This window comes from Hibiscus syriacus, unplaced genomic scaffold, assembly GCF_006381635.1.
Source record: "Hibiscus syriacus cultivar Baekdansim isolate YM2019G1 unplaced genomic scaffold, ASM638163v2 tig00116958_pilon, whole genome shotgun sequence".
Classification (NCBI taxonomy): Eukaryota; Viridiplantae; Streptophyta; class Magnoliopsida; order Malvales; family Malvaceae; genus Hibiscus; species Hibiscus syriacus.
The window spans coordinates 1219596-1363774 of record NW_024063484.1 but is presented as its reverse complement, the minus strand read 5'-3'; the positions used below and the strand labels follow the sequence as shown (position 1 = coordinate 1363774).

The window sequence follows — 144179 nt, the reverse complement described above, 5'->3', positions numbered from 1 at the left end:
TGCTAAAGAACGTACAGATATAGATAAACATATATTTCCTTATTGGTTCCGAACATCTACAGATTTTATGCTGAGCGGAGATCCTACTGATATTTCAGGGGTAACGGACAATGAGCTTTCAGTTCTGAGAAATATTTTGAATGACTAAGTTCAGGAGATCAGAATAGGTTATCTAGTGTGTTCCCGTAAAACCAATAAAAAAGATACAGATCTTTTAAAACATATATATATATATATATATATATATATATATATATATATATATATATATGAACACTACCCCCATCTGTCACGAACAAAATGTGTAGGTTCCCCAGAACCATACAACCCCGTCACGTCCAGTAAGGCCCTGAGCACAAAATCGAGGAGCCTTCAAGTATTCTTCCTCCAACAATACCCCCCAAATAAAACATGTTCAGTCCGTAAACGGATATATAAAAAATCAAAACATAATTCATGTCAAGTATCATATCAGAATTCATGTCAAGTATTGGATCAAATTCCAGGTCAAGTATCATATCAGAATCCATGTCAGGTATCATAACATAATTCAAATCGGAAATCAAATAAAATATTCAAGTGATTAGGGAACACACCAGAGTTTACATATATTATTTAGAGGTACTAGATAATCTTGGCAGACAGAGAAACACGGATCTTCAGTATGCCGATAGAATGTTGGAATTTAGAATCAATATTGGAAGAGATCAATAACTGATGGAATCATCGGTTATTCAGAATAAGACTTGAGCTGGTAAGGAAGAAATGAAGGTTCAGGATCTTTACAATCTATGTCGATTGATTGTATTATCAAACAACTCCATATGAATATATCCCAGAACTAATGCTTGTCAATTGGTAAATTCATTGTCTTTTCAGGGTATTTACTTTTTAATACCAAAAATTCTTATCCATAGATCATCTTTGGAATCATCGTTGAATAGATCTTCCAATGTCTTTATTTCATTTCCACGCTTCCACAATATCATGAAATGCTGACGTACTTGATTTATAGTTCATGACCCAGAAGGACAACACATCATGTAAGTTCATTAGCATTCCCAGACTCATCCAAATAACTTATTTAATCATCAGTCATTGAGCTTACTTAGTTCACTTAGTAGTCAAGTCTATCCCCGTTACTTCAGAGTTTTCCAGAGTAATTCGAACATTTCTGAATTTCAGATACATATTGTACTTTCGTTCAGTTCAATTTGGTCTTCTTGGTTGATTTGTCTAATGAATATCCACTTCTTACTACCAAATGTGATCCAGAGTTGAGATGAGCTGGTTACTTCCAAAATTATCATCAGTCCAAACTTAATGAGACGAACAAACATTCAAGTAGTACTTATATCATTCAGGTAATGATATAGTACTAGCATTGGTTGACCACTTAAGCTGCGTTCCATAACTTTTAAGAGTAGTACAACATCCATGATTATTTGGATTTCTTAATTAATCCAAGACATTTACTTATTCTAGGCCATAAGGGTATTTTGGTCATTTTGGTGCTCAGTTTTATTCCATTCATTTTAGATCTCGAGGATATCCAATCATTCCTGAGTCTGGTGATATTCTTGGTCATTTGCATTCTAAGGGTATTCTGGTCATTTTACATATCCAGTGTATTACAATCATTTCCTTCCGTCCGATCTTATTATCAAATTCAAACTTATCATTTATTTCAATCATTTCGAACAATTCTGTCAAAAGAGCACAATCAATAATTTATTCTTAACTCGAAGATTTCCATGTCAATTGCCTTCTCAGAAATTACTAACGAATTATCAAGAATTTTCCATACAAAAATAGGATCTCAACAATTAAATCAGTAATTTATTAATTTAAGAATGAATTCTCAGGGTTCTTTCTCATTCAGAGTCAACTCGGATTATTTTTACCTCTCAAGGGCATTTATGTAATTTTTTAACCAGATATCTTTAGTATAAAAACTCTTATCAAGGATAAATATAATTTAGAGATCCTAGAGTTAAATGTTTTTCCAAATAATCTTTGAAACTTAAATTTTTCCTTAACCACTTCTAATTTCTTGTACGAACCATCATAATTACTTTCAATTACTGACTTTTTACAGCATTCAGAACGAATATAAAAATTACCTAATCACACAGATAAAACCAAAGTTTTCTTATTTACCTCCCATAGTCAATTATTATCTTTTTCAACATAAGGGTATTTTCGTAATTTTACCTAATCAAAGTGTTCTTATAATTTATCACTTAAACCATATTCGATTCGAGACCATCCATAAACAACATGCATAATAGTCTAATCATATATATCCATACATTTTTCTATTTTCAACATGTTCTATAAAGCATGAAAATGTAGTAATGTATTACCTCAATTTACGTGCAATACTGATCGACCATTAATTTTCATTCGAATGTCCTCGATCCTTAATTCAACTTCCAATAATTCCTAAAATACATAACAATATAATTTCCATAAAAAACATGGCTTAATTCTGAAAATTAGATCGAATCGGATGATAAATCAGTGAAAAACAGCTTACCGGGTTCGAATTTGGCGAAACAGACCCAAAAAATGAATTCAGGACGTCATAAAACGTCAGGATAGGTATACCCAAAAAAGTCAACGATCGTTCAATGCCTGGTCAACGCCAGTCAAAGTTCTGGTCAACGGTCGTCAACGTTGGTCAATTGGGTCAGGTCAAAACGGTTTTTTTCTTTTTTTCATCCACACATACGGCCAGGACTTCCCCACGCGCAGAGGCGACGCGTAGGGTGCATGCGACGCCGTGGAGTGTCCAAAAATTCTCGAAAAAATTTCTAAAAATTATTTTATGGCATTTTGAGACACTTACCAATCTCGGTTCACAATTTTGAACGGTGGAGAGCTCGATTCCGAAAAGTTGGAAGCTTTGACTTTCTCACCCTTCCATGCACCGGCGACGATGTAAACACGGAGGACTCGAAACGATGCAAGGAACACGATGGTGCGAGAGGTATCGAAAACGGGTGACCGGATCGACGTGAATCGATGAAAAACCAACGGAGATTGAGTTAAAATAGATGATACTTCTGATTGAAATTTACGACAAACGACACTGAGTCAGAACAAAAGGTTTGATGAGTTTTGTTCATCGGTCAACAACGAACACGATAGTGGTTTCGGTTCGTCGAACGGAGGTCAGACGGTGTGTAAATCAGAGTTTAAAGGAGGGTTGAGGGGAAGAGGAAATGGGGAAAAAATGAAATCTGCAACACGGGGAGAGAGTTTATAATTCTCTCCTAAACAAAAATGGCTAAATCATGAGCTTAGTCACTGAATTTACTGCACTTTATAAAATAATATTCTAACTTTGCGGTTTTACAATTTAATCCTCGATTTTCTTCCCAAAATACCAATTAAATCCACTACTTTAAAATTCTAGAATTTAGCCCCTAAATTAGGGTGTTACACTATAGACAGTGAAAATTTTTGTCCATCATTGATGCCACAAATTCTGGCAATGTTAAAGCTCTCCCGATACTTATTTCTTTCGTCGATAAATTCTAAGTCAAATTTTTTAAATTTTTTTACCTCTCAACACATGTAAAAAAGACAGTTGAATTATGAACAAAAATGAATTTGAGTGTTAAATCTAACAAGAAAATGTCAAATTCAACCCCACCTATGATGTTTATTAACCCCAAGATTCAAAAAATCTATGGTTTTCTTTTGACTGGCATTTCCCATTGCTCCATAAAGTAAAAGTAAAAAGGAACAAAAACCCTAAAATCCAATCTTTTGGACGAACTATATAGCATTTATACTATAAAATCTTTACCCTTTTTCCCTTTGGTTTGTAAATGGTGCTTTTCGACCTAGAAGAGGTTGTGCAACAAATACAGCCAACATATCTAAAGTTGGGGGGCAATGATGAAATGCAATGGTATAGCCTCCCAAATGTCAACCTTGAGTGCTTTGAGCTTTTAGACTGAGACAACGATAGCTATTATCCCATTGGTTTTTGGTGATATTTATAAGGTATTTTTTCAAAATTCAGTCGTAACGTTTGATAAAGTAATCATTTTAATTCTTATTCTTTATTTTGAAGTACTTTGGTTTCAACGTTTCATTTTAGGGGATAATAGTCTATCATTGGATGAAAATTATTAGTTGACTAGCGGTTAACATATGTAGCTGACGTGGCAAATCGTACGTGTACAAAGTGATGATTTGATATGTCACATCATCATTTTTTATACATGACATATGACACATCATCACTTTGTGCCATGTTACCACTTTGGATGCATGACATTATCATGTCATCACATTGGACATGTGACAATGCAACGTCATTACTTTGGGGACATAAAATTTATTAATTAAACTACATACATTGATCCTTAGTAAACTAACAGTTCCAATATAATCGAGAGCCCTTTTATCTAAAGTGAAATATAGTGGATTAAAGTATTAAAAAATATAAATCAAAGAAATTATTCGATCAAACGTTATAAATATTTTTTGTCACTATGCTTATTTATAAATATACTATATATTATATAACCTTTTGCCTTTGCCTTGTTAGAGTTCGTGCATACAAAGAGGAAAGAAATACGAAGACCAAACGAAATGTACTGGGTAGTTCAGGTGTACGACAGTTTCAATATACAACTAAGGAAATATCCTATAAGAAATGTTAATATATTTTTTAACATTTTCGGTAAAGCCCTACCTAATTTTTTTTACTAAAACTGTTAATTTCGCTACTTAATTTCCGGTAGAAAAAATAACATTTTAGATAACGCCCAATATTAATATTTTCGATATAAAAAATAATGTTTTAGGTAACGTTTTACCGAAAATGTTAAACATTTTAGGTAGCGCGTAATATTAACATTTCCGGTAGAAAAATAATGTTTTAAATAACGCTTTACTAAAAATATTAAAAAAATATTAATATTTTTAATAATGTCTATCTCTAACAGTATATTAAAAATATAGTACCTTATACATCCTCAAATGTACTTCATACACGACCAGAGACACAACAAAAGAGTTAAATATCGAGATGTGACATTTTATTGGTCAGAAAGGTCTAAAATCCCATCCATAAACAATGAGAAAACAATGTAAAAAAAGAAAAGAGAAAAGGAAAAGGGTGATTGAAATGCATTTTGTAGACAGGATTACTTGAAGTGGGTGTAATAATTGTGGATGAAGATTGATTCTTTTTTAAGATCATTTGGTGTAACTAGATAGCACATGCTTGGTTTCATCTAAGTGTGACAATATTGACTGTTTGTTTAAGTGTTTGAATAAATTACTTAATTTAATTGGTCATTACAGGTAAATGTACAGGTAAATGATAAAAAAAATGGGTAAAGGGAACTCTCAATTATAAAAGAGAATGTTATTTTCTTTAGAGGTTTTGATTGAACAGTTGTGTTTGCAAAGTATACGTACGTTGTCAATAAATTAAGAAAATTATTAACATATACTAACTTATAATCATCCCAAATAATTTTAAAAAATAGATAAAATACACAAATGATCCCCTAACTATAGGATGTTGTTTTATTGATTCTCACGACTATTAAAAGTTACAAAATGATCATCCAACTATTTATATTTAACAAAACAGTGTCCTATAATTGGAGGACTTGACAAAACATCCCCTATAATCGGAGGACTATTTGTATACTTTACAAAAAAAATTATATAATATACAAATACTTGTTTTTTTTATTTTAATTACTATATCACATTAGACAAAATATGTTATGAATTAGAACATGACATAGAATAATATAATATGACTCAAATTTAATAATATAGAAGTGTATATACAATTATAATCCTATGGTTATAGAATTATAATGCAAATGCTATAATATCAACTTCTAATGTTTTAAACATACAAAAAAAAATAATCCAAACATTATAGAGAAAAAAAATATATTGCATATCTAAAAAATGTGTTTTCTCTAATTTTCTAACACTTAGATAAAAAACCTAACAGGGATTATAGTTAGATTTCTACTTTTAGGATATTTATATTTTTTTTAAATATCATTTGTAATTAAGTATCTATTCTTATAAACATATATTAAGGATTATAGTTAGATTATACATGGAATTTTTTTTTCGTTTGATAATAGTGAATTTTTTTCTCTCTTCTGCCTATGATTTTTCTCAAAAAGTTTTTTCACGTAAAATTTTAGTGCATCTTTTATTGTATGATCATCGTACTTGTTATTTTCTAATAAATTGATATCAGAGTATCTGAGTTACTTATCTTGATCACGATATTGACATCCTTGAAGTATGATCAAAGGGTAGAGAAAGACAACTTTTATGCTATGTAGGATTTAACAATTGTATAGATGAGATTATTATTTTCTCATTAATGACAAATGAGGTTTGTGTTAAACAAAACAACCGTGTGCATAATGAATTTGATAAGAAAAAAGAGAGCTCAGTTACGTAAGTATAACATATTTGAGAAGCATAAATTCAGTTCTATGAGTATAACCGATTTGGAAAGAAGTTTCAGTTCACCACATAGACAAGAACGCTAAGGGAGAGATTAAATGGTAATTATCTTCTTTCTTTCTTTTTCATTTAAAATCATATTTATCATCCATTGTTCAGACATTTTTATTAAACAAAAAGATTTAAAAGATAAACAATAAAAGTAAAAGAGTGGATATTTTGTAATATATATAGCTAGATATAGATATAGATATAGATATTTTGTCAAATGTCATCTATTAATAGCAAAGAAGGAAGGGAGACCAATTAATTAAGGCTATTGGAGGAAAATTTAGAGAAATTACATAGAAAGGAAAGCTGTTGTAGTACCTTTAATAGACAAGGGGCGTGGCTCCAATTGGAGACGTGAAAGGGCTAATTTGCTTTTAGTTTTGGATGCATCGAAAGATACCTGGAAAAAACATGTGCAAAAAGTGTTTTTGCTTCCAATGCAAATTAACTATAATTTTTAAAAATTTTAATTTTCTTTTCACAATCCCTTCTTGACGTGGACTTGATCGTTTTCAAGGTCCTATTGGTTATGGACATTTGAAAACATGACCTTATACCAACAATATTTATGGATATAATCATTATAGTGATTCCCACTAATATTTCCATTACATTGTATTCATCAAACATAAGTTTGATTTCAATCAGCTTACTATAAAGGATAATAGGTTTTAAGGTAAACACAGATAGATATATAATTTTATTTCGAGGGAAGATGAGAAACCCTTGGGCGAACCCTTTGCTAGTCAAAACGGTTGACTTAAAAAGTTGTGGTAGTGATGTATTGTCACAACCTCATTTTGAAATAAAAAATAAAAAAAATTATTTAATAAATTTAGGGACCAAATTGCAAGTTTTCGAAACTTGTAACCCGTTTTAACATATGCATGAACTTTAGGGACTTGACTTTGAATTTTTCCTTTTTTTGTTCAGTGGAAAAAAAATGGATTTGGTGCTGTAGGGGTATCGAACCCGTGTCCCCCGAGTATGGTTGCATGTGCCACAACCATTTAAACTTGAGAAAATAACCTCAGTGACCAAAAATGTCTTATAATATACGATTTTAACCAACTTTTTTTGGATTTGCCAAAATAACCAACTAAATCGCAATGCGATCGATAATTCGCAACGCGATCTCCGGTATCGCAAATCAGTTTTCAGATTCGCAACGCGATTCTGACTATCGTATTGCGATTTCCCAAATTCGCGTTGCGATTTTCCTAATTCGCAATGCGAATACGTAAATCGCAACGTGAATTTGGAAAATCGCAATGTGATTACGTAAATCGCAATGCGATTACGTAAATCGCAATGCGAATCTGTAAATCGCAACGAGATTCTGACTATCGCAATACTGAATTTCAAATTCGCAACTCGATTTCTGAATTCGCAACAGGTTTTAATTTCGCAACATAAATGTTTTGGGTATATAACTACGTAGCAGCAGTAACTCATAACCTAAATCCCTAAATCGCAACTCATTCCATCTCCATCTATCACTCTCTTCGACGACATCCGTTCCTATATCCAACGACATCCTTCCTCATCCGGCAACAGGTTTTAGTTTCGCAGCTCGTTTGTTTAGTAAATTAATTTACAATAATGAAATCATCTAATGTTGATCATGTTTGGATAGATTTGTGTTTTGGTGGGTCATGGGAGAATATTCATGGTGTTTTACAATATATGCCTTTACCCATTAATCTTCAACTAAAACTGTCATTAAAAAAGTTAACTTATGAAACTATAATGTTATGTGTTGCAAATAAATTGAATTTAGAGCCCCTAAGTGGATTTAGGCTATCTTATCAGAGAAATTGTAAAGTTTATTTGTTAACCGACAATGAAGATGTTGAACGATTCATTGCTTACATTAGTGTTTTAAGTGATTATGTTACATTGTATGTTGTTGAACCTAGAAGTAGTGAAGTTGGGTCAGTAGCGGGTAGTAATCAACTAAGTTTTTCAACCCCAGTTTATGGTGCTCAAAATTTAATGGTTCCACCACAATTTCATCACCAAGCAATTATTGTTTCACCACATTTCCAATACCAAACACAATCTCAAAACCCACAACATTTCCCTAATCCAAATCCCAATCAACTTTCAGCACCAAATTTCGGTTTTCGTATTGACCAGTTAGACGATGATGAGCCAACAGAAAAAATTGTGAGTACTAGTCAGTATTCGAAATTTGATCTTGGTCAATACCCGGACTTTGATCTTGGTCAATACTCAGATTTTGATGATTTTTCAGAAGAAGAAACAGACCCTGCGTGTAATGATTTTGATATTGGTCAATACCCGAATTTTGATGATGAAACAGCCGTTGCCGAGGAAGATGTTGTTGATGATAATGAGGAGGAAGTTACGACTGTAAATGAACATGTTGAACATCTATTCTGTAATTCATATAACACTGAAGAAGAAAAAGAAGAAGAAGAAATCCCCAAAGAAAAGTCCCCGAAGAAAATACCACGGGAGTATAACTGGAATATGCCAGAATTACTTCAGATACCGGAAGAAGAGTTGGTAACAGTTGATTGTTACACAAAAATTATTCGTATCAAGAAAGATGATTGTTTTGATACAAAGGAAGACTTGAAGATAGCTTTGTATACAAAATGTGTGGAAGATGGCTATCAACTAAAAGTTAACAAATCAAGCAAAGGTCATTTCGAAACAACGTGTATGATTGACAAAAATTGTACGTGGCGTATGATTGCAAAGAGGATAAAAGATTGCGAAATGTTTCAAGTTAGGACTTTTATTGATAAACATACATGTTCAAGAACCCAAGTTTTTTCTCACCATAGACAGGCAAACAAAAAGGTGTTGGGTGGTTTTCTGGCTGAGTTAATGTTTTTGAATGGTAGGGTATATCGGGGACATGAAATTATGACTGACATGAATGCTCTGTTCAAGATTAGTATCTCATATTCTCAAGCTTGGAGAGCCAAATGTTATGCCTTGGAATTGTTGAGGGGGTCGCCAGAAGCATCGTTTGCCCAACTGCCGGCTTATTATCACAATTTAAAGCTGAAAAATCCTGGGTCGGTAACTCATATCAAAACAAATAGAGATGGACGCTTTGAGTTACTGTTTATCGCCATTGGTGCTACGGTTAGTAAATCAATATAATTTTGTTGACTCATTTTTGTTAGTTACATGCATTTCACATTTAAATGATTATATTTCTTGTGTATATGATTTTGTAGATTCGTTCGTTTATTAATTGCATGCGCCCAATTATTATAGTTGACGGAGCACATTTAAAAGGTCGATACCTTGGAGTAAACTTATTAGCAGTAGCCATGGATGCTAACAATGGGATACTGCCAATAGCTTACGGGGTTGGCAAATCTAAAACCTTTGATTCATGGACATGGTTTATGGGGCATCTTAGGGATTGCATAGGTTCTATTAGCAATCTGACAATCATATCCGATAGGGCAAACTCAATTGACAACGCTGTTAGAAGGTGTTTCCCAGATGCTTTTCATGGACTTTGTGGTGTTCATTTGTATAGAAATCTAAAATCAAGGTCTGCTGGTATAAAAAATCACAAATGGACATACTGGAAGGCTGTAAAAGCTTATCGGGAAGTGGATTTTAATAAGCACATAAACTGTTTAAGACGTGTTTTGCCTCAGTGTGCTTAAACACTAGAAGATGTCGGATTTGAAATATGGTCAAGAGTACATCAACTTGGAGCAAGATATGGTTTCATGACGTCTAATAGTGCAGAATCAATCAACGCTCTAAGTCGTCATTCCTGGAAATTACCCATTACTATATTAATGGAGTTTTTTCGAGCCTCTATTCAACAGTGGTACTACAAGAAAAGAAACCATGCATGTATTATTTATTTAAATTCGTAACTTATCATATATTTTACTAAGTATTATTTATTTAAATTTACAGGAACATTGGAACATTGTGTTACACCATGGACAGAAAAAAAGATAACGAAACGTGTTGTGAAGTCAACGTCATGGAGAGTTGAACCATGTTCAAACACTTTGTTTGAAGTACTGGATAATAACTTAAATGGGCTTGTCGATCTAAATGCAAAGACGTGTAGTTGTATGAAATGGCAAACATTTGGTTATCCGTGTGGCCATGTTATAAAAGTTTCTCTTCATCTAAACCAAGATGATTCAAGCGCATACGCTATGGATTGCTACACTATAGAAGTATATCGACAGACTTATGGCGAGATTGTCTACCCTATTCCACATCCTTCTGAGTGGGACATACCAGATGACTTACAAACAGTTTTGCCACCAGCCATGGATAGAAGGTTACCTGGCCGACCAAAAAGTCACGATCGTATACCGTCTAAGGGTGAAGAGAAGAAGAGATCGACATGTAGTCGGTGCAAGGAAAGTGGTCATACAAGATTGACATGTTGATCACCAGTGCCATCACAATCATCTTTTCCTCTACCAAAATATGGATCCTCATCAAAATCCCAATCACAACCGGCTTCACCTTTTAGGATTGTTAACTTAGGTGATTTTTAAATGCAAACGTTGTATTATGTGTATATTATGTGTGAACTTTTAACATTTTTAGTTAGGCATGTATTAGTAACTTGAGTTTGAACATTGCTATGATATGTTCAGTTGTTATCACTTATTAGACATTCATTTGACTATCGCAACGCGAATATAACTATCGCAACACAGAAATGACTATCGCAATGCGGAATTGACTATCGCAACGCGGAAATGACTATCGCAATGAGAGAATCGCAATGCGAAATGAAAATCGCAATACGAAATGAAAATCGAAATGCAAAATGAAAATCGCAATGCGAAATGAAAATCGCAACGAGTGAATCGCAATGCGAAAATGAAAATCGCAACGCGAAATTAGTTTCGCGTTACGATTTTCATTTTCGCATTGCGATTCACTCGTTGTGATTTTCATTTCGCATTGCGATTCTCTCGTTGCGATAGTCATTTCCGTGTTGCGATAGTCTGTTTTGCATTCAATATAATGCAGATTAAAATCAACAAATCAACTATTACATTTCAATCAATTAAACAAGCACAAATATTATATACACGTCAATTAAACAAATCAACATTTACAAATCATCTTTTACAAATCAATTAAACAATCAAAAAATAATAATGAAATCAACTTTTGCACCCATACATCCATTTCACGCAGCTCACTTCAGGATTAACCTGCAGAAACCAAACATTGAATCAACAACACTTTCTACACATCTAAAACTTACAAACAACAAATTATTGAATTCTAACTACTTAACCAATCATTTTCAAACCAAAAAGAGTATATATGTTTAACAACACTTGCATTTGACTTACAAATTGTTTATGGACACTTTCATAATGCGGATGCAGGTAGGCAGCGTCTCGCATATATCGCTCTAGCCATAAATGCCGAAACCACAAGCCTACTGCACCTCTATCTCTATCGGTGGGAGGTAGAAAATATGTACTTCTTGTCGTCAAACGCTCCAAGCACATGCATACGAGAGGACCACAATCCCCTCTGGCTTCCTTCGTTTGTTGTGGCGCGGTCTCGTATCTGATAACTGTAACATTGAACTTCGTTGGTTTCTTGTTTCCAGACTTAGTCCAATAATCAATTGTATCCAAGAATTTAGCCAAATGAGAGCTCCATCCCTTAATCATATCTCTCAAATCAGACAATGATATGTAATTTATCATGCTGTCATATACTATTGTCTTTAGGGATGGGAGCGGAAGCTCGACGAGAAGCCAATGAGTACAGTCCAAAACAGGGATAAACACATCCATCGAAATGTAATAATTCAAATTGTGCACTTATTTATGAACACCTTTAAAATATTTAAACAAATATACTAACCTTATCGACCTCCCACCATGCAGGATAAAGTTTAGCTTGTCCATTAGCCAACACATATGATTCCTGTCGTTGATTCTTCAAGTGAACTACGTGAAAAGACGTCGGCATAATTGTATATCACATTTTTTTAATATTTGTCTTCAATTTCCTTACAATTAGAAGACGTGTCACCAATGCATCAATATGCTGTTTTACAAAAAAAACATATATTAGTGAATTACATAAATTTTTTAAAAAATTAATCAAACTGAAATATAAGAAGAGATATAAGACTTACCCCCCATCGAAATAGATGTTGTCTTCAACCCCTAATAATACACCCCACCAAGACCGTTCAATCAACAAATGCATATCATCGTTGAGTTTGTATATGTCAGCGTAACACCATTGGCTCCGCTCATGTAGATAAAAATCAACTGCGGTCTTAGCCCAAAGGGTATTATCCAGAATTGTTTCCGGTAGTTGTTTCCTCTCTACTTCATCTGCCAGAATGGTACTGGCCGGTAACTTATACGAAAGCCAACAGTCATCCATCATGTCCGGCACGTGAGGGGGCTTCTCAATAATTCGATATATTACGCCGTGTGAATCGGGCTCTAGAATATTGGGAGGGACCTCTTCAATGATGACAATGGCCTCTTGAACGGTGGGAGGGGACTCTTGAGGGATGATAGGGGCCTCTTGAACGATAGGGGAGGCCTCTTGAACGATGACAGGTGAGTCGGGCTTTTTCTTACGGATTCTTCGCACTATTGGGGTGAACGGAGACGTAATGGCACGTGCACGCCGTCTGATGCGTGAACTCCGTCTTACAAGAAAAACCCAACGTAGAGCATCCACCTTAGCGGGCCGCTAAAAATAAATTAATACATAAATCAATAAATAAATAGACATGATATTAAACAGTGAAAACAAAGACAAATATATTTCAAACTTGCACGGTATTCACCCAAGTCATTATTATATCATTGTTCACAAAATGCATCAGATAACATTCCAGAAGTAAGCACTTATATAAACATTTAAAAGGACAACATATAGGTTTAGTGCAGGTTCAATGACAACATAAAGAACAGTAGTTTATTCTTGAAACTTAAATTTTCAACACTGTGAAGTTAGTATTTGTCTTTTGGTTGAAGTAATGCAATTCATTCAAGTTTCAATTTGCAGAAGAATAATAGAATCTGAAACTTAAAATCGCAACGCGAAAATGACTATCGCAACGAGAGAATCGCAATGCGAAATGAAAATCGCAACAACAAAATTGCAACACGAAAATGACTATCGCAATGCGAATTTGACTATCGCAACGAGAGAATCGCAATGCGATTTTCATTTCGCATTGCGATTCTTTCATTTCGATAGTCAAATTCGCATTGCGATAGTCATTTTCACATTGCGATAGTCATTTTCGCGTTGCGATAGTCATTTTCGCATTGCGATAGTAAACTATTCTTCTTCTGCAAATTGAAACTTGAATGGATTGCATTACTTCAACCAAAAGACAACCAAAAACAAATACTAACTTCACAGGGTTAAAGAATAAACAGTTAAACAGTATTGGCAGCAACCGAATGAATTTACTAAACAATCTAAGTAAAATTATGAGTAAATTTATCATCAAGTTAAATATGAAAAATATTAAACTTACCTCGTTGTGTAGAGTATGAACCTCATTCTGCAACGATGCTACAATCTCATGTAGAGCTGCTACCTCACCACGTAAAGTAGACACCTCAACACGCCATGCACCATTGCCATCGCGTAAAGTACCGACCTCCTCACGCAAGGCATTGACCTCATTACGTAACTCCCCTAACTCATCCCGTGGAGGTGGAGGTGGAGGTGGAGAACAGGGAGATAAACGTCGTGGCATCTTTGCCGGTCGCCTATCATGAGGTGATGGTGGAGAAGAGGCTCGATGATGTGACAGAATAGGTGATGACTCTCGTTGTGGAGGTGTATATTCGGGTCGATCAGGTGATGGCTCTGGGTGAGGTGATGGCTCTCGAAGTGGTGGCTGCTCATCATCCGTGCCATAAAAAAAAGCTTACTAGCTTGCCACCAATCAGTGGCAAGCTCAGCTTCTGTGAGTGTCAGCCTCTGTAATAGAGTGTTGGCCTCCTAACAATATAAAATCTCAAACAAAGTTAAACGTGTACTAGTAATAACTTGTTTATAAACATATGGTAGTATTTATGTTAACTTACATTATTTATTGTAGTATACGGTAGTAAATCTTCCCATTGCTGCAAGGACCGTTTCCTCTTCCAGGAAATAGCCCTAGGAATATCATTAGAAGTTTTTAATGCATATGTCTGCATGGCGGGAAAAGCCTCAAATATCCAAATCTACAAACAATATAATAACAAACATTAGTAATTGTTAAAGAATTAATTATAATTTTGGAAACATTATATAAAAATTATTACCTTAAAGGCCCAAATAAAGCTTGACAAAGTGTATTTGGAACCATCGCCACGCAAACTTTTTCGATCATTAAAGGCAGACGATAACTTATTCCATGTAGCTCTCTATAGATACGAACCCCACGGAAACAGGTTCCATGCATTTAGGTCCTCTACCAATTTAATTAGATCATTAGGAATAGGTTGTCGGGCCTCTCTGCCTAAAAAGTCAGCTTGCAAAAGTATTAGAAGGCATACTCGGACAACATCGACGTCATCCATCCGAGTAAGACCATCTTTCTTATTCAATAATCACGTGTAAATTCGACTTCTCTGTTGACAGCTCAGGAAAAACCCGGGAAGACCATGATAGGCGGGTAATATGTCTAGTGTACCGATCTACATCATCGTGTCCGAAGCGTAGACCGGTGATTAAGCAAAACTCCTCCCGCCCAAAACACGTATACGCCGGTATAAAATCAAACCATATCTCTTCATCACGACGTTGTATAGTCTCTGGTAGATCCTAGTCATGGTTTAAAGAAACAGATGGGTCAACATAGCATCTCCACCCGGATTTTGTACTTTCAGCCATGGCCCGAAGCAAGTATCCTCAAATATTTTTCTTTGTACAGGTGAAAGCTTCGACGCAATTGTTTTGGCCAGGCTTACTTTATTTCTTAAGGTCAATTGAGCCGAATAAAAGTTCTGCAAAAACAATAAACATATAAATTTAGATATACCAAAAACTACACTGTGAAGATGAACAATAAACATAAAGAGTAGTAGTTTATTCTTCAAACTTAAATTTGCAACACTGTGAATTTAGTATTTGTTTTTTGGTTGAAGTAATGCAATTCATTCAAGTTTCAATTTGCAGAAGAAGAATAGTTTCTAAAACTTTAAATCGCAACACGAAAATGAAAATCGCAACATGAAAATGACTATCGCAACGCGAATTTGACTATCGCAACGCGAAATGAAAATCGCAACGACAGAATCGCATTACGATAGTCATTCTCGGTTTCAAATACTAAAATTGAAAGAAACTTGAATGGATTGCATTACTTCAACCAAAAGACAAAACAAAGACAAATACTAACTTCACAGGGTTAAAGACTAAACAGTTTAGCAATATTGGCAGCAATCGAATGAATATAATAAGCAATCTAAGTGAAATGGTTAATCTATTATTGAAAACACCAGTAAACTTATCATCAATTTCAATATGAAAAACCTAATAATAATGCAAAAATTTCAAAATAAAAATAATTAAAAAAAACTAACCCTCGGTGGTTGATTTGGTTGATTTTCCATTTCTGACCGTGAATGATTTCGCCGGAGATGGAGATTGTTATCGTCGTGGGGACTGATTTCGTCGGAGATGGGGACGGATGTCACCTTAGAGAGTGAGAGATGGAGATGAGACTAAGTTGTGATTTAGGGTTTTAGGTTATGAGTTGCGATTACGGGATATACTGTAGATGGTTCAGTGTTCCGATATATTAATATATTCGTGTTTGGAATTTGAAAAAAAATACGCGTTAATACGAATGGCGCTATGTAAATCGCATTGCGATAGTCAAATTCGCATTGCGATTTACGTATTTGCATTGCGATTTACGTATTCGCATTGCGATTTACGTAATCGCATTGTGATTTTCCAAATTCGCGTTGCGATTTACGTATTCGCATTGCGAATTAGGAAAATCGCAACGCGAATTTAGGAAATCGCAATGCGATAGTCAGAATCGCGTTGCGAATCTGGAAACTGATTTGCGATACCGGAGATCGCGCTGCGAATTATCGATCACATTGCGATTTAGTTGGTCATTTTGGCAAATCCAAAAAAAGTTGGTTAAAATCGTATATTATAAGGCATTTTTGGTCACTGAGGTTATTTTCTCTTTAAACTAATGCACTATTATAATTTTTTAAATTTAAAATTCCTTTTAACGTTTTAAAGGTTAGATTAACCCCAAAAAAATTCCCAATTCCTAAACCTAAAATCCTTTGTCGCTCCCCGATTCTTCTTCGTCCGGCCACCGTTCAGCCCACCTCCAGCCTCATTCGACTCGGCGTCGACCGGCGAGCAAAACCCACGCACCATCGCACTGTGACTCGTTGTCAATCGACGCGAATCGATGTTTGAAGCTTTTCTGTCTCTACCCCCCGATGCTCGGATTCTCTTTGATTTTCCATCGATCCGACCGGCCATTCAGCACACCGCTTGTACCACCGAACTCGCCATCGTCGTACACTTAAAACCCAACTAAAATCGTCGCACCGTCGTTGCTCTATTGTTATCACTCGCCGGTCACCGTTGAAAAAGTTTGAACATTTTAAAATTCCACACTCTGTCGTGTTTCTTCAAAAAATAACACATGCATGAGACTCCCGATGTGTCCATCTACAAGACTGGAAAATTTCACGCCGAACCGACGAACGCAAGCGCCATCCCCTGCGCGTGGGCGTCGTCTATCAACCAGGGGAGTCTATTGACATGTTGAACCGATCTGAATCGGTTGGACCGATCTGAATCGGTTGGACCAATCTGGACCGTGCCGCCTGAACTGAGTCGAGTCGAGCCACCGAGCCTGGGTTAGTCGTTGACCGTTCACCTAGTTATTGGTTGTTGATCGCCGTTGATCGGCTGTTGATTTTTTCCGAGAACACCTATCCTGATATTTTTTTGACGTCCTGGTCCGTTTTGCCAAATTATTTTTCACTGATTAATCTCCAAATTTGATTCGTTTTTCGCAATTAAACTCTGTTTCTGATGTAATTTCTGTTGATATGTATCCGAGATATTATTGGATGTTGGATTCAAGTTCGAGAACGATTAAATAGAGTTGAAATGCTTGACCAATTAGGTTAGAAAATTGAGGTAATAATTTACTACCCTATGCATGCATTACGATATATGTTGGTATTGTTAAATGCATGGATGATTATGTTTTGTCTTGTTTGTATAGTTATTTATTTCTAAACACTGAAAATACCTAGATGAGAGATTACAGAATTACCCTTGAGAGGTAAAAATAGCCCAGATTGACCATGATTGAGAAAGTACCATGAGAATTCGTATCTAATCCGATAAATTACTGATTTAACTGTTAAGTTCCTATTTTGTTTGGAAGATTTCTGATAAACAATTCGTAACCTCTGAGAATGCACTAGACCCATAATTTTTTATTTATGAGTATTCACCCGAAGACTAAATTATCGAAAAATACTCTCATTGTCAGAATTGTTCAAAATGACTGAAATAAATGACAAGTTTGAATTAAATGGAAAGACTAGATTGAAGAAAATGACTGAAATACCCATGAAATGTGAAATAACCAAATTACCCCTAAAATATGAAATAACCTAAAATACCCCAAAGCCCTGGAATGATTGAATACCCTTTAGCTCTATGATGAATAAATCTACCTCGAATACCAGAATGACATAAATACCCTCATGACTTGTATTAACCAAATGCCTTTGGATAACTTCTGAAGATACAGGTAGAACTTTAAATGCTATAACACCTTTGAGGTTTATAGAGTACGACCTAATTAGGTCAATTATCCCTATACTATTATAATGTGGGAAGTAAATAAATACTGCTTAAATACTTATTCGACTCCTCATGATCCGTTCAAAGATGATTCTGAAGGTGATCAATTTGATTCTCCAATGCAACCAGTTTCAAGATATGAATATTCGTGAAGTTTCTCTATCTACATAATTGATAAGTGTTGCCTTTGCTGGGAATTGTACAGTGTGATTGGAACTGAAAACTTGTTTAAGATGTTTGAAATTTGGAATTTTGTAAATCACTACATACCCTTATTAAATTGATTTATCAAATTTCTCAGGAATTAAATGACTAATATGCTCTTATAAGCCCGATTGATGGAATCACTTTAAGAATGTATGAGTCCTAAATAAATTTTGATGCAATAATTACTGAATATCTTACTGATATATCTGAATATTATGATCTTGATAAATCATTTCCTGAATGACTGATGAATCTGTTAGTTGTCAACCCTTTTTTTTATAGGGATCTCGTTCTAAAATTTAATCAGTTTGTAGAAATTTTGTGGCTCGCTACCTGATAAATACCAAGTAGCCTAAAAAATAACTAGATCATCTAGTGTGTTCCCTATGTGTTATATGATTATTTTATCTGTCCTGAAATGTGATTTACTAAAATTATTGTTTTACAGAATCTTTTAACTGTTCGATATTCTGATTTACTGATGTATTGATTTACTGTTTATGAATTATAACTACCTAATATGTGCTATATGGTTACCTGTTTTCACTGGAAAATATAATCGTTCCTGATTTATGGATAATAGAATCTATTGTTTACTGTATGAACCGATTATTGGGATATTGTTTGGTAGGATTCTGGAGTATGGAGGTTCAGCTCTGATCAAGTTGGTAATTCCTTACGGACCTAAGGTATTCCTTGGGTAGGCTCTAAGGCCCGAAGGCACTCCTTTAGTGTGGGGACTGTATTTTGGTGTGCGGATGGAGGTTATTCATGTTATTTAAATAACTACATTGTCATTTTTACAACATTCGACTAGATCATGATTTTGATATCAAAGTTACTACTCAATCTGATTTCTACTGATATTATATGTGTAGGAGTCTGGAGTACGGAGGTTCAGATCTGATCAAGCTGGTAAATCCTAACGGACCTAAGGAGGCTCTTGGGTAGGTCCTTATAGATGCAGTTCTGGGGAAACTGCATATCGATGTTCGGTTGGAGGGTATTACTGTGGTTTTAAAATATGTTTTAAACTACTAATGTTTTTAAAGGATCTGTACATATTTCTATGTTTTGTTGGAACACACTAGACTCCCCAATTTAATCTTCTGAATCTATCTTTTTGAATACTTCCTTCGGACCGTAAATTTATGTTTGTAACTGAAGACTTAGCTAATGGATTCTAAATTTACTGCTACAATCTGATGATTTCTGTCCCTCTAAGGAAAGTTATGCTTTACCATATATCTGATGATTTATTGCATATATTTGGTAGTTTAGTATTACTGAGCTTTCCAAAGCTCACTCTATTACTTACCATTTCAGGTTAAAGAGTTTGATCATGTGCTTGTATCGACATTAGTAAAGGAGTCCCACCGGCATTGCTTGCAGAGTACGTTGCATGTAATTAGGGGGCATGTAGGTTGAATTCTATTTTTAATATATAAATGATTTTCTGAACTTGTATTTTATTTATAAATTGTTTTATGATTTTACACGTTTTAACATAATTTTAATTTTTCATGAATTTTTACTGTGAGTCGCTCCGGTGGTCTTAATAATGTTACAAGGGTGCGTTCGCAAGGACATTAGGTAATCGACACATGGTCGTCGGTAATGTTACATTTGTATGTTCACTAGAAAATTAGGTGATTGACACGTGGTTACTTGCGGGTACGCTATGCATGTCTGAGAATTTGCATGGATCTTACATTCATGTCCCCAAAGGTTTGTACGAGTAGTATGTTCATTTATATGGAAGATCGTAGAGATGTATGTTCTAGAGTCCTATGATTTGAAGAAGAAGAAATGAGAAGGTAAGGTGAAATAGAGGAGTGTAGGTGAGAAAAATAAACTTTTCCCCTTAATTTCCCAGGCGTGACAAGAGAAAATCAAGGAGAAATCAACCATGATTTTCTTAAATGGTATATTTACCCTTTTGATCCTTTCTCATTTGATCTCAATTAAAAAATCTCCCTTGTTATGACCAATTAGGCCTTAACTCGCCTAACTGATCTAATCATGCTCTCACATCGACATATAAACTTCTCAGGTCCACTCTCCTATGTTTTCTAAAAAATTCAAGTCATTATAGTATCATCTAGTTTTACAACCTTATTTCAAGTCCTTTTATAGATCAAAATTTAGGTCAACTTATATTTAATATTTTATTAATTTAATCAACATATTAAAAAAATTAAAAAAATAAATAAACTTTATATTTGCAAGCCCTCATTACTCTTCAAAATATTTTTTATGCATCGTCAAATGCTAAATATTTAACATGTTCAAAATTTTTAAATTTTTTACTGTCTATGACAGTTTGTCGAATAAATCATAATAGATAATAATAATAAATATCTAAAACTAGTAAAATAGTGATAGAAATTCTATACTTTATGTGACAGTTTGACATTCTATAGCCTCCGGTCATGAAATTCTCTCACGTGGACATAGATACATATTTATGTGAGAACTTAAACATTCTTGCATTATTTTCTCGGATGGATTGTTGATTTGTTTCCATTTTTCCAGGGAAAATGACAACTTTGATTACAACAGTAACATGCTTCTAATGTCGCACGGTTAAAATAAGTTTTTTTTCCCTTTGAAAATGCTTTACATCACTACTACACCTTATTTATATTATACGTGACCACAATAAGCAAATGTACCTTTGTTTATGCGCTTTTAAGGAACAACATAGAAAATTATACAAATTAAATACTGGACAACAAATACCCCACAAGCTAGGCTTATAAAAACATCTCTCCCCAGCAGAGCAAATTAGAGTATCGATTGCTTACTGAGAAATAAAGATATGGTCCAATTTGAAGCATGGAGATCTCATCAAAAGCACCCAACAATGGCAGAGGTATACAATCTTTGACACTCTTTTGTACTGTCTTCTTCTCTAGAATAACTTCCTGAGTTATTTGTTTTTTTTACTGTGTATATTTAGGTGACCGAGGAGCTAAAGAAGATAACTGATATAGGATTCCCTATAGCAGCTATGAGCTTGGTGGGTTACCTGAGGAACATGGTTTTAGTTGTTTGCATGGGAAGATTAGGAAGCCTTGAGCTTGCTGGTGGGGCTTTAGCCATCGGTTTCACGAACATCAGTGGCTACTCGGTCTTGTCTGGCCTTGCATCCGGTATGGAATCACTTTGCGGTCAAGCTTTCGGCTCAAGGAACTTATCGATGGCGACACTTACTTTGCATAGAACAATTATGATGTTATTGCTTGCTTCTGTACCTATTGGTTTGATATGGTTTAACCTTGAACCTCTCATGCTTAGCATCAATCAAGACGCTGATATATCCAAAGTCGCGAGCCTTTATTGTCGGTTCGCAATCCCGGATCTTATCGCCAACAGCCTTCTTCACCCTCTACGTATTTACTTGCGTAGTAAAGGAACAACTTGGCCTTTGCTGTGGTCAGTTTTAGTTTCGACCCTTTTTCATCCCCCTATCACAGTCCTTTTATCCTTTACTTTACGTTTAGGCATCGCCGGGGTAGCAATTTCCACTTTCATCACCAATTTCAACACCCTTTTCTTCCTTCTTTGTTACATGTTCTACACGCAAACTACTCATTATGTCGCTGAGGACGAGTCGATACGGAAGCCATTGTCCCCGACACCACCACCGACACCTTCTTCGACGGCTCTAATTGGGAAGGAATGGGGAGTTCTTCTTCGATTGGCGATACCGAGCTGTATTGCTGTTTGCTTAGAGTGGTGGTGGTATGAATTCATGACGATTCTTGCGGGATACTTATCGAAGCCTCGAGTTGCTTTGGCAACTTCGGCAATCGTGATACAAACAACGTCTCTCATGTACACATTGCCGAATGCACTGAGTGCATCGGCCTCGACCCGAGTCGGGAACGAGCTGGGAGCGGGCAGGTCGAACGGAGCGCGGTTAGCAGCGGTGGTAGCCATAGGGCTAGCCCTAGTGATCTCGTTTTTGGGATTAATAGGGACCATCATGGGGAGAGAAGCATGGGGAAGAGTTTTCACAGAGGATAATGAGGTTCTAGAGATAACCATGATTGTACTTCCCATAATTGGACTGTGTGAGCTAGCAAATTGTCCACAAACCACAAGTTGTGGGATCCTAAGAGGGAGTGCTAGGCCCGGGATTGGGGCAACCATAAACTTTTACTCGTTCTACATGGTGGGTGCACCTTTGGCAATATTCCTAGGCTTTGTTTCCGGACTAGGGTTCCTGGGGATGTGTTATGGGCTGCTAGCTGCTCAGATCGCATGTGTAATCTCCATTTTGACTGTGGTTTTCAGGACAGATTGGGAACGAGAGTCGATCAAGGCCAAGGACTTGGTGGGCAAAACAAACCAAACGCTGCTCAACAAATGTGAAGAAGGGAATTTGGGTTTTGAAAAGTGAAAAAAGGAAATCATTGAGGAAACATACGCAGAATTACGCCCATCTAACAGAACAAATTCAAACTACACTTGTTCAACTCCATTATCATTTTCCAACTCATGTTTTATATTTTATGTACCTGTTTGTTTTTTGTCTTTTCTTTTTCTTAAGAATTAGTTTAATTCCCCCACTGATTTTTGCCCATGCACTACACCATGTAGCCATGCACTTTTGTATATCAATTATCAATTAATACTAATCATAAAAGCATAATTATTGGTATTTTTTTAGATATTTAAGTTTTTTAACAGACAATCAATTGATTTAGTGAGATAAAATATTATATTCTTTAAATAATGTCAATGGTTTTAATTTTAGCATTATCTTATAATAGATCTTTGTAGTATCCGATCTACATTAATTGATCAATAAATCAAATAACGATGATTATAAAACTATAGTCAAAGGTCATGGAACGGAAAAAGGGTTTACAAATGATGGCATTCAACTCCATTTATTAATCGATGTTCACTTCTTGAAAATAAATTTTAAGAGAAAAGATAATGGAAAATGTATATACTTAACTTAAAATTTTCAGCTTTAATCACTTTTAAATTAAAATGATTTGTGTTCATTTATGAAGATAAAATATAATTAAATTTCCTATTTTCTGCCATCCCCCTCTGCTATTTCTCATATATTTTTTGCATTAATCATTTTTAAATTAAATTATTTGTGTTTATTTGCTAAGATAAAATCAGGATGAATGTCTTACACATTTTCAGCGTCCCAAACGAAATTTGAAAATAGATCTCTATAGAACGAAAGTATATTGAATAATTAATTTAATATTTTATTAATAAATTAATAAAATCAAAGAAATATAATTAAACTATCAAACATACTATTTTCATTATTCTATTAAGAAAACACCGTAAATACAATTAAAATAATAAGAGTCGTCCACTAACTTACAATATTTTCAAACACATTATTTTTATTATTTTATGAAGATGAAATGTGAAATATAATTAAATTTCTCCATTAACCGGATCTGGATAAAATATAATTAAATTTCTCATTTTTCATCTTGTGCTTTTCTACTAAACTAATTTAAAATTTATTTTTTTCTCACTTGCCCCTCTCTTTTTACATCTCTTTACTTTTTTTATTCTACCTAGCATACAGTTATAGTTTTTACATTTTTATTGCTTTCTCCATAGTTTTTCACCTTTGTAATTTTCTTTCCCAGTAAAACCTTGGATATAAATTCAGATACTACCCTTTTTTTACTTTTTAAAAAAAAGCTATACCATATCTTTTGTCGTATTATTTTTTTCCCTAACTTTGCATAAATACTTTATTTTAATAATATGATATGGTTACAAAGTATTATATGTTTAGATTTTTTTCTTAGTCATTAATAACGTATAACCACTTTGTAGACGTAGCTGCTCAAACTCAAAATCTCTAAAGAGAACAATACTTCATTATACGAGATCGCTTTTGATAGGGCGCTAAAACAATAAGCAAAAGAATTGCTACTAATTAGAAAAACCATTGTTGTCTTTCCCAACGTATTATTTCCCATCTTCCTACGTATTATTTCCCATCTTCCTACAAAAAATGATCTCCTCCTTTTGAACCCTCATGAGGCTCAAGATGGAGTAATAATATGATATATGGTAATCCTAAAGATACCACAAAAGATACCAAATCACCAAGCTAGCCATAACTAGCCAGCCAGGGGACCTATCTACACAGTATTCTGCTGGCAAACATGTGCACCATGTGCTTGTCCCTAGGTTAGGTTGGTCATCTGAGCTCATTCAGACCTAAAAACAGTCTTTTCTTAGATAACAACACAACAACTCAAAACATCAGTGTCTTCACTCACTGCCTTCTAATCTCCAAATTCTGGGGCACTAAATTCATCTTCGTACTGCACAATCAATCCGCTTCAAATCTTAGAAACTAAAAGCTTTATGTAAAGGTAAATAATGGGTTCTCTTCCTGCGTACTAAACAAGTTTCTTATAAAGATATTTTACCTTTTGAGACCTTTCTTAAACCTATGGCTATAGACGTTGAGTTTCTTGCACACTTTCTTGCAATGGCGATTTGTTAAGCAGCTACTTTTCAGCTGGTTTCAAACTTGAGAAAAATTTCAACTGTCAAAGATTACGTAGTCTAACTTCATCATAGCTGCCAATAGAAAATGAACTTGAAGATTGATGTTCGTTGAAATGTAGGAAAAGATTGTGCCACCTAATTTTACCTCTTTTCTCTTTTTGAATCCAAGGGAACTTCATGAGTGGTCCAACATTTCTGCTGAAGAAAAAACCAGTAATTTTAATGAACATGATTTATGAGTGTTCATATAGGAGAGTAGCTGTATATAAAGATTTCTGTCGACAAAAATTGCAACAAAGTGTACTATACATACATACATATATATATATATATGTTTGAGCCGTTAATGAAGCAGTCTTGCCCTCAGATTTCGCAATCAAGACATGAAAGCCGCCGGCAGTCCATGAATATGATAAGGAAGAAGAAGCATAAACTATTTCACAATGATATTGATATAACTTCACGAACATTACTTTTCAATGTCCAATCTTAAATATCCTTTGGGTCATCGGAGCGATCTACCGTAAAAATCTCGAAAAAAATTAATTTTTTTGTTAAACCGCATAAAATCATAAAATAATTTATAAATAGAAAAGTAAAATTTAACAATATTAAAAAATAAAACATATTCCAGACTCGGATATAAAAACAAAATACAAGTTACATGCCCCCTAATCACATGCAACGTACTCCGCAAACAACGCCGGTGAAACTCCCTTACAGATGTCAATAATTGCACTGGATTAATACTTATAACCTGAAAAGGTGAGTAACAGAGTGAGCTTTAGAAAGCTCGGTAATACAGAACTATCAGATTATGCTGAAGAACATGAATATAACATATAAGCATATGTTTCCTTATTGATTCAGACATCTACAGACTTTTACGCTAAGCGAGGTCCCACTGATATCTCATATAATAAAAGACAGTAAGCTTTCAGTTCAGAGGAAAAATGTTTCGGATGACTGGGTTCAGGAGATCAGAAAAGGGTGTCTAGTGTGTTCCCACAAAACTAGTGAAAAGATACATATTTTTTTAAAACAGTAGCAGTTTAAAACGTATTTTTCAAAAACCATGGTAAAACTCCCCAACCGAACGCCATATGCAGCTCCCCAAAACTGCATAACCTAAGGGAGCACATTGGGGCCTAAGAGCCTATCCAAGAAAAATCTCGGGGCCACAGGGCCTACCTAAGAAGATCTCGGGGCCGTAGAGCCTACCCAAGGGTCGTCTTAGGTCCATAAGGAATTACTAGTCGGTGATGAATCTATATAAGGAATTACTAGCAGCGACTGAACCTGCCAGAGTCTTCAGTTATACCAGAATCCCAGAGTATCACATATAAAAATAATTTCAGTCAATAAACAGAGATATAAGAAATCAAAGCAGATATCAAAATAGAAATCAGGGAAAACATCCATGTGATCAGGGAACACATTAGAGGTTTCAGATATTATTCGGAGGTACTTGATAATCTTACCGGGCAGGGAAACACGGATCTTTAGTATATTGATAGAATGTTGAAAATTAGAATCACTATCGAAAAAGTTCATTAGCTGACGGAATCATCAGTTATTCAGAACGTGATTTATCATTATCATATAGTATTCAGACATTTTTCTGAGGCACTAGGTAATTAGAAAGGTCTTTAGAATCTTTTGCATCAGAGTTACTCATGTTTTCAGATATAACAAGAGTGATTCCATTATCCAGGAAATCAGAGGCATTTTGGGCATTAGGTTCTTGGCTAATTCTTAGCGATTTGAGCCGATAAGGGAGAAACGAGGATTCAGGGCATTTACGATTAGTATCGATCTATCAAAATATCGAGTTAACTTGAACTGTACAAGTCCCATCAATGATACATGTCAACCGGTCAAATTGTTGCACTTTCAAAGTATTCACTTTTTAATACATATAATTCTTTTCTAATTGATCATCTTCAGAATCATCGTGGAATGGGTCTTAAGGATAATACATCATGTAAGTTCGTCAGTGTTTCCAGGCTTATCCAAGTCACTCACTTAACCCTAGGTGATTGAGGATACTTAGGTCATTTAGTAGTCAAGTCTATATCGGTAACTTCGAAGTTTCTAGAGTAATTCAGTCGTTTCTGAAATTCGAATACACATCGTACTTCCATTCAGTTTAACTTGGTAATATAATATATTCATTTTGGTATTCGAGGTTGATTTGTTTATTTTAGAACTGAGGGTATTAGTTATTACAGGGCTTGGACGTGCTTCGAATCATATTACACTTTATGGGCATTCCAAATAAATCAGGAGTTTTATCGGTGATTCCAAGATTCCAATGGATCATGATATAAATTCTCAGGTCATCTCCATTATCATAGTCATCCATATTCCTTTTTACACTTTAAGGGTATTATCGTCATTTCATTCAATTTTTTCAGTGGCATTACTTCTGATAACTTAGGCTTGAAAGTATTATAGTTCCTTTAGAATTCAGAGTACTTTGTTCATTTGATCATTGAAGGTTATTTTCACAAGTAGGGGATGTCTTGGTCCTTTTACAGTACAAGGGCATTTTTGTAATTTTACCCCATAGTGTTATTTTTAGCAATTTCTTATCCAAATATTTCCAACCTTTAATCTCTAACGAGATTAATCAGAATTTACGCGTTCTGAGATTGATTGATTTACTGATTAAATCATTGACCTGAGATTTGTTTCCGATGAGCCTACCAATTTCTTTTTCGAGTCGTTAAAGTCTTATACAATGTTCATTCTTTATTCCAATTTTCATCTGAGTCTAATGATAGTTAACTACACCTAATGGACCAATCATTGCCATTCATGCATTTACCATTTATCAATAGGTTCTGAAAAGCATACAAAAGGTAATAGAATATTACCTCGGTTTTTATATCATATAGATCGACCATTTAATCCCCATTCGATCACTCTCAAACTTGAATTCAATGTCCAATAATTCCTCAGATACAAAGCAACCGAATTTACGTCAGAAATTGAACTTAACTGAGAAACCATATTGAATCCGAAGGTAAATCACTAAAGGAACGTCTTACCTAGTGCAAATTTGGCAAAACGAACTTTGGATTCGGATACAGGACGTCGAAAAACATAAAATAGGGCTTTTCAAAAAATTTGACTTTTTCTGTCAAAGTCAACGGTCAACGGGTTGGCTCGGTCAAAGTTAACGAGTTGACTCAATGATTGAACTGGACTAAGAGGGTTGAGTCGGGCAGATGGGTTGCAGAGCGTGACGCAGGCAGCAGGCTCAGAGTTGCCGGCCGAACACTCCCTTAGCATTCAAACATCCATTTCAATCCACGAATCAACCAAAAAACCAATTTTAAATACTCGAATCTAAACAAAAAAGGAAACGAAAACCTTACCCATGACGTTCGGCGACGGGGCGATTTTCGAACGAGGAGATCGATTAGGTTTTGTTCGGAACTAGCAGGGGAACACCTTGGTGATGGCGGTGAGGCTAACCGGCAGTTGGAACGGCCGGGATTTGCGAAAAATTGAGGCGCATGGAGTGTTTTCGTCAAACTTTTTGAATGTTCTCTACAATGAATGGTGACGGTTTTCGACGAGATAGGGGTTAGGTTTTGATCACCGTTCGACGGTGAGTCTATTGGTAGTGGTGGCTCGAGCTGGGTTGGCCGGAAGGCGGCGAATTGAGGCGGTATAGACGGTTGGCAAGGAAGATGAATTTTTGGGGGTTAGGGATTTGGGTTTGATTTGGGAAAAATTAGGGTTTAACTAATTGGGATAAATTTATTTTTCACTAGTTATAAAAAATGGTAAAATTCGAGTTTAAGATTCTGAACTTTTTAGAGGTTTCAAAACCGAGATACAATTTTTATAAATTTACAATTTGATCCCTAACTTTTCCCTTATTACTACCTTAATTCGATACTTAAACTTAATAAATTTTTAGCACCTAAATTGGGGGTGACAATCACTCTTATTATCTTTTTTCATTTTTTTCGGACATTTGTGCTTTGTCTTTTCTCCTGTAATTTAATTTGATCGAATTCCAATCGAGTCGTTTTTCTTCGAGTTCAAGTTTTGGCGCGGAGGCAATGGAGCAGATACTGAGAATCTGTTGGTTCTGTCATGCCAATAATGAAAAGCAGGCTGACAGTGGAGCCTAGATAGGGAAATTGACGGGAACGATCTAACTAGACTATCACATCGAGGAGATGATGTGGATGTGTTTCCTTCATTGTAACGAATGGATCACCCGATTATGCACAATCAGAGTTTCATTTGCATGTCCTTCAAAAAAAAAGAGTTTCATTGTTGGTTTTTGGCAAAAGTCCCACATTGGTTGTGTATAAGGAGGAGGAGAAATTCTTTTGTTATAAATAAAGCCCTCCTCCTCCTTAGTTAATCATCCCACAAATATAAGCCTTCTTCTATTTTAAAGGCTATTTGTATTCTTTCTTTCTTTGTAATATTTTCTCTATTAGTGAAATATTTTGGTGTTCTCTTTTATGTCTATTTAATAGCTATTGTCGGGTATAGTTGTTGTCAATTATTGTCCTATTAAAATTACTTGTCTTGGTAGTTCTGTCTAAGGAAAGTGGGTTTTAAGAGGGACCATTGTGACCCCTCCTCTTTCCTGGGAATCTACCTTGGGGTGATTTTTAGTACAATCGTTTTCACACTAGTCACCTAGATAATAGTTTTCACGGTGAATCTGTTATTGGTGGAAATTAACCCGAATTTCACAACAATTGGTATCAGCGCTCTTGGTTTATTTTAGTATGCTCTGTGCTTGCGGCTTAGGCTGATCTTCCACATCAGAAAAATTTCCTTGGGATAATTGACATTCTGCATTGGCAGCTATTAAATAGAATTTGTAGCAGAAATGGCAGACGCTTCTTCATCTTCAATTTTGGCAAGAAATGCTGTGACAAATGTTAGATTTGCAGTGGAGATTTTTGATGGCACCGGTCATTTCGGCATGTGGCAAAGCGAGGTTCTAGATGCCCTATTTCAGCAGGGTCTAGACATTGCTATTGAAGGAGAGAAACCAGATGATGTTGAGGAGAAAGAATGGAAGAGGATCAATAGAATGGCATGTGGTACTATTCGATCGTGTCTTTCTAGAGAGCAGAAGTATGCATTTTCTAAGGAAACTTCTGCAAGTAAATTGTGGAAGGCAATGGAGGAGAAATTTTTGAAGAAAAGCGGTCAGAACAAACTCTACATGAAAAAGAGACTGTTCCGCTTCAACTATGTACCAGGTACCACTATGAATGATCACATTACTAGCTTTAATCAGCTGGTGACTGATCTGATGAATATGGACGTGACTTTTGAAGACGAAGATCTGGCTCTGATGTTGATGGGATCACTTCCTGATGAGTTTGAGTATCTTGAAACTACTCTACTTCATGGGAAGGTTGATGTGTCTCTCAGTGAAGTAACTGCTTCCTTGTATAGTTATGAATTGAGAAAGAAAGACAAACAAGAAAACACAAGTGTCGAAGCAGAAGCTCTTGTTGTTAGAGGTCGTTCCAAGAGTCAGAATAAAGGAAGCAGAGGGAGATCGAAGTCAAAGTCCAGATTGAGCAAAGATGAATGTGCCTTTTGTCGAGAAAAAGGGCACTGGAAGAAAGAATGTCCCAGGCTAAAGAATAAAGGCAAACCTGAAAGGGGGAAAGCTGTCTCAGAATCAAATGTGGTCGAGTATGATGATGGAGATTCAGATTTCGCATTCGCTGCTACGCCATCAACCAGCTGTTCCAGTTCATGGCTGTTAGATTCAGCTTGTAGCCACCATATGACCCCAATAGAGAATGGTTCTTTGATTTTAAAGAACTAAAAGGTGGAATTGTCTACACAGCAAATAATTCCCCTCTTGACACACTTGGGATTGGTTCAATTCGCTTGAGGAATCAGGATGGATCAATCAGAACCTTAACAGGTGTCCATTATGTACCAGATTTAATGAGAAATCTCATCTCTGTGGGAACCTTAGAGTCAAAAGGTTTAGAAGTGAGGGCAAAAGATGGGATTATGAGGATTATCTCTGGTGCACTGGTGATAATGAAGGGAATCCGAAAAAGAAACAATGTGTATTACTTTCTGGGTAGTACAATTATTGGGACAGCAGCAGTGGCAGCTTCTACTGATGAACAGGAGTCAGAAGCAACCAGGTTATGGCATATGCGCTTGGGGCATGTTGGTGAAAAATCCTTGAAATTACTGATAGATCAAGGATTATTGAAGGGTGCTCGGGCTTGCAAATTAGCTTTTTGTGAGCATTGCATCAAAGGGAAGAAGACGAGGGTGAAATTTGGAACAGCAATCCATGATACTAAAGGTATTTTGGATTATGTTCATTCAGATGTATGGGGGCCTTCCAAGACAACTTCATTGGGAGGAACACACTATTATGTCACCTTTGTTGATGATTTTTCCCGGAGAGTTTGGGTGTATCCAATGAAGACAAAGGATGAGGTGCTAGGATTTTTTCTTAAATGGAAAAAGATGATGGAGACTCAAACAGGCAGAAAAATCAAACGTCTCCGTACAGACAATGGTGGAGAGTACAAAAATGATCCATTTCTGAAAGTCTGTGAAGAGGAAGGTATTGTTAGGCACTTCACTGTCAGAGGTACACCACAACAGAATGGAGTGGCAGAGCGTATGAACCGGACATTAGTGGAGAAGGTTCGGTGTATGTTGTCTAATGCTGGGTTAGGCAAAGAATTTTGGGCTGAGGCTTTGGTCTATGCTTGTCACCTTGTCAACTGCTTACCATCGACTGCTATTGGTGGTAAAACACCATTAGAGAAATGGTTTGGAGTACCTGCTACAGATTATGATTCCTTACATGTGTTTTGGTTCCACTGCATACTACCATGTTAAGGAGTCAAAGCTGGATCCAAGAGCAAAGAAGGCGATTTTTATGGGGATCACCTCTGGTGTGAAAGGCTATCGTCTTTGGTGTCCAGAAACAAAAAAAATAATCTTCAGCAGGGATGTTACCTTTGATGAATCTACCATGTTGAGAAAGGTGACTTCAGAAAAATTGGAGCAGACAGATGGAACTCCCAAAAAGGTGGAGTTTGAAGGAAGCAAATTTGTCCCAACCAGTAAAGAAAATGATGTTGACTCTCCTATGGTAGAAGAAGAGTCAGATGAAGAAGAGGTTCAGACCCAAGAACCTCCACAACAACATGAATCAATTGCACTCAGAAAGGGAAAGAGGACCATTAGACAACCTGCTCGTTATGCTGATACGGTCTCTTTTTGCATCACCAATTGCAATAGATAACGTTCCTGCCACTTTTAATGAAGCAGTTCAAAGTTCAGAACATAAAAAGTGGAGGATTGCCATGAATGAAGAAATGCAATCCCTTCAAAAGAATCAGACGTGGAAACTAGCTAGTCTTCCGAAGGGAAAGAAGGCAATTGGGTGCAAGTGGGTATATGCAAAGAAAGATGGATTTCCTGACAAGAATAACATCCGCTACAAAGCAAGATTGGTGGCTAAAGGCTACGCTCAAACGGAGGGAGTTGATTATAATGAAGTATTTTCTCCAGTTGTAAAACATTCCTCCATCAGAATTTTGTTGGCTTTGGTAGCGCAGTTGGATTTGGAACTAGTTCAGATGGATGTAAAAACTACATTTTTACATGGAGACTTGGATGAGGAAATCTACATGACTCAGCCAGATGGATTCAAAGTTGCTGAAAAAGAAGAGATGGTGTGCAAATTAGAAAAATCGCTGTACGGATTGAAGCAATCTCCAAGGCAGTGGTACAAGCGATTTGACAAGTTTATGATAGGGCAGAAGTACACAAGAAGCAAATATGATCATTGTGTGTATTTACGCGAGCTAGAAGACGGATCCTATATATATCTTCTTCTTTATGTTGATGATATGCTGATAGCTTCCAGGAGTCAGACAGAAATTGCGAAACTAAAGACTCAATTGAACAGGGAGTTTGAGATGAAGGATCTTGGTGAAGTGAAGAAGATTCTAGGCATGGAGATATCAAGGGATAAGAAATTGGGGAGGCTTTGTTTGTCTCAGAAAGAATATCTGAGGAAGGTACTAAAACGTTTTGGCATAAATGAGATGTCAAAACCAGTTAGTACACCTCTTGCTCCTCATTTCAAGCTCGGTGCATCCATGTCACCTAAGGATGATGCAGAACGGGAATACATGTCAAAGGTTCCGTATGCAAGTGCTGTTGGTAGCTTGATGTATGCAATGGTGTGTACGAGACCCGATATTTCACAGGCAATTGGGGTTGTGAGCAGGTATATGCATGATCCTGGAAAGGAGCATTGGCAAGCTGTGAAATGGATTCTGCGGTATATTCTGAACACCGTAGATGTTGGTTTGGTCCTTTCAGCAGGACAAACAAGATGGTCAGTGTGTAGTTGGGTATTGTGATTCAGACTATGCAGGTGATTTGGACAAGCATCGATCAACTACTGGTTATGTGTTTACATTTGCAAAGGCACCAGTCAGTTGGAAGTCCACCTGACAGTCAGAGTGCTATTCATTTAGCAAAGAACCAGGTTTACCATGCAAGGATGAAGCACATCGATGTTCGATATCACTTTGTACGAGAGATTCTAGAAGAAGGTGGAGTCATAATCCAGAAGATTCGGACCACTGAGAATCCTGCTGATATGTTGACAAAAGTGGTAACTGCGGTCAAGTTTAAACATTGTTTAGATTTGGTCAATATTGTTACAAATTAAAAGATTGTTTTTTTTAGAGATGTGTGTGGAATTTGCCAAGGTGGAGATTTGTTGGTTTTTGGCAAAAGTCCCCACATTGGTTGTGTATAAGGAGGAGGGGAAATTCTTTTGTTATAAATAAAGCCCTCCTCCTCCTTAGTTAATCATCCCACAAATATAAGCCTTCTTCTATTTTAAAGGCTATTTGTATTCTTTCTTTCTTTGTAATATTTCCTCTATTAGTGAAATATTTTGGTGTTATCTTTTATGTCTATTTAATAGCTATTGTCGGGTATAGTTGTTGTCAATTATTGTCCTATTAAAATTACTTGTCTTGGTAGTTCTGTCTAAGGAAAGTGGGTTTTAAGAGGGACCATTGTGACCCCTCCTCTTTCCTGGGAATCTACCTTGGGGTGATTTTTAGTACAATCGTTTTCACACTAGTCACCTAGATAATAGTTTTCACGGTGAATCTGTTATTGGTGGAAATTAACCCGAATTTCACAACATTCATTTGCATGGTTCGTGACGTATTGTGCATGGCTGCCGAAAATGACTTCATAACATTACTAACACCATTAACTTCAAAAACAATGACTTCGCTGCCTTTGTACAAAATTTAACAGTCACCGACGGGTTTTGTGGTACCAAAATAAATTACATCGGATATCATAAAATTTTTAGGTGATATATTATTTACCTGTTTCAATTATAGATAGTATGAGTAACGACACTGTTTTGCTGAAGAAATAATTCTTAAAAACATATAGGTTCTTAAAGAACCTCATTGTTGATAAAGATAACAATATCCTTAGATAAGTGGATACCAAGAAGAACAAAAGTATTGGAAAGTAAAGCATATAGACTCGAAAGAATTTGAATACCAAAAATAAAAAAGTTATAATATGTCCGTAGGAAAAAGAGCATTGTTTAAGGTACATAATTCAAGTCTAAACTCACTATACCTTGATTTTGGATTTTAAAGACATATGATCAGTGAAAAGAGCTTTTTCATGAAGCTAAAGCCAAAGCATGGAGTAGTAGTAACATTTGATAAAGAAATCTATAGGTTTCATTGAAAGAATCAATTACATTGATAAGAATTCTTCCATTTTTATTGAAAATGATTTATATATTTACAATTTTAAGTATAAGTCAATTGTGTGATAAGGGATATAATATCATTTTGAATCTAATGATTGTAAAGTCATTGATGTGGTGCATTTAAATGTTTTAAATGTTTCAAAGTGTTTGTCTTGTAGATAAAAATGAACATAATTTTTTGTTATCGTAATGTGGTGCATTTAAATGTTTCAAGTGTTTTGTGATAATCATAGTCAAAGAGATTAAAAACATTTAATGTGACATAAATGAAAATTATAATTCAATAACTTGCAAAGATGTTCAGTAAGATATCGATTTAAAAATAAGATTTATCATTGTGATCATTTATTTGATTAGGAGTATGATCATCAATATCTTATCAATGGTACACATATTTAATTGATTCAGTTATCAATTTAGATTTTTTTAGCCCTTGAATCACTTAATAATTATATAAACACAGGTCAAACATTTACACAACCCATGGCTCGAAAGCCCAACCCTCAAATTTTGAAATGATATTGAGTGCCTTCAACCCATAATGCTATCATATCTCGTACAACTTATACACCAGCGTTAACCATCTTATGACATGTCAAGTACTTTGAAATGATCATTTGACACATATTAGAGATACACATGAAATTTTGGACAATTATCAAATAATTCCTAGCTTCAACGATCAAAATCAGGGCTTGAGTTGCATGATTTGGTATATCAAGAATAAATTTTAAAAATTTATGGGGATTCATGATATACGGAATCATACTAGAGACTGGGATTTCGCAGGGTGTTAGTGGAAACCGACAATGCTGAGGTTTTCAATCTGTCTGCTTTCATCGACAACTACTGCAACTATGGGTTCATCTCTTATTGCTTCGATTCGAACGCTTCTTGAGGATTTTTGCAGGGAGGCGAATTTAGTGGGCGATAAGCTTTGTGGAATGGCCAGAGAAGGTCCTGTTGGAGAAGACCACTTCACAGCTCCGTCAGCTGGTATGGCATTTCTAGTTACCCAGGAAGCTGTTGGAGGCTAGTTTTGTTTTAACTTGATGTTGTGTATTAGCGAAAAAATAAAATAAAATACCAATGCCTTGTAGCTTCCTACTTAACAATGCAACAAGATGCAGAGAATTGAGTATGAGTGAATTGTTGGAAATATAGACCGCAAAATCATACCGTTAGCACTGATTGAAAAAATTAAATAATAATTGAGAAATTGAAATCGTAAATTGTGTCGTGATAAAAACTATTGTCTTCGAAACGAATTTGTTCCGATGTGTATAGTCGTTCTAATAGGTGGATCGTCCCCATAGATTAACGCGATCGTTTCAAATTTTGTACACCCGAAATTAGAGTGGCTGCTAACAGTATAACACTTCTGATTGAAAAGTATAGAGAGAACAACTTTAGAAACACATTTTGAATGTGAATAGTAAGACCCACTACCACGATCACGAATCTAGTCGAACAACAACGAATGCAAGCCTTAAATACTCATTCACAATAGTGTTTCCAACTCTATGTGAGTTTGAACATTACCAACATGAATAAGAGGCATATACGCAAGTGTTAAGTATTGGTTGAGTTGTAGGCATATAGGACGAAGTAATACCAGAAAAGGATGAGTCAAATCTATGGAAGCACGATCCACTAAATGCCCAAATTTGCCACAAAGTTAGCATAATGGTCGTAAGTTACTGTTACACTACACGTCCTTTTGGGTTGAACAAAATGAATAAGTCAATAATTTGGTATATTGAAATGCACGATTGTATCAACTAGAGACTGCACAGGAGGGGAATTTAGTTGCCTAGCTTTCGATTCTGGCTGCTACCTTTTGTCGCATAAACTCTATCAGTAAGTTTTCTTCTTATTGCCCAAATTTCTAAGAGGTAAAGTGCCACGTCTGAGACCATGTGTTTAGTAAATTTGTTGGAGTGCATAATCTTCATCTTTATCAATAAAAAAAATCTCGAACTTTGATAACAAAAAAAAGAGACTTTTGTTGGCATCTGCTGATTTGCAGAGGAAGGGGAAAATTGTTCTTCTTCTAGTAAAGCTAAACCAGAATCTTTTTATTAGGTGCGGTGGAATGGAAGCTGGGAGAGATGAAGAGGATTTAATCCTGACCCTTAGATGTTTGATTTTCTGGGTCTAATTTAACATCATTTTTGTGTGCCTATAAACCTCCTCTTTCCATCCCTTTTCTCAAACTCCGTCAACTTTTTTTTAGTCATCATATCAAAATTAGTTATTAATATTTATTAAAATAATTATTTTATCTTTTATTCTATTTTATGAAGTATTTTAACTTTTAACATCTTATTTTAAGATAAATTTTTTTTTAATATTTAATAGAATAAACATCTTGTCTCTTATTCTTTTTTTATGTGTGGATATTTTAGCTCTTAATGTTTTATTTTAAGTTAAAAATGACTTTTATTTTAGAATGTTAATCGTGTTTGAACTAATAGTTTTCATTTATAGAGGAAGTTTTTCACCCGAAAGTGAAATATTAAGGGCCAAAATATTCAAAGAAAGAATATAGATCAAAATGATCATTTTCATTTAATAGTTTGTTTTCCTTTCAAACATCGCATGTACATTTTCATACTCTATATTATTTATTCTTTGTGTGTGTAAATATATATATATATATATATATATATATATATTATAAAGAACTTTAGATTACTACGTTTTTATATCCATTTTAACTCTTATTATTATATGTATTATGATTCATATCCTGTTTACGAATTTATATCGATTTTATGTTTTCTAGAATATTTTACGTTTTTGAATGGTATTTTGAGTGTTGTTTCTTTTTTCTACTTAAACCAAACAAATCTCTTCCCATGATGGTTTTTGGGAGGTTGGTCTGGTTCCCGTTAGTTTTTGCTTATTTTTTCTTTTGTACTATATATATATATAAATAAAATTTATTGTCAAATTAAATGTTTAAATTATATTTAAAGTTAATTTTAAATGTTTAAATTATTTTCGTTCAAAGTAAATATTTAATATTTCTGATGTTATTTTCTTGAGTGTCTGTATCGTAACGATCGTTATAACAATATATTATCTGCCACATGTAATGCTTATAAAATTTTAATTTTTCATAATAAAAAATAAATTTATTTTTTTAATAACTTCTTCTAAAATTACAAAAACTAAAATCCCAAAAAACCCTAATTTCAACCCCTTGCCACCGTCGTTCGACACCAACGCCGTCAATCAGCTGAAACTCCGACGACAAATCACCGCCCGAACTGCATGTTTCAAGCGACGATTGTAGTGAAAAATTGATTATTGTAGAGACTAAGCTATTCCGCTAAAGGGTGACGATTCTAAAATTTCAGTCAACAATTTCTCCTATCATATGTAAGAATTCGGTTAGATGAAGTGGACAACGATAAAAGCCGACGACCAAAGGAACATCGATGACGAGCGGAGTGGGTAAAAAAAGGTTGGAATTAAGGTTTTTAGAGTTTAGAGTTTTCTTTTAGATTTAAGATTTTTTTTTAAATAAAATTATAATTTTAAGTTTTTATTTTAAAATTTTATAAATATTATATATGTCAAATAATAAATTATTTTTATCGGCCGTGACGAACCAGATCTCTAAAAGAATAAATTTGAGTGAAAAAAATCTTTAAACACCTAAAATAAATAAATGCTATAATTTAAACACTTAAGTTTTCATTAAATCTTTTATAAAAGAGTAAATGAACAATAATATTAAAAAATCAAACATGAAACAAATAAATTTAAATACGATTTATTTTTCGTTACATAAAATTATAGATAATTAAATATAGAATAGAAATAATAATTAAAAGTGTAGGTAGGTGCCTAGGTGGTAATGGGTAAAACTTTGAAATTATCAAAATACAACTACCTTATCTTTCTGCCGGGTTAATTTCCCCTACATTGCATTTCAATGTCTTTGCCAAACAGATAGCCAGCAAGATATTGACACTCTCTAGATGCCGCTACCCTTCTTATCCATGATTTAGATGTTGTTATGGATTACAACTGAAAAATAAATTATATCTCCTTTTTTTCCTTATTATTTCGTTTGATCATTTTATAAGAATTTTTTTTTATTTAAAATTTTTTTATCGATAATTATTGGTTCAAGCGGTAAACAGTTTAATCTTATTTAAGAATATTGAAAGACTCAGGTACCAAAACCAAATATGCAATATAAATTAATTTAAATTAGTCAAGACGAAATTTTAAAATTGAAGGTTACCAAAATTTTACATTTAAATTTACTTACGATCATGTATACTTGTTAAGTTTATAATGATTTATTTACGAAATTGATACAGTGGTATAAAATAATAATAAAAATTATGATAAAAATAATATATGTAACAATTCTTTAATTGAAAATTTTAAATAAAATTTTTAATTTAATGAATACAGGTGCTCGATACAACATTAAAAATCATATTTAGTTTTTATATGTACGTGTTTGGTAATTAAATTAATTTTTTATTAAATAAAAAGCTTCATCGTAAAAATATTAAATAGAATTACTTTTATTTTATTTTTTCTAAAAGCTACATTTGAAACAATTTAAGTTTTAAAAATTAAATAATTATAATTAACTTTTATTTAAAATCATCCAAAAATATACTAATAATTCTGAAATAAAGAAATAACACATTTTAAAGCACAATTTACTTTTGTCAAATAAAATAGTTATATTTAATGTTTATTAATTTATCAAATAATTTTCTAATATAAATTCAATACTTATAAATTATCAAATAATTTTGTCAACGATATAGATAAAATAAAAATAAAAATATGTTAAATAAAAAAATGTATAGTTTAATTATTCAATAATCGATTTAAAATTTTAAAAATAATATATAATTATTAAGATGATGGTTGCGTAATAAATCTCAATTATTACAAAGGAGTTAAGGTAGAGACGGAAGCAGCTGGTTAAAACCTCCTAACATGTTAAAACTCTTCTTTCACACTTCTTACAGGACACCTCCTTAAATGAGATTGATCCCCAAACGAACTCTTTCATTAATTTTTTATTTTGATAGAACTTTCAATACCCATTATTTTGCTTGCTTTTGTACTGCAGTTTTTTTTATCAGAGAAGAAGAAGTATAGCGTTAGAGAAGAGTGATAATGGGGAGCAAGAACAATAGAAGAACCATGATGGAAGTTGGAGCTGATGGGGTTGCTATTATCACTATCATCAATCCTCCTGTCAATTCTCTCTCACTTGACGGTACCCTTTTTTTTCTGATCCATTCTTTTTTCTTGCTCTGTGATTAAGTTTTGAGTCGTGGGGTTTGGGATTTCTTTGTTATTTATGACTCCAATGGATTTTTTTATACAAATTGTTGAACAAAGTTCTTTTTTGTGTGTGGTTTATTAGCGAAACAGATGTATTTGTTAAGTTAATTTTTCATTTTCTTGCAAAGTAGAGGTCCTACACTTACACAATCAATGTTGATCTGGAATTCTCTTACATTGTATTTTTGTAGGTGGGTTTATAATTAGTTCACTTTATGCTACTGAAAACATGGTTCTATTATTGATTGAATTAGATAGCAATAGAATAGATAAAGTTGAAAGAAAGAAAAAACTCATAACTAACATTCAGTAATATAGAAAAGGAGTGTTGAAAGGTAAGTGTCTTTTTTTTTAATGAACTGCTTAGCATGATTGGTGTTCAAACGCAAATTTAGGTCTATAATTGCACTGTTCTGCTTTTTTTTGGGTATATTTGCAATTTTGGTTACCTGAAATGTATAGTTATCTTTCCTCCTCAATTACATTTTACTGATTTTGTGTAATTGAGAAGATATACAATTGATCTGTCTTTCCTTTTTGTGCCCTCATCACAGTGTTGCAAAGCTTAAAAGAGAGTTATAATGAGGCCTTGCGAAGAGATGATGTGAAGGCGATTGTTGTCACAGGTAAGTTCATGGAGATTTCCCTTAAAATTAAATGAAAAGATGTGTAAATATATCATCTCTGTTCCTGCTTTCCAGAAAGACTGGAATTGGTTATTGAGATGCTAATGTCTTGTCTCTTGATCAGGTGCAAATGGAAAATTTTCTGGTGGTTTTGATATCACATCTTTTGGTGGAATTCAATCGGGAAAAGGTATTCAGAATTGTCCTTTATATATATATATATATTGGTTTGAGATTGATGGGTTAGTTGTATTTTCCAGTGGAACAGCCAAAGCCTGGCTATGTATCAATTGAGGTTCTCACTGACACTTTAGAAGGTATTCATCTTGTTATAATTATTTTTAAACTGGAAACCATATCAAATTGTATGGAATATGGATCATGTTGACTCTAGATGTTTTGTACTTCAGCTGCAAAAAAACCGTCTGTTGCTGCCATTGATGGCCTTACCTTAGGCGGGGGTCTAGAGATTGCAATGGTACATATTTATTTAACTCTTCAGAAATATAATTTTTTTCATGGAAAGAAAATATCATTATAATGTTTCCCTTTCAGACATGTCATGCAAGGATATCGACTCCTACTGCACAATTAGGCCTGCCTGAACTTCAGCTTGGGTTAATTCCTGGGTTTGGGGGTATGACTCTTTCATTTTAATTTTTATTTTCATTTTCATTTTCGGCTGTTTCTATATACGTCTAATCATATATGAAACTATTGGATATTGAGGTAACTGATGACCATTCATATGTGGTACTGTGATTCTCATTTATTTTATGCCAGTTTGACATATTGCTATATTGGCTTTATTTATATTCTGCTTTGTGCCCCTAATTGGGCTCAGGTACACAGCGACTTCCACGACTCGTTGGTCTCACGAAATCCCTTGAGATGATGTTGGTATGTTGTTGGATCAGCTTTTTTGCTTTAGTCAGGCATTGGTATGATTTGATATGGTTACTATATTAATATCTTTGTTCATTAACTGTGCATTTTCTTCTTCTCTTTTTCCCCTTATATAGACATCGAAGCCTGTTAAAGGTGAAGAAGCTTTTGATTTGGGACTTGTTGATGCAGTCGTTTCATCTCATGAGTTGTTAGACGCTGCACGTCGTTGGGCACTAGATATTTTGGAACGAAGAAGACCGTGGGTTGCTAGTGTCTATAAAACTGATAAGATAGAGGCCCTTGGAGAAGCAAGGGAAATACTTAACTTTGCTAGAGAGCAGGCACGGAAGCGAGCTCCTAATTTAAAACACCCCTTTGTTTGTCTTGATGTTATTGAAGAGGGTATAGTTTCTGGTCCTAGGGCAGGACTTTGGAAGGTCTTTACTTATCCTCTTTATCGTTTTAATACATTTTCATTTTATCTTTTTATTTACAGGTAGAAGTAAACTTTAAAATGAGATTTGATTTTGGCAGGAGGTAGAAGCTTTCCAAGAACTTCTGAAATCCGACACCTGCAAAAGCTTGATCCATATCTTCTTTGCAATGCGTGGCACATCAAAGGTTGCAGTGGTTTTTCCTTTTTCACCCTTCATACACACAATTAATGGATTCGGCAATTAAAAGTTGATGCTTTTAGATTTTCTTTTATCTTTCAGCTCCTTAATTTGGTGGCTATGATAAGTCTTTTTCGGTTTTCATATTGGTTATTCTAATTCCAAAACAAATTTTGATTACATTCATTTGTCTCTCTGATTGCTGATGTTCATTGTTCTTCGATAATTGATATACTTTTTGATGTATTTCATCCGCTTAAAGCTCGAACTTGTGTCATACATTGTATCATTGATAGAAATGACTTGATATTTAATATAACTCAAGTTATTTTACATCATACTCTTCAAACCATCAATTGCTCCTTCCCTTTGTAAAAGGCAGCCCATATGCTACTGCTACCCTTTCTATCGTTTCTGCTTTAACTTTTTACAAACACTGACCTCTTAGCAATGGGCAGGTTCCTGGGGTTACGGACAGGGGCCTGGTGCCAAGACAGGTGAAAAAAGTTGCTGTACTTGGTGGAGGTTTAATGGGCTCCGGGATAGCAACGGCATTGATCCTTAGCAATTATCCGGTAATCCTAAAAGAAGTGAATGAGAAGTTCTTGGAGGCTGGAATTGATAGAGTCAAAGGTGATCAATACTGGGTTATTTATTTTCTTTTCCAATACCACTTTTCACGTAGTTTATTTTAGACATTTGCTTGGTTTGTGAGATCCTATTATTTTGCTGCAGCCAATCTGCAAAGCCGAGTTAAGAAAGGGAAAATGAGTCTGGAAAAATTTGGAAAAACAATCTCTCTGCTTACTGGTGTTCTTGACTACGAAAGCTTTAGAGATGTCGACATGGTTGTAGAGGTAGCTAAGAATGTTTATTACAATCTTGCCTTTCCTACGGTATTTTATCTGCGGTTTTGATATTCACAACTTTGTTTATAATTCTTGTAACAGGCTGTAATTGAGGAAGTTTCTTTGAAGCAACAAATTTTTGCTGATCTCGAGAAATACTGCCCACCACATTGCATACTTGCAAGTAACACTTCCACTATTGATCTGAACTTGATTGGAAAGAGGACCAAATCCCAGTATCGGATTGTTGGGGCTCATTTCTTTAGGTATTATTTTTTATGCAACTCTTGCTGTTCGTTTACTCCCTTATGCTGCTTCCTCACTTGGATGGCTCATTTGTTGACATATCTATCTGATGCAGTCCGGCTCATGTCATGCCGCTACTGGAGATTGTTCATACCAAGCAAACATCTCCCCAAATAATTGTTGACCTACTTGTTGTAGGAAAGAAAATAAGGAAGACTCCTATTGTTGTAGGAAATTGCACAGGTTTTGCTGTCAATAGGATGTTTTTCCCATATTCACAAGCCGCCCTTTTCCTTGTTGAACGGGGAACTGATGTTTACCGGATTGACCGAGTAATTACCAAGTTTGGAATGCCAATGGGCCCGTTCAGGTACCCAATTCACGAGGAAAACATATGTCTCGATATTTTATTCTTGCAGTTGTTCCTATGAAATTCAATATATTGGTGAACTGATCGTATTAATTTTCTTACTTTTGCAGATTGGTTGACCTGGTTGGTTTCGGTGTTGGAATTGCAACTGGCACACAGTTCATTGAGAACTTCCCTGATCGAACCTATAAATCAATGCTTGTCCCGATTATGCAAGAGGATAAGAGATCCGGTATGATTTTCATTCTTGAACCTTGGTTAACAAACAAATTTCATTTTCAGGATATCTTGTTATCATGATCCACTGTTTCAGGTGAAGCTACTGGTAAAGGGTTTTACTTGTACGACAAGAAACGAAAAGCTAGGCCTGATCCCGAACTGAATAAGTACATCGAGCAGTCGAGGAGTATCTCAGGTGTAGCTGTTGACCCTAAGGTCAGTTTGTCTTCAAAACTGTTGCTTGTGGTGTCACTCCTATTTTACTTGGCTTGGTGCTATGATCTCATCGAGTTCTGTTACGTGTGAGCAACTTAATATTAGGTTACAAAGAACAGCAAATCGAATTATCTTATCTCATAATTTTGGGACCGCACTTAACATGCAGTTTGTGAAATTGTCCGACAAGGACATTGTGGAGACGATATTCTTTCCAGTGGTGAATGAGGCCTGCCGAGTTTTTGCTGAAGGTATTGCAGTGAAAGCAGCGGACCTTGACATTGCTGCTGTTATGGGAATGGGATTTCCACCTTACAGGTTCGTAAACATCACAAGGTTTTTCACTAATCATTCCGGTACTTCATCGAACTAAATTGCCTTTAACTTTTCAGGGGAGGAATCATGTTTTGGGCCGACTCTCTAGGATCTAACTACATTTATTCTAGACTCGAGGAGTGGTCGAAAATGTACGGAGAGTTCTTCAAGCCTTGTGCCTTTTTGGCTGAAAGAGCTGCCAAGGGTGCTTCACTGGTAAGCAAAGCATAAAATGTATAAATCTTGCTACATTATCGGAATGGTGGTTTCCATGCTTGTTGTATGCACTGAAGTCGTTCACCGGAATCATTCTCCAATTATTCTGTATAGTTGACAATGCAAACTGTAATTTCTTCTCTTTCTGATGATTGAACTGTTCGATTGCAGAGCTCACTGGTGGAGCAGGCCATTTCTCGATTATAAGGCAGGCTTTCGATTGCAGCACTGACCATTGCTCAAGCTCGTCTTTTCGAGTCTCCTTTGTTATTGTTTGATGGATGAAACTCGAGGTGAGCTCAATAAACATGTTTAGATGAATCCCAGAAACAATCTTGAAAGGCTAAAATGTGTACAATGTTCACTGTTTATGAAACATTGGTTGACACATCAGTAGAAGATATTCATGAAATGTTTTGGTCTTTATTTTTAATGTTGACAAATTAATGCAATTTTAGTAACAGCTATCAACAATTACAAGTTGATTTAACTTTGTAAAATGATTATATCTTGCACTCGCAATTAATTTAACTTTGTCGTACGTCTTATTTAGAACTTGAGGATTATATCGGACTCTCCCCTTCAACAAAAAAAGATCTAAAGGAACTATCTTCTTCCTTCACGCTAAAATTAATTAATAACAAGGACGTGCATTAGATATGTGTCCTAAATGCGTGAATGGTCCCCACTCTTTTCATATGTAGACAAATCATAATTTAATTGTTGTCCTTATATGAACATGAGATGGTATTATAATATTAATTAGCGGGGCACGTCTTAAACCCCAAGCAAACCTGGCACAAAACAACAAATTCAATATTCTAAATCAAACAGATCTATGAAATTGTTTAACAATAAGTGATTCAACAATCTTTTCCTCTCTCACTACTCCATGTTCTTGTTATACTTATATAATTCTTCTATGTTTCTTTTGAAACAAATTTAGGGAGACAAGCTTACAAAATTTTGGAAGTGAATATTTACGGCGACAAAGGCCAAGGGGGAAGGGAAGCACGGACAAGGTGGTCGGGTTGGTGTATTTAGATTTTTTTCTTTCTTTCTAATTCATGTTTTTTAAAATAATATTTCAACTTTTTAAAAATAAATTTTAATATATATATATGTGACACATCATTTTATGTTTTATTTTAACGATGATTATAGTTTAAATATCTAAAATGTAACATAAAAAATGTTAACTGTTTATTTTAAATTAAAAATTATTTAAATATTTAAAATTAATTTAAGACGCAGTATAATTTAATAAATTATTTTTACATTAATCCCTGTTTATTTACAGAAATAAAATAGACGGGTTTTAATAATGTAATGGCAGAAAAAGAAGGAATCCAGAGATATCTTTGGTTACAAAGCAGACGCATACTTTCTTCTTCTAATTATAACAAAAAAGATTATTAAAAAAAAGTAAAGCAATAGACTTTAATGAAAACCCCGTGAATAGCTAAGCTGAGTGAGTCAGAGACGACTGTCCGTCTTTGTTTACAGATTCTTGTGCTAAGCTGGCAGGTGCTTTGATGAAATCCCCAAAACCAAAGAAAAAAGAGGCTAGGGTTTTATGATTTCATTTTCCACTTTGTTTAATGTGTAGCCGAAACTCAGTCTTCCACGTGCTCCTGGGGACACTCTCCCTTTCACTCCTCCCCTTTCCGGTGCTCTTTTTTCAATAACACTCTTCTGACCCTCTTTTGTTTGTATCTCATCTTCTTCTGTCTTTCTCTCTCTCTCTCTCTCTCTCGGCAGCCAAAGAAAGAAAAAAAAGGTCATCTTTGATGAGAAAAGAGAGTAATACGACAAGGAACAAAGATTTTAGAGATATTTGCTTTTTTGAAGTTAACAAATGATGGAAGGAGGAGATGGAAGAGTTGGTGTTGGAGACGACGATATGGGAGATGGAATGCAATGTAGTAATCATCCTTATAGAAATAACCCAGGTGGTATCTGTGCTTTTTGCCTTCAAGAGAAGCTAGGCAAGTTGGTTTCTTCTTCTTTTCCTTTACCTATTCGTGCATCCCCTTCTTCTTCTTCTTCTCCTCCTCCTTTAAGATCTGACACCGGTGGTGGCGCTGTTACTTCTATTTCTTCCCTGTCTGTTGTTCGTCCCATGTCAACCGGGAACGATAATGGTGGTCATTATGATGAATGCTATACGAGGAAAGCTAGGATCCCTTTCATGTTGACAAAGAAGAAGAAGACGATGGATGCATCATCGGATCATCATTATCGTCATCACCATCATCATGGTAGTAATATTGCTTTTAAAAGAAGCAAGTCGACTACTGCTCCCATTAGAGGTCGGTTCGTGGATGGTGAAAATGGTGGGGACTTCAGCCCTAGGAAAAGAACTGGTTTTTGGTCTTTTCTCTACCTTTCTTCCAAGACCCATGGTTCCAAAAAGTTAGATAAAGTTGCTTCTGTTGCACCGCCTACGGCCACCGTATCAACGGTGGCGACAGTCGCATCTGGAGGAGCTTCGTCTTCTGGTCCAAAGGAGAAAAGCTTAGGTTCATCGAGAAAAGCATACATTGTGGTGATAGAGGACGATGATAGTCCCACTAATGAAGCTACTCCCTCGACTGGTTCGTCGTTCGAGCGGAAGGTTTCGAGATCCAGGTCAGTCGGCTGCGGAAGCCGTAGCTTCTCCGGCGATTTCTTCGAGAGGATCTCAACCGGGTTCGGTGATTGCACTCTGAGGCGAGTCGAATCTCAAAGAGAAGGCAAACCAAAGACCTCCACCGCCACCGTCGGAGCACCGTCTGCAATGAAAGAAAGGGTCAGATGCGGCGGCATATTCGGCGGTTTCATCATCACTTCATCATCATCGTCATCGTACTGGCTATCGTCTTCATCTGAGGATCAGAACGTGAACGGGAGGAGTAGTAAGAGCTGGGGATGGACTTTTGCTAGTCCCATGAGAGCATTCACTAAGCCCTCTTCTGGTAAGAAAAGTAACACCACCGTCATCAGGGAACCGAACAACAAAAGCACAACCCCAAATCTGTCGGCCATTCCTTCATTGTTAGCTGTATGAACCTAGAAGGTGAAGAACATGAATTCCAGTTAAATAGATATTACATGTTTACTGTAATGATGTCACATTCCTTGTTTTTACATATATCTGCAAATAATTTTGATCTTCAACTGTTATTTTTCTGGATAGTATTTGCTAACAAAAAGCAGGCAAAAGTGCCCGTATAAGGCGGGAATGATTATTTCCCAAACTAATGCAGTCAGGCGATTAATTTTTTAAATGGGGTGATTGCTATAAGATTACATGTAGTATTCAGGATCTCTCGATATTTTCAGGATTGGATCAGATTTCTCTATGTGTTAATTCCATGGTTGAAATTCGGGCATAAGGAGAAAAAAATTACGGTTTTATATAAATATCATCTTAATAAATATTAATTATTTATTAGATGCTGTTTAAGAATATTTTATGAATTTATTAAATTTTTAAATATTTTTTATAAATTATTCTTGTATTAAATTATATAATATAATTATGTATATTAATTATCATTTGATATTTTTTGATGTGTTTTTGATCATTTCAAAATCTTATGTGGTGTATTTGATGACTTTTTTTGTAAAATTATTGTTTTAAATGGTGATGATTTATAATATCTTATAAAATTATTTTTTATATTTTTTATAAATTATTCTTGCATTAAATTACATAATATAATTATGTATATTAATTATCATTTGATATTTTTTGATGTGTTTTTGATCATTTCAAAATCTTATGTGGTGTATTTGATGACTTTTTCTGTAAAATTATTGTTTTAAATGGTGATGATTTATAATATTTTATAAAATTATTTATATTTTAAATTATTTATCCTCAAAGTTTTTCTAGAATATATTATACGTATAAGATTTTAAAATTGTCAAAAACGCATAAAAATTATTAAATGATAATTTGTAGACATAATTGTATTGTGTAATTTAATACAGGAATAATTTTATAGAAAATATTTAAAATTTTGTTAGATCTGTAAAATATTTTTATACAGTGTCTAATAAATAATTAATTTCGATTAATATGATATTTGTGTAAAACGTTAATTTTTTTCCTTCTAAAACACTCGTATGGATTCACCATAAATCTGATTCGCGATGTCGAGAGATCCCACACACTGCATATAATCCTATAATAATTATCTTATTTGAAGAATTAATCACCTCACTGCATTAGTTTGAGAAATAAACATTCGCACGTGCCTTATATAGACACTTTTGCCCAAAAAAACACGATGAAGATGAGTTGCCATTGTAAAAGGGTTTTTGTTAAAAAAAATCAAAGGGTAAACAATACGATTACTATTTGAATTATTGGTTTTGTCTCATTTTAGTATTTAAACTTTAATTTATTTTAAAATTATAACCGAGGTTTATTATTTGTTTTATTTTAACGCTCTTTTAAAAATATAAAGAAATTGTTGCACATGTATTTTTATGGGTAAATTATATTATTCATTATTCAATTATTTTTTCACTCTTATTTAGATCATTAAAGTTTAGAAATTTTCAATTTAACAACTTAAATTGGTTATATTTTGATCACTCTAATTTATTTTATTAATATTTTTTGTGATATGATATCTTTTATTATTATATAATTAAAATAAAAAAAATTTAATTAAAATTTAGAGTGACTAAATTAGTAGCAATTTGAAAGTTAAATAATTAAATTAAAAATAATTAAATTTCAATGATCAAAATAATAATGAGAAGATAATTAAGTAATAAATAATATAATTTATCTATAAAAGTGTAATATTGAGTTTGATTCGACTTGAAAATTCACAAGTTTAAAATTGTTAAACTTGACTCAAACTCAAAATACAAAATTAAAGCTCGACTCGACTTGAAAGCTTGTGAGCTTAAAATTTTTAAACTCGACTTGATTGAAGTTCAAACTCGAACATAAATCTTAAGTACATAAAAGCCTGATATATTTTTTTAAAAAAAAGAAAAACAAATAAACATTAATATTATTAATAATTGAATTAAAAAATTTAAAATTTTAATATATTATCTTTCGAGTTGCTTATGAACTTTTCAAGTCGAGTAACAAGTAGTTTGTTTTGACTTTTTAAGAGCTCGAGACGATTTTGAGCTCGAGTTGAGTCTATTAGATTTGAGAGTTGACCGAACTTTGTCGGAGTCGATCTTGAGTAGTTCGTAATTTGTTTCGTCTCATTTACATCCGTAGTTATAACTGTTTCATTAAGTTTTTAATGGCGATATACGAAAATGAAATAAAAAGTTAATATTAAGTATGTTTTTAAAATAAATGAAAGTTTAGATATTAAAACGAAATAAAAGTGATAGTTCAAGTATGAAGGGTGTAGTTGACCTAAAAACAAAATGTTGATCCCATCACATGTAAGGTGGAAATGTCATCACATGGTCGTTTGATGAAACAAAGCAGTGATACTTAAGAGTTGTTTGGAACATGATTTAATCAAACTCATCTAACAAAATAAATTATGGATTGAGAGATGGGCATGATGAAGTTGAGTTAAAGACGAGAGAAAAAGCTGGGATGGGGCAAGTCATTAATAGTGTGGACCATAACAAGAATGAATGAATAGTGAATGAACATCGCCACTTTTCAATATTTACGGATTCTTTCTTTACATAATATGGCTTTTGAGAGGGCATTGGAAAGGTGCAAATCTCCCCCCCACTCCCCAAATTTCCTTTATGTTCCCCATCTCCCCCAATAGATATCTTAATTAAATTTTAATGTTATCTAGTACAAAATAATATATATTTATATATATACACGAGTCGAGTCAGATACATGTGGAAAGGATTATTCTACGTGACCAATGATCATCCCTAAGTACATTAGGTAAAGGTGCACCAAATCAAATCCCTAAGTACATTAGGTAAAGGTGCACCAAATCAATTTCTCGGACATGTCTTTACTCTACGTAATAGATATGAGTACTATTTTGATAGAAAAAATTAAGAATGATTGTTACGTGGATCATTAATTTAAAAAATCGATATAAGGGTAAAAAAAAATATTGATTTAGCTACATTCACAATCTTTTAAGTGTTAGTTGATTTACATTTTGATCACTAAAATATCAAATATATATTTTTGATCAATTAACTAATTATTTTTATGATCTAAGTCACTTAATAGTTAGCCGAAACAATGACATGAAAACTTATGAAATAAGTATAATGATTTGAAATTTTATTCATTGTGTCAATTTGATTTTTTTAATAATAATAATAATTTTGAAATATTCAAAAAGAAAAATTGAAAATTTCAGTAAAATCTTAAAATTTCAAAAACTAAATTAAGCTTTAATTTTTATTTATTTTTTATGACTACAAATTTAATGGAACTTTGCATTTTCATTAAATAAAAACAAAATATTAAAAAAGTAATACGCCTCCATATGTAAGCAAAAATCAGAAGCCAAACACATATCCAAGATAAAACCTAATGTAAATCCTAGGGATTCAAATCGAAGTCGCGTTTTCGGTCATGTCTCATTTACCACCTAATGTAAATCCTAGGGATTCAAATCGAAGTCGCGTTTTCGGTCATGTCTCATTTACCGCCATTACGACTATAGCGGACACTCTTGCGGCCATAGCGGGTATATCGGAAGGCAGCGCTACTACTATTTCACGGACACTATCGTAGTCACGGACCGCTATTTAAAACCATGGTCAACAGCTTCTAAAGACCCCGCGTCCCAAAGAAACAACGCCGTCGGGATGAAAATCCGCCGGACATTCCTCTCAACCCGTCTGACCCCTCGACAACCACCATGGATTGTGATGACTTGCCTGCAGCAGAACCTAATAACTCTTCTACGAAGCCGAGTGTCTCGTACAAGGATATGGTTATTGGATCAATGGAAAACCAACACGATGAAGAGCTTTTCCCTCTTGATGATGATGATTTTGATCTCCTGGAAGATGACATCCGGGTTGGAGAATCAAACGGAATACCCTTCATCGATTTTTCTGATCGGGTTCAGAATCTTGCCCTTAAGAGCATGGAATTTACCCTTGTTGTAAAAGTGTTGGGTAGACGCGTGGGATATAATGTTCTCCATAACCGCATCTACTCCATATGGAAACTTCCGCATCCAAAACTTAACGGCCACAGTTCAAAAGGCACAAAACACAAAGCAGACTCTCTGAAGGTGATGTATCAATATCATATCTTATTGGGTACATTAAATATAAGCTAAATCACCTGAACACCGGATACTGCTTTCACAACTGTTGACTTTCCATGTGCCACATGCCATATGGTGCCTGGTAAAACGAAACCCATATCAAAGTTTCGATCAACAAAACGAGAACAAAAAAACCGCAACCACTTGTACCATGACAATAGGCGCTATAAATAGCTCGATCGCAACAGAGTTTGAACATTACCAATATTAATAGTAGCTTGCCGAGATATAACTTCGGGAGAGAGGGGATGCAACTTTGTTACATCCAGTTTACTTAAGTCTTGCTCCATCAAACCTTTTCTCGACATTTTGGCGCTGCTCTAATAAAGGTCTATCTGATTCAATGTCAACTGCAACCAGAACCTGTCCCAAGAAAAGAATTCATTAAAAACATTGCCAAATATGAGAATACCCTACGAAATCAAATTGAAATCCAATATATCACAAAGCATAAGCATTAAAAGCTCGGTTTCTACAACATAGGAAGAATAGACAACACCACGGAGTTGGTTCGAAAGGCCTATTGTCAGAGAAGTTTTTGTTTCTGAGCCTTAAATACAGAGGAATACCGGATTTGAAAGAGAAGAAAGGGTAATTCAAATAACGAAATGAAATTCCTTTATTGTTTCTGAGCTCTTCTTCACACAAATGACATTCCTTTTTTAAGGACTGAATCAGGAAAAAAAATAAGAATCTGGAATTTTGTTTAATTGGTGGAAAAAATATGGATAAGTACATAAATGGTTTATCGATTGTAGGACGTTGTTTTATTGAGTCTCATGATTATTAAAAGTTACAAAATGGTCTTTTGACTATATGATGTTACTTTGTTGAGTCCCTCAACTATTAAAAGTTACAAAATGGTCACTTGGCTATTCATATGATCTAAACTCGTTCATTTTCAGTAAAAAATTGGCAATCGTATGAGCTGGACATTAACATGTTGCCTGAGATATGATAGTCGTTTGAGATTCTAATATCAAATTTTAGCATATCATAGTAGATTAATGTCCAACTCAGACTACCATCAATTTTTTAACGAAAAAAGACGAGTTTGAAACATATAAATAGCCGGGTGATGATTTTGTAACTTCTAATAGTCAATGACACAATAAATAAACGTCATATAATTGGAGGATTATTTTATAACTTTTAATAGTTGAAGATTCAACAAAGCAACACCCTATAATTGGGGGACCATTTGTGTACTTTACCCAAATAATATTTAAATCGAATTTGAATTAAAATTAAAATTTATAATATTTTATAATTTAATTTATAATTAATGTATATAATTAATAATTTTTTGAAATTAATATATTATAATTAATGTTATAAAAATACTTTTTAATATTTTATAATTTCAGTTATAATTAATACATTTTTATAAATAAAGTTAATTACATTATATGTTTTCAAACTATAATCTTCATTTTAAATTGGTCCTTAAACTTTTCAATATTTTAATTTCATCCCCAAACTATAACTCTCATTCTAATTAGCCCTTAAACTTTTAAACATTCTAATTTCATCACTAAACTATGATCCTCCAAACTTTTGAATATTCCAATTTCATGCCTAAATTCATCCAAATATGTAATTAGTTTCAACCATAGATTAACCTAAATGTTGTTTTTTTAAAACATATAATAATATAACTTGGTCTAAACGATTTTATTAACAAGGGATGTGATTAGCATATACGTATAGTTTGGGATGAAATTGAAATGTTCAAAAAGCGGGGATTAATTTAGAATGAATGTCATAGTTTGGGGATGAAATTAAAACATTTAAAAGTTTAGGGACTAATTTAAAATGAGAATCATACTTTGAGGGCATGTGATGCAATTAACTCTTTTAAATATAAAGGTAATTAATTAATTTCAATCACTCTGTATCTAAATATTATTTTTGTTCTTATCCCATATTAATAAAAAAAAATTATTAGTTTTGTCCTAATGAAATAAATTTCTATTAGAGTAATCAGTTAAGCAGTTAAGGTTGGTTAAAAGTTGTTAGCAGGATGTTAACTCTGTTAGCAGGGAGTTAAGATAGTTATAGATGTCTTGTAAAACTGATATAAAGCAATGTAATCGTTGTACTTGAATGTTAAGAAAAAGTTCAATGTTCTTCTTCTCTTCAAACTAATCCTAGCTTTCTAACATGGTATCATTCGCTAAATTTCCTGGGAAAATATACTTTCGTTCTCCTGTGTAGATTTTTCTTCTCTACGACAGACTGTGTTCTTGCTCACCATGCTGAGTAGTGCTGGGTCTTCTCCATCCATGGAGTTTTCTGCAAGAAATACCAAAGCATTTTCGAATAAAAAGGTAAATGTTGTTCTTGATGAAACAAATTTTCTTCTTTGGAAACAGCAAGTGTTACTGACGGTGCACAGCCATCGCCTTGAACGGTTCTTGATGGGAACGATGAGATCACCACCTGAAACCGTGGTCAGTGATGATGGCGAAGTTATACCGAATGAGTTATATGAAGATTATGTTGCATAAGACAATGCTCTTGCATCATGGCTACTCTCCACGATTAGCCCTCAACTTGTGTTCTTGCTCCCATGCTGAGTAGTGCTGGGTCTTCTCCATCCATGAGTTTTCTGCAAGAATACCAAGCATTTTCGAATAAAAGGTAATGTTGTTCTTGATGAAACAAATTTTTCTTCTTTGGAAACAGCAAGTGTTACTGACGGTGCACAGCCATCGCCTTGAACGGTTCTTGATGGGAACGATGAGATCACCACCTGAACCGTGGTCAGTGATGATGGCGAAGTTATACCGAATGAGTATATGAAGATTATGTTGCATAAGACAATGCTCTTGCATCATGGCTACTCTCCACGATTAGCCCTCAACTCCTACCTCAATTCGTGGGTGCAGAAACCGCCTCAGTGATCTAGAGCACAGTACTTCAGTTCTTTGGAAACAGATCCACGACAGCCATTGTCAGCTTGCACTACAAGCTACAATCTCTCAAGAAGGGTGACGATTCGATGAGAGTATACCACACGTGTGTAAAAGAAGTGTGCGACGCTTTATAGTCATGTGGTAGCATGATGTCTCAAGGTGAGCACGTTGCAAGCATACTAAAGGGACTCCCTCTTGAGTACCAACTGTTTGTGGCAGTTCTAATAACCACACGGGAATCGTTGACTCTTGATGTTGTGTATACCATGCTGATGGACGCAAAAACACAGTTGGCTGGATTCGGTGATCAGCCTAAGGCGCTGCCAATAAGTGCCAATATTGCTCAAGGAACATGTATGAGAAAACCTTCTGTCTCTAATTACTCCTATGATCATAAGTTCTATCGGTAACCGGTCAATTCTGGTGGTATGGAAGAGGTTGAGGACATGGTCGACATATACAGTGTCAACTCTGCGGGAAGAATGGTCATCTTGTAGACAGCTGATGACACCGCTTTGATCAAGACTTTCCTAGGGTTACGTCTGGTAGTAAAGCATACTCCAAGGATCAGCTTGGAAATGCATATTATACTACGTATGAAACTAAAGTTGCTGAGTGTGAATCTTGTTATGCTCGAAACGATGTATCGCAAAGTGGTTCACGCCCTCAAGTGCTTCTCTTGTCAGCAGCTCATGATCAATGTGTAGTAGACTCGGGTGCCACTCACCATGTTACGCCTGATGAAGCAGTTTCCAATCATAGAGATGACTATATCAGACCAGGTAAGCTGGTAGTTGGTAATGGGGTGGCTTTAGATGTTAAGGCAGTTGGTAACACTATTTTATGTTCATCCTCTCGAGCTTTGCTATTAAATGACTTGTTACATGTACCAAGAATAACCAAGAATCTCTTATTTGTCTTAAAGCTTGCTAGGGACAATAATGTTTTCTTTGAGTTTCATGCACATGAATGTTGTGTCCATGATGAAGACACTGGTGTTGTTTTTCTTCGAGGAAAGGAAGAAAATAACTTATATTCATTTGTTGTAGATCCTCAAGTAACTGCTCTAGTTGCTGAAACAAGTTCCTTGGTTGCATCCATTGAATCCTATGAGTTGTGGCACCGAAGATTAGGGCATCCCTCACATGACAGCTTAGTTAGAATCTGTAAACAGTTAAATGTAAATGTTTCAAAGTTAATAAATAAAACATGTGTTGCTTGTTACATGGGTAAAAGCCACAAGCTTCTGTTTCCTGACCCAAACACTGTCTATGACACTCTATTTAAGCTTGTATTTACGATTTATAGGGTCCTGTACCGATTCTTTCAAATGGCTTTAAGTACTGTGTCACTTTCATTGATGCTTGTACTCGAACCTTTTGAAGGATAAGGTAGAGGCTATCACTGCGTTTGGGCTATTTTAGCAACTAGTTAGAAACCAGTTTAGTCTGCCCATTAAAGCTGTTCAGAGCGATTGGGGAGGAGAATATAGGCGTCTGTCGACCTGTCTGCTCAAGGAAGGTATCGTGCATCGTGTCACGTGTCCACACACATCATAACAGAATGGCGTGGTGGAACGCAAACATCAACATGTTATTGAGCTTGTATTTGTCCTTCTTGCTCAGGCGTCCATGTCTATTCGATTTTGGTTCTATGCAGTGGTTACCACCATTCATTTAATTAATAGGTTACCAACTAAGGTATTGCAATGAACAACACAATTTGAGAAGTTATTTGGCAAGAAACCTGAATATGAGGCGTTGAAGGTGTTTGGCTGTCAATGCTTTCCACACCTGCGACCCTTCTTGAAACACAAGCTTCAGTTTCGGTCTCAGTCGTGCGTCTTTCTTGGATACAACCCTCATCACAAGGGATTTCAGTGGCTTGGGCCTGACGGTCGCATATATATCGCGACATGTAGTGTTTAATGAATCAAATTTTCCTTTTGCAAGCACTACTCGTACAGAGACTCTAGCTCCCGAGACTGGCCAGCAACTTCAGTCACTGAAGGTGGTCACTGATGTTGGGAAATTCAATCCATGTGATGCTTCCACTTCACTGAATACTGACCGTGAATCCAGTACTAAAAGAACTGACTCAGCTGGAATCGGCTTGGATACAGCACTTGAGGATGGGTTGAGCACAACACGTTCTACATCCTCTGCACCGAGTGATAGCAGTAGAGGAACTGCTTCCCATCAGACTAGTCCAGTTCATTCGTCTGGCTCAGCTCACCAAACTAGTTCAGCTTATCCAACTAGTCCAACTTACCAAATCAGTCCAGTTCGCAATGATTCCAGTGGTGTTGGTGTTAGTACTTCAATGTATGTTCAAGAACAACATGTTGATGATGAAATTACTGGCAACAGACATCCTATGCTTATACGCAACAAATGTGTGGTGTTTTTAAGCCAAAGGTATACACGAGTTTTTTTGATGACACGATACCTATTAATATTCGAGCTGCGTTACAGTCACCTAGCTAGAAGTCTGCTGTTGATGTAGAACTTGGGGTACTGCAAGGAAACAACACCTGGTCTCTTGTTCCCTTGCCCAATGATCGTGATATTGTTGGATGCAAGTGGTTGTTTAAAATAAAAAAGAACCCAGATGGGTTTGTGCAACGGTATAAAGCGCGGTTAGTTGCCAAAGGGTACTCACAAATCCCTGGGTACAATTTCAAGGATACCTTCAGTCCAGTTGTGAAATTTGTAACGCTGAATGTGATATTTTCCCTTGCTGTCACTAAGAACTGGTCTATATGCCAAGTTGATGTAAATAATGCATTCTTGAATGGTGAGTTGTCTAAGGAAGTGTACATGCAGCAGCCTCCAGGATTTGAGGAATTTGTAGTTGATTGATCCCCACTCGTGTGTAAGCTGTACAAAGCATTATACGGGCTTCGCCAAGCACCTAGAAACTGGCATGACAAGTTGAAGGTGAGTCTTGAGAGAATGGGGTTTGTGGAGTCTTTAGCTGATGTGTCGCTCTTTGTGAGTTGTGTACATGATGTGTATACCTTTGTTCTGGTTTATGTCGATGATATAATTATTACTGGGGACTGTAAGGATTATATTGAGAGAGTAATTCAACTTCTGCAAAGAGATTTTTCGCTCAAGGACTTAGGCGAGCTAAGCTTCTTTCTTGGTATTGAGGTCAATCGGAGCAGTGGTAAGTTGTGTCTCTCGCAGAAGAAATACATCCTCGAGTTACTGGAAAAAGTGAATATGTTAAATGCTAATTCAGCGGCTACACCTATGGTCGGTACAACTAAACTGCTTCATGAAGTAGGATCTTTACTCTCTGATGCTTGTAAATATAGAAGTTTGGTTGGTGCAGTTCTCTATGTGTGTCACACTCGCCCTGATATTGCATATAGTGTGCACAAGGTTGTTCAGCACATGCATTCTCCTTGTGAGGCTCACATGGTAGCAGTGAGACGTATACTTCGGTACTTGGCTGGCACTCTAGATTATGGCCTTACGTTCCTAGCTGATGAAGCAGAACTAAAGGTCGTTGCGTTTGCTGATGCAGATTGGGGAGGTGATGTTGATGATCGCATGTAAGTGTCTGGCCATGCTGTTTTTCTTGGAAAGTTTCATGTGATCTGGAGCTCGAAGAAGCAAAAGACCGTTTCTAGGTCAACCATGGAAGCGGAGTACCGTAGTGTAGCAGACACAGCCGCTGAAGTCACCTTGATCAATGTGCTGCTAGTCAGTCTAGGTGTGACACAGCTTGAGGAATCGGTTATCTGGTGCGATAACACAAGTGCCATCGCAATGAGCATGAATCCAGTTTACCATGCACAATCAAAGCATGTTGATATGGATGTTCATTTTATCAGGGAAAAAGTTACAGCAAGAGCATTGCGAGTTAGCTATGTTCCAGCCAATTATCAGGTGGCAGATGGCCTCACGAAACCGCCAACTAAAGCTGCGTTTGAAGTTTTTCGAGCCAAAATGTGTGTCTTGCCTTGTTGAAGCAGGGGGATAAAAGTAGAGGGAATATTAGAGTAATCAGTTAAGCAGTTAAGGTTGGTTAAAAGCTGTTAGCAGGATGTTAAGTCTGTTAGCAGGGAGTTAAGATAGTTATAGATGTCTTGTAAAACTGATATAAAGCAATGTAATCGTTGTACTTGAATGTTAAGAAAAAGTTCAATGTTCTTCATCTCTTCAAGCTAATCCTAGCTTTCTAACAGTTTCTAGTTTAGTGTAATGGTTAGACATTAGAAGTAGTTGCAATATATATTTTACTAACTTCCATCGTTAAGAAAATAACACGTGTCATCATTTTATTAGATATATTAAGTAATTACATAAAAATTATTTGTTGGTAAGCAATTGGGTTAGTTCACATCGTAATCAGCTTGATATTGTTTAAGCAAGGTCTTGAGTTTGAATCTTTATGTTTATAAAAAATCCATGTTGTGACACTCACCTATCAAAGCCAGGTGTGCGACGTGGGTCGGTTCTGATTAGTCAAGACGAAAACTTGGAATCGGGAGGGCAACTAAATAATCCATATTATTGGTTGTTGAAGAAGAACTAGGTTGAGCGGCTCTTGTAAAAGATGGCTAAAGAGTCCTGTTGCGTCCATCGATAAGGAACAATGTGCATGTATACTTGTTATGAAACATTTGGAATATGAAGAATACGTAGTTTGACGAGGCCGTCATGCAGGCGCTAGGATAATACATGACAACGCGAGGTTATTGCCTGGCCGATCTAAAAGTTTTCTGTAGAGTGAGGTCCCAAAAGTAGAAATTAACAAGGTGGTTTGCCAGAGGTCGTTGCATGGAGAATTTTTTATAATATATTGGAGCAAACCAAAGATCTTCACCGTCCAGGTAGTGAGGGACGTTGAACATACTGGAAATAGTATGCGAGAGGGCGACTAAAGTCGTTTGATCCATAATGATTCACCTTATCCACCGCAGCCAAATGTGATGATGAACATGGCACTATACTAATAAGGATTATGTTGATGAAGAAACCAACTATAAGCGATAGTGATCAAGGCACAACCATAAGTCATGGAGCAACAAATAAAACCGACCACCACCATCTTCGTCATAACTCCTGGAAACCTAAAGTCATTGATTAGTGTTGCTCTTCCCCACAGCAACAGGGTGTTCAAGATTGGACCATGCTTGTTGAGGAAGAGAGATCCCAACGAACGAGCTAAAGAGATTCTTTAGAACCGTCGTAGATGGAAGGGGGAAAGGGGAATTTTCGTGACTAAAAGGAATGAAGTAGGAAAACTAGAGGTTTAAGCAGTGTCCGTCGATGTCGAGACCATACGTAAATTCTCCGGAGTACAAAATTGTATAGAGACTTGGACCAAGTTTTGTTGGAAAAATAATGGATTAGTTAAATGATATTGATGTTATTTATAATAAGTCATAAGTTATGTCACTTACTGAATAAATTTATTAAATAAGTTATGTCACTTAGTGAATAGACTTATTTTTTGAGTTTAAAGTTACATTCATTTAATTATGTCTATTAGTTTTTCAATAATTCTCTTCATGAAAAGTCAAGTTTCTTCATTAAATGATATTAATCTTTTAATTCATTTTTTCTCCAATTTAGACACAACTTTGGAATAGGAAAGCACTTAAAAAAAACTTTTTAAATTAATTCTTTTTGGTGATATAGAAATGCAAGATTGTGTTCGACTGATTATTATTGGTGTGCTTAATGTTGTGATCGTTTGTTTTTGTATTCTGAGAGACCACCGTCCAACATTACTCAAAATACTGAGGAAAGAATAAATATGTCTTAAGGAAACTGTTTATAGAAGTCTCAACAAAAAAATCTTCTTATGTTTATCCGACTTTGCTCATTCGATTCCGTATCTACATCCGAGTAAACAATTTTATTTCTCTATTTTAATTTTATATTAATTTTTACTTCATTTTATTCAAAAATAATTTTATATTAATTTTATTTCTCATATTAACTTTTTTTATACATGGAGGGGTTGTACGAAGTAGGCAGCATGTGTTGTGGGATCCAAGAAAACTGCAAACATTTGAATCATCAGTTTACTTTGTATAGTACTAAATTGTCTACTTTCTATTGTCAAATTTGTTCTTCAATTATCATCTCTTTTTATATGCATAGTCTTTTTGCTCTCATGTTCTGCTACTGCTATTCATTCTTCACGTGTCAACAAACATATAACATAGAAAGTACTAGCAAAAATCAGGTGGCAATCAATTATACGTTGTTATTCCTTGAGAATTCGAGTTCGAGTATTATAAATGTTAGGGGTGTGACCATTTAATATTAAAAGGTTAAAAGTTTTCTTTGAACAAATATTACCTTATACTTTTCTTAGATTAATCAAAGAAAAAAAAGCATAGAACGTACTAAAATTCAAGCAAGAGACACATATATATTGATAAATGTTTTGTTTAGTTAAATTATTCATAAATGTTTTGTTTGTTTAATCACTAAATTTTTTTTGTTAACTTTATATTAACTATACTGTTAAAAATACTTTTTAATATTATATGATGATATGTGTTAATATCATTGATAATTAAAAATTAATCTATTTTTAAGATCAAAATAACCTGTGTACTTAATGCTTGAGAATAAATATAAAATTATTAATTAGATTAAAAAACCTGATTAAATGATTATTATATGCAATTATAAAAATAAAAAGTTTTAAAGAAAAAAATATTGAATTTGATTATAAATATAAAAAAAATACATCAAACATGATTTAATCTAAATATAGTTTTTTTCAATTATATAATAACTATTTAATTTGGTGCAGTAATTAAGTATCATCTTAAATCTTAAGTTTGACCCCTCTAGATTCAATTTATATTTTCTTAGTCTTGTATTAATTATAATTTAACCTAAATAAAATCTTTGCCCGTCATGAAATATATATCTAACTTGGTTCAACTATTAGATGTTGCTTCAATTTACACTTAAGTCCCAAGTTTGATATCATCTCATCCAACTTTTAAATCTTCACCAATCAAATTTCTATAAATAATTTGAATGGATATTTACACTAAGTCCCAAGTTTGAATGGATATTGTCACCAATTTTAATGTTAAAATTTTTTTAGGGTAAACTATGCATTTAGTCACCCAACTATCACTTTGATTTCATTTTGATCACCCAACTATTCTTTTTCAAAATCATGTCTAATGTTATATTTTGATTTTTTTTGTCACTCACCATTAAAAAAACATAACTATTGATGTAACCTCTTTTTTTTGTTTTTTCAATGATGTCATGATATTATCTTATGATGACAAGTTATAATCATCATTAATTTTTAAAACGATGGGTGACCAAAACGTAACATTGGTTATAATTTTGAAAAAATAATTATATGACCAAGATGGGAACAAAGTGATAATTGACTGAATAAATACTTAGTTTACCCTTGTTTTAAAATAATAAAAAACTTTTTACCTACGATTATGTATCAAGTGTTGAATGAAAAAGGGAAAATTAATCGCGGCTCTTTCGTCTCCGCCCTCTTCTCCACCGGCGAACCCGATTCCATCCACCGCGTCAGCGGCTCCCCGTTTGGTGTCGCCCTGTTCCTTTTCCTAATCTTGTTCTTGCTCTACAATCGTGTTTCCATCTTCGGCGGCGGCGACGATTCCGACGATTAACTTCTCCGATCTATCGAAGACTTCTTTTTTGTTTTTATTTTGTACACAGTACGTAGATTTTAATATTTTTTTTCTCCTTGTAGTACGATTCTTGTAATTTTACGTGAATACCCAGGTGATCAAAAGGAATTGGCTTTAGCAATTGAGGGCATTATTGTCATTTGAGTTTTAATTATTCGCCGTACTGGTTTGTTTTGTATATCGTTGTCTGTTTTCTGTCCGACAGTTAATCAGCGGTGAGTGGGCTGGTTATCACGGAGGCGGCATGGTGGCTAGGAAGGTGGTGCAGCCGTGGAACACAGTTTGGTTTTTCTGCTGTAGCTCCTTTATGGACTGACTTCTCCGTTTCCCAATTTGTTTATTGCTTTGGATCTTGGTTTCCACAAAACGGGCACGTGGGCACATGTTTTTCCTTTTTCAAAGGACGAGCCCTCCTTTTTTTTAATGCACCAAAAGAATTTAAATTCGTTTATCATTTAATATTTTAATTTTTTTTTACGAATTAAACCACCTCAACTGTGAAAGGATTTATTATTATATCTTAAAATTTTATATTTAAATATAGCGTATGCGGGATATGAGATTTTGTCGTTAAAAGATAAATTTTTTAAACAGACTTTATATTTATCTTATATTTATCGAAAAATATTTTAATATTTTTAGATACAGTAACACTTTTAAGATGATGCGGTGAATTTTTAAATTTCAAAAAAAATTATGAATTTATTTCAAATTGTTTGTATTTATAACTTTTTATTTAAATAAGTCATTTTAAAATAAATTTTAGTCAATTAGAATTTCTTCAGAATAAAAATATTTATAAAAGAAATTTCATGTTTTTGAAACCAAAAGAAAATCATCTTACGCTGAAAATGCGTATCATTACATATAAATATTGTTTGTACTTGACTCATTTATGGCAAAGTAATTATTTTATCCTCCATACTTCAAAATCTTTAAAATTCAGTCCAAATCTTAAATTTGACGCTTTTTCACCAAAGACAAAGCATTATACCTCAATTAGTCCAATATTATAATCTAAATTTTAATTATAGAATTCAATTTAAGCAAAAAAAATATTATAAAATGTTCCAAACCTACACTCGAAAACTTATCTAAAGCACTAAAAAATTAGTCCAAATTTAGTTCATGAACAAATCAAATCATAGATAGTAAGTTTAAACAATAATATCACATGTTTTGTTACAAAATTCTTTGCTATTTACATTTTAACTAGTGGCTCAATTTTCATCATCAATTCTTCTCCTCAAGGATTCCAGTACATTCAAGGGACGATCAGTTTTAGCAGAGCTCCCTCCCTGGTTAGACTTGAGTTTTGGCATACTAATGGAGTTGAGTGGTGGTGTCATTGCTCCCTTGTTCACATCCCTTAGTATGGACCGCGCGGTGGCTTCCGCGGCCGCATCCGCCATCGCTGATGCCACTTTCGAATAACTCAACAACTTCTGATTCACTTTGTTTTTGGGGTGAGTTTCTGTTGCGGCTTTTGGAACACAAGGCGGTGTAGAGTGATTTACGCTTTTGTTTTGCATGCTTGCAACTGCTTCTGCAGCTGTTGTTCGAGCCTTTACTGATTCATACTTCTGAATGTCATATATGAGCTCCTTTTGAAGCTGTTTATCTGCGACCAGCATGTCATCGATCTCGTTCTTGTAGTCCTTGAGAAGGACTCGCAGGCACCCCATGAGGGAACCTGTAAGAGGGTTGTTCTTGCTTTCTAGTAGCCTTTTGAGCTCTATAAAGATGGGGATGGTGTTTTGGATAAGACCCTTTTTCACTGCCTGTGTTATAGCCCTCCCTTTGGCAGTAGACGCGGATGCACTGTTATCCCCACCTTCTTCCTCTACCTCTGCTGTATCCGATGCAGTTCCACGATGAGTTGAGGCTCGGATCTCTTTGCAGGCAAGAATTTGGTAAGAAATGCTTGTAATTATCTGCAATCATACGAAATATGCAACATTTCTCGTCGGACATACCTGGAGAACAGCTTGGCCAGTTATATCATTTATATTGAGCATGCCATCCGATGCAGCAGCTAGAATTTCAGCACATAACTTTGCAAAGGTGGCCAAAAGGTGCTCTGGTGCCATTTGTTTCAGCAAGCAGAGATAGATCCGCATCCGTTTAGTCCTTGACCTCTCATCATTACCCCTGGAAATTTATAACATAGAATTGATCAAGGAAGAAAACAGTGAATAGATCATAAACATGTGCCTCAATTATAGAATTGATTTTTCCAGTGTCTACATGACGAACACAACTCACGAATACCTGATGGAGAAAAGTTGACTCTCCGTCTGTGAATTCTTGGAATCATTAAGTCCGTTGTGTGCGCAGCAGTCATTCAGCACATAAATGGCTTCGACGAAACTGTTGTAAGCTAGAAGTGGAGCCTTGGCTGGAAGAAAAACATACACAAAAGTCAATCCAACAAACATGTATTCCAAAAGTGAGCAAAACTTCAACAATTTATAATTATAGAATTGTCATAATAGCTCCTTTACCTTTCAAAATATTGCCAAAGAGAAAATCAGCAAGTTGTCTTATTTTTTCGGATTCATCAACAAGACATAGAAGGAACCGAAGAAATAGCACTCCCCTCCACTTCACATAGTCTCTCTGGATTTAGAAACAAAATTACAGCATTCGATAGGCTATTAAGGCAATATCACATGTTAAACCAGTAATGAAAACTTACTTGTAATAATCTTGAGAGTAATATAAAAGTCTGCCGTCTGACAAGTTCGCATGGATCACGGAGACACTTGGTTATCTTAGCTATATAACTGTATATTACAAGAATTGTTCATTACACCAGTTATCAGTCTCATAGAGAAGGATTCTTTGCTACATTTTCCCCCTTTTAATTAGTTGCTTTGAAGAAACTAATCCCAACTAGGCTCATTTCTATTAAGTTCCCGGGAACTTACCAATCAACCAAAGCAGTATAGCGAACACAAAAATCCGCCATCATCACTACAAGATTATTGCGAAGGGCTGCACAATCACTCTTTTCAAGTTCCTGTAGTTTGAAGTGCACGGTTAACATCGTTATCAAATTTTATTTGGAATTGACGACATTGAGAAATATTGTAGAAATAACTGGAAAACAGTAGGGAGGGAAGAAATGCATACAGTTAAGTGCATAATCTTTGATGCTTAGAAATAACTTTGGAACCTTCTATGTATTCTAAGAACCGATGCTATAGGCTATGCATATAAATGTATTGCCATGCAAGTTGTGATGAATATGAATGAACGAAAAAGCGTTCGTTTTGAAGAATCAAGAATTGCAAAATAGTAATGGAAAATCATACAAAAAACATACAGAGCAGGACTAGAAAAGCCATTGGGTTGATGACTAGACCTGCACAAAGAGAGGAATGTAACTTTTGGCAAGCTTCCCGTCAGCAAGGCAAATTTTTCCCAATGTCAGCCATGCTTGAATGTACAAAGTAGGGGTCGTCTGCTTCAAAGATACCTTAGGCCCTGGTAACTTATTTAACTTCGGATCAGAATTCCCTGAAGTTACAACTGTGTATAAAAGTGGAACAATGGAGCTCACATCAGCACTAGGACAGACAACAACTAAAGACCCAACAGTATAAACCGCGGTGACTGCTTTTGACAATAGTCTGGACGCACTTGCTGCTTGCTTCCCTTTTCTGCTCCCACTTGGCGGTGTAAAGAAACTATTACCGGTATTTGGTTCTTTGTTATCAGAAATGTACTTTTCTAAAATTTCATATGCTTTAGAGAGAAGCTTCTGTCCCCATCTCATGACAAGCTGATCGGCCTCCTCAGGATTCAACGACTTCAGCTTGCACAATGTTCTGAGAGCTTTTACATGAGCATTAACCTGTCATATAACCGTGTTGGTTGTGCATATGATGTATTATAGCTGGGTACATTCAAACAAGTTTATTTTGCAATAGGAAGGAAAATAAACAAACGATTACTCCGTTTCAAGTTTGTCAATGCGATAAATACCTCTGTGGAATGCATGTTGAACTTTTCAACTCTTTTAAGCAAGTTGTGAGCTAAATCTGCAGCAGGTTCAGCAGGCAATTCAATGGAAACATTTGAGATGGTTTGCAAGAGGAAAACACGATCTCTTGCCCATGCAACTGAATTGGATTCTATGCTTTCTTCATGTTCATATCCATTTCCTTGCAAACTTGGGCTTTGAAACTTGCCTTTTGTTCCATGCTTATCTAGGAGCTGCCAATGGTGATGAAGGAATTCCCAGTCAACAGCTTTCAAAAGATATACCGACACTTCCGACAGAAGAAACCAAGCACCAGCTGGGGCTGTCCACTTCTCAATTGGCATGGAATGACTCAACCAGATCGATTCAGATGTCTTTATGATGTTTTGAAGAGCAAGAGCAACCTTGGGCTTCAATCGTTTCTTTTTCCCAAGGCTTGTGCAAATCTTCTTCACCCATGGAGTCACCTCGCCATTGCAGATACCTTTCAAAAGAATCAATATCCCTCCAGGGAATAATAATTCCATCTCCCTCTCTAAACTCTTTGCTGTCACACATGAATCAGACAAAACAGATCCCTTCTTGGGTGAGCAAGCAGATCCAGCTCTAGACACCCGGTCCAAAACCAATTCCAAGAACAAGGTCTCACATTCTTCTTGAATGCTAGATTCGTTATCTGTTATTAAACGTGGAACAGAATGTAGCCACTCAGTAGTCACACTTTCATCTGAAAATGTTCTGAAGGCCTGCAAAAAATTATGCAAAAAAAAAAATCAACCTGGGATGGAAAATTGCTTGATGAAATATCCACTGGTGTAAACTAATTCAACATCAAAATATGCATTGACTTACGAATAAGCATCGAATCATCACAAAACTAACTGAAAATTGTAATGTTCGTAACAAGTTAATAAAGAAACATATTTGAGAAGTGCAAACATGTAATATACAAAATCAACCTGGGACTGGGAAGTGCATAACAAAGAACATATCCACCCTGGTCATCTAACTCAACATGCATTGACTTATGATTATGATTAAGCATCAAGTCGTCACAAAACTAATTAGACTTGGTAATGCGCATGATAAGTGAATAAAGAAGCATATTTGAGAAGTGCATGCATGTTATAATGTGCGAAAGCAATCTGGAATTTAGAAATACATAGCAAAGAAGATATCCACTTTAAGTAAACTAATTCAACACTGTACCACGCATTGACTTATGATGAAGCATCAAATCATCCCAAAACGAATTGAGTATTGTAATGTACATGATAATTGTAATAAAGAAATAAATTTCAACAAGAAAACTAGATTAACTGAACATTGAACTATGATTAAGTATCAAACTATCAAAACACTAAGTGAACATTGTAATGTACCTAACAAGTGAAGAAAGAAAGAAATTTCAGCAAGAAACTAGATTAACTAGATCAATGACCTATGATTAAGCACCAAATCATCAAAAAAAAAAACTAATTGAACATTATAATGTACATGATAAGCAGATAAAGAAACGTATCTGAACAAGGAAACTAGACTAAGTACAAAAGTAAAATTAACCTCAGAAAGGGCAGAAATGGCAGCTTTCCGTATGCTAACCAGTGGATCTGAACAAGCCATACCCATAGTTTTGAGCAGGATTCCATCAAAAGAACCATCTAAAAGGGATATCAACTTAGTAACCAAAAGCAGTGCAGCCTTCCTTACAGCTGCCTTCTCATCCATACACCTATCCCTCACAAGATCATTCATTCCACACTGTGGCGGCCTCTCCTCTCCGCCTTCAGATAATCCCATTACTTCCTTCAAAATACTTTTACTCCTATCATCACTAAACAAAAACCCAACAACTTGTGCTAAGCTTGAGAGGGCTCGAGCACGAATTCCAGCACTCAAATCCGAACATCTCATAATCAAAGCTTTCAAACACTTTATCCCCCAATAATCTCCTGTTTTAACTTCTGAATCAACCCCAAAAGGATCCCTTAATGACATTAACATCATTGAAATAAGATCTACACCTAACAGCCTAAGATTAGCCTTCCCATGAGTCATCTTCAAGACATAGTCCACATATCCTATTTGATCCTCAAAGTCCATCACTTTAACAATCTCCATTATTGAATCCACAGCCAGAGCTCGCGGCTCGGCCTTATCAGGTGCCTTTTGAACCAAATACCTAGGGAAGTTAACGACAGCTTTCTTAACACCATCACTCTCGTTTCCCAATTCTATCATCCTTTGCGTCACAAACTCCAATGCAAAACTTCTTGCTTGCGATTTAACCATCAATATCAATGGTGATAATGCTTTCAAGACCTCAGCTGAAGTATTAGCCATCTCTCCATGTTCAGACCTCAACACTCCACTCAAAACCGACGAACACAAACCCATTAACCGATTAAAACTACCTGAATTCCCTATCTTTTCCACTGCCATCAAAGGAATTTCACATACAGTTTGTACCAACGACTTCAAACTATCAGGAAACCTATCCAAATGAATCAAACCCAAAACGGAAACCAACATTTCAAACACATTAAAGACTTCTTTAATATCAGAACGATCACTTACTTCCTCATTACAATCTCCCGAACTTCTAACGTTACCCCGTGCTCCACGGCCCTTCCCCCCACACTTTCTCTTCTTATTCGACGGCGCGTTGGGAGGGGGAGATTCCTCAGGTTGGGCCGAAGCACGGTTTTTGAAGGCGCGGCGAAGGGAACGGAGGAGAGAAAGGAAGGAAATGGGAGTGAATAGAGTGAAGACAGGGGAATTTGGGGAAAGAAGAAGAGAGAGGTAAACTTTAGAAGCTAAAAGATAATGGGAAGGGGAGGAATCCATTGTAAAAGATAAGAGGTTGGTGAGTGAAGAAGGAGAGAGGGCTTTGGAAGAGAGGTCATCGAAGAATTGGGAGATGAAATCTGGGTCGTTGGTGGATAAGAGGGATTGAAGATCTAAAAGAGTAGATGGAGAAATGAGTGGAGATTGGGTTTGATAGATCTCTTCAAGCTCTGTGAGGATTCTTGCTATGGTCTCTTCCATGGCTGAAACTCTCTGGAAATTTTCTCTGTTAGGGGTAAAATGGTTTGCCGGTGATTATCGTTGAAAACTTTGAAAATGTTTCAGTTCCCGCTTAAAGTGCTCCTTCATAACAAAATTCAAAGGGAATAAGATTTAGGATAAACTACAACATTATGTGCTGAACTTTACTATGTTTCCTATTTCATTCACTGTACTTTAATTTTTTTCAATTTACTCACTTAATTTTCGAATTGCTCTTGTTTTGGTCACTGAATTATTTTATAATTGTTTTGATATGATATGGCATATTTTATTATTATTTAAATATAAAAATAATTTAAAATATAAAATAAAGATATATGGTGGTAATCCATTATTCGTCGGCGTTGGACGTCATCGTTGACGACCATATTTCATTGGACGCTTTGCCTCGACTCCCTGAGTCCAAATTTGACTTCCATTTTATCGGAACATGCTCTGAAGTCCACGAATGTGAGATCAAAAATGAGAAAACCGAAATGTTTCAATTTAGATTCACGGGTTTTGGGACATTTTTTGGTGAAGCAACCACCAAATTGGGACTCAGCATGTCAAAGCAAGTCTCTTGGTTCAATTTTGGATCAAACGGTTGTCGGTTTCGAAGGCTAACGGTGGTCGATAGTGACGAGAATAGACCGTGGTGATGCTACAAATGGTGAAGTAAAAGTACTATTTTATTATTATTTTTTAAATATTTTTATATTTTAATAATAAAAAAATACTACGTCATAGATAATAATAATAAAATAATTTGTAGTGACCAAAATAGGAGTAATTTGAAAGTTTAGTGAGTAACTTAAAAACATTGAAAGTATAGTGAGTGAAAGAAGAGAGATAGTAAAGTGTAGTGAAGAATGATATAGTTTATCCTAATATTTAAAATTTTCAAATTAATTAATTTAAAATAAATTTGATATTTAAAATTATTAAAAAAACATGTTTACATCTATATAAATTTATATTTAGATTAAATCATTAAATTGTAAAAAATATTTTAATTTTTTTTTCCAATTTTACAAAATATTTATAAAAGAAACAATGAAAATATTTTATTGATTGCGCGAACAATAAATTGATCCAACAAAATAAAGTATTAGGTCCCTTAAATAAAATCAGAAAATATTGTTAATCATTAGATAAAATGTTAATCCGAAAAAAATAAAATTAATTGAATTGAACAAAAATAAAATAAAGATGATAAGAAATTGTTTAATCGTATGTAGTCATGGAATCAAATTAACAGAGCCGCTAAGACATATTTACATAGTCTCTTTAAGATAGATTTAGTCATGCATATGATACTGGAGAAACGTTGATTGATTGTCTCCTAATTTACAACAATGATATGAGCAGAGTAATAGCATGATTGCAGGGCTCAACGGACTATAACCCCGTTTTCTTCTATCACCAAACATTTGAAGGTAGAGAAAATGTGCCAAAGTCTAACCTTGTAAGTTTAGACAGTTTAAATAGGAGATTCACACTGAAAAACTATTGGAAAGTTCGAATAAATGAGCATAAAATATATACAATTAATGCATAATATTCTATTTTCCCATTAATGCATATTATTTTTTTCTTGTGACAAATTCTAACCTCTCGTTGTCTGTTGATAGCTTCTGGGATCAGGGAGATTATCGCCATGTTCTCATTTGCTTGGGATTGCTTATTGATGATATTTATCGCATTCGCACGATCCGTCTCCACCTCGACTCTCCTAAATCCAAGATTCCAGGCATGCAAAAGAATGCCGTCTATGGCCCAAATTTCAGCATTCAAGGCATTACAAAAGCCCCCCTGCGAATCTCGGATCACCCTTCCACAGCCCACATCATACGCTTGTACCCACAAACATGTCGAGTTAAAATTCACTCTAATTTACACCCTATCGTTTGCATACGACGCAAAATATTGTATTGTACATTCTACAACATTCAAGTTGATTCATGTAAATAAACACTTCTCACGCTTGGTATCCCACCAATGTGGGATATAAACTTTCTAATTTTTTTAAGACAATTCACAAGTAGCTTACATTGAGTATCAATTTCTCATTCATCACTCAATTATTTTGAGCATATGATATACCATTATAAATGTCTCACGAAATATAATAAAAAATCACAATTTTATGATTTAAATCTCTACTTCTACTCATTAAAAATGTATCTAAATTTCAAAATATATATTTTTCCAACATTAACAAATTTATAAATCTGAAAAACATTTTTTTCCTTTGTCAACTGATCCAAAAGAATACAGCGTTAGGTCTTTAAACAAAATTAATAAGTATTATTAACATAATAAAATTTGAAGTATTGTTAATATTTGAGAAGTGCATGTATGTTATAATGTACGAAAGCATAGGAAACATTTTGTTGTATTATTTTGTGTGTTTTAGTTGAATGGGTTTAAATATTTTCTAAAAACTTTTTATTCATTAAGAGTTAGTATTATTTTTTAAAAGTGTTCAGAAAGTGTTGTTATAAATTGTTTTTGAAAATTTGAATTTAAGATTATAATGTTTGATGCTAACAATCTCTAGAGCGTGTGGTTAAAAACTTTCTGTTGACACCTCATTCTCCCCCCCCCCCGGTTGTGAGTACAATACCGATTAGTATCATTGTCAAAAAGTATTTTTAAATCAATGACTTAATTCGATAAAAATAAAATCTTTTAAAAATTTCTTACAAATTGTTTTATGTTTTTTAATATTTTAGACGAACCGTCCGTTTAAGGGGTAGAAATTTTTTTAAAAGGGTTAATTTGTAAAGGGTCAAAGTGTAATTTTACAAATTTTTAATTTACAAAATTTAAGATGTTTAATTACATTTTTATTATTTTAGTTGAAGCATGAGTAGTTGGGTAGCTTTCCATCAAGTCCTTAGGAAATATCCTTTACGCCATGCTTCAAATAAGCTCAGCCTTGGCATTCAATAAGCCTTCAAAATGTAACTCTTCATGCCAACGTATATAAAATACAACTTGTTAACATATCTAGTGATGGATCGAAAGGGATGATCAAGGACAAATATAAAATTTTATGTTAGAGGGGTGAATTTTTAAAATTTAGGAAAGAACAAAATTATAAAATTATAGGGGCGAAAACTGATTTTCAATAGAAAAATACATGTAAAAATATAAAATATATGATAATTTTAAATTTTCAAACTCTTATATTTTAATTTTTTTTATCTTCTATTGATAATTTATTTTTGTCACCTAAAATTTTATAAATTTGTATCGTATAATATTATAAATTCACCCCAAATATAAAAGTATACATTCATTCCTAAACATATTAAAAGTTGAATAAATTAACATGTAAAAATAATATAATAAATATTAAAATATACAAATTATCAAATCTAAAATTACACACTATTACATCAAATTGATCATTTAGTCTCACCAGTTGCTTTTGTGCTGCCATACTTCAACAAATTTGTAGAGAAAAATAAATATTTTTTAAATTAAATAATAATTAATTTAATTAGTAAAGAAATCAAAACCTAAACATTAATTTAAAAAAAGTAATCTAAAAATTATCTACAAAATAGAACAATAATATAATAATTTAAACAACAACAAAATTTACCTTCTTCGAATCTTCTATTCTCCTTTAAACAGTTTCTCTCTGAAATAATTTCTCTCCTCCTTTTCTTCTTTTCCCCATGCATCTAAACTCCCACCCCCTATAACACACGTATATATCCTAAGCATTCAATCCACTATTATTGTTTTGCCCAATTATTATTGTCCTGTCATACATTCAATCCCCGTGAATGATACAGAGCTGCAACAGCTTCAGCCTAGTCTCTCCTCGCTTCAGTCTCTACTAAATGAATGAAGGATGTCTGGTCATGCCATGGCGAGACGCATTGTCTTCCTGGCATCTCTCACGTGAAGACCGAAGACACACTACCTTCCATGCGTTTCGCCTGTGAAGAACTGAATACGCATTGCCTTTGCTGCATCTCCCCTGCGTCTTGACCAAGTACTATAGCAATCATCCTATTTGACGAAATAATAGTTGGGGCACATTATCTAAGCTATTTTTTTCAAGGCCATTATCTGAGCAATTTTGCCATTTAGTAGGATATAAATAAGAGCAAATTACACGTTTAGTATCCTATCATTTTTTTTCTATTTTGATTACTTAATTATTTTTTAAATCATGCCTAACATTTAGTTTTAGTTTCATTTTGGTCACTCGTCGTTAAAAAATTAACAGTGATATTGACATGTCACATCATCATTGAAAAAAATATTATATTCGTAGTTCTGTTAATTTTTTTAATGATTTTGGAAAAAAATAAAATTAAAACGTAACATTATGTATGATTTAAAAAAATAGTTGAATGACTAAAACGAAACAAAATTGATAGTTAAAATACTAAACACTTAGTTTACCCTATAGATAGTTGTGCATCCATAGATATCCTAAATTAGCTAATGTAGTTGGAGGAACTGATTTGTCAACTCAAAACACTAGGCTGGTGAATTCTAGTAACCATAACACAAATGTTGGAAATCGACAATATGATCCAGAGCCTCCGGCTGATGTGAATATGAATGCAATTCTTGATGTAGGCTGTCAGTAACATTCATTTTTGTTAAATTATACATTAAGGGCTCTAAGGATTTTCTTCATTCAATGTATTCTTTTTGTCTGTTGCAGGAAAAAGAAGCTCTAATCGCAGCACACAGAAAAGAAGTTGAGGACACAATGGAGATTGTTCGTGAAGTAAACTTTCACTTATTTACAGGAACTCGGATTCATTATACTGAACCCATGCCTAGAAGCTGGGGAGAGATTATCATACTCTTTCTCAACCATTGTTCTTGTTTTACATATATATTTCAGGAAATGAAGCTTTTGGCAGAAGTGGACCAACCAGGCAGCCTCGTAGACAATTATGTGACCCAGTTAAGCTTTGTTCTTTCACGCAAAGCCTCCGGTCTGGTAAGCCTTCAATCCCGCCTTGCCAGGTACCAGCATCGACTAAAAGAGCAGGAATTTCTGAGTCGGAAGAGATTTCCCCTTTAAGCCAGCAGTTTGTTATCTCCTTTCATTCCAGAATCAGACCTGAAGCAGCAGCTTCGTCTCATCTAGATAGTTTCGCCCTGAAGGACATTTCTACACTTTAATTACAGCTATAAACCGATAAAATTCTCTCGTAAACAAACCTACTTGGTTCTGATACTCGATGTCCGAGGCTTGTTTTAGGTAGTTCAGGCATTGCAGAGATCTGGGTATTTCATAGCTATACATGTATATTTACTGTTAATACATGCATGTTGGGATTGGCTGCGGTTTTTTAGCCATCTGTTTACTGGTGACGGGGAATGTTTTCACCAAGTAATTTATTGGAATGTAGAAATTAGTGTTTTTCTTTAATTGTCCCAAGTCTTTGTTTTCTTCATGTAATGTTCTAGTTTTAAGAAATATGAAAATTTGCTTCTAAAATTTCGAAATGTAATATGTAATTCATACAGCTATTCTACATATTTAGCAGTAACTTAGAACCATTCCGTTTAAAATTTTATAGTTAGCTGTTTACATGATTTTTAACCATTTTCAATTAATGTTAAGTCATGATGTTTATCAATGATAAAATCATGCAACTCCTCTAACAATTATACTGTTCAATGATTCAAACTTGAGAGACTCGATGATCTAAATTCGAAAGATGTCCAAATCCAAACCTGAAATTATCTTAGTCGAAACACAAAATACATCGGTGTGGGTAGATACCATAAGCCTCCCCAGCAGTGGTTCGAACTTGATCTTTGATCCGAACCGATTCAATCCACCCGATTGCCCCCACCATATTAAAGCAAATGCAGAAAGGCTAAAGGGAAAGTATAATTCAATAGACAAAAAATGAGACATGATTGGGAAAATCTTAAAAGCCACGACAAAAACCAGGCAGAATTGATATACACAAAAATGAAGATGTTAGAAGAAAGAAGAGACATTCTTATGGATAAAACTTTGGGGGGAAAATAAACAAAAAAGCACCTATTACTTCCGGTCACAGACATCCCTTTCTAAGAAAGTTCTACAGCCCTACAAAATCTCAATGACTTACATTTATATTTAACCGCTTTCGCCTTTTGTACGAAAATATCAACACTTTGTCTCGGTAATTATATCGGATCGGATCAAGAAGCAAGCTTTTTGTACACCATTTAAGTTATTAGTAAAAGCCTTCCAAAAAAGTTTAGGAAAGCAGGCATACACTTGTACAGTGTACGTTCACACTTTCAATCAATCAGCTCTCAAGCTCAGAATTTCTTTGGCAGTCCTCAATCGAAAATATGGCATGTGTTCCTACAAAACATGAAAAATCATGAATTAGCTCAAAAGCAAATAACCAGACCTCGTGTTTCAAGTGGATGAATGTCCATGTGAAAACATCAATATTTACTATCTTTTGTCGTATATTTTGGCAGATAGACAATAGATATTACATCCCAATAATTACTGCCTCAAGTAATAGAGTTTAATCACAGGAAAAAAAATATAAAGCGTGAATTTCAAGTATTATAAATCACTTTCCATGGATTTACCTGGTCAAAACAAAGCCTTAAACCTCTGCTATAAAAGTCGATATATTTTAACATAAACATGCCACAATCAAACCTGTACATAAAGAAAATTATTTAGGGGAAACAATTCAATTTCTAACAGAAGAGGCTCATGATGCCATGAAACTAGCAGTAAAAGGTATTAATTACAGTTCACCAAATATTTGGAACCAGTCGCCATCAATGGTTAGTAGAAAAAGATTCAGATATCTATAAAGCTACCACATAATCAAATAATTAACAACATAAGTTATTTGTTTATCCAATAAGCTTAAGAAGAATTAAGTATTCCGAGCACAACATAAAATGTGACAGCAATAGATACAAGAATACACACCCATTCTCCTGTGCAGGAAGGTCTTCAACATATTCTTGTTCCCAAGAACTTATATCAATATTCTCTCCACTCTTGTCCTTCACTTCTTCAACAAAGTATTTTGCCTGACACAGTACAACTAATATTAAAAAATTTCGAAAGAAGTGCCAAAAGAATCAGTATGAACTTTGTTTAAGATGATATTTTCTATAGGAGGTAATAGTAGGAAGGGTGGGCTTGAAGCCAAAGCAACTATCATTGTGAATAGGAGAAGAACAATTTACAGCGTAATATTGTAGAGGGAAAATGAGTCTAGCAGCTAACAGGATTGAAAACTTGCACTTTGGATCAATTAATTAATTATAATTAAGCTAATTAATTAAATGCATCGAAATAATACTACATCTAAAGAGAAAACCCAGAAGATCATACCAGTGCTCTCAGCACGTAAGGATCTTTTCCTTTAAGTGAATCCAGATATTGGAATTTCTGATCTTTCTTATTAATAACTGCCAAGCACCAATGTATGTCTTTGTGTATGGGGACAAATATCTGAGCAACATGGAATAATTTTAAAGATAAATACAATGAATCATGCAAAAAAACAATGGTTGAATCAAAGTGAAAGACAAAAATACTTACTTTATCACAGTCCAATAAGCAGTACCCCAACTTCCTTTGTGAAGTCCATCTTTTGACAGCTTTATAGTTATAGCCATTGTCGGGATTCACTAACTGAGCAACATAATTCAGAAGGGAAAAACTAGTTAAGAAATATTTACAAAGACTTATATGAACTAGGAAAGTGAAGTACCGTAATATTGAACATAGAAGAACCAAGAAAATACCTTTTTATAGAAGAAGGTGTTGAAGAAATGACACTTTAGAAACTTCTTCGGCTCCCTGTTTTCCCGTTCTTTCAGTAGTTCAAGATATAGATTAATGACCTATAAAAGAGAAATACGTGTGTTAAAACCAGATTACCAATGCACTTAATTCCAGTACGACCTAATTGAATGTGGACAAATTAAGAAATCCTCCAGAGGCTACTCTATGCAGATATACAACACAAGATATAAACATAAAAAAAACAACCTCATCATTCAACCATGCGCCTGGTTTCAAACATTGCAAAACTTCCCCCCTAATATCAATGCTCGAGTTTTGGTGAGAGACTAATATCTTTCTCCTACAAAAGCAAGCACAAGCAATGGTGTTACAGTACAAGCGACATCCTATCAAGTAATCAAGTACTAACACGAGCATTATTAATACCCGTTTTTAACAGAAAAAGCACTAGACACCAAAGTCATCTCCTCCTCAGTAAGAGGAATAAAAGGCTCGGGAGGTAACACCTGGAATTCAATAACCGATCAAACAGTAACAACAAAACATTAATGCCAAACATTTTTAACAAATAAAAATGCCATTTATTCTATTCTAGAAGCAACAAAATGGTTCAAAATACTCTACCAAGACAATGCGGCACAATTGAAACAAAGCAAGCAAAAGAATCTTACTTCTACTTTCTCCTCCTCTAGTTTCTTTTCAGGTCGCAATATCTCAAGTCCAGCTTTGCGCTTCTCATTCAACTCAATTCGAAAATCTATTTCTTTCAAATTGCAGTTTCTCCTCTCTGCACCCTCCATCAACTTCTTATAAGCTTCAACATCTTGCACATAGGAAATCTCCCTTAATGAAGACATATCCAAGGAACTCTCCATTCTCAGACTCCCATTATTCAACTCAGTAACATCAGATGAAGACGATGGCTGAAAGCGCCTCTCTTCTTCCACATTATTCTTCCCTTTCTCAATGATTTCCACTTCTTCATCATTAAGATCATCTGTAACCACCCCTTTTTTTTCCTTCTCATCATCCTCCACAAAAATTACTTCTTTTTCCTTCTTAAAATGGATCAAAGCATCCCAATCTTGCCTTTTCACATTACTGAATCTACTACTCAAGAAATTCCCCATATCGCTTTTAGTCGAATCCTGTTTGTGTTTTGAAGCTGGTAACCCAAATTTTAGATGTCTGACAGGGGCGTGGAGCCGTGGACTGCTCTAGGGAAAGTTGACTTAGCTTCTGGGTAACGAGAGATTCTCAAGACAGTTCTGTTGGAAGGTAAAATTGCTTTTTCTGGGCTTTGGTTCATCAAAGAAAACCTGGGTTTTTGGAAAAACTGAAAATCCAGGGAATTTGAATACGGGGATTTCTTTTTGTGGTTGAAATTGGAATTGAAATATTCATCTCCACAGCGTTTACGATTGCTTGCTAAAGCACCCATTGATAAAATTCAAAAACTGTAAACCCTAAAATTGCAATACCCATTTAACGAAAAACATGAAACTAGATTTCAGAGACTAGGGTTTTTAAGAAAAACCCTTAGATTTATAACCCAGAATAATTACTTTTAAAGCAAAAACATTGAAACCCAGAATTTGAAAAGCCGTATATTTCAAAACACAATAAGAAGATCAGAATTTTTTTTTCTTGAAACTAAAACAAGCCAAGAAAATTTCAGAAAATAAAGGGGAGAATACGGAAGAGAATCGATGACAAATTTGAGGAATTTGCAAAGGAATGAACCGTTACTGCTAGCGGTGCTGTAAATTGGATAAAAAAAACCAGAAAAAGTAGAGAATTGAAAGAGTAGAAAAAAAATTGAATTGGGGATATTGGAAATTTCGCAATTGCTTTCGCGGGACAAAAAGGAACCAACTTTAAACGCAGCGTTTTTTAGTTTTATGTTTTGGAAACGAATGCCTGCCAATCATAAAAAATACAAAGGTAAAATTACCACTTCGGTCTTTATTAATTTGAAAATTTCCCAAAACCCCTTATAAAAATATGAACAATTTAACTCTATCCATTTCCAAAGTTTGAAATCGAGGATAATTAATCACGATGTTATTTTTTTTTTATAATTTTGGAAAATTTTAATTATATAATAAAAGAATTAGTTCATAATATTTATAAAATGTTTAAATTATGTGTTAAATTTTTTAAAATCATTCTCAAATTAACAAAATATATAAACATTGAGGGTGATTTTATTATTATGTCAATCAAAACTATAACAAATTGAAGAAAAAATTAAAATCAATATTAATTGTTTTTAACTATTCACTTTTAGAATTAATAAAATTAAATTAATTATATTTTCTAGAGGAACATAATTACTTAATTTTAAAATTAAAAGTGACATAAAAGGCATCTTACTAAATAAAAATTGGACAAAATTTAGTGGGTTTTACGAAATTAGGATGCATTTGGTTTATGAAAAGTTTATTATCTTTTCCCCAAAAAAAACTATTTTATTTTTTTAATAATTATCGATATCTGATTTATTAATTAATTAATTCATCACCGATCTCTTATTGTATTACCTCCCACCACATTTTTGTTATTTTGAATCATATTACCTCAAAAATAATATGTGAATTTCAGGATTATTTCTCAAAACTTATGCCGGTTCTCCCTTATTTTACTTCTCATATGTTAATCTTAAACTTTAACGTATCTCATTTATCTTCTCTACTTAAAATCGTATGGAAACATAAACAAACGTAAAATTTTATTATGGCATAAACTTCTAAAATATTAGGAATATACGGACCTATAGAATTTTGGGAGACGAAAACAGATTTACAATAGAAAATACGTAGAAAAAAACCTAAAATAAAAAAAATTAGGGGAAGTCTCCTCCACCCACCTGCCGCATTCTATTCCTGAATGAAGAAGACAACAGCTAGGAAACTTAGTAGTGCGGAGGTTTTGATCAAAATTAACTGCATGAACGAGAGTTAAAATCCTAAATCTGATATCGAATTTAAGGGTTACTTTAGTGATCCACGGAATTTGGGGGTTTAATGTTATATAAAATCAGAGATAAATTATAAGGAACAAAAATGAATTATACTGAACACATAAAGGAGCAGATAACTGATGTTGTAGTGATTTGTATGTTTGTCTTCAACATTTAAACCGATTAACAACTCTTGAATGCACCATGTTTTATTTCAGGCGGATGTTGTTAGGCATTTTGTATATAAAAGAAGACAACATCATAGTCTCGTTTCGAAATAAAAGCTACAAAATGTTACGTGTCAGAATTCAAATTAGAACTTGAATTTTGAGAAGTTTAAAAGATTAATTTATGGATTCTGGTTAAGAGAATACGGAATTAACAAGTTGAATTTAAAATTCAAAATTATTGTGAAAATTTGTGTAATCATAAAATTTCCAATGTTTTAACCAAAACTTTCAATCCGTCTTAAATTTCCGTTTTTGATTTTAATTATTAACTGCTTATGAAACTCGCATACAAACATAAAGATATTAAATGCTTAAATATGCTTGATTCTACGCCCTTCTATATTATATACCACTAACAACGTTAACTGAATTAAATCCAATCAATATAAAAATATGGTTAACAACTAAGTCTAGATCACAACCTTCTTCCTAAAAAAAAATTGTTATTATTTTTAAATGTGTATAAACCTGAAATTTGCAATGTTTTTAAATAAAACTTTCAATCTGTCTTAAATTTCCGTTTTGATACTTACTAATTATTTACAACTTGTATGTTCACCTTGAAATAATATATATATATATATATATATATATATGCATTTCAGAAAATAGAAAAATAAGAATTGATCAATTTTTTTTAAAAAAAGAAGAAAATAGTTGCTCAAATTGAACTCAGAATTTAATGTCAATCAACCAAGCCTAAAATGATATCTTTTATGTTTGATTGCCTGTTAAAAAAATTTCACAAAAAACACACAATACATAAAACTTTTTATACAACTTGACCAAAATTTATGTATCTGTACTTTATTATACTTAAATTGCATATAATTAACCATGAAAGAAGGAAAAATGGTCAGATTGATCATCCACTAAACGTAAAAAGCTGCACAGATCAATGGATATCGAGCTTTAAGTCTGCCTCATCTGTAACGATAAGAAATCTGCACGGAAATTGATCATCGGACTCGGACGTGAATGACGGGTACAGGTATATATGCGTAAAAATGAATATGGTCAATTTTTTTTTCAAGTTTGTTCATGTATTTGCAGGACCGAGTATTCATACCATGTCTGGACATGTGTCCAACATCAATATTTTCAGACAAGTTGCACCACAGCAGCTATTCTCAAGGCACCATTTTGAAGAAGATCGGCAAGCTCATCGAACAACAGAGCTGTCCGCCATCCCCAACCCTTGGGAGCTTTTGGTAAGAGTGTTCCTCTTTGTTTGAAGCTTCCGAACATCATGACTTCTCGCTTTGATGGACAAATTAACTGGAAAATTAAGCCATAACATATGCTGATTACTACTAATAAAACACACATGTCGTCTCTGTGTATGATTTTTATGAATGTTACCACAGACATGTCGATTACCTGATATCGGGCAGTAACCTTTTCACGAGAATCCACATACATGTGAACCTGAAAAGTGAAAACAAGATGCTTCTCATTGTTACTTTAACTCGAATGTGACTGTTAGATACAAGTGTATATAATACGGGTATGTTTTTTATGTTGCTTAAGGATTAGGTCATATTCCAATACCCGTGCCTGACTGTATGTAGTTAATAGGTGTGTTACTGAAAAGATAAGGTTATATTCTTCCAATAAGAAGACAACAAATTGTTGTCACCAAGATCTAAACAGGAAAGAAAATGTTCCATGGATGAAATAGAACAAAAGACTCTCTCATGCTTTGTGATATGGAGAAAAAGAAGGCTGACCTTTCTCAGAGAGTCGGTTATTTCAGCCTTCCGCCGGTGAAGAAATAAGCCTGATGGGAGAAAACTCATTTAGAAAAAATTGCAAAATCATCTCGAATGAACAAACAATAACAAAATGTTTTGAGGTTTAATCATTCTACGAATTAGAACATTACCGAGAGTCCTACGTCCTTGAGGATCTTCGTCATTAAAGGCTTGAACACTAACCTGTAAATCAAAATGGATCTTAGAATGCAGATCTTCACACAAACCTAGGAAATAGAATTGGAAAGCCTAATAACATCAACAAGTTCTATACATAACAGAGTTAGGAGCCATTCCAGAACATTCAAAACCAGAGCATCAGATAACAATTATTAATTTTTCTAGTTCCGTGATTCTCTTTCAGATAAAAATAGAATCACATTTGGATACTAAGAGAAACTAAGACAAGTTTGAAGCAAAACTAAACGGGTCATGCTACTCAGGAAGGGTCATCATATTCAAATACCTTCCATAGGGAACCCGCATAAAAGAATTCAGGAGAGTGCTCAACTTGCCCATCACTTAGCCTGAGTACATCCTCAAATTCAACCCTGTGGAGCCATCAACGATTTATGGAACATATATCAGAATAACTCTTCAACTTTGAAGTACCAAAAAAAGAAGATATACATATTTACAGTAAAGAACAGATGGGCACCCTAAAATCTCGAAGAATGTGATCAAGAGCATCAATTCTATTGGTAGCTAATAAAGGTAATATTTTACTTATAATACATTAGATTCAGAGAAAAGATAACAATGTTATGACCCCAAGTGGAAGAATTATTCCACCCCTAATTTATGCACCAACCTCTGTGGTTTATGAACACATACCCACAGTTGTGTGTGACAAAATAACTTACCCAAAACGAAAGGGAGGGAAGTTATTCAGAGGAGTTTTCATGTCCAACGATATAGAAGAACTAGTTGCACTCTCCCACTCAATTCCAATGGTCTGTTCCGGTGACTCGAGCATGTGCATGGCAATTCCACTAGCACTTGGCCCAGCAGCAGAAATTACAGGAACTCTGCTTTGCATATCCGTCACATAACTCCTTTCGGTTTCTCCTTGAACATTAGAGGCATTACTTCCTCCTTGGCTTAACTCAACCAGAGCTGTTAAACCACCTCCAGACATGTCTCCGGCATACTCAGCTCTAGCCTCCGAATCATTAGCAAGAGACTGTTGGCCATTCCTGTTGCCTGTACCAAAGGGCACACGGGAAAAGACAAAACGAGTTGGAGGCCATGCAGTGGCAGGAACAAAAGTAGCACCACGTCCAATACCAGCCAACCCATCAATAGGTCTCCTAACATGGACTCTTACTGGCCCAAAGAGGCCATTTCCTTCACCTTGGGAATTATCAGCCACATACACATTTCCAATATTGCCAGTTAGATGATTTTGATCGTTCTCTTGCACATGATAACCTGCAGTAGCAACTCCATGCTGAAGTCCAAAAGGCTGCCTGCAAGCGCATTGCATAGTAGTAAGACAGCAATTCTTGCATGTGTCAGCTCCAATTTCTTGCACCCTCTGGCTTAATAGCATCTACATAATATCCATTAAAAAAAATTCTTATCAAGGCTAGAAGCAGAGGCCACAATTTTAAAGAAATATATATGCTTATATTAGAAAGGAAGAAAATGCAAACTAATAGAAGAAAAACAAAAACAGTCTTTGCCATGTTAATCTAACTAACAGATTATTCGAAAACCACTAGATTGAATGACTTCCCAAATATTCAACCCTAAACCTATTCATCAACACAAATGATGTCTATCACTAGCAGAGAAGTTATTATTAACTTCATATCATCACATCATTCAATAAACATCCCTTACACAGCACCAGTTAAGACAGAAATGAAAATAAACAGGTACAGCTGACATACCTGCACCCAAAGACCATCATTCACAGCTTTGCAAGGAAATCCCAACTCTTCAAGTTGCTTTCTCACATTCAAAAGTGCCTCAAAGGACATGTTGCAATATAGAAGTGAACCCCCTTCAAATATATTGACGAAAGAATCATATTCCTCAACATGAGCCCCATAGTTCCCTTTTGCATAGCTTTTTACCTGTCTTTTACCCACAACCCTGCCACCCCAAGAAAGAGAAGCCACACCATATCTTGCCCAATCATTCAACATTAGCTCACTACCGGATGAGTCCACAGAAGAACAATGCCTCGATTGATCACTTGCAAACCAATTATTGTTACTCAAATGGTAGCATGAGCCTTCCTTGGATGGTCCCTCCATGCCCATTCCACAGGCTCTCAATCCACTTGTTCCAACACCAACTGGGACTTCAACATATGAACATGAAGTTCTTATCCCCTCTGCATCTGAAAATGGGCTACTTGTTGATGAAGACTTATAACTGTTGCCAGCATACATAGGCTCCAAGCGAGAATATTCAGGTTGCAGCACCTGTTGGTCCGAGCTAGATAAACCTGTCTGGATGTCAACCACACAATCTGCAAGCTCAACCAGGTGATCTTCTCTTAGATTTAGGCGTTCCATTGTAGATTCCAATCTCTTACTAGGGCAGCTATCAACTAAATTTTTTCCCTTTGCTTTAGAAGAGTGAGGAGAACTGCCCATTGCCATCTTAGCAGATGAAATTCCTTGATCAGAATGTTCAGCCTGGAAAAAAGCATCTTTCGCAAGGAGAGTATACAATGCGAGCTCAAACCTTTAAAAAATGAAAATACTAGTTCATCAAACCATATAAACATGAACCACAAAATCCAAGTTTATGGGGCTGCCGCCTATACATCTTACCGTTTTTCTTCACTATGTACCCACAGCTCATTAGAGGTCAGCAATGCATGTAAAGTCTGAGAAGAAAGTTTAGGTAACACCTACACAGTGAAAGTGAACCATAGACCAGTTAGTGAAGAAAAGCAAAAACATTCACTATTAACCTATTGTACATGGACAAATTGTTAGTTCATCTACAATTGAGTCATAATATCACACAGCTAAAATCAAGTATGTTATTTGGTAAATCCATAAATAGGACCTTTTCAGCTTTACCTCTTTCAATTCCATCGCACCACTTTGACAAAGATAGCCCCAGCAAGCATTTCTCACCCTTTCCCCATGTATCCCATAATCTTGACTCTCAGCAAACACCTAAATTTACACCCAAATTCCGATTAATACACCAAAAGAAAAAGAAGAGAAATAATGAAATTTAAATGTTGAAACCTGATGTGCTAAGAAATTCGAAGTCCACAGCTCAGATATGATAAAGTCCGTACATATGGCGCATAGATCCTGCAATCAGTTTCACGTGCCAAAAATAGCTTCATTAACAGGAAAAATGATATAAGCTATTTTTTTAAGAAAAAGGTTCGATCAGTTTAAGGACCTGAAGATCAAGAAATGAAGCAGCAGCTAAAACGCGAAACGCATTATTATCATTAAGCTTGGGATGGTGTCCATACAAATAAGACAACGCGATGGCTATAGCTTCACTGTTAACGTTGTTATCGTCGACGTTTAACGTTACTATTGGAGCTTTGGCTTCTTTCCAAGGTCCCTGCAACATATTCCTGATTTAAAAAAGAGAGGGAATTAAAATCAGTGTCTGATTGAAGAGGATTTAGGCATTTGATCTTGCATGTTAATTTGGATGACCTGAAGTAGGAGCTACGGGAGAGGATTAGACGGTGGAGGTGGTAGGTGGATCCCATGGCGTTTACGACGACGTCGGAGAAGGAACCGCCGTTGAAACCTTCCAATTGGATGTGCTCGCAAAGGGAATTGAGGTTGCAATCGACGGCGCGAAGTTCACTGCTGCTACGGTCGTTGTCGGAGTGATGCGGCGGCGGCGGTGAGACCTTCATTTTCAATAGCTGCTGATGATGGTGGTGCAACGGCGGCGGTTCCATTCGCTGTTTCAAAACGTTGTCGTTTGATATCATGAAGAAGAGGAAGCCATTGGTATTATCATACCAAATACGGAAAACAAACAACAAAAATGAGAATTTTCAGTGTGGATTCGAAGATGACAGAGATTTGGGAAAGTTTAAGAAACGCTGCGTTTCAAAGAATAAAGGCAGGTCGTTTTGATAATTTGATTTTTGGGTAAATTATAAATTTAGTGACTGAAATTTACTTTCTCATATTCTACTGATTATATTTTTAAAATTTTCAAATTAATAATTGAACTTTATATATAAATTTTCATTCTAAAATATATGAATTATTTTATTATTATTTTCATATAATGTGTCATATTTTATTATTATTTTAATACCACATATGATTTTAATAAAAACTAAATTCATAAATATTAAATTATTGATGTGATATGTCCACGTAAACTATAGTAATGACGTGAAAAAAATAACATGTCAATCATTTAAAAATAATAATATTTATTATATTAATCACAACCAAACATATCCAAAACACAAGATACCACTACTTATATAGTTTTCGCTTTATATACTTCACAATAACTCAAACAAATCCTTCCTATCCAGTGTATCATCTTCCTCGCTGTCCCCGCAGATATTCTCTACCATGGCAATGGCATTGCCTCACAATCCCATATTACTTCTTTGCATTTTCGTTATATTTGCATCAGGTAACTTTCCCATTTTTAGTTATCTGTTTTCTTTGTGAATTTTTGTAGTAAATCGTAAATGTAATCACTTCGCATTTATATTTGATAAGGTGCAACAAAGTCTGCAAATGCCAAAAATTTTACCCTCGTGAATGATCAGTTCAAGGAGACGATATGGCCGGCGAAAATCACATACGGATGCAACTTTCATGGAAAAGGGTTTACGTTGAAACTGCCTTCTACAATGCCTCAAACGGTTGGTGTGTTCACATATATATATATGTGGTCGAACGGGTTGCAGTTTCGATAAAAATGGTAAAGGAAACTGCAGCAGGCCTGTTGTGACGGAGACACTTAAAAGAATAACGTACGTATTAGGTATTTAATTTGAACTAAAAAAATAGGCATCTAAAGTGAACAAGGAGTATAGTTGGAACACTCATTTTTTTCATTAAGCCTTATTTTTTTTGAATATTCTGAATTATAAAATAGTTTTTGTTCATAAATTTCCTAGTTTATTCGTAACATATACACACAGTATAGATACATATGTTTGAACTTGAATTGTCTGGAGAAAAAAATATTTTCTCCTACTGCTAAAACCAGTAAATAATGAGATGTATGTTTAAATTCAAATTTAAAATTTGAGGTGAGGTTGGAAAAAAATTCCATTAATACTATTAAATTTAAATATATGCATATATTATATATAAGGTTAAATATATATGAAAAATAGGAAAATAGATAAAGATGCAGAAACTCATCCAAACATGCTAAATGTAAATATTTTATTATGGTTATATGAATCAACTCAAGTAAATTCAAAATTATTACATCCCTAAATTTCAATTAGTGTGAGTTTACAAGTAATAATGGTAAGAAATGCAGACCAAACCAAGCAAGGCACAACAAGATATGTTGCAAAATTATTAAATTTTCTAAAACTATGATAGCAAGCAAAAAGAGTTCCGAAATGTAATAAACAAACCACGAATCCAACCCGAACCGATCCGATGACGAGTTGAAGAGGATGCCAAACAATGCTTAGTGAAACTTGAGAAATATAAAGAGGCAAAACATCAGAATTCATATGGAATCCATGGTCCACCCAAGCGAGCCACGCAGCAAGGCTCATGTTGAAACTAGACCCGATCGATGCGAGATTTACGAGCCATAAGGGAGGGAACCAAATCGGTCTGGACATCATGACTCGATACCATTTGGCCGAACCGAATTCGAAGATGATGAAAAGAGTAAGGGAGAGGGGGATTGCAATGGCTATGGTGAGTGACAAGAGAGCTTTCATGGTTTGAACCGTTGTGTCTTCCGGTTTGACCATAACCAGGGTTTCTCGCCTTGGTTGGTTATCATGTTGGATTTGGAGAATTTCAGAGGACATTGTCAAGAGAACTTCGAAACTATAATTTGCAGAGTTGTAGAGGTAAATATAGGGTTGGAAATTAGTTTTTTTTAGTAAATATTGGGTTTCCATATTGAATTAAAGATTATAATTAATTTATTCTTTTTGAAGTAAATTCTACGTTAAAAGAGGAAAGATTGGCTTGATTTCCCTGTATATCTCATTTCATTTAATTTTCACATTATTGCATTAGTTTTTCGATTAGCCCAAAAACTTCCATATATTTTAGGGTAAAGTATACAGATGGTTCGTTGATTATAGGTTGTCATTTTGTTTAGTCCCCAACTATTAAAAATTACAAAATAGTCTCATAACTGTAAATTGCTACTTTGTTGAGTTTATTGAAAATCAAAAATTACAAAATAATCACCTTACTATTCATATGTTCCAAACTCATATTTTCTATTAAAAATGTGTGAACGTCTAAATTGAACGTTATCATACTCATCATTTTTCCTCAATTTTATATTTTTGAAGTGAATGATTTGTGAACCATGATCTGAAATGACTTAATAATAATATTTTAATATTTTAAACATGTAAAATCAGTTTTCTGTAATGGAGATAACAATATTTAACGATTAAATGATTAATTTCTTATAAAACGATAATATTAGTGATTATTTTATTACTTTTAAAACTTCAGTACTAAAAGTTAAACATATTAATATTTAAGTAACTATTTGTGTAGTTTACCTTTATTTCATTTAGCATTACAAAAATATACCCGCGTCATCGACTGAGTCACTCACTCTCCCAAAGAGTTACCCATTTCGCCGCCGCCAAGCAGCGAAAAGATTCTTAGTCAAGAAATTTCAGAGAATGGTATATTTCATTTTCCGTAAATAAAATATTTTTATGTAATTTTTCATTTAAAATCCTATAATTTTTCATTAATTTTCCATTTATTTATCGAAGATTATTAGATTAGGGTTTTGAGTTTCCTGTTATTGAATCTGATCTGTTCAGTTGTAATCTATTGCTCAAAACAAGAAATGTGAAATGGAGCCATGGTTATGATTGCTAAAAGCTGACAAATTCTTGGGATGTGAATCTGAGTATTAGATTCAAATGCTATAACTGTGGAAACTAATCAGTTTATACAATATGTTTCTTTCTTCCGCTTGTTAATGTAGTTAGATTTTAACGATAGACTTCATTCTTAAATGTAGTCGTGGTTTTATTTGTTTTTGTGTTGCAGTGGCATTTAATATTAGGTTAAACTAGTATGTTTGAACTTTTTGGGTCTAATCGGATTGATAATTCTATGTTGCTATGGCTCTTTATTTTCCTGAAGTGCCCTTGTCGGACTCAGATCGATACATGGCATACGACTCTCCACAAATGCATGGAAGAACTTGAATAAAAATCGATTAATCGTGTATCAGGCACGTAACCGATTGTGTCTTCAGACCCAATTTTTAGGCTTGAACTTGTTCATGGAAGAAACTTTTGCTTCCTTCAGAAAATATCACGTGTTTTTATTTTATACGGTGGCAAATATTGACACTCTTGATAGCATTTTGTGCTGTATGGTTTTCATTTTAGCTTCTATTTTGCAGGATGGGAATGGATCTGAAGATAAGAAACAGGACAATGCGGATATGGCAGCTTTCGTAAGTTACTTTTCAAGTTCCCAGACGCTTTTATGTATCACAGATGGACTTAAGATTGTTTCCTTCCCTTCATGGTTATTTAGAGCAGACAAATTATGGTGTATTCTGAGCACTTCACTTAAATTGAATGGGTTGCTTTCAACCATCTTATGTTTTACGAAACAGCGGAAAAGCATGGAGATTTCATTATGTTTCATTTCATGGATTTTTCAGTGTTATGGTTCTATGGTTTACTTAATAGTCATCCAGATTATACTGAATTGATTGTATCATTTTTCAGGTCCAGAGTCTACTTGAACAGATGGTGAGTTCTTTTCTTGAATTGATTTGACATTCTATAAGGAATTAATAAACAATAAAATTTAAGCAGATCTAGCTAAGTTTGCCCTGTTATTACATATTACAGCAATCGAGGTTCCAAACAATGTCTGATTCCATCATTACGAAGAATATCCTTTTCATATTATCTAGTTACTTCAACCTAAGGAGGTGATTTTCTTCATTAGTTTCTACATAGCATCAGAGAATTTCTGTTGTCTCTCTCTCTCTCTCTCTCTCTCTCTCTATATATATATATATATATAACTTTTGCTTAGCTGTTTTGGTGATTTTGTGGTTCTTCGGTGGAGATTGTTAAGGATTTCGCTTTGCAATAAGCAAAATGGAAACTTCATAAGGTGCTGATGGTTTTTAGTTTGTTGGGGAAAGTATGGGTTGCCAAATTTCAATTCATTTCACTTAACCTTGTTCTTTACGGGTTTCTAAAGCCAAGATGAAGCAATATGAACTTAACGGGACACATGTATTCATGCATTAAATTGCACTTGATTTCCTTGACTTTAATGTACTTGATGAGATGGGCAGCAGGATAGATGAGCTAGAGCAAAGCATCAATGATCTCCGAACAGAGATGGATGGAGATACGTCCCCTTCTCCTTCAGTTCCTTCTGGGGCGAAGGACGATTCCAAGTCACCCAAAGATCCCTAATGGTGTCAATCCAACGTTAACATCATGGTATTTCTAGACCCTGTGTTCCTTTTGGTGCCTATCTTTTCTAATATGGAAAATCAGTAACAAACAGGCACATATACCTTATACTTGTACCTAATGCCTCCTTTAATTTGTATTTCCATATAATATTGTACCCTTTTTCAATGTATGTTGTATGATTGGGATGAGCTGTTTAAGTAACAGATACCTGAAAAGAGGAATTGATTTATATATAGAAAATACTAGTTTGGTAGATGAGTTTCATGATGGTTTGCGGAATCCCATTAGTATCAAGTCATGCTACTCACTAAGTAATTAGATTAATAAAGTAGTTGATTTTGCTTATAATATCAAATCATAAATAAATAGTGCAATTGTGGTCCAAAAATTCTTGATGTTAATGCCCAGCAAATTACAGGTGTGAGATGCCGATTACAGTTGGCTTTGCCTTTGGCTTATCATTTTGGAACATGTTTTTATTTTATTAATCGATTAATTCAGATTGGATATTGTAAAGGTCCAATATGAGGACAATTTTTCTAATTCAGTTTGTTCTATTTACAAATATCATGATTAAATTATTGATCTTACTTAAGGGGTTTAATATTTCATCTCAATATACTACTAACCAGTTGATGGTAGAGCCTCTCATTTTATTCCTAATTTTATATCTACCATTCTTAATTACTTAATTATATCACTAACTGATTTGGTTAAATGAGAAAAAAAGACTTTTTCAGCAACAATTTTTCTTCTTTTGGCACTCACTTTTGTCTCGGATTTAAATATATGATAAATTTTTAGAAAATTAAATATATTTATTTAAAAATGATAAAAATGCATTTTCAACAACCACAATTACGATCCGTGTGACCGTGTCTGCCCCCATAATCTAATCCAAAACGCCCTTTTCCTCTCGGAAACACAGCTTGTGACTGTTTTCGCCGTCCGATTTCGTACCCAACAAACTCACGTAAAGTATCTTAAAATATAATTAGTAAGAGGGTTTAAATTTTAGTTTTAATCGAATTAATCGATGAATTAATTTTTTTATTTACCGACCCGTTAATTTTGGTCAATTGGTTGAAAGTTAATATTTTTTTAAACTTTTGTTATCAATTAATCCGATTTGAAATTGGTTAATTAATCAAATTAGTTGAAATTATTAAATATTTAATATATATATATATATATTACTTAACTTTATACATATTTTAATTTTAATCGAAATAACCAAAGATATATATATATATATATATATATATAATTTCATTTAACCCGAATTAAAGAACTTAATTCGATTCAATTAATAATTTTTGAAAAAAAAATCCATTTGACTGGAAAAAAGTTTCGATTAATAAATTTTAATTAATATAACCGACCAATTGAACACCCCTAAATTCTTAGACAACATTATTATATATAAATATAATAATTACATTATTATATATAAATATAATGATTACATTATTATATATAAATATAATAATTACATTATTAGACAACATAAATGTAATCCATTCAATTAATTCTTATTGTTGATAAAAATATAAAAAAGAAAAATATAACAATACACCGGCAATACACAAAATTATGTATAAATCGTATATAAGAAGAAATACAAGAAAATATTACATTTTTTAAATTATAGAGACTTTTATAATAATAGAAGAATATAAAAAAATAATAACCTAACGCCGACAGCGCGTAATTCTATTGCACCCGAGTGAGTAAGGATTCGCCTGAGCTCCAGGCCGGCAGTTATAATACGACGCGCCACGACGTGAACATGGCACCGTGTTCCTCCGCAACGCGCCATAGCTAATGTAGCGGGTCGTCGCTAAAATGCGCCTGCTGATCTCCGAGCCCATGGCGAACTCGGCGTCCAAGTCCAACGTTTCCTCGCCAATTGCCATCAGGCACTCCGCCATGGATCCGCTACACTCCAATTTAATCGAGAAGAAATGGTCACCACCGAAATCAAGGGCGGGAGACGAAGCGGAATACGCCACGTGGACGGCCAGTATCGCGCAAATCGCGAGGAAACTGAAGGAGAATCTAGCGCTTCCCATTTTCGAGTTTTCTCTTGTGGTTTTCCGTTGAAGAAGGAAGGGAACGTTTTAGGATTATAAGTTGTTGTTGGTAAGAGAAAGCCAATGGGGTTTGGTTTTATTTGCGATTATGCCACTACTAGTAATTTAAGTTTGTCAATCACTCTGTGGATATCCACTAATTATCTTTTTAAATAGTTCATCTTTTTTTTTTTGGAATGTGAAAAGGAGGCCAAGACCAGTACATCTATGTTTGACGCGTCGGTAATGAGGTTAAGTGACATCTCTCACAAGAATTCCTTGGAGACAGATCGGAGGGGAGTCGAAGATGGTAAGAGTAACCACTTGAGAGTCGGTAAGTTTGGCCATTAAGTCAGCAGCTGCATTAGACTCTCGTCGAATTAGCATGAAGTCCACAAACCAAGCTTTTTTACATAAACTAGCGATTGACCGTACGAGAGAAAAAGGGCTCTCCATGGACAGCGGAGTAAGTCGTGAACATCCGCATTATCCTTTTAAATCAAAATGCGCTCAAAACCATTTGACCAAGCAAGATTTAAGCCCTCATAGATACTCCAGAGTTCTGCATGAATAGCCGATGAAATACCAATATGCTTATTGAAAGCCAAAAGGAAATCACCTGTATGGTCTCTGAAAATTCCACCTGCAGCACCAATATTTGATGTTCGAGATACTGCTCCATAACAGTTTATACAAATCCAACAAGAGGAGTGTTGGTAAAATAGACTGTAAAACTACACCGTTAGCACTGATTGGAAATATAAACAATAATTAAAAGGAACAGATTCGTAAACCGTGTTGTGGTATAACCACTGCCTTAGAAACGAATTCGTCCCGATGTGTGTAATCGCTGCAGTAGGCGGACCGTCTCCCGAAGTTAACACGGTCGCTCCGAATTTCGTACACCCGAAAACTGAAATGGACTGCTGATGATATTACACTTCTGATCGGAAAGCACACATGATGGTATAATCATGACCACGAGCACGAGCCATGCCGAGCCGAGACGGACGACGGTGCACAAGTCTCCCTTGTTCTCTTTCACTCAACAAAGAAGTGGGAAATCCAAACCATAAATATCCATTCCCAATAATATTTCTAATACTATTTGGGATTGAGTATTACCAACAAGCAGGGATGCCATTGCCGAGCTCTTCATGTGGGATTGTGGAGCAAAATAAGACTTGGCCCACGCACTAATGAGACGCAACAAGCAATCCTGGGTGCTCGTAATGGATTGAAAATGAAATTATTTCTTTGTTTCCAGACTTGCCACACAATGGAGGAGCATAGGATCGACCAAGGAATCGCAAGCTCAAGACAAAAAAATCAGTGCTAAGATTTGCATGGAACCAGTCCTCAAGCGATAGATTGTAGAAGGAACCATTCCAACGCCCATGAAGCATCTAATCCCATAAAGAACGCGTCGGATGACAATCACGGAGGATGTGAAGGACAGATTCCTCAGAGCAGCCACAAATACAGCATGAAGGATCCTGACTCAGCCCTCGTAAACAACGGTTTTGGTTCGAGAGAATCCTGTCCTGCACAGCGAGCCAAAGAAAAGAACGAATTCGTTCCGGGACATGGAGTTTCCAAATCAACTTCCATCGAGGACTTGTCATGTTCCAATTTGGTAATGCAAGTTGTTTGTAAGCACTCTTGACCGTGAACTTACGGTTTGAATCAGTATTCCAGAAACAAGTGTCTTCTCCGAGGGTGGTAGATGGAGCTGGAATATTGATCAAATAAGGCCAAGCAAACGGGTGAAGAAGATGACGCAACAAGGACAAATTCCAAGAGTCGTTTTCATGGCAAAGATCGCGTACCTTAAGCGTAGTGTCAATTATGATTCCCGGATTAGCCCAATGAAGTAAAGGACCGATCGTCGGAACCCAATTATCAGATCAAAAATCAATGGAAGAGCCGTCGCCAACTGTCCAAGCAATATTTTCTCGAAAAAGGAGTCCAGACTTAGGCGAGAGACCGCCAAAAAGGAGAGCAATTTGGCCTTGAGATAGAGTCTGGTTCACTCTCCCAATTCTTTATGGATAAAATAGTTCATCTCTTTTATAAGATATAAAAAACTATAAACATTTTATTAAGGGAAAAAAAGTATAGAAGTAGTATGATACGAAGGGTTGAGACTGGTAGTGGACAACTTAGAGGTGAATAGGTATAAGGGATAATAAAAATCTATTAATTTATCGAATAGTCAAAAATATTCATGTTATTTTATTATGTGTATATTTAAATGTTGATATTTAATTAGAAATGTAATACTTCTTTATTTGACAAAAAAATAAACTACATATTTAGTATATAAACTATTACTTTTTTTCTATTTTAGTATAATTTTTTTAAATCATACATAATATTTAATTTAGATTTTAATTTGATATTTTTCTGTTAGTCTTTAAGGGAAAAAAAAGTATAGAAGTAGTATGATACGAAGGGTTGAGACTGGTAGTGGACAACTTAGAGGTGAATAGGTATAAGGGATAATAAAATCTATTAATTATCGAAATAGTCAAAATATTCATGTTAGTATTTTTGGATGTATTTTAAATGTTATATTTAATTAGAAATGTAATACTTCTTTATTTGACAAAAAAATAAACTACATATTTAGTATATAAACTATTACTTTTTTTCTATTTTAGTATAATTTTTTTAAATCATACATAATATTTAATTTAGATTTTAATTTGATATTTTTCTGTTAGTCTTTTGACTTTTCAAAATCAATCAAAAGTTTATTTTATTTTTCAAAATATTACTAATCTAATTTCTTTAATTAACTTAGATTACCCCTTATTATAGATTCTTCATGTCCATCATTTAGCAAGAGTCATCTAATTCCATTAACAACAACAATGGTAAAATTTGTCTGTTAGTCCTTTGACTTTTCTCTTTAATGAATTCCGTAGTAACTTCATTCATAAATTTAGATTTTCTTTTTTAAAACCTTTAATCGAACCAATTCGACTTAAGAGTCAACCCAATAATTAATAATAACAAAAATATTTGGACTCATAATTCTTAAAATCACAGCTTCATCATCAATCGAATTACACCACTGAAAAAATAAGAGTGTTACATATATATATATATATATATATATATATATATATATATATAAAGAATATCCATTCCACTATAAGAATAACAATAATTATCTTTATTGATATATGATATGTTGTGAATAATGTCATCAGGGACGGTGCCAGAACTAAAATTGATAGAGACTGAAATATTAAATTATTTAAAAAAAATAAAGATTTATTAGGTATTTATACTCAAAATTCAGTACAAACCAAGCAACCTTAGTAATTAAGGGATTATTATTATCCTTGAGGTCTCGAAGTTCGAGCACTGCGTATGTAGGGGTATGAACGTTCATTGTCAAATAGTTGAGAGTCTTTGTACATATATTACCTTGTATTAACTCTAAATTAAAAAAAAAACTCAAAATTCACAAGATAACACCTAATTTGTCTAATATTTAAACTTACAATGACCTAAATTGTTATTAGACCAAAAATTTAGAGAACACAAGATTATCCTTATTTAGTTCGGTCCTTACTTGATTAAATATTTACTAAATTATTATATATTTTAATTTAAATGTTTATTTTTACATGAACCAAGATACTATTAGACTAAAATTATATAGAATATACAAACTTTAACAAGGTGATGTGCCTTTGTTATGAGATAAAAAATAATGATATCCAAAGTTTTATTAGAGTTTTCAGCCTGGTTTTCTCCCATGTCTCGTTTGTTCCTTCTTTTTTTAGTTTTAGTGGCAGACGACATCAATTTTAATGTTGGTCGCGATCATCGATAATTTTTAATTTTATATATTTTTATATCATATTCTTATTTTTTTAATTCTAATTATTCTGGTTTTATGATATGTTTTTCTCAATCGTTTAGTTGTTTCTTTTGTTTAATTTTATAACGGTTACATTTGATGTCGCATTGTCTGATCAAGATGATGCTTATTTATTATCCTATTGATATTCCATACTTTGGACTCTCGTATTAGATTTAAGTACATGATTTTCGAACATGGTTTTCTCACGACGCTCAACTTTGATTTGCGATTATCGATAGGCTTTCAGTAGTTTGATTTCTTGTTATGGTTTGTTTGCTCATGTAGTTAGATCTGTTCGTATCTATATTTTGTTCGAGCTTTTTTGATGAATTTTTAATCTTTTCATTGTATGATCTGAAGTGTCTAATTTATTGTATCTATGGTTATAGAAAATATTCTAATTACGTGTTTAGTTTACGCTTACGGATGTAAACATTCATTGTAATTTTAAATGTTTCCATTTTCATTTTAATAACACTGCCGACTTCTATTTGCATAAAAAAATTGTAGTTCTGATGTCACGGCCTTTTGTTATTTCGGAGATAATTGTTATTATAGACCTTCTGATTTTTATTGTAATTTAGTGTAGTCCAATTTCACATACTTATTTGTTATTTTGATCCTTTCATGTCCTGTTTTTGTTTAATTTTGTTCCCTCGTCTTGTTTAATTTTATTTTATTTTTGTCATTTATTTATTACACTGTATATTTATTATTATTAGATTTTATTTTATTATTATAAAACACCATTATGATTAGCTATTATTATTATTTTTATTTTAGTTTATTTTCAGAAATTAAATTGACTTAGTCAATTTTATGTACCAGTAATTTGTAATTTATATTTTTATGATTTTTTTAATAATCTAAGGTGGTTATAAGAATCTTTCTTAACCATTAACAATAAATTCACACATGGCGGACGTATTTAATTCAATTTTTTTGTTATTTTTGAATGTAGCATTTGGTGATGTATTTAGTTTACTCTCGACTTAGATGTGTGTATTTACTATAGGTGAGTGGACTACCAAAAGAAATCCAAAGTCAAAAGAAGAATCATAGAAACATAGTTACAGAGATTTTGTGCTGAATCCTACATAAATAAAACCAAACCAACCATTTCACTGGTGTGGAAGACTCGGACCTCGGAATATTATGATCAATGCTCACCACCTTTGAATTTTGACAGTCAACTTTAGAATTTTTGAATAATTTGTCAGAAAATTAAAAGATATTATTTATTCAGATTATTTTTTAATCATAGACTAAATATGTATTTTTTATAAATGTAATTATTCGAATCAAAGATTTGTTGAAGGTCAATACCTTTTTTATCACTAATATTGCTTGATGGGTTTATCTTTAAGATATTTATATACAGTATTAATATGTATTATACGAATACTTACATCATTTCTTCGTATATCATTGTTTAGTTTCCTGTCTCTTTCTAGCCGTCAGGTCAGGATCATCAAACGATGGACTGTACGAAACCGAACTATTTCTAACTTTGAAGGATTCGCATGATAATACCTTCTTTTTATTATTATCACAACTTCTTCAAAACATATTTTTACTTGGGTTAAATTAATAGGTAGGCCCCTCAACTTTGTCATGTTATGCCAAAATTATATGTTATTAGTAGGTTAAAATACCTGTGCTAATTTGTTTGGTGTATAAATGATAGAACTGCTAATGTTTGCTCACTTTTACATATAAATTATTGAATTGTTGAGTTTAAAATTAATGATCTAACTGTAAAATTAAAAAAAAATTATATTTTTTTTGAAAACATACATACATTATGCAGACACAGTTGCTTGTGCGTAAATCCTTTGGAGAGAATAATATTCATTCTTACTACCACTGAGATCACTCAATAAATTTTGGATAAATAAATATAGAAAACATGGTTTAGGCATCAATTGTAACCTTAAAAAATAGGCATACTAATATAGAGATAAAGTCGTGGACAAGTGGTAAATTTACAAAGAGTAAAGTACAAAAAAAAAATCCCCTAATATTATTTTGTTAAGTTCACTTATTATTAAAAGTTATAAACTGATCTTCTGACTATGAGTCATTCAACTAATAAAGTTACAAAATAGTCACCCAACTATTTATTATGTTCTAAACTTATCATTTTGCTTTTAATAAATTAGCGATTATCTAATGAGAATGTTAACATACTGACTGAAAAATGATAGTTGTTTGAGATTATGAGATTATAATTTTATTATATATTAATAAGCAGGTTATCGTCCAACTTCGGCTGCCGTCAAATTTTTAACGGAAAAAGATAAGTTTGGAACATATGAATAATTGAGTGATTATTTTATAACTTTTAATAGTCGAGAGACTCAATAAAATAATACATTATATACAGAGGACTCAACAAAACATCATCTTATAATCAAGAAACTATTTGTGTATTTTACTCATTACAAATTTGAAGGAAAAAACAGGCACTACCTGTAATAGTGAATCTGACAGGAAACAAAACGAAAGCTAAAGAAACCAGAGCCAACCAAAAGAAGAAAATTAAGGAAAATTTTCATATATATAAAGGAAAATTCCTCCAAATTTAGCAACACACAGATAGAGAAAACGAAGACCCTTTCTTTCACTGCCATCCAATTCTCCATTGAACCAACGCACGGCACGCTCTTTCCTTCTTCTCCCAGATTCTCCACTCAATCTAAAATCTCCCCTTTTCTTTTGCCTCTTTGCTTTTTTGCCCAAAGTTCATACCTTTCACTTACTTTCTCCACACTTACGTTTCTTTTCTGCCTCTGGTTACCTTGTTGATTCAAACACACTGGTGGGGTTTTCTTCTTTTAGCTTTCTTTATTTTGTGCTTGTTCTAAAGGCTTTGTTTTTTCATTATTTCAATACCCAAGTTTCTCTCTTTTATGCTCTTTTCTTCTTACCCTTTTTGCTTAATTCAATATTTTAATATTTTGTTTTGTTGTGTTGTGTTGGGTTGGGTTGAACTAATTACTCATTGTTGTTCATTGTGTTGTTTCGATTAAAGTAGTCTTTTTTTTTATTAGTCTTATCACTGTTTTTGCTGTTTTGTTGTTGACTAGTACAAAAGACTGGCCATTTTTTTATATGTTTAACAGCTTATGTTAGGAATTGAGAATCGTTAACTTTTTTTTTATTTATGAACTTGGGTTTAATTGCTATGATCAAGATTCAGATCCTGTACGCTGTATTCTAGTTTATGATTCATTATAATTTCCTGTTGTTCCTTGTCAATGTTATGCTCCCTTTCTATGTAAAATTTTTACATAATGGCGATGTTTAATCTATTTCAGACTTAATTAATTCTGAAGGGGAAATCAAGGTTAGTTTCGGCTATCAGTGCGACAGCCCCAAAGGTATTCCTTTCAGTGCTCCTAATGTGCGTGAAATGCCGAGGAACGGCAGTTTCTCTTGCTTGTCGGGTGCTGCCTTAAGTGCCAATGCTACATTGGCCAACACGAATATCTGTAATGGTGTGATTGGAGCTGAGATTCTTCCGAGTTTGGATTCCCCTAACTCATTTCGTAGGGTTCCCTCTTCGCCATCTCTTGCAAGGTTGGATATATTATCTTCGCTGCAGAGCAGTATCTCAAACTTAAGTTGCAGTCCACCAAGTCCAGTTTATTCACCTGATACTTTTTTTTTTTACTGAGACCGTTGATTGCTCATTCTATAACCGATGGTTTCCTTAATGCTACGGAAGTACAAGTTGCAGGTGGAGCCGCTGGTGAAGACAGGGTTCAAGCAGTCTGCTCTGAAGAAAACAGTTGGCTCTTCTGTGCCATCTATGATGGTTTTAATGGAAGAGATGCAGCTGATTTTCTAGCTGGGACATTATACGAAACTATAATATTTTACTTAAGTTTACAAGACCAGGAATCAAAGCAGGATGTCCTCAGAGCACCCGATGGTCCGACTGCAAATGGAATTTTTGAATATTTTCATAATGAAATTATGGTTGGTAATAAGGCAAAAACCCCTTCTAGGACTGACAGCATGAAGTATATGAGTGCTGAAAGCTTGATGAAGAAGACCTCAGACTGTAAAATGGAAGTATCGTCTGATTCATATAGGCACGGGGTGCTTGATAGCCTCCAACGTGCTCTAGGTCAAGCCGAGAGTGATTTCTTGTACATGATAGAGCAGGAAATGGAGGACCGTCCCGATTTAGTTTCAATAGGATCTTGTGTTCTGGTTATTTTTCTTCATGGAGACGATTTATATACACTCAATTTAGGTGACAGTCGAGCTGTATTGGCATCATATGACGACGTCAATCGCATGGATCAGAGTGAAAGGTTGAAAGCTATCCAGCTGACTGATAGTCACACTGTTGATAACAAAGTTGAAAGAAATAGACTCTTGCAGGAGCATCCTGATGACTCTATGCTTGTAGTAGCCGGAAAAGTGAAAGGAAAACTGAATGTCACTCGCGCATTCGGAGTAGGTTACTTGAAAAAGGTAGGCACTCGTATTTCTCGCTACAATTTCCTTGTACTTTTGTTATTTAAATTTGCCCTCTCAAGAAGGCTCGCTGCATAATAGTCAGGTAGTATTGTTTTGACCCGAACATGAGAACTTGGTATTCCTTTACTTCATCCAAGCACAGAAAATGATATTCATTTACATCGTCGTTGCTAGTATTTCTTCAATTGGCATATCATTGTTGTTAATCCTTGTAGAAAAAACTGAATGATGCACTGATGGGAATTCTTCGAGTTCGTAACCTCATTAGTCCCCCATATATCTCCACCGAGCCATCACTGAATGTGCACAAAGTATCAAGATCTGATCACTTTGTTATAGTTCGTAGCGACGGTTTATTCGACTTCTTCAGCAATGAAGAGGCAGTAAAGCTTGTCCATTCTTACATCTCGAGCAACCCTTATGGCGATCCTGCCAAATTTCTTGTGGAACAGCTTCTAATAAAAGCAGCTCAATCTGCAGGTAAATATCCGTTTCCCACAACCAATTTAAGCTTTTCTCCTAATTTCATTGAACCAGGAACTAAATTTTCTTTGGCCACCTGTTTTTATGATTGTCAACACACTCGGTTTCGTATAAGAGAACTTACAACAAAACCGAAATGCAAGTTTCGTAACTTTAGCGTTATATTCGTTTATTATTAGACCGGAATCTCTAAGACATGAATTTTACAATCACAGGTTTCAGTAAGGAAGAACTGATGAACGTTCCAGCTGGTAGGAGGAGGAAATACCATGATGATATTACCGTGATTGTGATCATTCTAGGGACGAATCATCGCACTTCTAAGGCATCGACGTGTGTGAATTTTATGTCAAAGCTCTGCAGATCTGCACTTTTTTCAATTGTATATAGCTTAAATTCAGAAAGATTTTATCCTGATTTGTTGCAGATAAAATTTTGTATTGTTTTAAATCATGCATTAGTCTTTGATGTAAATTTTCATTTAACATTTCACCACAAATTATTATCCTCTTCAAGTACTTGTTTATGAATAATTAGAAGATTTGTTAACAAAATTGAATCCGTTCTTTTGCAAGTTGTTTGTTCATGCGTCCATCATCTTCTCTAACTGAACAACTCAATAATTACAAGATTCTTTGAATGGCACTTTGATCTCTATGAGCAATAAAATGTAAAAATAAAGTTTGAGTTATAAAATAAATTTAGTTAACTTGACTAACTCAAAATGTTTTGACCCGATTCAACTTAATTGAATGCTCATCCTTACCAACACCCAAGCTGAAACTGGAAGACAAAAGGTTGAGATTGTTTTGGTTTCATTATGGCCAAGGTAAATGCCATTACCATAACAATGGATTCATATGAAAGCAGTTCTTCAGCTAGAAAAAAAGATAGACTTGGAATTATAACCTAAGAAACATGATAAAAGTTCACAACACAATGAAAAGTATATATAAGTACAATAACGCATACTCCATGATAAAACCCATCTATTTGTTCTCTTCCTTGCCATTTTCCTTTACGGATGAAGTATGCATTTCCTCATCCTTTCCTTCAACCTTAGGATCGTCAGCCTCTTTTGCACTCTCTGACACATCCTGCAGCTGCAACAGTTCCAAACGGTTCAACCTAGGAGCATATTCCAGTTTCTAAAAGCATAGACAATGGTGAAAACACAAGTAGCATAAGCCTATGTTACTCGGACTCGAGTTTGCTGGATACAAGTACACGTTCAACTTCCTCTATGTATTTTTGGAGGGTCATATCGTTATACCACATGTCAGAATATGTGCTGAACACGAGTGTCAGATTTGACTACTTCAAGGAAAATGAACAGTCTGAAGCTAACATAGGTGTAAGGAATGTAAACAAAGGTTCGAAATTTAGCTTACCCCTAAATTTCTTAAGCTAGCTGTAACATCTTCATGTTGCTGATGTAGAGTGTCCCTCAGTTCTTGAAATTCCTTATTTCATGAATGAAACATTTAAGATAAATTAAAAGTCCCCTCATTTCAGAATGAAAAATCTACTTTTTTTTAAGGGAAGAACTTACCGTACGGAGTTGCTCCACTTCAACGTTAAGTGTTTTCTTCAGTTCACTGAGCTCCTGCAAGAATACATGCAAATTAGCCTAAGAAATGAAGCCATTAAAAGGTATTATTAATTGAGATACCTAACTAAAACTGCAATATGACAATTTATTGCTTGATTATAGGTATTCTTAGTCAAGAATCAGTCCTTCCATAATTTTTTTCAAACAATTGCACAAATCTTTAGATCCTTGGTCTCAACCGATGCAACTGAGACGAGAATAAGAGCCGGGCACCGGATACGAGACCAAAATAGGTGTGCTCATTCTTTAAAAAAAAATCATATAATTCGAGGATCATACATTTGTAATTCCAAATTTATATCTGAATATGTGTCGAGATGCACTTCAATCAATGCAATGAAGAATTTGCAGAATTCAACCAACATAGGTCTTAATCATTCAGTAGCAAGAGGGAAAACATCAAACCAGAAAGATTTATCAAGAAATCCACATTTATATATTGTTATTATATCCCAAATGGCCTATATTTCTCTGAAGTAAGCTCATTGCTAACATGTTGGCCACTATCCAAGACTTCAAGGAGCAGCAAAAGACAAACATAATACAAGTAAACTCGAAGGCATTTGTTAATTCAATTGCAGTTTCGTACAATAATATACAAAGGAAGAAAGTTTTAAACCAGGGTGCTTGGGTGTTTGAAACCAGATTTTTCTCAGGAAACACCCGCATATTGATTTTCTTATCATGAACTTTCATTTCATAGTAAAAGATTCAGCAACTTCAATTGTTAAATACTTAACTAGTTTGACATGGAACGAATATTTCCCACAGATTTCAGACAATCTCCGCATGAACAAACAAAGAAGAAAGAAAATAATTCAAGAAATTTTCTGAGGAAAAAAAAGCAAAAATAATGAACTTACATCTCGATAAATTTTAACTTGGGTGTCAAGCTTTGACCTCCAATTTTTCAGATCCTAATGGGAGAAAACATTAAACTCAAAATTGAAGTATATATTACCCAAATAAAATTGTAAAAGAAAAAAAGAAGTTATATTTTCCAGAATTACCTGTTTCAATCCTTGAATTCTATTGAGCAGCTCAGTCCTTGATTCATTCAATTCCTAAACCCCCAAATAAAAATAAAAAATTAGAAATGAATCAGATCAAGTAAGTTTCTTTACCCCAAAGAAAATGAAGTGTATAATAAATTAAAGACGAAAAAAATCCAAAACTGACCGCAATTTTTGAACCTACTGGAGCTAAGGAAGCAGAGATGACAGGAAGAGGAGTAGAATCAGAGGATGCCATTCGTATCAATCAGAAACAGAGGGTGTTGCTTTAATTGATTCGATTTAAAACTTTGGGTTTCTCTTGTTTTCCTCTTAGGCTGTCAAGCTCGAGAGAAAAGGTATTTCAACTTGGTTTTTTCAAGTAGATCTGGAAATTGGAAGAAAACAGAAGGATGATAATGAAAACAAGAAATGGATTTTGATGAACTGAACTGAACTTTGAATTTGGGGAATTGTGGAGTGTTTGAGCGGGCAAATTAAAGATCTTTGAAGCTGGGTTTTCACTTTTAATGACCGACAATTTATGAAGATTGATGCTTTCAACACATGCAAACGTTGTGCCTTTACTTTTTCGTCTCTTCATTTAAGATTTATATTCTTTTAAACCTTTTCTCAAATAAATAAATAAATAAATAAATAAAATAATTCTTTTAAACCTCTAATAATAATAATAATAATAATAAGGGTGAAGTACACAAATGATCCTCATATTCTATTAGACCATAGGTTCTGTACATCTTCTTCATTTCTAGGTAAAATTAAGATTATATTTAAAATTTATCAAATAATAATAATCATCATCATAGGAGTAAAATATATAAATGTTCTCCGACTATAAGATTTTGCTTTGTTGAGTCACCGATTATTAAAAGTTACGAAATGATCTATTGACTATAAGACATTATTTTGTTGAGTCATCGACTATTAAAAGTTATAAAATGATTCCCGACTATTCGCATTATCTAAATTGAGTTAAAAGCAAAATAAATTTAATTATATAATTATTTTTAAAAAAAACTGTTCTCAAACTTTTTCACCCTTAATCCTTTTTTCTTAAAATGTTCTCAGTTAAAATTGGGTTTAATTTCAAAATGCATCCTCAGATAAAGATTTAAAATTTAAACTACTAACAAATTTTAAAATATTCTAATTGAATCCTCAAAATATTTATATTGCATGAATTAAATCTTTTCACTTATCAAACTGTTTGTTTGAATATTGGATGCCAATTCATATTTTAAAAATAGTTTTTCTTAACTTTTATGAACATTATTTTATAAGGAGTTAAATCTAATTTATCCATGTAATAGGTATACACTTTTTTTTAATATGACCCTTGTTATATTCTAACAGGTATTTAATATCTAAATTAACTAAATAGTATAATTGATTTAAAATTGATACTTCTATGATTCAATTAGACTATTTTAAACTTTAAAGATTACTTTGTAATATAGGGGAATTATAATTTCAAATCTTTAAATGCTGGGTTTCTTCAATCGTGATTTGGCCGACCATTGTCCCACTATCTATCCTCTGTCTCTAACTCTCATTAATTCTCTTCTTCAGTTGTTTCTTTATTTTCCTGATTTGATCTCGTCGGATTGGGAAAGTGAATCCCAGGTTTGATTTCTTCCCTCCACTCTCGCTTCTTACAATTCTGTAAAACACTTCTTTAGTTTATTTAGTTAAGACTTATTTGTTGGATCAGAACTTTTTTTTTCCTTATCAAGTTTGTTCCTTTCTTGAATTGGGTTACTTGTTTTGCATGTCATGTTGTAATTGTTTCATTCAATTCAATTGGAATGTTAGGGAAATTCCAATAATCAAACAAAGACGATATTTTTTAGGGTATGTTTTGGTCATGAAAGTTTAAAGGGAAAAGTAAATGAATTTCATGGAATGTATTCTCTTTTATGTTTGGTTGAAAGGAAAATAGTTTGATGAGAAATCTAATTGAGGGAAAAGTAAGGGAAATATTGCAATAGCTTTTGTTTCCCAGTTTAATTGGGGGGAAAATGGTTGAACAAGTGAGAAAATTTTTCAGGAGAGAATAATAGTCTATGCTATCCCTCATTTCTCCTTAGATTTCTGTTTCACATAATAAGATTAAGAAGAGCAACTGTTAATCACTGTTCTAACACCTCCGGGTCAGTATGCCTGATGGTTTTGCTCGTTGAACATCAAAATTTTTATTGGAGATTTGATGTGAATTTTGCAACCATGTAGTACATCAGTCGATCTCTCTTTTTCTTTGTGTTTTTTCTCATTCATTTTCAGTCTGATAGCCACTGCAATTTGTTCCGTTAAGCCTCCCTTGATTGTCTGTGTTGATTTGTTTTTGAGTTTTCGAAGATCAAAAGTTTCATATTGGTTGTTTTGATGATTTGACTATACTGTTGCTGCTTATTGTTATGCCAGGAAACACCTTGGAGATGTCTTATAAAATTGCCCAGATTCTTCTTCTGAGTTCACATCCTGAGGTTTATGAACCCTGCGATGATTCATTCGCATTAGTCGATGCACTTTTGTCGGATCGAAAGCACTTGATGGAACATAAACCGGTATTGTGCATGGAAATGGGTTGTGGAAGTGGTTATGTTATTACTTCTTTGATGCTTATGCTTGGGGATGAAGCTAACGGGGCTCAGTTTATTGCCACTGATATCAATCCTCATGCTATCACAGTAACTCGGGAAACAATGGAAGCGCATGGAGTTCATGCGGATTTGATAAATACCGACATTGCGTCAGGGTTAGAGAGTCGTTTGGCTGGCTCAATCGATCTTCTTGTTGTTAATCCACCTTATGTGCCAACGCCTGAAGATGAAGTGGGTCGTGAAGGGATTACCTCAGCTTGGGCAGGAGGAGAGAATGGTCGAAGTGTGATTGATAAGATTTTGCCTGTTGCGGACAAACTTTTGTCGGAACGGGGTTGGTTGTACATGGTTACTCTTACAACAAATAACCCGTCGCAGATATGCCGACAGATGATGAAGAAGGGTTATGCTTCGAGAATTTTTGTCCAACGATCAACGGAGGAAGAGAGTTTACATATCATAAAGTTCTGGAGGGATATTGATATGGAGGCGGATGCAAACAATGGTGTTACAAACAGAAAAGCTGCTCCTCCGGGCATCGTGGACTCTGTCCGTTCGCAGATCCAACGATTGTCGTTCTGGGGAGGTAGTGACATTAACAACGGCACCATTTAAATCTATGAAATCGAAGAGAAGTTTTTAACAGTCTATTTTTTTATCTGTCGTCTTCCTGGAAACGATATTTGATAGTTTAAGCTGTTGAACTTAACTTCAGCTTGACACTGACCGAGCTAAATATAAAGTTTTGAATTCGAACTCGAACTAGAATAGCTTGTGAACATATGTCTCCGTTATATTGATAACTTGCTGTTAGACTTGTTCAAGGTGTATATAGTTCGGTGATTGGCCAAAGACTTTTGTAATTTTGGTAATCCAAATCAGAATTATTTAATTTAGGTTGAATTATATAATATATTAGAAATATTTGTATAAAAGTAATGGACGACTTTATCCAAAAATGGCTCAAAAAATTATTATTTATCAAAATATCACCCTTTCATCAATATTTACTGATTTAATATGACTAATATGTCCTTATGCATAATGTTAAATGATGAGCCATAATTAAGAATAAATTGTGTGGTGACTTGAATAAAAGAGCGCGCTCTGCTGTGTGAATATGTAATACCATTAACTCATATCCAACCCGAATACAAGTCTGAGTCTGAGGTGTCACATTGACTTTTCAAACTTTGACTCTTATAGAAAATCCCGGGAAATTTTAAAAATTTCATTAAAACGAAATACATTAATTTACATAAGACCATAAAATACAAAATCGATCAGAGTATTCGTAATTAACACTTATTACATGCCAACATTCTATACATAACCAAGTACATACTTTGTCAATTACTTCTGATATGATCTCTTAGTAGTATTGCAGTCCGTGCTACTTCTATTTCCACTTTTCCTGATTCTTGGTACCTACGTGTAAATCACTTACACGCTAAGTCATAGACTTAGTGAGGCAATAAATGAATATGCAATAATAAACTTATGAATGTTCATACTTACCATTGGAGCATGACATTTCAATATGCATGTATCTATCGCACGATAACATATAATGCACATACGAAACTTACCTTCTTGTATCACTTTCACTGTAAATCTGTATTTCAATTGCATAGCCCATGTATATTATTGAGAATAGAGGTATGTGAGTACATTGAGGTTGTGCACTAATGCTGTCACCACAGCTCGTATCAATTCCCTTATGGGGCACCGAACCTTAGTTCAGTATTCGTCCCGTAGGACTATTATCTATGTCCCGTAGGACCCCTACATCCCGAAGGACTACATCCCGAAGGACTATTATACCCTCGACTCTTGGCATGCCAATTACACCTATAGTTCTCATATCGTATACTATGGGCATTATTGTTATATTTCATATGTTCATGTACTCATATCATTTCTCTTGTGATCATATATCTCATATCACTTCATATTATGTTCTCATATCAAATGTCATATCACTTATCATATAACATGAACATTTATATGTCTTATGCATGTATCACAATAATTATCATGTATGCATGTTCACCACTACTATATTATAAAAAATCAACTTAGGGATTAGACTTATCACAAGTCTTATTCCATTATAATATACATATAGTATGCACTCACCTTAGCTTTGCTTTGATTCGATTATAATCCTTTGATCGTTCCGGAATAAGCTTACTTTTAGTATCTACATAATCACACATGGATTTATATCAGTATTATAACTAATATACTCTAATGGTTCACTCTTTAGACTAAGAGAAAAGTCAATTTCATCTTTTAATGAAGGTATGCATCGATGCACTACTGATGCATCGGTGCATAAAAGGTATTCGATGTATTATTATTGATGGGATGCATCGATGCACTCCTTATGCATCGATGTACCAATTGCATTCGATGTTTCATTATTAATGGGATGCATCGATGCACTACTTATGCATCGATGCATGAATTGCATTCGATATTTTTATTTTAAAAGAGTGCATCGATGCACTACCAATGCATCGATACACCTTCAAATAATTTATGGGTTTTAACCTTGATGCATCGATGCACTATGAATGTGCATCGACGCACTCTGCCCACAATCCTCTTTTTGAACCCGAAAATTCATTCATTTTAGATTAAATCCTTCATGTTTAATCATCTTTTTCATTCTTAACTCTAGTACACATCCTTAAACCAATTTATACTAATTTATTTCACCTTAAACCTTCAAATCCTATCCTTCATATGTAATTCAAGAATTACATTAATAAATCAACATGTTTGAATTCCGCTTTTAACACTTCGTATATCTTAACTAGATTGATGACAAGTCAAATATAACTTTCAATTCTAGTTATGAACTCTATTCCAAGATTTCATTTAAGAACTTCAAATCTTAAATCTCTCCTAACTCAATCATCCTTTGATGTTAAGATAACTTAAGCTTTCCTTAAGCTTAGTTATCATCTAATAATCAAAACCCAATATTAAATTTAACAAGAAACTCAATAATCAGAAATCTTACCTTTGCTTTGGTTCACACGCACAAGGAAGAAAGAAGAAGAAGAAGAGAACTCTGGAAGCCTTTGCTGTTCTCTCATTTTCAACCCACTTGTACTCATATATATCCTTATCCCTTCTTTAATTAATTTTCCTTGCAAATGACTCTTTGGCCCTTCCATTCCTTCTTCTTTTCAATTAAATTCTACACAATCATTTACATATAAATCTTTATACTATTCATTCATTCTATTTTAATCACCAAAATCTGAAACTTTCCAATTTAGTCACTAACCCGGTATTGAGGATGTTACAACTCTCCCCCCTTAAGAAAATTCGTCCTCGAATTTTCATTATGCAAAGAGGTAGGGGTACTTAATCCTCATGTCCTCTTCACGTTCCCATGTTGTTTCCTCTACTTTGTGATTCCTCCACAAGACCTTAACCAATGGAATAGTCTTGTTCCTTAGTTGTTTGACTTCGTGAGCTAATATTTGAACAGGTTCTTCCTTATAAGTTAAATCTGATCGGACTTCAATTTCTTCAGGAGTCACAATGTGAGATGGATCAGATCTATATTTCCTAAGCATTGAGACATGAAAAACATTGTGTATTTTTTTCCATTTCAGGTGGAAAAACTAACTGATATGCTACTGATCCTACCCTCTTAGTAATCTCATAAGGTCCAATGAACCAAGGACTCAACTTTCCTTTACGTCTAAACCTCAATACTTTCTTCCACGGTGACACTTTCAAGAACACTTTATCTCCGACTTGAAATTCAATTTCTTTCCTTTTTAAATCAGTATACGATTTCTGTCTATCAGCTGCAGCTTTCAGATTATTCTGAATTACTTGAATTTTCTCTTCCGTATTCTGAATCAACTCAGGACCAATAACTTCTCGATCCTTAAGTTCATACCAGTTCAAGGGCGTACGACATCTTCTTCCGTATAGAGCTTCATAGGGAGCCATTTTGATGCTTGACTGATAACTATTGTTGTATACAAATTCACCAAGTGGTAAATACCTTTCCCACGATCCTTTGAATTTAATAACACAAGCTCTTAGCATATCCTCCAGAATTTGAATAGTTCGCTCGGATTGACCATCGGTTTGAGGATGAAACACTGTACTGAAGTTAAACCGAGTTCCCAATGCTCTATGTAATGACTTCCAAAACCGTGATGTGAATCTAGGATCCCGATCAAAAACTATGGAAATAGGTACACCATGCTACCGTATAATCTCTCTAATATATAACTCAGCATACCTATCATGGAGAAATCAGTTTGTACTGGAATAAAATGGGCTGACTTAGTCAATCTATCCACGATTACCCAGATTAAATCCTTTTTGTTCGGAGTTAAAGGCAAACCCGTCACAAAATCCATCATTATGTTTTCCCATTTCCATTGAGGAATTGAAATCGGTTGTAACAATCCTGACGGAACTTGATGTTCAGCTTTGACTTGTTGACAAGTCAAACACTTTGATATAAATTCCGTAATGTATTTCTTCATTCTCGGCCACAAATATCGACTCTTGAGATCCATATACATTTTGTTCCCTCCCGGATGCATTGTCAATGGACTACAATGAGCTTCCGTTAACAAATCATTCTTTAATTCATCATCATCTGGAATTACTAATCTTTCTTGATAATACAAGTTCTCATCAGACTTAATCTCATAATCCGTACCCTCTCCATTCTTTATCTGTTGTATCCTCTTTAAACACTTTTCATCTTTAACTTGCAATTCTTTAATTCGATTTAGCCATACGGGCTTGACCATCAGTTCTGTAAAAATTGCACCATTTTCTATTAATGATAATCTAGCATCAAGAGTTCGCAAAGCTGCAAACGTCTTTCGACTCAAGGCATCAGCTACCACATTTGCTTTTCCAGGATGGAAATCAATCACCACATCATAATCCTTGAGAAATTCCACCAATTTTCTTTGACTTAAATTTAACTCTTTCTGAGTCATCAAGTATTTTAAGCTCTTATGATCCGTATACAAGTAGCACTTTTCACCATACAAGTAGTGACGCCAGATCTTTAAAGCAAACACTACTGCCGCCATCTCTAGGTCGTGTGTTGGATAATTTTTCTCGTACGGTTTTAGTTGTCTCGAAGCATAGGCTACCACTTTGCCTTCTTGCATTAATACGCATCCCAAACCACTATGACACGCATCACTATACACTATAAAGTTCTTTCCAGACTCGGGTTGAACTAACACTGGAGCTTCTGTAAGAATCTTCTTTAACTTTTCAAAACTCTCTTGATATTCTTGAGTCCAAACAAATTTTACTTCCTTTTTCAACAGTTTAGTCAGGGGTAATGCTATAATAGAAAAGTTTTTAACAAACCTTCGATAATAACCAGCTAACCCTAGAAAACTTCTAACTTCCGATATATTCTTTGGAACTTCCCACTCCAGAATAGCTTTAATCTTTTGGGGATCCACTCGAACTCCTTCTTTAGAAATTACATGTCCAAGGAATGCCACTTCATTCAACCAGAATTCACATTTAGAAAATTTAGCATAAAGCTTCTTGTCTCGTAAAATCTGTAAAATAATCTGTAAGTGTGAACTATGCTCTTCTTCTGACTTTGAATATATTAAAATATCATCAATAAACACCACAACAAACTGATCTAAATACGGTTGGAAAATTCTGTTCATTAAATCCATAAAAGCAGCTGGTGCATTCGTAACTCCAAACGACATCACAATAAATTCATAGTGACCATATCTTATTCTAAACGCCGTTTTCGAAATGTCTTTTTCTTGAATCTTTAATTGATGATAACCCGAACGTAGATCAATTTTTGAGAACACTGAAGCTTCCTTTAATTGATCAAATAAATCGTCGATTCGGGGAAGTGGATACTTGTTCTTGATGGTCACTTTATTGAGTTGTCTGTAATCGATACAAAGACGCATTGATCCATCTTTCTTCTTAACGAATAGAACTGGAGCTCCCCAAGGTGATACACTTGGTCTAATAAACCCTTTGTCCAATAACTCCTTTAATTGAATCTTTAATTCTTGCAATTCCTTTGGAGCCATTCTGTATGGTGCCATTGCAATGGGCGATGTTCCTGGTATTATCTCAATCTAGAATTCTACCTCTCTGGCTATACAGATTCACTGGTTGACATTGGACAATCTCGAACAAAATGTCCGGCGTCTCCACATCTAAAGCAGACTCCAGAAATCATCCGACATACCCCTAAATGATTCTTTCCACAATACGAGCATTGTCTGGCTTGACTCTGATTAGTTCTCCCAGCTCCAGATTCCACTGACTGAGTTTGTCTACCTCTCATTTGATTTGATCCTCTAGCGGAGGATGCCACTGATTCTGATCTAATATGGGGTCGAAAACCAGCATCTCTGCCCCTTTTTGATGGTGCGGAACTCGAAGAAACACCCGTTCTTTTAACTGTCTAAGCTCTTGAATTTTCAAACCACTCGTTCTGAGCTCTTTCCAGAGCCTTGAAACAGTTAACTACTTCTTGAAATGATGATAAATTCAAGACAATCAACATTTCCTTTAACCGAGGACGTAAACCCTCTACGAACCACTCACAAGCATCCTTTTCAGTAGGAACTAGCTCGGCAGCAAAGCGGCTCAACTTATTGAATTCACACTCGTACTCATATACAGTGTGATTCCATTGCTTCAAATTCTTGGTTCACCAGATCCTTGCTTGTCCTCTCAACAAGGAAATTACTCCATCCAGCTTCTCAGCATCGGAACAATGAAGTCCCGTAAGCATGACTTTCATGTCATTAAGCCAAAGGTCCGCAATAACAGGACCTTCATTGGCTTCCCCTTTAAACTCTGGAGCTTCTAATCCCTTCAACTCTTTCGTAACATTTATTTTTGGAGTTGAAGTAACAGGAGGTTGGAAATGCGTCAATACCACGTCTAACGTTCTAAAGAATATATCTTGATCATTAACAGGCATTCCAGATGATGTCTGTTCTTCACTCTGCCCGGCCAAGGCAGGTGAATTACTGCTTTCAGCGGGTCTATTATCTCTTGCTTCATTTCTAGATCTACTTTGTCCGGACATCTATAAAAATACAACCATATAGTTCTATTAGCAAAACAACATACTTACTATTCTATCAGATCATAAGTTTCCACTATTTTGTTGGCATGTATACCTTATAAGACACTCTAGACTTCGGGTTATGCCGAGAATAGACTAAACCGTAGCTCTGATACCATTAAATGTAACACCCTTAACTCATATCCAACCCGAATACAAGTCTGAGGTGTCATATTGACTTTTCAAACTTTGACTCTTATAGAAAATCCCGAGAATTTTTAAAAATTTCATTAAAACGAAATACATTAATTTACATAAGACCATAAAATACAAAATCAATCAGAGTATTCGTAATTAACACTTATTACATGCCAACATTCTATACATAACCAAGTACATACTTTGTCAATTACTTCTGATCTGATCTCTTAGTAGTATTGTTGTCCGTGCTACTTCTATTTCCACTTTTCCTGATTCTTGGTACCTACGTGTAAATCACTTACACGCTAAGTCATAGACTTAGTGAGGCAATAAATGAATATGCAATAATAAACTTATGAATGTTCATACTTACCATTGGATCATGACATTTCAATATGCATGTATCTATCGCACGATAACATATAATGCGCATACGAAACTTACCTTCTTGTATCACTTTCACTGTAAATCTGTATTTCAATTGCATAGCCCATGTATATTATTGAGAATAGAGGTATGTGAGTATATTGAGGTTGTGCACTAATGCTGTCACCACAGCTCGTATCAATTCCCTCATGGGGCACCGAACCTTAGTTCAGTATTCGTCCCGTAGGACTTTTATTTATGTCCCGTAGGACCCCTACATCCCGAAGGACTATTATACCCTTGACTCTTGGCATGCCAATTACACCTATAGTTCTCATATCGTATACTATGGGCATTATTGTTATATTTCATATGTTCATGTACTCATATCATTTCTCTTGTGATCATGTATCTCATATCACTTCATATTATGTTCTCATATCAAATGTCATATCACTTATCATATAACATGAACATTTATATGTCTTATGCATGTATCACAATAATTATCATGTATGCATGTTCACCACTACTATATTATAAAAAATCAACTTAGGGATTAGACTTATCACAAGTCTTATTCCATTATAATATACATATAGTATGCACTCACCTTAGATTTGCTTTGATTCAATTCTAATCCTTTGATCGTTCCGGAATAAGCTTACTTTTAGTATCTACATAATCACACATGGATTTATATCAGTATTATAACTAATATACTTTAATGGTTCACTCTTTAGACTAAGAGAAAAGTCATTTTCATCTTTTAATGAAGGTATGCATCGATGCACTACTGATGCATCGGTGCATAAAAGGTATTCGATGTATTATTATTGATGGGATGCATCGATGCACTTCTTATGCATCGATACACCAATTGCATTCGATGTTTCATTATTAATGGGATGCATCGATGCACTACTTATGCATCGATGCATGAATTGCATTCGATGTTTTTATTTTAAAAGAGTGCATCGATGCACTACCAATGGATCGATACACCTTCAAACAATTTATGGGTTTTGACCTTGATGCATCGATGCACTATGAATGTGCATCGATGCACTCTGCCCATAATCCTTTTTTTGAACCCGAAAATTCATTCATTTTGGATTAAATCCTTCATGTTTAATCCTCTTTTTCATTCTTAACTCTAGTACACATCCTTAAACCAATTTATACTTATTTATTTCATCTTAAACCTTCAAATCCCATCCTTCATATGTAATTCAAGAATTACATTAATAAATCAACATGTTTGAATTCCACTTTTAACACTTCGTATATCTTAACTAGATTGATGACAAGTCAAATATAACTTTCAATTCTAGTTATGAACTCTATTCCAAGATTTCATTTAAGAATTCAAATCTTAAATCTCTCCTAACTCAATCATCCTTTGATGTTAAGATAACTTAAGCTTTCCTTAAGCTTAGTTATCATCTAATAATCAAAACCCAATATTAAATTTAACAAGAAACTCAATAATCAGAAATCTTACCTTTGCTTTGGTTCACACGCACAAGGAAGAAAGAAGAAGAAGAAGAGAACTCTGGAAGCCTTTGCTGTTCTCTCATTTTCAACCCACTTGTACTCATATATATCCTTATCCCTTCTTTAATTAATTTTCCTTGCAAATGACTCTTTGGCCCTTCCATTCCTTCTTCTTTTCAATTAAATTCTACACAATCATTTACATATAAATCTTTATACTATTCATTCATTCTATTTTAATCACCAAAATCTGAAACTTTCCAATTTAGTCACTAACCCAGTATTGAGGATGTTACAGAATAACTGTTATAAGTGTGTGATTATGCTATGATGTCTAGCCTTAAAGGTGATGTTCTTATATGTGTCCTATGAGAACTTATTTATGTGTATGGTCGCAGATGATGATAAATTATCTTGTTATATATGATTACATAATCTGATTTCTTAGTGATACTAGTCAACCATTTCATATGTTTATGTTTGGTGGAACAATACGTAATTGCTTAGTGATATCAGATACTATCTTTATCATCGATACTTGATTGCATAGTAATACCGTGTATCATTTTTATATATTACTTGATTGTTTAGTGATACCAAGTACTATTGATAATTGTTATATATATGATGCTAGATGATACAAAGTACTATAATTATTTATTACCTGATTGCTAGGTGATACCAAATAACTCATTATTATTGATCATATGATTGTGTGAATAATTTCCTAGAGTCAACAGACTAGTCTGCGGTTCATGATACTTTTGTATAGTATTCTACATTGCATGTTTATATTTATGAACTAGTTTATACTTTTTGTTATTTATGATAATTTTGTGTAGTATAATTTCCCAGAGTCATGGACTAGTTTAATTGCTTAGAGTCATGCCTCTATGCTTATACTAACATTGCATGTTTATATTTATGAAGTGCATGAAGTATAGTAGAGTAGAAAATTTTCTCGAGTTTGCAAAACCAGTTAGCACTCCATTGGCGAATCACTTTAAGCTCTCATCAGAACAGTGCCCTAAGACAGATAAGGAAGCTGAAAATATGGCAAAGGTTCCGTATTCTAATGCTGTTGGCTGCTTGATGTATGCGATGGTATGTACTCGTCCTGATTTAGCTCATGCTGTTAGTCAAGTTTGTAAGTACATGTCTAAACCTGGTAAGCAACATTGGGATGCAGTCAAGTGGATCTTTCGGTACTTAAAGGGTACTGTGGGACATGGAATTGTTTTTGGGAGTCAGCGGGATAATCCTTTGGTTGTAGGATATGTGGATTCAGATTATGCAGGTGACTTGGATAATAGAAGATCTACGACAGGGTATGTGTTTACTCTTGGTGGAGGGCCTATTTGTTGGAAGTCTACTGTTCAATCTGTCGTGGCACTATCTACAACTGAAGCTGAATACATGGCAGCGGCTGCAAAAGAAGCTTTATGGCTTACTGGTTTAGTGAAGGAGTTGGGTGTTCAACAAAGTGGAGTTCAGTTGCTTTGTGATAATCAAAGTGCTATTCACTTGGCTAAGAATCAGGTGTATCGTGCTAGAACTAAACATATTGATGTAAGGTTCCACAAGATCAGAGAGTTGGTTGCATCTGGAGAGGTTTTGTTTCAGAAGGTACATACTGATGAGAATGCCGTTGATATGTTCACCAAGCCAGTTACGATAGACAAGTTCAAGCATTGCTTGGACTTGTTGGATGTTTCGAGTTGTTAAAGAAGCAAGGTAACCCAACCCACATTGAAGTTTCCAAGGGGCAGGATATTCGCCAAGGTGGAGATTTGTTAGGTATGGCTCATAAATATACCAGTAAAGAGGACAGGAGATGGAGCGGAGTGAGCGAAGCGAACATCAACTGTCCTTACAAAGAAAGTCTCGTTGTGGGGTTACAAATTATGTGGGTTGGGGGTGCGGGGGCGTAGCCCCCGCGGTACGGTACAGGGTTAATTTTGTAATTATGTACCAGGGTTTTCTATTATAAATAGAGATGTAACCTAGACCTAAAATATAATTGAATAAAACTTCTAGCGCCGCCTAGGCACCGAGGACGTAAGCACATTGCCGAACCTCGTAAAATTCTCGTGTTCTTTCGTTTTCTTTACCCGTTTTCGTCAACAAGCTCATTGTTCGGATATATGTATTTGTTGATTAGTATATTGTATTCGTGGTAGAGGAGTGTCAACTTTGAGGGATCTCTAACACCTGAATGTTTATATTCATAGGACTTTGCTAATATTTTGATATGTAAATTTGTATTATTATTTAGATTTTAAATTGTTTCATATTCGGAACTTCGGTTTTGTATAAATTCTTTTAACTATTCTATTTTAATCATTACTCAGTGTGGATGTTTTAAAGAATGTTGAATATATTAGACTAAAATTTAAAGCTTTTGAATTTAACGATCATTTTGGTAATTCAATGTGATATCTTAAACCTTCATATATATATATATATCTTACGGTTCAATTTAAAGTATCACAAATATAATATATGTTTACTTTCTATGAATTCAGAGTTGATATCAATTTTTTGATACATGCAACTTCAAAATTCATGAAGGGTTTTGGAGCTTGAATAGCAAAAAATCTCTTAGTGTAGGAAAAAAAGTATGTAAACAGTGATGAAGTGGATTAATATAATACAAATAAAACATTCAAATATATATTAACATAGCAGACAAAAATTCTATGCAGCTAAAACCCTAATAAACTAACTCGTGAGAAGGACCTCTCATGTCATGCTGTTTGCCCATGCTTTGTTGTCGTGGTTGTGGATAGGATCAAAAGAAGCATCTTCTCTTCCCCATCACCTTCTTTCAATATATATATCTTAATTTTTACGAGTAAAATTAAAAACAAAAACTTTAATGTATTACATTTATTTTTTTCGTTTAATGTTTTTTATATTAATTGAATATATAAGAGCCTTTTAATCTAACCCCTCATACCGATGCAGGTAACCCGATCCGGAAAGTCACATTAGGGCAACTGGAGCGACTCACTGTAAAAATAGCGGAAAATTTAAAACTTTTATTAAAACATGTAACTTATAAAATAATTTATCAGTATGCAGAAATAAAACATATTTTCAGAATCGTATATAAAACAAAATACAATTACATGCCCCCTAATCATATGTACCATACTCTGATAACAATGCCGGAAGAACTCCCTTACTGAAGTCGATAGTTGTACTGGTACAATTCTTTTAACCTGCAAAGGTGAGTAATAGAGTGAGCTTCGAAAATGTGAGTAATAGAGTGAGCTTCGAAAAGGTGAGTAATAGAGTGAGCTTCAAAAAGCTCAGTAATACAGAACTACCAAATGATGCTGATGAACGTGCAGATACATATAAACATATATTTTTCTTATCGGTTCAGACATCTACAAATCTTTATGTTGAGCGGAAATCCTACTGGGCATCATGGTTGTGGTTGCAGAAATTCTTAGTACTGAATGCGATCTAGAGTTGAGCTGAGTTGAATACTTCCAAAATTAAGATAGAGTTAAACTTGAGAAGACGAACACACATTCAAGTAATATTTATGTGGTTCAGGTACTGACTTATCATTAAGGTTGATCGGCTCACTTAAGTTGTGTTCCATAACTTTTAAAGGTAGTCCAAAACCTATGTTTATTTGGATTCTTTAATTAATCCAAGACATTTACTTAGTATAGGCCATAAGGGTATTTTGGTCAGTTTGGTGTTCAGTTTTATTCCAATCATTACAGAGCTCAAGGATATCCCATCATTCCTGAGCTTGGTGATATTCTTGGGTCATTTTCATCATAGGGGTATTCTGGTCATTTTACAGATCCAGTGTATTTCAATCATTTCTTTCTGTTCGATCTTATTATTAAATTCAAACTTATCATTTATTTCAGTCCATTCGAACAATTATGACAAAAAAATACCCTCGATAAATTGTTCTTCAGGTATTTACTTATAACTCGGATATTTTCGGGTCAAGTGCCTTCTCAGATTTTACAAACGAAATATCAGGAATTTTTCTGCACTAAGTCAGGATCTTAACAATCAAATACGTACTTAATCAAGTTAAGTACGAATCCTCAAAGTACTTTCTCATTCAGGGTCAACTCGGACTATTTTACCTCTCAAGGGCATTTTCGTAATTTCTTAACCAGATAATTTCGATATTAACTCTTAACAAAAATAATATAATTTAAAGATCCCATAATTAATTGTTTTCTTGAACATTCTCTGATCTTGAAATGATTCCCTTAATAATTGTTTTCTTGAACATTCTCTGATCTTGAAATGATTCCCTTAATAGATTTTTAGTATCTTGTACAAACCCTTTTGGGGTTAAAAACTGATTGAGTGTATAAATTCTATTCACATTCGTATCGAGTGTATAACTTTATTAATTATACATATGAGATCAAACATTTCTATTCATGCATTTACCAATATCAACATGTTCTATAAAGCATAAAGAGGTAGTAATGTATTACCTCGATTTTCGTGTCATATTGATCGACCATTAAATTCTATTCGAACACGCTCGATCTTGAAATCATCTTCCAACAATTCCTCAGATTCATATCAATAGAAATTACATAAAAAGCGAAGCTTAATTATGAAAAACGGATCGAATCGGGTGATAAATTAGTCAAAAACAGCTTATTGAGTTTGAATTTGGCAAAACAAACCCCAAAAACGGATCCAAGACGTCAAAAAATGTCAGAATAGATATATCTGGTCAAAGTCAAAGGTCGTTCAACGCCCGGTCAACGCCGGTCAAAGTTCTGATCAACAGTGGTCAACGATCAACGCATGTCAACGGCCAACAGTCGACCGTTTTACACAAATATCACCCTAACATAAATTAATTACAAATTTAGTCACCTTCAAAAAATATTTACAAAACTAACACATGAATTTTACACAAATATAACCCTAACAGAAATTAATTACAAAATTAGCACCCACTACACGCAGTGGCGGCGCGTTCGGTGCGTGAACAGTGATACGGTGTCGTAAAATTCCTAGAAAAATTACTAAAATTTTTTTTAAGGCATTTTGAGATACTTACCAAGCTCGGTTCACAATTTTGAACGACGGAGAGCTCGATTCCAGAACATCGAAAACTTTGATTTTCTCACCCCTCCACTCGCCGGCGACGACGGAGAAACGGAGGATATTGGTGGACTCGGAACGATGCAAGGAACACGATGGTATGGGAGGTGTCGAAAACGGATGACCGGATCATCGTGATTCGACGAAAAACCAAATGAAATCGAGTTAAACCGATTATACTTCCGACTGAAATTAATGACGAAAGACGACGATTCACGATAAAAGGTTTGAGGGTTTTGTTCATCGATCGACAAAAAGCACGGTGATGGTTTCGGTTCGTCGATCGAAGTCGGACGGCGAGTAGATCGAAGTTGAAAGGAGGGTCGGGGAGGGAAATGGGAAAATGAAATATGTAAAACACGGGAAGAGAGTTTATATTTCATGTTTAATCATTGAATTTCTTACACTTCTTAAAATGATCTATCAACTTTGAAAATTTTTAATTTAATTCTTAATTTTCTTTCAAAATACCAATTAAATCCAATACTGTATAATTTCTAAAATTTAACCCATAAATTGAGGTGTTACATTTAAATATCGTTTGTAAAAATTTAAAGACTCTCCTATCAAAATAGGTCAAGTTGAGCTCTTAGGGTGGTCTAGTTGCTAAAGAAATTTTATCATTTCTGAATGATTTATATTCGAACAATGCAACCTGTACGTGAACGTAAATTTAGATATATATTTTTTCAACAGGAAAAAAAGTCAAAATTGATGGAAACGAGTGAGACTGGTGAATGCAGGTTTAAATGCGACTCCATTCATTGAAGGAATGGGCTTCCCCCTCTCCCATAACAGAAACTGAGGAACAATATCTAGAAAATAAAATAAAATAAAAAGAAAGAGCTTTTACTGTGGGATTTTCTCTGGCAATTCCATGCTTGTGTTGATAAAGCTCTTATCCACCCTAGTTTATTACTATATGCAAAACCAGCACTAAGTCTAACAACATGCTCCTACGTAAGGGTGGATGTTTGATTGAGTAGAGTCGAATCGAGTCAAAAATTTTTAAGTTATTTGAGTTGAGAGTCTTATTTTATAACTTAAATTTGATTTTAAATTTTTTCGAGTCGAATTTTCGAGTTTCTGTCTAAATATAATTGTAAATTACTTATAATTATTTAATATTATTTGATTCCAATTTAAATGATTTTTTTATAATCGTATACAATTAATATATATATTTATTCATATTTTTTTCATATGTGATACACATATATCATACATAGTCGAAAGATAACTCAAATTTGAAAACCAATACACTAATCACTAAAATTTTGAGTTATTTGAGTTGTATTTTATAACTCGACTTAAACTTAAAATTTTTTGAGTCGAGTCGAGTCTATGAAATCACAACTGAAAGTCAATTCGAGTGGAGTCAAAGTTTACTCACGCATTTTTGGAACCTTAACCAAAATGTTGGATTGACATGTTTATTTTAGGGTTTATGTTCATAAACACGTGGCATTACCACGTTGTTGGTAAGCAATTAAACCCAAAGTGAACCTTTTTCCTTTCCTTTCTGTTCTGTCCTGTTCTGTTTCTTTAACGCTTCTTTGCATTCATAATTCCTCAAAATATTATTACCTCTAAGCACACAAAGGAACATCAATCTTCGTTGAAAATCAAAACAGTACTTTACAGAAAGGATGATAAAAGCATTCCCATATATATTACAAACAATACCCAAATCGAAAAATAAATCCATCATCACATGTAAAAGAGCAAACAAGGAAGAAGACGGTCACAACCATGCAAATTTGTGATGTTAAAACCATATCTACTACATATCCCTAACTTTGAAAACGTTTTTAACGACGATGTCATACATGTGAATCGACTTGAACTTACTGAAGTCTTTTGGGAGTGAAATCAGATGAACGGTAGATCGTTTGTGAAATTAAAGAAGATCAAGATCGTCATAATATCGTTCCCACCTTAAAGACCATAATTTACGTTCAAGTACTGCATAGGAAGTGATCACTTCGTTAGTGTTGGTAATGCTCAATCCCACATAGTGTTGGAAACACTATTGGGAATGGTATTTAAGGCTTGACATTCTACTTCCTTGTTGAGTGATAGAGAACAAGGGGGGCTCTCGCGCACCGCCGCCGCCATCCGTCCGTCTTGGCTCGGCACGGCTCGGCTCGGCTCGTGGTCGTGGTCGTGGTCGTGGTCGTGGTAGTGGTAGTGGTGGACTGTTTGAATTTCAAATAATAACAGCTGAATTATTTTTTATCAGAAATTAAACAGTTTATTCCTAAATTAAATCAGAAACGTTAAGATGTACCTAGACTGATTTACAGCTTTGTACAGAGGAGACAAGATGTTAATATCAGGAGTTACATGAGTTATTTGATTTAATTCCAGGGGTTACATGATATAATTTCGGGAGTTATAACAGCTGAATAATGATACAATGAACCTGGACTATTTCTGAGTCAGGTTCATCTAGTCGTTTCAGCTGTTACAAATAAGAGGTTTAATCCTGAAATTTTATGGACGATTTTAACCCTATTTCTAGCCTATAAATAGAGAGCTATATTCAGCTTCTCAACTCACTCCAAAACATTCACAATTCACTTACCAAAGTGTTTTCTAAAGTTCTCTATGTGAGTTCTCTCTGAGTGCTTTCCGATCAGAAGTGCAATACCACCAGCAGTCCACTCCGGTTTCGGGTGTACGGAATTCGGAGCGACCGTGTTAACCTCGGGGGACGGTCCGCCTACTGCAGCGATTACACACATCGAGGCGAATTCGTTTCTAAGGCAGTGGTTCTTACCACGACACGGTTTACGAATCTGTTCTTCTTAATTACTGTTTATATTTTCAGTCAGTGCTAACGGTGTACTTTTGCAGTTCATATATCCAACAATTTAGAAACGAATTTCCATAAACTGCAATAATGTCGACACCTTTGAGCAAACTCATTCCCGATCTTTCCAAGCTCGATGCACTTGATGGAAAGAACTATAGAAGGTGGTCCCAAAGAATTCTTATATTCTTCGAGCAACTTGATCTTGATTACGTGTTGCTCAAGCCACCACCTACCATGCCGCCAACCCCAGCTGTTGGTAATGATGCGGATGCGGTCCTCAATGATGATGCCTTAGCAACTTCCGCCGCCGCTCTCGCTACCTACGAGAAATTCGAGAAGGATAACAAGACGGTACGAGGACATCTGCTCAGCCACATGTCAAATAAACTATTTGATATGTTCCTTAGAGAAAAGAGTGCCAAGGCAATATGGGACACTCTCGACAAGAAGTATGGTGCGGATGATGCGGGGATCAAGAAGTACGTTGTCGGCGAATGGCTCAAATTCCAGATGACAGACGACAAGCCAATAATGGATCAAGTCCATGACTATGAGAACTTAGTCGCTGACATCATCGCTGAAGGGATGCAAATGTGTGAGGTGCTACAAGCCAATGTACTCATTGAGAAACTGCCCAAGTCCTGGTCCGATTACCGTAACTCTCTTAAGCATAAGAAGAGAGACATTTCGCTTGAAGAACTTGTGGGCCATATGAAGATTGAAGAAGCCAACCGTTTAAAAGATAAGCTTACTAATTCTATGAGTAATTTATCTTTTAGAGCTAACTTGGTTGAGTCCAAATTTAAGAAGATCATGAAACGTGGGAATCAAGACAAAAAGACGAAACCACAGAAGGCTACCAACTTCAAGAAGTCAGGAAAGGCCAAACCGGAAGGAAAGACGTTCAAGTGTTATGTCTGCGGTTTACCTGGCCACAAGGCTTACCAATGCCAACACCGCTCAGACCGCCAGAATGACAACAAGCCACAGATGCACGTTGTAGAAGAAGATGATGAGATCATTGCTGCGGTGGTCTCAGAAGTTAATCTGGTGGAGAACAGTTCAGAATGGGTAGTTGACACTGGCGCTTCGAAGCATTTCTGCGCAAGGAAGGAGTTTTTCACTGAGTTCGAGGATGGAAACACTGGTGAATGTGTGTACATGGGGAACTCTAGCAGCTCTGAAGTGCTAGGCAAAGGCAAGGTTTTACTCAAGCTGACTTCTGGTAAAACTCTGGCTTTAAATAATGTTCTGTATGTACCTGCCTTGCGTAGAAATTTGATAAGTGGTGGGCTTCTGAATAAGGCATGCATTAAGTTAGTTTTTGAGGCAGATAAACTTGTACTTTCCCGAAATGGTGATTATGTGGGGAAAGGGTTTTTAAGCAATGGTTTATTTGTCATAGAAACTCAATTTAATGAAAATAAAGCTACCACTTCTGCTTATATTGTTGAATCCATTGATATGTGGCATGCTAGATTAGGACACGTGAATATTCATGCTTTAAAGAAATTAATGAATATGAATGTTCTGCCTAAACTAGACACAACTAGCTTTAACAAATGTGAGATTTGTGTAGAAGCTAAGCATACTAAACCTCACTTTAAGACTGTTTCTAATAGAAAGACTGAACTGTTAGAACTCATTCATACTGATCTAGCAGATTTTAGAAACACTGAAAGTAAAGGAGGAAAACACTACTACATAACTTTTGTAGATGATTATTCAAGATATACAAAAGTTTATCTCCTAAGAACTAAAGATGAAGCTGAAAACTTCTTTCTTATTTATAAGGCAGAAGTTGAAAATCAGTTAGATAGGAGAATCAAACGAGTTAGATCTGATAGAGGTGGTGAATATGGATCTAATTTCTTAAAAGATATTTGTGAAAAGAATGGCATAATTCATGAAACATCAGCCCCCTATTTTCCTCAACAGAATGGTATAGCCGAAAGGAAAAATAGAACTTTAAAAGAGATGATGAATTCTTTACTAATAAGTTCCGGGTTATCTGATAACATGTGGGGGGAGGCCATTCTATCGGCAACTCATATCTTGAACCGAGTTCCTCATAAGAAATTAGATTCTACCCCATATGAATTGTGGAAAGGATACGCTCCTAATTTACAATACCTGAAAGTGTGGGGGTGTCTGGCTAAAGTGGGCTTGCCAGACTTTAAGAAGTCCACCATCGGACCTAAAACCGTTGATGCAGTGTTTATAGGGTATGCTACGAATAGTGCTGCATACAGATTCATGCTTTTACAAGATTATTCTATTTGTGAATCAAGAGATGCTGTTTTCTTTGAAAATACTTTTCCTTTAAAGGAACCGAGAATAAATATTGAAACACAAATAGAATATATTCCATCAACTTCTTCTAGTAAACCTGCTAGGTCTTCTGAACAAATTGATTTTGAGCCTAGAAGAAGTAAAAGGCAAAGAGTTGAAACCTCTTTTGGACCAGACTTTATTACTTCCTTTATTTCTGAGATAAATGATTTAGACTTCATTTCAGATCCTATAGCTCAAATTTTTCTATTAGATGAGGATCCTAAAACTTTTGAAGAAGCTATAAGATCTATCGATGCTAGTTTTTGGAAAAGCGCTGTTAATGATGAACTAGAATCGATAATGTCTAATCATACTTGGGAATTAGTTGACTTGCCTAAGGGATTCAAACCAATCTCCAACAAATGGGTCTTCCGGAAGAAACTAAGGCCAGATGGTTCGATTCAGCGATACAAGGCAAGGTTAGTCGTCAAAGGGTTCACTCAAAGGTTTGGTTTAGACTACTTTGATACATACTCTCCCGTTACAAAAATCTCAACGATTCGTGCATTATTTGCACTAGCCTCTATTCATAAGTTGCAGGTACATCAAATGGATGTTAAGACTGCTTTCTTGAATGGGGATCTAGATGAGGAGATTTACATGGAGCAGCCACTAGGTTTTGAGGCACCTGGTATGGAAGGCAAAGTTTGTAGACTCAAAAAGTCACTCTATGGACTTAAGCAGGCTCCTAAACAGTGGTATGAGAAATTTCATAAAACTATTCTTAGTTTTGGTTTTGTTGTGAATGGTTCGGATGCTTGTGTGTATTCGAAGATGTTTGAAACTGAATGTGTTATCATAAGTCTTTATGTTGACGACATGTTGATTTTCAGTTCTAACATTGAGTCCATTAACAAAGTTAAAAATTTCTTGTCCACTAAGTTTGAGATGACAGATTTGGGAGAAGTAGATGTAATCTTAGGAGTCAAAATTACCAAAACTGAGAAGGGATTTTCTTTATGTCAAGCACATTATATAGAGAAAGTGCTAAAGAAATTTGACAGTTTTGATGTCGTCCCTGTTCGAACTCCTTATGACCCTAGCATACATCTAGTTAAGAATAAAGGAAGTAGTGTTTCCCAAACTGAATATGCTAAATTAATCGGAAGTTTAATGTTCTTAATGAACTATACTCGGCCTGATATTGCTTATGCTGTGAGTAGACTAAGTAGATATACTCATAATCCGAGTGGTGAGCACTGGATTGCGCTTAAACGCTTACTGAAGTATCTTAAGGGTACTGTGAATTGGAAACTTGAGTTTGTTGGCTTTCCTGCGGTATTGGAAGGATATTGTGATGCCAACTGGGTTTCTGATAATGATGAGGTAAGCTCTATGAGCGGGTATGTTTTTACTTTGGGTGGAGCAGCGATCTCGTGGAAATCATCAAAGCAGACTTGTATTGCTCGTTCTACCATGGAGTCAGAGTTTATAGCTCTTGACCAAGCTGGGCAAGAAGCCGAGTGGCTCAGAAGCTTGTTAGCAGATATTCCGTTGTGGGGAAGACCGACTCCTCCAGTTTCATTGTTGTGTGATTCACAAGCTGCGATATGTGTGGCTAAGAACCAAGCTTACAATGGTAAGAAAAGACACATTCGCATAAGACATGAATCAGTTAGACACTTGATAAAGAATGGAGTCCTCTCTTTAGAGTATGTGAAGTCGGAAAGGAACCTAGCAGATCCACTTACCAAAGGGTTAAGTCGGAAGCTGGTCCTAGATTCGTCGAGGGGGATGGGTCTAAAGCCCATTGGTTGAGGAATTCATGGTGGATACCCAACTTAGTTATCTAAGTTCCATGTGGTCAAACGAAACCATGGAAAGACTCATAGTGCACATTCCTACTGCCTATCCCTATGATGAATAATGTGCATGCCCAGGATGAGCTTAATTGCTCTTAATAAATTCATAGCCCATGTTTTGGGTGGTCTTAGTGAGAAAGACTTGATGAATTTACCGATTTTGGCTGAATATCTATTCTTAATAAGTTCATAACCCAGAGTGAGTGGGTAGGAAATGATGAACTTACCAACAGAAAGGTTGAGTTTGTTAAACTCTTAATAAATTCAAATCCAAGTATTTGGATGGTTCTAGTGAGAATGACTTATTGAATTTACTGATAAATGAGGTTGAATATTTATTCTTAATGACTTCTTAGCCCAGAGTTTGGGTGGTTCATTTATAATGAACTTGAAAAAAGTTACCATACCCTTTGTGAGGTTGAGCTATTATAAAAGCTCTTAATTATTTCATATTCCTTTTTAAAGGGTGGTTTATGTTGAGATAAACTTGATGAAATAACCTATGTAAGTGAGAAGGGTTAGCCGCCTTCTATGAAAAATGTTGGGCTATTTTTCTAGCACACTTACTAGAATCCTGAGGTAAGATGGCCAAATGTATACTTTTGTATATATATATCTTACACATCGAGGACTCAGGTGGATGAAGGGGTTAGTTGTGTGTTATGAGTTTACCCTGATCTTAGAAAGTTCCAGACTAGTTTCACTTATCTAAGAGAAGGATTGCTCATCATCACTATGTACTAGTTCCAGATATGTTCACTAGTGCTTAAGCAACTAATCTCGCTATTACTCTTCTGGAAAGCTTGTTTTCGAGTTTCAGAAGATTTCTTTCGCATTAGTGGGGGAATGTTGGTAATGCTCAATCCCACATAGTGTTGGAAACACTATTGGGAATGGTATTTAAGGCTTGACATTCTACTTCCTTGTTGAGTGATAGAGAACAAGGGGGGCTCTCGCGCACCGCCGCCGCCGTCCGTCCGTCTCGGCTCGGCTCGGCACGGCACGGCTCGGCTCGGCTCGTGGTCATGGTCGTGGTCGTGGTCGTGGTCGTGGTCGAGGTCGAGGTCGAGGTCGTGGTCGTGGTCGTGGTCGTGGTCGTGGTAATACGTGTCTTCGACACGTCCGCGCGGATACTATCTTTTTAGAGAAAATTCTTGAGGAATTTCTCTTTGAAAGAAACAAATGGAAAATGTGAAAGATATCAACTGATATTTATAGGCTGCTGAGGACTGTTTGAATTTCAAATAATAACAGCTGAATTATTTTTTATCAGAAATTAAACAGTTTATTCCTAAATTAAATCAGAAACGTTAAGATGTACCTAGACTGATTTACAGCTTTGTACAGAGGAGACAAGCTGTTAATATCAGGAGTTACATGAGTTATTTGATTTAATTCCAGGGGTTACATGATATAATTTCGGGAGTTATAACAGCTGAATAATGATACAATGAACCTGGACTATTTCTGAGTCAGGTTCATCTAGTCGTTTCAGCTGTTACAAATAAGAGGTTTAATCCTGAAATTTTATGGACGATTTTAACCCTATTTCTAGCCTATAAATAGAGAGCTATATTCAGCTTCTCAACTCACTCCAAAACATTCACAATTCACTTACCAAAGTGTTTTCTAAAGTTCTCTCTGTGAGTTCTCTCTGAGTGCTTTCCGATCAGAAGTGCAATACCACCAGCAGTCCACTCCGGTTTCGGGTGTACGGAATTCGGAGCGACCGTGTTAACCTCGGGGGACGGTCCGCCTACTGCAGCGATTACACACATCGAGGCGAATTCGTTTCTAAGGCAGTGGTTCTTACCACGACACGGTTTACGAATCTGTTCTTCTTAATTACTGTTTATATTTTCAGTCAGTGCTAACGGTGTACTTTTGCAGTTCATATATCCAACAGTTAGAAGGAGTGTGTACAAGCACTTTACGGTGGGTGTTGGAACCTTGTCGGCCTCCATCTAATGACTCGGCCGCCGGGTTCTCTATCAAGCGAACCACACCGTTTTTGAAAACCCAAACACCGGAAATTTTTGTTGTCTAAGAAAAAAACTTGAAGGTAATGGATGGACCGAAAGAGAAGACTATTGTAGCCTATAGCAAAGCTCTTGAAGATGGGGGTACATGAGTTGATGGGATTGTAGGGTATATATAGGGTGACTTGAGGAATTGAATGGGGGATGTTTAGGCATAAGTTTGTAGGTCCAAAGTGGAAGGAGGAAAAGTAGTGTATGAATTTAACTTACGATCCAGAAAATATTTTATATATATATAACGATCATAATATTATATTATAATCGAATAAATTAAAATCAAGGTTACTAGAGACACAAGTTGTACCATCAATGCGGGCATAAAAGGACCGAATGGAATCATGTTTCTTTTTGACTAGTCTTTTAAATAAGCCCCGCCATGGGAATATCTGTCTTTGTTTTTTTAACGAAAAATGTAATTGGAATTGTGTGAGACTTGTTCTAGAGAAACCTAAACGAAAACTTCATATAAGTATATATATTGTATTGTTTTTTAACATTCTAATGTGATTATAATATAATATTTATTTAGAATTGTCTCATCCAATTGACAAAAATATACAAACCTTGTAGATGTAGCTGCTCGAACGTAAAATCTTTAAGGAGAATAACAATGACTTTTATCATTGAGATTACTTGATGGATTCATATTATATTATATTATTACATATTAACCGAGTGTGTAATAGTATATAGATGGAAAAAAAATATACAACATGACTACGTATCATGGGGTTAATGCTGTCGATATTCGATCGGGAATCAAATATCCCATTAGTTTTAGTATGGCGCATGAATAAATGCTGTCTCCCCATTTAAAGTGAATTTTGGGAATATATTTATATGTTTGTTCTCCTTAAACAACAATATGTGTTTAATCTCAAACGAATATCCATTTTGATCTATTAATGTACAATACATAGAATGCTTTTTTATTTTGTGTTATCAATAACCAGGGATAGATGGCGACGAATTCAAAAAGGGGAAAAAATAGGTTGGGCCTTATAAATATAATAAAAAAAATTATAGAATATAATTCATATATATTTTTTAATGAGAAAATCGCCTCAGTGACCAAAAAAAAGTTATAATATACGATTTTAACCAACTTTTTTTGGATTTGCCAAAATGACCAACAAAATCGCAACGTGAAATAAAAATCGCAACGCGATCCCCAGAATCGCAAATCAGTTTCCAAAATCGCAACGCGATTCTTGAAAATCGCAATGCGATAGTCAAATTCGCATTGCGATTTTCCAAAATCGCAACGCGAATATGAAAATCGCAACGCGAACACATAAATCGCAATGCGTATCTGTAAATCGCAACGTGTATCCGTAAATCGCAACGCGTTTCCGTATATCGCAACGCGTATCCGTAAATCGCAACGATAATCCGTAAATCGCAACGAGAATCTGTAAATCGCAACGATAATCCGTAAATCGCAACGAGAATCTGTAAATCACAACACTGAAATTTTGGGTATATAACACTGAAATCATAAACTAAATCCCTAAATCGCAACTCATTCCATCTCCATCTATCACTCTCTCCGGCGACATCCGTTCCTATATCCAACGACATCCTTCCCAATCCGGCAACAGGTTTTAGTTTCGCAGCTCGTCTGTTTAGTAAATTAATTTACAACCATGAAATCATCTAATGTTGATCATGTTTGGATAGATTTGTGTTTTGGAGGGTCATGGGATAATGTTCATGGTGTTTTACAATATATGCCTTTACCCATGAATCTTCAACTAAAATTGTCTTTACAAAAGTTAACTTATGAAACTCTAATGCTACGTGTTTCAAATAAATTGAATTTAGAGCCCCTAAGTGGATTTAGGCTATCTTATCAGAGAAATGGTAAAGTTTATTTGTTAACCGACAATGAAGATGTTGAACGATTCATTGCTTACATTAGGGTTTCACAAGATGATGTTACATTGTATGTTGTTGAACCTAGAAGTAGTATTGTTGGGTCAGTAGCGGGTAGTAATCAACTAAGTTTTTCTCAAAACCACAACCTTTCTCTAATCCAAATCCCAATCAACTTTCAGCACCAAATTCCGGTTTTCGTATTGACCAGTTAGACGATGATGAGCCAACAGAAAAATTGTGAGTACTAGTCAGTATTCGAAATTTGGTCTTGGTCAATATCCGGACTTTGATATTGGTCAATACACGGATTTTGATGATGTTTCAGAAGAAGAAACAGACCATGCGTGTAATGATATTGATATTGGTCAATACCCGAATTTTGATGATGAAACAGCCGTTGCCGAAGAATGTAATGTTGATGATAATGAGGAGGAAGTTACGACTGTGAATGAACATGTTGAACATCCATTCTGTAATTCATATAATCCTGAAGAAGAAAAAGAAGAAGAAAAAGTCCCCGAAGAAAAGAAAATGCCACGGGCGTATAACTGGAATATGCCAGAATTACTTCAGATACCGGAAGAAGAGTTGATAAAGAAAGCATTGATTGTTACACAAAAGTTATTCGTATCAAGAAAGATGATTGTTTTGATACAAAGGAAGACTTGAAGATAGCTTTATATACGAAATGTGTGGAAGATGGCTATCAACTAAAAGTTAACAAATCAAGCAAAGATCGTTTCGAAACAAGGTGTATGATTGACAAAAACTGTACGTGGCGTATGATTGCAAAGAGAATAAAAGATTGCAAAATGTTTCAAGTTAGGACTTTTATTGATAAACATACATGTTCAAGAACCCAAGTTTTTCCTCACCATAGACAGGCAAACAAAAATGTGTTGGGTGGTTTTCTGGCTGAGTTAATGTTTTTGAATGGTAGGGTATATCGGGGACATGAAATTATGACTGACATGAATGCTCGGTTCAAGATTAGTATATCATATTCTCAAGCTTGGAGAGCCAAATGTTATGCCTTGGAATTGTTGAGGGGGTCACCAGAAGCATCGTTTGCCCAACTGCCGGCTTATTGTCACAATTTAAAGCTGAAAAATCCTGGGTCGGTAACTCATATCAAAACAGATAGAGATGGACGCTTTGAGTTGCTGTTTATCGCCATTGGTGCTACGGTTAGTAAATCAATATAATTTTGTTGACTCATTTTTGTTAGTTACATGCATTTCACATTTAAATGATTATATTTCTTGTGTATATTATTTTGTAGATTCGTTCGTTTATTACTTGCATGCGCCCAGTTATTATAGTTGACGGAGCACATTTGAAAGGTCGATACCTTGGAGTAAACTTATTAGCAGTAGCCATGGATGCTAACAATGGGATATTGCCAATAGCTTACGGGGTTGGCAAATCTGAAACCTCTGATTCATGGACATGGTTTATGGGGCATCTTAGGGATTGCATAGGTCCTATTAGCAATCTGACAATCATATCCGATAGGGCAAACTCAATTGACAACGCTGTTAGAAGGTGTTTCCCAGATGCTTTTCATGGACTTTGTGGTGTTCATTTGTATAGAAATCTAAAATCAAGGTCTGCTGGTATAAAAAAGCACAAATGGACATACTGGAAGGCTGTAAAGCTTATCGGGAAGTGGATTTCAATAAGCATATAAATTGTTTAAGACGTGTTTTGCCTCAGTGTGCTCAAACACTAGAAGATGTCGGGTTTGAAAGATGGTCAAGAGTACATCAACTTGGAGCAAGATATGGTTTCATGACGTCTAATAGTGCAGAATCAATCAACGCTCTAAGTCGTCATTCCCGGAAATTACCCATTACTATGTTAATGGAGTTTTTTCGAGCCTCTATTCAACAGTGGTACTACAAGAAAAGAAACCATGCAGGTATTATTTCTTTGAATTCGTAACTTATCATATTTATATATTTTACTAAGTATTGTTTATTTAAATTTACAGGAACATTGGAACATCGTGTTACACCATGGACTGAAAAAAAGATAACGAAACGTGTTGTGAAGTCAACGTCATGGAGAGTTGAACCATGTTCAAACACTTTGTTTCAAGTACTGGATAATAACTTAAATGGGCTAGTCGATCTAAATGCAAAGACGTGTAGTTGTATGAAATGGCAAACATCTGGTTATCCGTGTGGCCATGTTATAAAAGTTGCTCTTCATTTAAACCAAGATGATTCAAGCGCATACGCTATGGATTGCTACACTACAGAAGTTTATCGACAGACTTATGCCGAGATTGTCTACCCTATTCCACATCCTTCTGAGTGGGACATACCAGATGACTTACAAACAGTTTTGCCACCAGCCATGGACAGAAGGCTACCTGGCCGACCAAAAAGTCACGATCGTATACCGTCTAAGGGTGAAGAGAAGAAGAGATCGACATGTAGTCGGTGCAAGGAAAGTGGTCATACAAGGTTGACATGTGGATCACCAGTGCCATCAAAATCATCTTTTCCTCTACCAAAATATGGATCCTCATCAAAATCCAAAGCTCATATGGTGTCAAGCAAAAGGCAATCATCTTTAAAATCCCAATCACAATTGGCTTCACCTTTTGAGACTGTTAACTTAGGTGATTTTTAAATGCAAACGTTGTATTATGTGGATTTTATGTGTGAACTTTTAACATTTTCAGTTGAATTAATGACTCAGGCCAACCATTTTGACTTAACCAACTCTTGTTATTCAGTTGTTATCACTATTAGGCATGCATTTGACTATCGCAACACGGAAATTACAATCGCAACGCGAAATGAAAATCCCAACATGAAAATCGCAATGCGGAAATGAAAATCGCAACGAGAGAATCGCAATGCGAAATGAAAATCGCAATGCGAAATGAAATCGCAACGAGAGAATCGCAATGCGAAATGAAAATCGCAATGCGAAATGAAAATCGCAATGCGAAATGAAAATCGCAATGCGAAATGAAAATCGCAATGCGAAATGAAAATCGCAATGCGAAATGAAATCGCAACGAAGAATCGCAATGCGAAATGAAAATCGCAACGAGAGAATCGCAATGCGAAATGAAAATCGCATTGCGATTTTCATTTCGCATTGCGATTTTCATTTCGCATTGCGATTTTCATTTCGCATTGCGATTTTCATTTCGCATTGCGATTTTCATTTCGCATTGCGATAGTCATTTTTGCCTTCAACATAATGCAGATTGAAATCAACAAAATCAACCATTACATTTCAATCAATTAAACAAGCACAAATAAGAATTATGTTCGCATCAATTACACAAATCAACTTTTACAAATCATCTTTTACAAATCAATTAAATAAGCAATAATTCTTATTTCCGATCATCTACTATTGAATCAACTTTTACAAATCAATTAAACAATCAAAAAACAATCAATTAAACTATTGAATCAACTTTTGCAGCTCGACATCATTTTCACGCAGTTCACTTCTGAGATTAACCTGCAGAAACCAAACATTTGTTCAAACAACACTTTCTACACATCTAAAACCTACAAACAGCAAATTATTGAATTCTAGTTACTTAACCAAACATTTTCAAACCAAAAGTATATAAACTTACCAATTGTTTATGGACATTTTTATAACGCGGATGCAGGTAGGCAGCGTCTCGTATATATCGATTTAGCCATATAATGCCGAAACCACAAGCCTACTGCAGCTTTATCTCTATCGGTGGGAGGTAGATACTTGATGCTTCCCGTCGTCAAACGCTCCAACGCCAAGCATACGAGAGGACCACAATCTCCTCTGGCTCCACTCGTTTGTTGTGGCGCGGTCTCGTCTCTAATAACTGTAATATTGAGCTTCTTTGGCTTCTTGTTTCCAGAACGAGTCCAATAATTGATCGCATCCAAGAATTTAGCCAAATGAGAGCTCCATCCCTTAATAACATCTCTTAAATCAGCCAATGATATGTAATTTATCATGCTGTCATACACTATTGTCTTAAGGGATGGGAGCTGAAGCTCGACGAGAATCCAATGTTTACGTTCCAAAACAGGGATAAACACCTGCAATCATAAGTAATAATTCATTCATTTGCGCACTTATTTCATAAAACCTTTAAACTCAATCTAAAATAAATACTAACCTTATCGACCTCCCACCATGCAGGATAAAGTTTAGCTTGTCCATTGCCCAAATCAAATGATTCATCTCGTGCATTCTTCAAGTGAACGGCGTGAAAAGACGTCGGCATAATTGTATATCGTATATTTTTATTTTTCTTAAGTTTTCTTATTATTAGAAGACGTGTCACCCACGCATCGATATGCTGTTTTACAAAAAAAGACATATATTAGTGACTTACATAAATTTAAAAAAAAAATTAATCAAATTGAAATATAAGAAAAATATAAGACTTACCCCCCCATCGAAATAGCCATTGTCTTCGACCCCTAATAATACGCCCCACCAAGACCGATCAAGCAACAAATAGATATCATCGGTGAGCTTGCATATGTCAGTGAAACACCCCTGGCTCCGCTCATGTAGATAAAAATCAACAGCGGTCTTAGCCCAAAGGGTGTTATCCAGAATTGTGTCCGGTAGTTGTTCCCTCTCCTCTTCAGATACCGGTATGGTACTGGCCGGTAACTCATACGAGAGCCAACTTGAATCCATCATGTCCGGCACGTCAGAGGGTTTCTCAAGAAGCCTACATATGACGCCATGTGAATCGGGCTCTTGAATGGTGGGAGGGACCTCTTCAATGATGACAGTGGCCTCTTGAACGGTGGGAGGGGACTCTCGAGGAATGATAGGGGGGGCCTCTTCAACGATAGGAGTGGACTCTTGAGGGATGACAGGCGAGTCGGGCTTCTTCTTGCGGTGTCTTCGCACTATTGGGGTGTACGGAGACTTAATAGCACGTGCACGCTGTCTGATGCGTGAACTCCGTCGTGCAAGCATAACCCGACGTAAAGCATCCACTCTATCGGGCCGCTAAATAATTAAATACAAAAATCAGTAAATAAACAGACATGATATTTAAACAGTGAAAACAAAGACAAATATGTTTCAAACTTGCATTGTATTCACCCAAGTCATTATTCTATCATAGTTCACAAAATGCATCAGATAACAAAGAAAAATATGTTTCAAACTAATACCCTGAAGTTAGTATTTGTCTTTGTTTTGTCTATTGGTTGAAGTAATGCAATCCATTCAAGTTTCAATTTGCAGAAGAAGAAATAGTTTACTTTCGCAACACGAAACTTAAAATCGCAACGCGAAACCAAAATCGCAACGCGAAATGAAAATCGCAACGACAGAATCGCAATGCGAAATGAAAATCGCAACGAAGAATCGCAACGCGAAATGAAAATCGCAATGCGATTTTGGTTTCGCGTTGCGATCTTGTCGTTGCGATTTTGGTTTCGCGTTGCGATTCTGTCGTTGCGATTTTGGTTTCGCGTTGCGATTTTAACTTTCGTGTTGCGAAAGTAAACTATTTCTTCTTCTGCAAATTGAAACTTGAATGGATTGCATTACTTCAACCAAAAGACAAAACAAAGACAAATACTATTTCACAGTGTTAAAGAATACAAAGTTTAGCAGAATTGGCAGCAACCGAACAAATTTACTTTCAACCAAAAGACAAAACAAAGACAAATACTATTTCACAGTGTTAAAGAATACACAGTTTAGCAGAATTGGCAGCAACCGAACAAATTTACTTTCAACCAAAAGACAAAACAAAGACAAATACTATTTCACAGTGTTAAAGAATACACAGTTTAGCAGAATTGGCAGCAACCGAATAAATTTACTAAGCAATCTAAGTGAAATGGCTAATCTAAGTGAAATTACGAGTAAATTTATCATTAAGTTAAATATGGAAAATCTTAAACTTACCTCGTTGTGTAGAGTATGAACCTCATTCTGCAACGATACTATCATCTCACGTAGAGCGGCAACCTCACCACGTAAAGTTGACACCTCCACACGCCATGCACCATCGTTATCGCGTAGAGTACCGATCTCCTCACGCAAGGCATTGACCTCATCACGTAACTCCCTTGACTCATCCCGTTGAGGTGGAGGTGGAGAACAGGGAGATAGGAGTCGTGGCATCTTTGCCGGTCGCCTATCATGAGGTGATGGTGGAGAAGAGGCTCGATGATGTGACGGGATAGGTGATGGCTCTCGTTCTAGAGGTGTATAGTCGGGTCTATCGGGTGATGGCTCTAGGTGAGGTGATGGCTCTCGAATTGGAGGAAGTGGATGCTGCTCATCATCCGTGCCATCAAAAAAACTCTGACTAGCTTGCCACCAATCAGTGGCAAGCTCTTCCTCCGTGGGTGTCAGTCTTTGTAATGGAATGTTGGCCTCCTAAAATATAAAAACTCAAACAAAGTTAAACGTCTACTATTAATAACTAGTTTATATATTATATGAAAGTATTTGTGTTAACTTACATTATTTATTGTCGCATATGGTATTAAGTCTTCCCAATCCAACAGAGTTTTCCTCTTCCAGGAAATAGCCCTGGGAATATCATTTGACGTTTTTATTGCATATGTACGCATGCTGGGGAAAGCCTCGAATATCCAAATCTACAAACAATATAATAACAAAATTAGTAATTGTTAAATAATTAATTATAATTTTAGAAACATTATATAGAAATTCTTACCTTAAAGGCCCAAACAAAGCCTGACAAAGTGTATTTGGACCCATCGCCCCGCAAACTTTTGCGGTCATCAAAGGCAGACGACAACTTAGTCCAGGTAGCTTTCCATATATACGAACCCCACGGAAACAGATTCCATGCATTCAGGTCCTCTACCAATATTATTAGCTCCCGATGAATAGGTTGTCTGGCCTCTCTGCCTAAAAAGCCGGCATACACAAGTAGTAGAAGGCATACTCGGACAACATCGACGTCATCCATCCGAGTGAAACCAGCTTTCTTATTAAACAATTTCTTCAGGTCGTCGACATGTAGGTTCGGCTTCTCCATTGACTCATCCGGAAAAACCCGGGATAACCATGATGGGCGGGCGATATGACGAGTGTACCGGCCTACATCATCGTGTCCGAATCGTAGACCAGTGATTAAGCAGAACTCCTTCCGCCCAAAGCAAGTATACGCTGGTGGAAAATGAAACCATATCTCTTCCTCACCACGTTGTATACTGTCGGGTAGATTTGATGTCATGGTCTGAAGCCACAAATGGGTCAAATTAGCATCTCCACCCGGATGCTGTACTCTCAGCCATGGCCCGAAGCAGGTTTCCTCAAACAATTGTCTTTGAGCAGGTGAAAGCTTCGAAGCAATTGTAGTGGCCAGGCTGACTTTATTTCTCAAGGTCAATTGAGCCGAAAAAAATTTCTACAAAAACAATAAACATACCAAGATAGATATACCAAAAACTACACTGTGAAGATATACCAAAAACAATAAACATAAAAAGTAGTAGTTTATTCTTGAAACTAAAATTTGCAACACTGTTTTGTCTTTTGGTTGAAATGAAAATCGCAACGAGAGAATCGCAACGCGAAATGACAATCGCAACGAGAGAATCGCAACGCGAAATGAAAATCGCAACGAGAGAATCGCAACGCGAAATAAAAATCGCAATGCGATTTTGGTTTCGCGTTGCGATTCTCTCGTTGCGATTTTCATTTCGCGTTGCGATTCTCTCGTTGCGATTGTCATTTCGCGTTGCGACAGTCATCTCTCGTTGCGATTTTCATTTATCTCGTTGCGACTCTTCTGCAAATTGAAACTTGAATGGATTGCATTACTTCAACCAAAAGACAGAACAAAGACAAAGACAAATACTAACTTGAAAATCGCAACGAGAGAATAGCAACGCGAAATGAAAATCGCAACGAGAGATCGTAACGCGAAATGAAATCTAAGTGAAATGGTTAATCTATTATTGAGATGACCAGTAAACTTATCATCAGTTTCAATATGAAAAACCTACAATAATGCAAACATTTCAAAATAAAAATAATTAAAAAAACTAACCCTCGGAGGTTGATTTTCCATTTCTGAATATTGTGAGGGATTTCTGACCGTGAATGGTTGTGAGGGATTTCGCCGGAGATGGGGACGGAATCTTCGGAGATGGGGACGGATTTCTTCGCCGTAGAGAGTGAGAGATGGAGATGGGACTGAGTTGTGATTTTAGGTTTAGGTTATGAGTTGCGATTACGGGATTTTGTCTTAATATTCGTTTTTGTAATTTGAAAATAAAATACGCGTAGCGATTATAATGGCGCTTTAAATATCGCGTTGCGATTTACGGATACGCGTTGCGATTTTATGTATTATCGTTGCGATTTACCGATACGCGTTGCGATATACGGATACGCATTGCGATTTACCCATACGCGTTGCGATTTACGGATACACGTTGCGATTTACGGATACGCATTGCGATTTATGTGTTCGCGTTGCGATTTTCATATTCGCGTTGCGATTTTGGAAAATCGCAATGCGAATTTGACTATCGCATTGCGATTTTCAAGAATCGCGTTGCGATTTTGGAAACTGATTTGCGATTCTGGGGATCGCGTTGCGATTTTTATTTCGCGTTGCGATTTTGTTGGTCATTTTGGCAAATCCAAAAAAAGTTGGTTAAAATCGTATATTATAACTTTTTTTTGGTCACTGAGGCGATTTTCTCTTTTTTAATTTAAAAATATAATAGCAATCATATATATATTTGGATTAAATTAAAAAAATAGTAATTTAAGTATTATAATTTTCTTAACATAATTCATACATATTTTTCTTAAGGATAAACTACCTATTTGGTCACTCACCTATTACTTAAATCATGTTTTGGATACTCAAATATTATAATTTTTTTAAAATCATACCTAATGTTACGATTTAATTTTGTTTTGGTCACTTAACGTTAAAAATTAATAATGATGTTAACGTGATATTTTATTAATTATTTTTCAATCATGATATGACATTATCTTATGATGACACGGTAACATCACTATTATTTTTTTTAAAGATGAGTAACCAAAACAAAATCAAAACGTAACATTAAGTATGATTTAAAATAAACAATAATTAGATGGCCAAAATAGAAACTAAATAAGTAATTTATCCTTTTTAGGTATAGGTGGTCCATGGCCTATTAAGCTTAGGCCATCTCTAGTGTATCTCCAAAGTAGAGAAAATCTCCACTCTGGAGATGAATTTCAACTCTAATTCATCTCTAGAGTAGAGTCTAGAATGTGGAGATGCTACAATGATACTCTACATCTAGCTCGGCACTGTAGTTGCGCTACATAATATATATTTTTTGTTATTTTTTTAATTTTTGGTTTTTATTATTATTTTTACTTTCTTTTGTTATTTTCTTTTCCTTTTCTTTGTTACATTATTTTCTCTTATTCTATCTTTTATGTTTTTTATTGTAATTTCTACACAATAAAATAAAAACTAAACATAATATAATATAATAAATTCAAGTAGATTAAATTGTAAGATAGAAAAAAAATACATTGAAATTAGATAAATAAATATGCTAAATAGTTAAATATTATGAATAAAGTAGAATTGGTGGTAATGTAGAGATAGTGCTGGAAATGAATTATTGTTTCATCTTTATAGTAGAGATAGAGATGTAGTAGAGTAAAGATGAGAGTTGGAGATGACCTTAGGCCTAGATATGTCCCTAGAGACAGAGTTATGATTAAATGTTGAGAAGAGTTAATTTACTTTAAATTTTTTTATAAAGGTTAATTTATTTTAAAATAAAAGAATAACAGTTTATTAAGTATTTAAATCTAAAAATTAAAAGAGATAAAAATTTATTTGCTTAATATTTAAATTAGAAAAAGCTTAAAATATTATTAAAGAGCAACAACCACAATCACCTTCTAAATGGCTTCGTCCCTGTTGATAATATATAATGATTATATGTAAATTAAATAATGTATACGTACTCACGTTGATTACTTGCTCTCTTTAATATTAATTTTTGCGTAAGAACATTTAAAATATGATTGTGAAATTTATTATGTTGTATAAATATATTTAAGAATAGAACAAATACATTTTATTGGTTAATCAAGTTTTTCTTATATTCTTTAGGTTATGAATTTTAGACCCACTAAAAGCATTATCCTTCTCTCCCTTAGAGCTCATCTTCTTCTCTTTTAAGAATGATTAGGATTATATTTAGAATTTGTCAAAAACAACCAACATTTGATGATATTGTTACACGTGTAGTTAAAAATGAGAATAAACGTACGACTTAAATAAATATATATATATATATATATATAGAGAGAGAGAGAGAGAGAGAGAGAGAGAGAGAGAGAGAGAGAGAGAGAGAGAGAGAGAGAGAGAGAGAGAGAGAGAGAGAGAGAGAGAGAGAGAGAGAGAGAGGAGGGGGGTAAAGTACACAAATGATCTCCCAACTATATGATATTTTTTGTTGAGGTCCAACTATTAAAAGTTACAAAATAATCATCGACTATAGAGAGTTGTTTTATTGAGTCCCTTAACTGTTAAAAATAACAAATTTATCATCTAACTATTCATTACGTTCCAAGTTTGTCCTTTTTTTGTTAAAAAATTAACAATCGTCTAAACTAGATGTTAGCATAATGACTAAAATATGATAGTCGTTTGAGATTATGAGATCAAATTTTATCTTATCTCAGTTAGTAGATTAACGTCCAACTCAGAACATCGTTAATTTTTTAACGGACAATGACAATTTTGGAACATAACGAATAGTTAAGTGATTATTTGTAACTTTTAATAATCAATGACTCAATAAAGCATTATACTATACTTAGGGTACAATTTGTGTACTTTATCCAAAAATTTAAACCTCAAGTCCGAAAAACTTACGCGCACAAAATCATAAAATTTTGAACTTGAAAAAGCTTGTAAAACAAACCATTCTCATCACATTGAAGCCTAACAACTACCAACCCCATGGTTCTGTTACCATTTGAATGCTTCAAGGTGTTTTCATCTCTTACCAACACTGTCAGCACCAACCACAAGAAAACTTGTCGAATCGAGCCAGTAATATTAAACATGACACGAATACATGAACAGATCAAACTTAACACGAATAATTAAGATTACAACACGAGAAATATAGGAACACACGAATTCCCAAGTCTGCCATCAAAGATGTCAATTTGCAACCAATCCATTGTGACAGAGTATCAGTCACAGATTGACTATAGGGACATATGAACCAGAGCACGAACATATCAAATAGACCCGATAATAATGGACAGTGACACAATTATGCGAAGATGTTAAAACTTATACGCACAAAGTCAACATCTGAACCTACATTAACATGGATATTGCATATGGTTGTAGTCTTGTAGATATGGTTGCATATGGACTAGAATGAAAAACAATAATCAAAACACCGTCTTGTGTGAGATTTCTAATGCCAAAACACCATCTTATTACCTGCAGTGTGAATACCATCAGCAAGAACATGCAAAATAGATCCCATAATATATATTTTTTTGATAGAAATAGATCCCATAATATTGGTCAAGATAAGATTTACAATCATTTCAAAATCTATATTGAAACACCTTAAACATGATTCTAATACGAGAAAGAACACTAACACAACAAGAATACATGAATTACAAAGCATATCGTCAAAGAAATCTATCAACAAACAATCCATTGGAAAACTGCTACATAGATTTGACTATAGGAATATATGAACCAGACAAATGTAATCTTAGCATGATAATGTTAAATAATGCAAGCAAACAAGTTCATGCAAAACAAACCAAGTACTCTGGAAAATTACATCTGAAACTACATTAACAGTAATCTTGCTTATGGTTGTTGATATAATAATATCAGTCAAAGAT

The 144179-nt window shown here is 34.7% G+C and overlaps 9 protein-coding genes and 3 pseudogenes across 9 annotated transcripts; 6 read left to right on the top strand and 6 right to left on the bottom strand.

Annotated features, from left to right (window-relative positions):
• The first annotated feature begins 21394 nt into the window (after nt 1-21394).
• On the top strand, nt 21395-22981 carry LOC120189615 (protein DETOXIFICATION 55-like). Its single transcript, XM_039192847.1, has 2 exons — nt 21395-21448; nt 21536-22981. The coding sequence occupies exons 1-2, from the start codon at nt 21395-21397 to the stop codon at nt 22979-22981; spliced, it is 1500 nt and encodes a 499-aa protein (XP_039048778.1).
• Nucleotides 22982-39983: 17002 nt separating this feature from the next.
• Nucleotides 39984-45170, top strand: LOC120189677 (peroxisomal fatty acid beta-oxidation multifunctional protein MFP2-like). The gene is made up of 18 exons (XM_039192903.1): nt 39984-40172; nt 40795-40866; nt 40991-41056; nt 41127-41183; nt 41277-41344; nt 41422-41503; nt 41711-41766; nt 41889-42191; nt 42289-42375; nt 42827-43001; nt 43104-43225; nt 43319-43482; nt 43578-43832; nt 43943-44064; nt 44146-44267; nt 44437-44585; nt 44660-44798; nt 44970-45170. The coding sequence occupies exons 1-18, from the start codon at nt 40070-40072 to the stop codon at nt 45003-45005; spliced, it is 2178 nt and encodes a 725-aa protein (XP_039048834.1). The 5' UTR covers nt 39984-40069; the 3' UTR covers nt 45006-45170.
• Nucleotides 45171-46684: 1514 nt separating this feature from the next.
• Nucleotides 46685-47884, top strand: LOC120189533. The gene has a single exon (XM_039192794.1). The coding sequence runs from the start codon at nt 46702-46704 to the stop codon at nt 47845-47847; it is 1146 nt and encodes a 381-aa protein (XP_039048725.1). The 5' UTR covers nt 46685-46701; the 3' UTR covers nt 47848-47884.
• Nucleotides 47885-63852: 15968 nt separating this feature from the next.
• Nucleotides 63853-69704, bottom strand: LOC120189682 (condensin-2 complex subunit D3). Its single transcript, XM_039192906.1, has 9 exons — nt 68181-69704; nt 66620-67363; nt 65997-66488; nt 65560-65651; nt 65328-65415; nt 65134-65248; nt 64901-65027; nt 64601-64780; nt 63853-64547 (listed from the first exon to the last, which is right to left on the bottom strand). The coding sequence occupies exons 1-9, from the start codon at nt 69663-69665 to the stop codon at nt 64454-64456; spliced, it is 3417 nt and encodes a 1138-aa protein (XP_039048837.1). The 5' UTR covers nt 69666-69704; the 3' UTR covers nt 63853-64453.
• A 5859-nt stretch (nt 69705-75563) lies between these two features.
• Nucleotides 75564-79270, bottom strand: LOC120189518 (annotated as a pseudogene).
• A 2103-nt stretch (nt 79271-81373) lies between these two features.
• LOC120189517 lies at nt 81374-86402 on the bottom strand. Its single transcript, XM_039192788.1, has 13 exons — nt 86039-86402; nt 85770-85953; nt 85607-85675; nt 85433-85531; nt 85178-85257; nt 84284-85088; nt 83252-83940; nt 82855-82939; nt 82520-82571; nt 82365-82414; nt 82015-82062; nt 81704-81912; nt 81374-81578 (listed from the first exon to the last, which is right to left on the bottom strand). The coding sequence occupies exons 1-12, from the start codon at nt 86323-86325 to the stop codon at nt 81736-81738; spliced, it is 2625 nt and encodes an 874-aa protein (XP_039048719.1). The 5' UTR covers nt 86326-86402; the 3' UTR covers nt 81374-81578; nt 81704-81735.
• Nucleotides 86403-89114: 2712 nt separating this feature from the next.
• On the top strand, nt 89115-91250 carry LOC120189522 (heat shock factor-binding protein-like). The gene is made up of 5 exons (XM_039192791.1): nt 89115-89217; nt 89955-90008; nt 90289-90312; nt 90415-90457; nt 90857-91250. The coding sequence occupies exons 1-5, from the start codon at nt 89215-89217 to the stop codon at nt 90994-90996; spliced, it is 264 nt and encodes an 87-aa protein (XP_039048722.1). The 5' UTR covers nt 89115-89214; the 3' UTR covers nt 90997-91250.
• Nucleotides 91251-92639: 1389 nt separating this feature from the next.
• On the bottom strand, nt 92640-93110 carry LOC120189521 (protein RALF-like 33). Its single transcript, XM_039192790.1, has one exon. It carries the CDS (start codon nt 93069-93071, stop codon nt 92691-92693), a length of 381 nt encoding a protein of 126 aa, XP_039048721.1. The 5' UTR covers nt 93072-93110; the 3' UTR covers nt 92640-92690.
• A 1447-nt stretch (nt 93111-94557) lies between these two features.
• LOC120189613 lies at nt 94558-102497 on the top strand (annotated as a pseudogene).
• Nucleotides 102498-102844: 347 nt separating this feature from the next.
• LOC120189519 lies at nt 102845-105075 on the bottom strand. Its single transcript, XM_039192789.1, has 6 exons — nt 104720-105075; nt 104551-104604; nt 104404-104457; nt 103481-103534; nt 103320-103391; nt 102845-103031 (listed from the first exon to the last, which is right to left on the bottom strand). The coding sequence occupies exons 1-6, from the start codon at nt 104789-104791 to the stop codon at nt 102918-102920; spliced, it is 420 nt and encodes a 139-aa protein (XP_039048720.1). The 5' UTR covers nt 104792-105075; the 3' UTR covers nt 102845-102917.
• A 1004-nt stretch (nt 105076-106079) lies between these two features.
• On the top strand, nt 106080-107864 carry LOC120189444 (methyltransferase N6AMT1-like). Its single transcript, XM_039192732.1, has 2 exons — nt 106080-106176; nt 106975-107864. Exon 2 carries the CDS (start codon nt 106989-106991, stop codon nt 107766-107768), a length of 780 nt encoding a protein of 259 aa, XP_039048663.1. The 5' UTR covers nt 106080-106176; nt 106975-106988; the 3' UTR covers nt 107769-107864.
• Nucleotides 107865-123190: 15326 nt separating this feature from the next.
• On the bottom strand, nt 123191-130740 carry LOC120189612 (annotated as a pseudogene).
• Nucleotides 130741-144179: the final 13439 nt, after the last annotated feature.

Coding starts and splice junctions, on each gene's coding strand:
- LOC120189533 (XM_039192794.1), top strand. CDS start 46,702: ATGGGAGATGGAATGCAATGTAGTAATCATCCTTATAGAAATAACCCA.
- LOC120189615 (XM_039192847.1), top strand. CDS start 21,395: ATGGTCCAATTTGAAGCATGGAGATCTCATCAAAAGCACCCAACAATG. Junction 21,449..21,535: donor AGCACCCAACAATGGCAGAG/GTATACAATCTT, acceptor GTGTATATTTAG/GTGACCGAGGAGCTAAAGAA.
- LOC120189677 (XM_039192903.1), top strand. CDS start 40,070: ATGGGGAGCAAGAACAATAGAAGAACCATGATGGAAGTTGGAGCTGAT. Junction 41,504..41,710: donor GTTAATTCCTGGGTTTGGGG/GTATGACTCTTT, acceptor AATTGGGCTCAG/GTACACAGCGACTTCCACGA. Junction 44,586..44,659: donor ATGGGATTTCCACCTTACAG/GTTCGTAAACAT, acceptor TTAACTTTTCAG/GGGAGGAATCATGTTTTGGG.
- LOC120189444 (XM_039192732.1), top strand. CDS start 106,989: ATGTCTTATAAAATTGCCCAGATTCTTCTTCTGAGTTCACATCCTGAG.
- LOC120189517 (XM_039192788.1), bottom strand. CDS start 86,325: ATGATATCAAACGACAACGTTTTGAAACAGCGAATGGAACCGCCGCCG. Junction 82,415..82,519: donor TCAAGGACGTAGGACTCTCG/GTAATGTTCTAA, acceptor TTCTCCCATCAG/GCTTATTTCTTCACCGGCGG. Junction 82,063..82,364: donor TAACCGACTCTCTGAGAAAG/GTCAGCCTTCTT, acceptor TTCACTTTTCAG/GTTCACATGTATGTGGATTC.
- LOC120189522 (XM_039192791.1), top strand. Junction 90,009..90,288: donor ATGCGGATATGGCAGCTTTC/GTAAGTTACTTT, acceptor ATCATTTTTCAG/GTCCAGAGTCTACTTGAACA. Junction 90,458..90,856: donor TGATTCCATCATTACGAAGA/ATATCCTTTTCA, acceptor ACTTTAATGTAC/TTGATGAGATGGGCAGCAGG.
- LOC120189682 (XM_039192906.1), bottom strand. CDS start 69,665: ATGGAAGAGACCATAGCAAGAATCCTCACAGAGCTTGAAGAGATCTAT. Junction 64,781..64,900: donor AGTCAACTTTTCTCCATCAG/GTATTCGTGAGT, acceptor ATAAATTTCCAG/GGGTAATGATGAGAGGTCAA. Junction 64,548..64,600: donor CAAGCTGTTCTCCAGGTATG/TCCGACGAGAAA, acceptor TTACAAGCATTT/CTTACCAAATTCTTGCCTGC.
- LOC120189519 (XM_039192789.1), bottom strand. CDS start 104,791: ATGGCATCCTCTGATTCTACTCCTCTTCCTGTCATCTCTGCTTCCTTA. Junction 104,458..104,550: donor GAATTCAAGGATTGAAACAG/GTAATTCTGGAA, acceptor TTCTCCCATTAG/GATCTGAAAAATTGGAGGTC. Junction 103,535..104,403: donor AAGTTAAAATTTATCGAGAT/GTAAGTTCATTA, acceptor GTATTCTTGCAG/GAGCTCAGTGAACTGAAGAA.
- LOC120189521 (XM_039192790.1), bottom strand. CDS start 93,071: ATGGGAAGCGCTAGATTCTCCTTCAGTTTCCTCGCGATTTGCGCGATA.